The sequence below is a fragment of the Sorghum bicolor genome, chromosome 3 (genome assembly GCF_000003195.3).
Source record: "Sorghum bicolor cultivar BTx623 chromosome 3, Sorghum_bicolor_NCBIv3, whole genome shotgun sequence".
Lineage (NCBI taxonomy): Eukaryota > Viridiplantae > Streptophyta > Magnoliopsida > Poales > Poaceae > Sorghum > Sorghum bicolor.
Genome location: NC_012872.2, coordinates 72,312,161 through 72,433,610, shown reverse-complemented (window position 1 = coordinate 72,433,610; position 121,450 = coordinate 72,312,161). Strand labels below are relative to the sequence as shown.

At 43.3% G+C, this 121,450-nt stretch overlaps 13 protein-coding genes and 2 pseudogenes across 14 annotated transcripts; 11 read left to right on the top strand and 4 right to left on the bottom strand.

Annotated features, from left to right (window-relative positions):
- On the top strand, nucleotides 2,627–6,339 carry LOC8081311 (probable feruloyl esterase A). The gene is made up of 10 exons (XM_002459016.2): nucleotides 2,627–3,204; nucleotides 3,937–4,016; nucleotides 4,171–4,236; nucleotides 4,334–4,381; nucleotides 4,462–4,529; nucleotides 4,758–4,830; nucleotides 4,909–5,070; nucleotides 5,395–5,589; nucleotides 5,679–5,767; nucleotides 5,890–6,339. Exons 1-10 carry the CDS (start codon nucleotides 3,138–3,140, stop codon nucleotides 6,077–6,079), a joined length of 1,038 nt encoding a protein of 345 aa, XP_002459061.1. The 5' UTR covers nucleotides 2,627–3,137; the 3' UTR covers nucleotides 6,080–6,339.
- Nucleotides 7,127–8,123, bottom strand: LOC110433781 (annotated as a pseudogene).
- On the bottom strand, nucleotides 18,348–19,076 carry LOC8062284 (putative glutaredoxin-C2). The gene has a single exon (XM_002456860.2). It carries the CDS (start codon nucleotides 18,925–18,927, stop codon nucleotides 18,604–18,606), a length of 324 nt encoding a protein of 107 aa, XP_002456905.1. The 5' UTR covers nucleotides 18,928–19,076; the 3' UTR covers nucleotides 18,348–18,603.
- Nucleotides 22,337–24,505, top strand: LOC8062283 (succinate dehydrogenase subunit 4, mitochondrial). The gene is made up of 3 exons (XM_021455783.1): nucleotides 22,337–22,369; nucleotides 23,642–23,743; nucleotides 23,916–24,505. The coding sequence occupies exons 2-3, from the start codon at nucleotides 23,738–23,740 to the stop codon at nucleotides 24,264–24,266; spliced, it is 357 nt and encodes a 118-aa protein (XP_021311458.1). The 5' UTR covers nucleotides 22,337–22,369; nucleotides 23,642–23,737; the 3' UTR covers nucleotides 24,267–24,505.
- Nucleotides 30,047–33,022, top strand: LOC8062282 (receptor-like protein kinase ANXUR2). Its single transcript, XM_002459014.2, has 8 exons — nucleotides 30,047–30,470; nucleotides 30,596–30,783; nucleotides 30,869–31,089; nucleotides 31,194–31,320; nucleotides 31,442–31,513; nucleotides 31,633–31,813; nucleotides 31,980–32,112; nucleotides 32,234–33,022. Exons 2-8 carry the CDS (start codon nucleotides 30,627–30,629, stop codon nucleotides 32,480–32,482), a joined length of 1,140 nt encoding a protein of 379 aa, XP_002459059.1. The 5' UTR covers nucleotides 30,047–30,470; nucleotides 30,596–30,626; the 3' UTR covers nucleotides 32,483–33,022.
- Nucleotides 33,850–40,898, top strand: LOC8081308 (spermatogenesis-associated protein 20). Of its 2 annotated transcripts, XM_002459013.2 has the most exons (15): nucleotides 33,850–34,228; nucleotides 34,340–34,412; nucleotides 34,651–34,672; nucleotides 34,804–34,882; nucleotides 35,010–35,042; nucleotides 35,182–35,330; nucleotides 35,408–35,564; nucleotides 36,871–37,111; nucleotides 37,194–37,435; nucleotides 37,754–38,017; nucleotides 38,089–38,199; nucleotides 38,643–38,867; nucleotides 39,398–39,601; nucleotides 39,932–40,108; nucleotides 40,485–40,898. In XM_002459013.2, exons 1-15 carry the CDS (start codon nucleotides 33,950–33,952, stop codon nucleotides 40,692–40,694), a joined length of 2,466 nt encoding a protein of 821 aa, XP_002459058.1. In that variant the 5' UTR covers nucleotides 33,850–33,949; the 3' UTR covers nucleotides 40,695–40,898. The 2 variants fall into 2 exon arrangements, with proteins under 2 accessions (XP_002459058.1, XP_021312783.1); XM_021457108.1 differs by lacking the exons at nucleotides 33,850–34,228; nucleotides 34,340–34,412 and having other exon boundaries at nucleotides 34,645–34,672; nucleotides 35,001–35,042.
- Nucleotides 41,107–46,827, bottom strand: LOC8062281 (probable potassium transporter 2). Its single transcript, XM_002456859.2, has 10 exons — nucleotides 46,658–46,827; nucleotides 45,760–45,997; nucleotides 45,265–45,513; nucleotides 45,097–45,147; nucleotides 44,257–44,517; nucleotides 44,085–44,137; nucleotides 43,095–43,209; nucleotides 42,763–43,017; nucleotides 41,493–42,634; nucleotides 41,107–41,381 (listed from the first exon to the last, which is right to left on the bottom strand). The coding sequence occupies exons 1-9, from the start codon at nucleotides 46,697–46,699 to the stop codon at nucleotides 41,547–41,549; spliced, it is 2,352 nt and encodes a 783-aa protein (XP_002456904.1). The 5' UTR covers nucleotides 46,700–46,827; the 3' UTR covers nucleotides 41,107–41,381; nucleotides 41,493–41,546.
- On the top strand, nucleotides 49,125–50,958 carry LOC8081307 (protein SRG1). Its single transcript, XM_002459012.2, has 3 exons — nucleotides 49,125–49,690; nucleotides 49,778–50,353; nucleotides 50,489–50,958. The coding sequence occupies exons 1-3, from the start codon at nucleotides 49,415–49,417 to the stop codon at nucleotides 50,747–50,749; spliced, it is 1,113 nt and encodes a 370-aa protein (XP_002459057.1). The 5' UTR covers nucleotides 49,125–49,414; the 3' UTR covers nucleotides 50,750–50,958.
- LOC8062280 (cullin-1) lies at nucleotides 52,772–57,156 on the bottom strand. The gene is made up of 9 exons (XM_021455200.1): nucleotides 56,965–57,156; nucleotides 55,711–55,857; nucleotides 55,520–55,613; nucleotides 54,341–54,526; nucleotides 54,209–54,256; nucleotides 53,941–54,123; nucleotides 53,775–53,861; nucleotides 53,331–53,417; nucleotides 52,772–53,230 (listed from the first exon to the last, which is right to left on the bottom strand). The coding sequence occupies exons 2-9, from the start codon at nucleotides 55,833–55,835 to the stop codon at nucleotides 53,180–53,182; spliced, it is 861 nt and encodes a 286-aa protein (XP_021310875.1). The 5' UTR covers nucleotides 55,836–55,857; nucleotides 56,965–57,156; the 3' UTR covers nucleotides 52,772–53,179.
- Nucleotides 76,429–77,819, top strand: LOC8062279 (nuclear transcription factor Y subunit B-1). Its single transcript, XM_002459011.2, has one exon. The coding sequence runs from the start codon at nucleotides 76,612–76,614 to the stop codon at nucleotides 77,158–77,160; it is 549 nt and encodes a 182-aa protein (XP_002459056.1). The 5' UTR covers nucleotides 76,429–76,611; the 3' UTR covers nucleotides 77,161–77,819.
- Nucleotides 84,910–87,056, top strand: LOC8062277 (transcriptional activator hap3). The gene is made up of 2 exons (XM_002459009.2): nucleotides 84,910–84,944; nucleotides 86,591–87,056. The coding sequence occupies exons 1-2, from the start codon at nucleotides 84,910–84,912 to the stop codon at nucleotides 87,054–87,056; spliced, it is 501 nt and encodes a 166-aa protein (XP_002459054.2).
- On the top strand, nucleotides 91,141–91,878 carry LOC110433780 (E3 ubiquitin-protein ligase SDIR1-like). Its single transcript, XM_021456349.1, has one exon. The coding sequence runs from the start codon at nucleotides 91,141–91,143 to the stop codon at nucleotides 91,876–91,878; it is 738 nt and encodes a 245-aa protein (XP_021312024.1).
- Nucleotides 93,072–93,718, top strand: LOC110433779 (annotated as a pseudogene).
- LOC8059423 (protein indeterminate-domain 2) lies at nucleotides 100,369–103,937 on the top strand. Its single transcript, XM_002459007.2, has 3 exons — nucleotides 100,369–100,849; nucleotides 101,645–102,065; nucleotides 102,163–103,937. Exons 1-3 carry the CDS (start codon nucleotides 100,621–100,623, stop codon nucleotides 103,073–103,075), a joined length of 1,563 nt encoding a protein of 520 aa, XP_002459052.1. The 5' UTR covers nucleotides 100,369–100,620; the 3' UTR covers nucleotides 103,076–103,937.
- On the top strand, nucleotides 111,819–113,476 carry LOC8081306 (probable esterase PIR7A). The gene is made up of 3 exons (XM_002459006.2): nucleotides 111,819–112,247; nucleotides 112,517–112,654; nucleotides 112,895–113,476. Exons 1-3 carry the CDS (start codon nucleotides 111,864–111,866, stop codon nucleotides 113,180–113,182), a joined length of 810 nt encoding a protein of 269 aa, XP_002459051.2. The 5' UTR covers nucleotides 111,819–111,863; the 3' UTR covers nucleotides 113,183–113,476.

The window sequence follows — 121,450 nt, the reverse complement described above, 5'->3', positions numbered from 1 at the left end:
TGACAGGAGCTGATCCTGGCCAGCAAAACCTAAACCGTCAGGAATTGTTTCCTAACCTGTCGAGCTGTTTCTGTCGGCTGTTTGCTGACGGCTGGCCGACAGGAATCTGACGGTATTTTGGACATTCGCGTCGCTTTCGGCCGTTAGAAAAACCTGTAGCCTGGTAGTGAACGGTTTCGATCGAGGCCTCATTCTCATCCTTTGCGTGAAACTCATCGACGTGGCAGAACAAAAAAATTAAAAAAAATGACCAAAATTATTAAATATTTGTAATGTTGTATTTGAACTTATCAACACTAAGGCTTTGCAAAAATTTAGGTTTTTGGGCACTGTAGCAATTTTGTTTTTATTTGATAAATATTATTCAATCATGGACTAACTAAGCTCAAAAGATTCATCTTGTGATTTACAGACAAACTGTGTAATTAATTTTTATTTTCATCTATATTTAATGTTTCATGCATGTGCCGCAAGATTCGATGTGACGAGGATCTTAAATTTTTTTAAAAACTAAACAAGGCCTAAGTTTTAGTAATAAAATAGTGTTTTTCTCTTATAACAAATCAGTATTAGTATCAGCACCAAATTAAAAAAACAGCCAGCTTCTCTATCCAGATTCCAGAAGCATGTAACTTGGACGAGGAGTAATTAAGATGAGCTATTGCAGAAGTACAGTAGCGGAGAAAATCACAAATAAAAACATGTAGCGACAAATTGAAAAGCTAATAAGGTCGTGCATTGCCTTGTATCGACAAATTGAAAAGCTAATAATGGACCTGAAGAGAGATCAAATCAAAGCTGAGGCCTCGTTTTCAGAACGTTAGGGAAAGGAAAAGGTATCGATCGGTTCTGAATTTTGTGGTGGTTGCCACATGATCAAGTTACGTCGAGCTCATGCATAACCACCCCCTAACAAACTGATAGACGTGCACGGACGCGTTGCATATATTGCACCAAGCAGAGAATTAAAACGGAATGGTTTTCAAAAGGAGGCAAATTAAAACGGAATAATCTGTTTGGTGAGGCAGCAAATTAACCGTACCCACTGATCGCTAACGCTCACCTTGTTCATGTCATGCATGCCCGTCAACGTTCCCATCGTCGCACGCTTGCTCAGTTGCCCTTGACATTTTGCTATTTCTATTATTTCTCTCTCGCACCCTGAAATGATGCAATTCTAGCTAGCAATTAGCAAATACTAAGTATCATAAATTTACCATCGACATTATAAAGGTAATACGCAATTCCAAGGGCGGTGACTAAACTTGTTATAGTATCACTCAACTCTCTAAATTCTTAAGGCCTTGTTTGGATGTTGTCGGATTTACTTTAATCCATGTGCGTTGGTGTGGATTGGGGTGAAATTTAGTTCAAATTCCACTCCAATCCACCTCAACACATGTGGATTGGTGTGAATCCGACAACATCTAAACAAGACCTAAAATGTATCTTTTAAAGTCTCCATATCGTAGGGTGTCATTTGGGTAAAAATTATGTTTTTGAAGTTCCTAAACCTATCACAAACGCTCCATCTGTACGATCTTCATCATCTTCCACATCAAAAGTCACGGTATTCTCTATCCTTTCTACTCACTCCATCCCAAATTGTAAGTCATTCCAATAATTTTAGAGAGTCAAAGCATCTTAAATTTGATCAAATTTATATGATAATATAATAACATTTATGATATTAACTAAGTATCATTAGATTCTTTATACTTATATTTTTATAATATATCTATTTGATGCCACAAAACTTTATAATTTTTTCTATAATTTTGGTCAAACTTGATACTTTGACTCTTCAAGATTCTTAAAATAACTTACAATTTAGGATGAAGTGAGTACTTAGTAGCAAAGGTATGCTAAGCTAAAGCTATGGGCATGATCGGCTGGGCTAAACAGTCGATGCCACTATAGGATGTGTCCCTCTCTATTTTTCTACAGAATTTTAGTAGCCGCAGCGACTATAAAAGCCCAACGACAGTGGTTGCTTTGCTCGTGAGTTCCTACCGCGATCTCGAAACAAGGAATTAACCACTATGGCATACGATACAACCGGTCAGGTTGGAACTCTCCCTCTATTCCTGAAAGCTTAAACTCTCATGTTAGTTAAACTTTTTTTAATTTTAATAAACTTTATAGAAAAAATATCATGGCATAATATGATTATCTTATAAAAAATATATTCTATGATAAATCTAATAATATTAATTTGATATTATAAATTTTAACATTTTTTCTATAAATTTGATCAAAGTTTTAAAAGTTTGATTTTAGACAACTCTAAAAATTGCAGCTCTTAGAAACAGAGGGAGTAGATAACATACCATGGCAAATTTGAAGACCTAGGTTAGATGGCACCTTAAGACAAGTTTAGTGATCTAAATGAGGAGTTTAGTATCTGAATGACACTCATTTAAAAAGTTTGAGAAACTAAAAATATATTAAAATTTTTAATTAAGGAAACACTCCGGAACAAAGTGCAGAGGCCGCTGTGCCAAACTGCCAATGCCGTCAGAGTTGTTGGCCCGGTGGTAGTGCAGTGCTGTGCAGCTGTGCATGATCAGTGGTGAGGAGCAAGATCTACATTTGAGTTTCCTCGTCGTGGGTCAGTCTCGGATTGCGATTGCGACCCCCGATCCAAATCCCGATCAGCTTCAGCGGGGCTTCCTCGTCATTTCACACCAACCCAATGTTCTTCTTCTTCCAGCTCCGACTGTCCTACATAAACACCACCACCGATCGCGGTTTCGTGCTCTCGCTTCGCTCCCTTAATTTATTTTATCATCAAGTCTTAATTTATTTCATTTCTTAATTGTATCACATAGCACCATACTAGTATTTCGCTCGCCCTCCCTTCCCGAGTGTTCCCGTGCCTCAGACAGGTTCGGATTGCTTGCTCTCGCTTGTTAGAAATTCAGAATAAGATTCCGTGCAAGTTTGGATTCACCAAATCCACCCATCTCTCGCGCCCCGCGGTCGCGCGTGGCGGAATTTCGGCCTGGGCGCCGCCGATTCGGGCCTCCCAGTCCGGAAAGGTGGCCCCCGGTGTGGTTCGCCCCCAAATTTCAGCTGCCTTCGTGCGGAACTCGTCGGCTGTGCGCTTGGTTTCCTGTCCTTCAGCCTTTCAGGGGATGGGGCGCCGCGGGTTGCTGACGGCCGCGCTTCTGCTGTGCTTCCTTGCTGTTTGCTCCGGGAGAGGTGAGAACAGTTACTCCCTTCTTTTATGTCTATTGGTTCCACAATGTTCTATCGCAATTCGCGATGTTCGTCGCTTGCATTTGGGGGTGCTTGTTGTCTGTAGATTCGCTATGAGAATGGGAGTAGTATCTGTCAAAAAAAAAAAAATCATATGCCAAGAACAGATGAGATACTTAGTTACTTTTGTGCCTCCGTCTTTCAGAAGTCTCTTAACGCACTGGGAAGGCGTTTAGATTTCAAAGGTTGATTAAATAAATTAGCGGCAAATTATCATGCTACTACTTACTATGCAGACACATCTTCTGGGCGGAGCTTTTACGCAGCTACATTTTACTATTATAAAATTTTGCCTTGTCCTTGCATTTCGATTCTTCAGGTTTTCTTTTAGCAGGGTATAAAAATTTGCCTTGTCCCTTGCATTTCGATTCTTCAAGGTTGAAAGACAACATTGGAGCCGTGTCTTGTCGGTATGGTTCTGTAGCCTGGTCATAGTCAGTTTCACTCTAACAAGCGACAGTTGCTTACAGATTTCAATCATTCAAAGACGTCAACATATGCCCATTTAAATAAAGTTTTCTGTGCAGTTATATTTTTCCCGTCATTTTTCCTTGTTATGCATACTTTTCTTTCTGCTACTAGTTGGTTTGTCTCCGTGTATGCATCGTGTTCCATATTACTCTATAGTAATTTATCAATGAAACTCTATTGTAACGCTTTGCTTTTGTCAAATAGAACTTGCGATCAAACAGAACCCATCAACTACCATATATAATTCGACTCTTGCCCAGATACTTGTGGAGTATGCTGCTGCAGTAAGTTCATTTACCTCCCCCCCCCCCCCTACTTTTTCCTCAATATTCAACTTCTTAAACTGTTTCCTCATTCATACAGAAATATGGCACAGTTATTTAGGTTTGTGCCTTTTCTTTATTGTGCTTTGGAGTTAAACATTACGATATTTTGCAGATCTATACGGCTGATTTGACAGAATTGTTTACTTGGACATGTGCCAGATGTGGTGACTTGATCAAAGTAAACCTTCACTACCACTCATGTGCATTCTGAGTTTTGTTATCCCACCCCATGCAATGTTGGAGATAGATGACTGAAATTTTATTGGATGGCCTAGGGGTTCGAGATGATAGAGATCATTGTAGATGTCGAGAACTGCTTGCAGGTTCTTCTCTACTAGCTTTACTCTTACCATTATCTCCTGGTCTTATAGTATACTCATCCTGTTTTAATGAATATAAGCAGGCATATGTTGGTTTTGCCAGTGATATAAATGCTGTCATCGTTGTTTTTAGAGGAACTCAAGAGAACAGGTACTGAGCTTTGCTTAGTTTTTAAACATGCTATTCTCATCTCAACTCAGAACTCCACCACTTCAAATCTGCATTAATCAACCAATTATGTACTACTACTATGGTTCATTCGTATACATTTATCTTTTAGAAGTACTTTGACCTTTAGTTGACAAACTTGTCATATCTGTGTGCAATGTGTAAAATGTACTATGTTACCCCAACTATATCTTTTATCCAATTTCTCAGCATCCAGAATTGGATAGAGGACTTGTTATGGAAACAACTGGATCTTGACTACCCTGGCATGCCTGAAGCAATGGTGAGTATAGTTTAATGATTATATTTTAACAGCACTCGTGGCAAACCCAATTCATACTATTGTTCTGCCTGGTTATAGGTGCACCGAGGGTTTTATGCTGCTTACCACAACACAACACTACGTGATGGAGTAGTCAGTGGTATTCAAAAGACTAGGGAAGCTTACGGAGATATTCCAATCATGATCACGGGGCATTCAATGGGTGGAGCTATGGCTTCATTTTGTGCGCTCGATCTTGTTGTGAGTACTGAACCTTGCGCGAAGCATATGCTATTTAAGCTTCTCTTCATTCTTCAGAAATTTATGCTCGGTGGCAAAATTTGCAGGTGTTGAGTTAGCCTGTTGTAGGGATAATGCTTCATCTTTCATTTAGCAATCTAAAGCTTGTCTTGAGTTTCGGATAATCTTCCACATGTCTGAACAGTTAGGATTTTACCATAAATATAGCTTTAAATAAAATGTTGGGAGTGCCATGTTTCCTAAAAAGAAGAGAATATTTCTCCATGATTTTCTTCCTTCTTGTTTAGCTTCTACACCCAAAAATAAATGTCTATGTTCTTTTAGGTGAACTATGGTTTGGATGGCGTAAAATTGATGACATTTGGGCAGCCCCGTATTGGCAATGCTGCATTTGCTTCTTATTTCAAGACATACTTGCCTCAAGCAATTCGAGTTACTCATGCCCACGATATCGTGCCTCACCTGCCACCGTACTTTGCATTCTTCCCACAGAAGACCTACCATCACTTCCCAAGAGAGGTATTGTACTTTGCTACTTCTGCAGATATGTGGGATTCCTTGTTTCTATGCTCCCTTAGACTCATATGCTTTATTGTTCATTTATTCAGGTATGGGTCCATAATGTTGGATTAGGAACCCTAGTGTACTCCATAGAAAAGATCTGTGATGATTCTGGTGAAGACCCTACATGCTGCAGGTCCTCTCTCTCTCTCAAATGAAACAACACAGTAGATGCACTGTTAGCATTTCCTTTTGCCCCTCTCCACTTTTAACTTATGGGTGCTTTCCATATTTGTTTTCGCATTTTTCGGTGTTCAGGTCAGTAATTGGAAACAGCGTGCGGGACCATATATACTATCTTGGTGTCAGCATGCATGCAGAAGACTGGAGCTCCTGCAGAATCGTCATGGACTACAGCAAATTGCGGTATCAGATGGACCTCAATGGTAATCTTGTATTATCAAAGCAGCCCGCTTTGTCGAATGACAGAGGATTCAGTGCCCAGTGAACCAGTGTATGATTTGTATAGTATAATAGCATCACGAATCAGTAATGTTCAGAGCTAGCGCTGCACATATGTTCCCTCTCACCTCCCTTGGCCGTTGAATTGTTAATGCATCAAAGAGAGGGTTGGAACGAGCATGCGGATTCGGAGATGCTTGTTGTACATGTGATTACGTGATGTATTTATTGTTCAGTTTGCAAATATATATTGCCGATATTTGATCAAATTCATCTGAAAATCAATAATTGTTCAGTTTGCAAATATATATATTGCCGATATTTGATCAAATGCATCTGAAAATCAATGATTCATCCAATTTGGTGTGATCAACAATAAAACTCTGAGCATTCCTCTTTCTACACGAATGCTTAGGCCTAGTTTGGATGTGCAGGGACTGGGAAATTACTAGCCAACAGTTCAGTGCAACAAACGGAGAAGAGAAACTATTACAGGAGAGAGTTTCTGTCAAGGCAAATGAAAATATAATGATTGACGACAGAGAACTAAACACAAGCATCTCAAAGTGCTTTTATTCATGTTATTACAAAGATAAACATCAATGTTCCGGCAAATATAATGTTCTCCATCCAGTACTGCTTAGCTCTTACAAGAAAACAATGGAAGAAACTTTGGACTTCCTGACCTAAATTAAGCACTGCGCATGGAAAATAAAGTTAAATCACAGTTCCTCCCCTGCAAGCAGTATATGATTGATTACTCGACACAGCGGCATATGTAAACACGAAATCATGTTCTATCGTGCCGTAAGCAGCGACGAAGCCAGCAGTGGGGCTAGGGGGGCTTCAGCCCCCCCTACCGCTGCTGGCCCAGTGGAATTTTTAGTACTCTTCTTCTAATTTTAGACACAAATTTATAAGGTAGGGTGGGCTGAACACTTTATTTTTAGATATATTTTGTGAATTTCATCATTAATCTATATTTACAAGGAGTAATAGTAAAGCTAAGTTGATGTAGAACTTTTGATCAGACCCTCCTAAATTTTTTCCTGGCTTCGTCCCTGGCCGTAAGTGCCATCAGCACAGCAGCAATTCAAATCTTGGAGTTGCGCGCAATCTTGAACCACTCAGTGTGGAAAGAACCAGGCATGTCAACCCTCTCATAGGTGTGAGCCCTGAAGTAGTCCCTCTGTGCCTGCACCAGGTTGGCGGGAAGCCTGTCCCTGTGGTTTGAGTCGAAGTAGGCTAGACTTGCAGACATGCCTCGGGTGCTAACACCATTGTTGATGGCTAGGCAGACAACTCTGCGCCAGGCAGCTTGCCTGTCCATGATCTCCTGGGCAAACTCAGGGTCAACAAGGAGGTTGGCAAGGTTGGGGTTCCTATCATAATTAAGCCTTCTTGATGCGTTCGAGGCCCCATCCTTTCTCTGAGCTCTTGGCCTTGATGATGTTCATGCCCTACGCATAACTGCAGATCTTGGAAGCATAGAGAGCTTGCCTCACGTCTTCGTTCAGCTGAGCCTTGTCCACCGGTAGGCCAGTGGAGTAGTCAGAGTCATGGAAGACTTTGGATGCCTCGACTCGCTCGTCCTTCAGACCACTGAGGAACCTGGAGTCCAAGGCCGGATGCCTCAATTGTAGGAGCAGCTACAGAAAGTTCAGCAGCCTGCTGGACTGTCCATTTCCCAGTTCCCTTCATCCCAGTCTTGTCCAGGACCTTGTCAACTAGGTAGCCTTCACCCTGCTCGTCCTTGATACCAAAGATGTCGGTCGTGATCTCAATCAAGAAACTAAGGAGCTCACCCTTGTTCCACTCAGAGAACACCTGCTGCAGTTCGCTGTTTGTGAGCTTACCAACCGACTTGAGAACATCGTATCCTCAGCGATAAGTTGCATGTTACCATATTCAGTTCCATTGTGAACCATCTTGACAAAGTTGTCGGATCCACCTTTGCCAATATATGTGACGCACGGGCCACTGTTAGGTACCTGAGCAGCCACCTTGAGAAAAATATCTTCAATGTACTTGTATGCCTCGAATGAGCCCCCAAGCATCAAGGACGGGCCATTACGGGTATCTCTAAGCATATAGACTACAATGAGTATCTCTAAGCACCAAACCTCGCTCTATAGTGCGTGTTATTAGTTAGTCTTCACGAATATTATTTGCACCATACTCGTAGCCAATCAGTTTGTATAACTAACTCAAATGTAAACCCCATTATAAAATAGATATTACTGATAACACTTGTGTTTTCAAAGTCTCAAAAATCATTGAATTGGAACCTAGTAAGTGCTCAGTCCATCCTAAATTATAAGATGTTTGACTTTTTTGACATCAAGTTTGATCACTCGTCTTATTAAAAAATTTATACAAAATATCACTTCTTTTGTCATGGTTTGGTTTATTAATAAAATTTTTTCAAAAATAACTTAAATTTGACTATGTTTGTACAATTTTTTTAATAAAATAAATAGTTAAACTTGAGATAAAAAATCAAATATCTATCTGTTTGAGGTCTCGATCTGGGAAAGCGACTGAGGCGACCCCGGGGTCGCTGTCTACCGGCGCCGGCCGGCCTCTCGCCCGGCCGGATCCTGGACACCGTAGGCCTCTCGCCCAGCAGGGTCCCGTGCGCCCGTCCAGTCGTCGTTCATCGCAGTGACCGGCGGCCGCAGCAGATCCGAAGTCTGCGGTGGTGCCGGGCCGGGTGTGACGAGTCCTCTGGGGCTGCTGCACGCCGGAGTCGGCCGGCCAATCGATCCAACGGATCCCGTGCGCCGTATTTTACTTTTCCGTCGATCGTTGTTTTCGTCTGCTGCTGCAGTGAATCCAGATCCTGACACCAACGAAGCCGGCCGACTACTGGAAGATCTGCGTCGGGATCGGCACTAAATCCCCCTCGGATCGCACACTGCTTCCCCGTTTGAAGACTCATACAATAAGAAACTCTTCTCCCTTCTTTTTTATTCTTGATCTTTGTTGTTTGGGTTTGTTTTTTGTTTGGTGTTCTTTCTCTTCTGTCTGTGCAGCTTCATGGCGATCTGATGAGGACTCGCCGCTTGACACTTGCACCTGGGATCTTACAGACACTTCGTCCTTCCGCTCCAACAGAAGGTGAAGAACAGGGCGTTGATGTGGAGCGTCATCGAGCTGAGGGGAGGGCAGCACTCTCGGCAGTTGTTGGGGAGGTCGTAGATGCTAGTCAGCGACCAAAAACAGTTCATGTAGCTCAAGAACAAGCCTCGCCGTTAAAGTCTAAATTTTGGGCACGTTCAAGTGATCCCGATTTGACTGATTCGGATGATGAGGATCTTGCTACGCCTGAGTTCATAGATCGAGCAAAGGATGTTGGTTTTATCTTACATCAATTGTGCACTGCCGAAAAGGCTTTAGAATCAGGCAATTCGAACCCGTGTTCTTCGGACGTCCGTTTGGCTAAATCATTTGTTTCAAGTTTAGTTCAAAGGCATTATGTTGGTGCTCCGTGGGAAGGCCCATTACCACCACCTAGAGTCTCTCCACCGAGAACTCTAGGTGATGTTTTGGCCAAAGCTGCTTACCAACGTAGCCCTTCGACTATCGTGAGGTCGCAAAAAAGGAGGAAGATAGTTCGTGTGAGTTGTCACCAGGGAAGAATAATTTAAAAAATTTTGAATTGTTGGATTCGACCCCAATGGAGAAGGCTACGGACTTTCCGCCTTTGTCACCTGCGCATGGTACCCCCATCTTGAGTTGCGAAGAAAGGACTTTAGTTGGACCAAAAATACCAAGAATTATTCTGGGGCCAGGCAAGGTTTTCAGGCCCACTAAGGGTCTTTGTGCCTTGTTTGCCAGGACTGGGACGCGACGAGGATCCTCGTCATCCATACCAAAGCCGCCAATCTCATCTCACGGACCCGGTCACCGTCGTTCCTTCGCCGAGGTCGTGCGACTAGGGCGTACCATGGCAGCGCCGGGTGGTGGAGGGTTTGGACGTGGGGGGAGAAGCCGGGGTGCAGTCTTTGATCCCGACTTCCAACCAGGATTCAATCCAGGGCGAGGAGGCCGCGGCGGCGGCCGTGGCTTCGGTCCAAACCAGGGACGCGGAGGTTACATCGGGTTCAACAACAATGGTGCAAGAAATAGTGGTGCTCACTTCTATGGTGGTTCTAGGAATCATGGAGCTGATCGGGGTTACGGAAGGCGTAGGGGTTATGGGGGGTGGCACAGCAACAACTACCCTAACCCTAACTTTCCAAATCCACACCATCCTCATGGAGGCTATGGAGGTCCGCGTTTTTTTGGTGGGCACCAGATCGGGGGTGGCCAACCACAGCCGCAGCAAGGTGGCAGATGCCAGCAGTCGCAGCAACGAGTCGGGTTCCAACAGCCGGCTGGTTATGTTGCCACTAATGCAGGAGGGGCACCACTACCGGCGCCTGGGAGTCATCCCCCGGGCACTCAGCAAGCCACGGCTCCCTCCAATGTGCAGGGGGGTGCTGTGCAAGGTGCGATCACTGGCCAGGGAGGGCTAGGGGGTCTCCCTGATCCCCTTGGTCTGCATTTGCAGCCAACTCAGGAGGTTGGCGCGGGACAAGGAGGGGGTCCAGCAACAAACCAAGGCACTGATATGGTGATCAACACAACTTCAACAACAGCAAAGGCCCCTCTTGCTGCAAACTTGAATGTCCCACCGGCTAATCAGCAAGGTACAAATTTAGATGTCCCAGAGTCATCTGTTAGAGGTTCTCCAAAAAGCAAAGGAAAACCGTATTGTTGGCGTTGCCGCACAAACGGTCATACCATTCATGAATGCTCTATGGTTCTATGTTGTGAGCTATGTTTTGGTGACCATGTTACTAAGGTTTGCCCTTTTAATAAAAAGTCAGCAGCTACTAGTGCTACTCCCTGTGGTTATGCGGTACAAGGACTTGGATTTTATTTTATCCCTGCTGTTGCAAATCCTAGAGTGAATTCTCTTGAAACTAAAGCTTTGGTTCGTGTTTTGGAAGGTTCCTTTTCTGTTAACCAGTTGACAGTGGAACTGGAAAAATTCCAACCTGATAAGAACCATAATTGGGACATTCAGACTACTGGCACTGGTGCTTTTATTATTAATTTTCCATCTGCTGAACTTCTCAATCATGTGGTGAATTGGGGTCCCATGAGTGCTAAGCGGGTGCAAGGGAAAATTCAGTTTGAAAAAGGAACTGAAAGTGAAGTGAACAAATGGGAAATTGATAAGGTGTGGGTACAAATTAGAGGGCTACCTAATGAGTTTAAAGAATTCCCGATAATTTGGGCAGTTGGTACTATTCTGGGTGTACCTCGGGCGGTTGATACTGTTTTCACCAAAAACACTGGAAGGCCGAGGATGAAGGTAGCTGTGTTAGACCCAAAACTAATTCCAACTTTTATGGATGTGGTTATTGGGGACTTTATATACGAGCTACAGTTTGCTGTTGAAGTGGAGTCTCTCATTGGTGAGCCACAGCTTATGGATATGGACTATACCAATGAGGAGGAGCCTAAAGAAGATGATCTCAAAAACAATGAACAACCTAAGGGGGCAAAGTCTGCGGAACAGATGGATGTAGATGGAAAAACAACAAAATCCCAGACACCAGCTACTGGCAGTGGTGCGCCTCCACCTTCTACTGCTCAGCAGCATGGAGCGCTACAGTTGGAAGGTGCACGGGGGCATACTAATGCACAGGATAAGGCTGTTAAACCATCAAGCAAACCCAAGGTTGTACTTCAACAATCCAGTGGGGCGCTAGGTGATAATGGGACCTGGACAGCCACTGTACTGCCTACACAGAATGACTCTGGGACAATTTTAAAAAAATACAGTAGGGGGACACCGTCTTCAGTGAGAACCAGCAAAACCAGTGCTTCAAATGTGGACATGAATTCCATAGAGAAGCCGGCTAAACTCAAGGCGCAGAGGAATTTAGAATCACCAATAAAAGAAGGTAACGCACATCAAGCCTTGTCTTTTAATTCTCGAGATGATTCTTCTATCTTGAATGCTACTGCAGCTTTAGGGGTTGTTTTAGGAAACAATGAACAAAGTGTGTTTAATTCTTCAAAACGTTTGAAAGATTTAGAACATAATAGATTAGTAGAAGCTGCAAAGTTAAGAGATGATGATTTTGTGCTATTGGAAGTGGCGTCCACTGTGTGTTCTAATGATGATAGTGTGGATCTGGAGGCTTTAAATCTTATTTGTTCTGGTGTTGCTGAAGGGCTTGGTGATGGGGGTTGTGATCCGGTGATCTTACAGACTCCTATATCACATAAAAGAGGAGGGCGCCCTGGTAGTAGAAAGAAGAATAATAAAAATAAAAATAAAAATAAAAATAAAAATAATAACAAATATAATTTAAGATGAAAGGAGTCTTCTGGATTGTAATGGTTTTGCGGATTTTAAGAAGTATAGATTTTTGTCAGATTTAACAAAACAGAAGAATCTAGATTTTATCGCCTTATCAGAAACCGGAAGAGCTAGCTTTCCACCAAATGTGCTTAACACTATTTGTGCTGGTAAAGATTTTATTTGGCATTGTATGGCTCCGCGTGGTAGATCTGGTGGCATGATCCTGGGTATTCATTTGTTAACTTTTGACATTGGTGAAATAGAAGAGGGTGATTTTCTAATAAGATTTAAGCTCAGGCATAAAGAACTAGATTTTAAATTTAACTTGATATCAGTTTATGGCCCTGCTCAGTTAGATCAAAAGGGTAATTTCTTGTCTGAATTAGTGCGGATTTGTGCAAAGGACACGCTACCTATTATGATAGGTGGTGACTTTAATATTATCCGCAGGGCTGACGAGAAAAATAATGATCGTTATAACGACAGATGGCCTTTCATGTTTAATGCAGTTATTGATAGTCTGAATTTAAGAGAAGTAGACTTGTCAGGAAGAAAATTTACTTGGGCAAATAATATGCCAAACCAAACTTTTGAAAAGCTAGATAGAGTTTTAGTGTGCACAGACTTTGAAGCACAGTTCACCCATACCTCAGTGCAAGCTCTTAATAGAGAAATTTCTGATCATACACCATTGTTCGTCTCTACAAATAATGCATCCACAACTTGTCAGCCTCAGTTCAAATTTGAATTGGGATGGTTGTTGAGAGATGGCTTTTGTGAGATGGTGGCGACTATATGGCAGAATACTGTAGTTTCGGGATCGCCTATACAAAGGTGGCAAATGAAAATTAGAAGATTAAGACAGCACCTTAGAGGTTGGGCAAAGCACGTGAGTGGTCTGTACAAAAAAGAGAAAACTTCGCTATTAAATAAACTAGATGAGTTGGATAAAAAAGAAGAGCAGGTGTTGTTAAGTGTATCTGAAAGAAATTTAAAACATGTTCTGAGCGAAAGACTGACAGAGCTTCTGAGGGAGGAGGAGATCAAGTGGTACCAAAGGGCCAAAGTGAAACACCTGTTAGAAGGTGACGCTAATACCAAGTATTACCACTTATTGGCCAATGGCAGACACAGGAAAACTCGTATTTTTCAACTAGAAAACGGGGACAGTATTATAACTGGTGATGCTCAACTAAAACAGCATATTACCAGTTATTATAAGAGTCTTTTTGGACCATCTGATGCATCTCTGTTTTCATTAGATGAGTCACAGACGGCGGACGTACCGCAAGTCTCAGATCTCGAGAATGAGATGTTAATTGCGCCATTCACAGAGGAGGAAGTTAGAACGGCTATTTTCCAGATGGAACATAATAAAGCACCTGGTCCGGATGGTTTTCCTCCGGAATTTTATCAAGTTTTTTGGGAGCTAATTAAGGATGATTTGATGGCATTGTTCTCAGATTTTTATCAGGGGTCACTACCTCTAAATCGTCTGAACTTTGGTACTATTATTTTGCTTCCTAAAAAAGATGAAGCAAGAGTGATTCAACAATATAGGCCTATCTGTTTGTTGAATGTCTCTTTTAAAATCTTCACTAAGGTGGCAACAAATAGACTTACCAATGTAGCCCAAAATCTGATAAGACCGACTCAGACAGCTTTTTTGCCAGGAAGAAATATAATGGAGGGGGCTGTGATTTTACATGAAACTATTCATGAGCTGCACACTAAAAAGAAAGATGGGGTCATATTTAAAATTGACTTTGAAAAGACATATGACAAAGTAAATTGGAATTTCTTACTACAGACTTTAAGAATGAAAGGGTTTTCACAAAAATGGTGTGAATGGATTCAACACTTCATGCAAGGCGGAAATGTTAACATTAAAGTTAATGATCAGTTGGGACCTTACTTTCAAACAAAAAAGGGTTTGAGGCAGGGTGACCCCATGTCGCCAATACTATTTAATATAGTGGTTGACATGTTGGCCATACTTATTGCCAGAGCAAAAGATGCAGGACAAGTACAAGGGGTTATTCCTCACCTTATTCAGGACGGATTATCCATACTTCAATATGCGGATGATACGGTGATCTTTATGAGCCACGATGTTGAGAAAGCAGTCAATATGAAACTTTTACTAAGCACTTTCGAACAACTATCTGGCTTAAAGATAAACTTTCACAAAAGTGAAGTCTTCTGTTTTGGACGAGCAAAAGATCATGAAATATTTTATTCTCAATTATTTGGATGTGTGGTGGGAAAATACCCCTTTCGTTATTTGGGCCTACCTATGCATTTTAGAAAATTATTTAACAAAGACTGGAAAATCATTGAACAACGAATCGAGAAACGCCTTAGTGGATGGAAAGGCAAAATACTCACGTCTGGTGGCAGGTTAGTACTCATAAACTCGGTGCTTTCAAGCCTACCGATGTTTATGATGTCTTTCTTTGAACTACCAAAAGGGGTATTACAAAAGATAGATTGCTTTAGGTCACGTTTTTTTTGGCAGAATGACCAACATAAAAAGAAGTACAGACTAGTCAAATGGGACATTTTGTGCCAACCAAGAGACCAGGGAGGGTTGGGTATCCAAAACCTGGAGATTCAAAACAAGTGTTTGCTTAGTAAATGGTTATTTAAATTATTAAATGAAGATGGTCTGTGGCAAGAGTTGTTAAGAAATAAATATATTAAAGATAAGACTTTGGGCAGCTGTCAGAAGAAGCCCATGGACTCGCACTTCTGGAAAAGTCTGATGAAGGTAAAAGATTATTTTCTGGGATTAGGACACTTCACTGTCAAAGATGGTACCCAAACTAGATTTTGGTTTGATACTTGGATGGGAAATAAACCACTTAAGGATAGGTTTCCTGCATTATTTAACATTGTGAGAAGAAAACAAGACTCTATTGCGTCAGTGCTGAGTCTGCCTGATCTGAACATCTCCTTTAGAAGGAATTTGAATGGTAGAAATTTAGAAAACTGGCAGCGAATTGTTGCTTCTTTACAACAGGTTAATTTAATGCAGGAACGTGATGTCTTTGTATGGAACCTAAATGCCACAGGTATCTTCACAGTCAAGTCTATGTATGCTGCTTTAATCAACAACGGAGAGCGAGTTTCACAAGATATTTGGCAAACTAAGTTACCAATGAAGATAAAAATCTTTATGTGGTACTTAAAGAGAGGGGTAATCCTAACTAAAGATAATTTAGCTAGGAGGAATTGGCAGGGAGACAAATTGTGTTCTCTATGTCATCTTCCAGAAACAATTCAACATCTTTATTTTGATTGCTACTATGCCAAATTTTTGTGGCGCGCTATTCATATTCTTTATGGTATTGTTCCGCCCACTAGTATTAATGTTTTGTTTGACTCTTGGTCGAAACAATGGAATAAGAATTTAAACATGTTGTTATTAACAGTAGCATCAGCCTTACTGTGGGCACTGTGGATATCACGGAATGAGATAGTTTTTGATAAATGCAAACCTAAATCTCTTTTGCATGTACTCTTCAGAGGAACTCACTGGTTGCGTCAATGGGCGAACTTACAACGGCGTGAAGGCCTGAAGGAGCAGCTCCTTTCAGTAGCAGTTCCTAGAGATGTCGGCTTTAGCGGTTTTTAGTTCCAATGGTTGGCTTGCACACAGACATGTTGGTCACATTTAGTCAAAACCTTTTCTTATTCCAGTGGTCGTTTGGTCGAGCTGTTTATTCAGCCGGATTTGGGTCAGTTGGTGTTGTAATATTTAGTCTCATTCTATCTACGGATAGATGAAGCCGAATTTTATCCTTTATCTAAAAAAATCATTTATAATTTGGGTTGGAAGTAGTAGTCATGTGAATTTCATGGGCTGTCGCCCGCCGCGAGGCGGGGGCAGGTCGAGCGTTGCACACTGGGCTGGTTCATGCATGAACCCCACGCCAACAACTACATTGTCGTCATGGCCACCGCCCCGACGGATGGTATGTGGCTACGTGCACGAGGATAGTAGTAGTCAGGCCTTGTTTAGTTAAAAAAAATCAAAATTTTTCATCACATTAAATCTTTAAACGCATACATGAAATATTAAATATAAATATAACAAATAATTAATTATATAGTTCACCAGTAACTTGAGAGATAAATCTTTTGAGCATAATTTATCTATAGTTACACAACAATTATTAAATATAAACAAAAATACTATAATACATAAAACCTAAAATTTCTGCAAACTGAACAAGGCCTCAGCGAGCGTGGACGAAGCTAGCGGTGGGGCTAGGGGGCTCTAGCCCCCCTACCGGTGCTGATTCAGTGGAGTTTCTAGTGTTTTTCTTCTAATTTTAGACATAAATTTATAAGGTAGGGTGGACTGAGACCTTTATTTGTAGATATATTTTGTGAATTAATATAAGACTACTTCAAGCTAATATATTTTTTCTATTACGAGGGATTATAGTAAAGTTAAGTCGATGTAACAATTTTGTTGAGCCTCTCCTACAATTTTTTCTGACTTCGTCCTGTCAGGTACTTTGGGAACAGTGCATGCCACATCGAAATGCACGTCGACGAAAGACATTAAAAAACCAAGCCATCATCATGTCGTCATCGTAGAAAACCTTGGAAGAACCCTACAATCTGGTTTAACATAGGTCTTGTTTAGTTCTGAGAATTTTTTAATTTTAGATACTGTACCACTTTTATTTTTATTTAGTTATTATTATTTAATTATTAACTAATTAGGTTTAAAAAATTCATCTCATGATTTATAAGTAAATTGTATAATTAGTTTTTATTTTTATCTATATTTAATGTTATATAAATATATATATCGTAAGATTTAATGTGACGAGAAACTTTAAAAAAATGATTTTAGGTGAACTAAACAAGGCCATATTTGTACGTTGCTACTACCTTTTCAGTTTTCACGGTCGGCAACCGCAAACCGCACAGGCAGAGAGAGAGAGCGCCGCGCGCAGAGGTCACGCTCGCTGACAGCCGCGTGCCGCTCGCTCGTGCGCGGATTCTGCCACCTTTCTAGCCCGGAAACAGCGTGCGTTGAAACTAGCGGCGCATCACATATACATCGTGGAACACATGGTGGGATGATACGATATATATGTATATAGGAGCATGCATGCAGCTGCTGAACAAGTGTGCACTTTTTGGAGTTAGGTCTTGTTTAGTTCACTCTGAAAACCAAAAAGTTTTCAAGATTTTCGTCACATCGAATCTTGTGGCACATGCATGAAACATTAAATATAGACGAAAACAAAAACTAATTACACAGTTTAGCTGAAAATCACGAGACGAATCTTTTTATCCTAGTTAGTCCATGATTGAATAATATTTGTCACAAACAAACGAAAGTGCTACACGGAACTAAACAAGGCCTTAGATGCATGGTTGCAGCGCGGCTAGCCCAAATCCAGAGCAATATAATATTAACTATTTGATTTGACTTGATTAATCTGCTGCAACGGCTTGTCTAGTAAGTGATCCTTTATTCCCTTTTGATAGCAAGCCAAGTCTTAGACCTTCCACGGTGTGTTCTCAGTATAACGCCTAGATCATTTCCAATACGCTGCTGGTAGTGATGTTTATTTAAAGTGAAACCAGAAAATAGTACGTGGAGCGATGCATCTACATGCATCGGTGTCTAAATCACAAAAATATATTAATTTATTGTACCAAAAGGTAACGGTTGGAAGTTACAATGGTTACATTTAATCTCATTTCATCCAGATGAGACCGTTGTGGGCACACAAGCCCTTCAAACGACTACATATGACCGTTGGCCTTAACACTGAAAGAATATGCATAAATTTTATGCCTATATATTTTGTGGCATCACTATCACACTGCGGAAGGCCTTATGGTCCCAATGCTGAAAGAATATGCATAATTTTGCTTACTTGTATGTTCTCCATTCAAAGTAAAAAAAAAGGTACGAGCATGTACATACAAACATATATATATACTAGCCCATCGGTTACAGAGAGCATTCTTTCCTCCCTCAACATAGCAGTGACGACGGTTATCTATATATCCTCTACTGAACTGAAAGATCATAGCTCTTAATAGTTCGATGACCTTTCATGGATCATGCATGTTGCATGTACTTCTTGTTGGATCAGGTTAGAACTTAGAAGCACTACCAAGCAGTATATATATAACTTGGTGATGGATCGGATCATGCATGATCAATCACATCAGAGCCAGAGGGCTCCGGCCTCGCGCAGGAGCGGCACGAGCTTGCCGCGGAGGTGCAGCGCCATGACCTGGTCGGTGGGGCCGACGAGCTTGCCGCCGATGAAGACCGCCGGCACGGGCGGGGAGCGGCCCACCATGCGCGCCAGCGCCTTCTCCATGTCCTTGCCCCCCGGGTCCTTGTCCAGCTCGTGCACCGCCCACCCGACGCCAAGCTCCGAGAAGAGCGTCTTCACCGCGTGGCACATGCAGCAGTTGCTCGTCCCGAAGATCACCACCGCCCGCTGCGACGCCAGCCTCGACACACCGCCGTCCGCCGCCGCCATTGTCGTCGTCGTCCTCCTCCTCCTGCTTAATTGCTGCTTCTCCTTTTATTTGATGCCCTTAAGCTTGATGTGCCAACAACGTACGATCGACGATCAATCGAAACCTCACTTGAGGGTTCAGAGTTTATGCTATCTCTGCTGCTGCCTGTTGTGTGTGCGGTGACGATATGATCGATGAGGCTGGCTTTATATAGCAGATCGTCATCGAGATGGATCGATCTCGAGAGGCCAGTCACCAGTGAGCCTCCGTCTCCACCGTACCGGCCGACCGGCCGGCTTTTGGAGGAAGTGGCCACCGGCCGGGGCAGTGCAATCCTGAGGATCGATCGGAGTGGCTAGCTATAGCTAGTTAATTAGGGAAGAATCGAATGTTCTGTTGACAGGGCTCGCGGCTACTTTCTGTGATCCTCTTTGCTTTCGGGACGAGCCACGGGCCATCATTCTACAGTTTTGTTTGTTTATTTAATTTGTTTGAAAAATAAGAGGCAGCTGTTAGTAGTTACATCATCAAAAGATCACACTGAGCTGAAAATATATACCACACAGCGTCTGATGCCATATGCATACTAAAAATGATGACGTGAACTAAAAATGCCTGAGCCGGGTGTATATAACAGTGCTAGCTTTATCTTTCTTCTATCTACTGCTACTAAAAACTATGACGCGAACTAAGCTACTTATGGTGTAATTTGCTCACATCTAAATCTATTTTATATATCAGATGTAATGACGCGAACAAGGTGTAATGACGCGAACATGAGAGCGTGTCCGCTATGACAAGGTGCCATGGCATTTTATCAAAAATATGATATTTCAGACCTTTATTAACAAGAGTTTTAATTTATTTGACTTTTTGAACCTTTCAAGTTTCAACTGAGCTCGTCTTACACTACAGGGAAACCAATGCAAAAGTCGGTGCAAGTAATTAAACATGCATGCATGCCTCTGACTTCTGTCAGTTTATTTGTAGATAACTCCATAAGGACTGAATCGATTCTAGCTGTTTTCCTTTTTCCCGATTGCAGTACAACAAGAAGAACAATTCTTGAGTGGGCATCAAACATCATGCATTCAGCTTTTCAGCACATTGTTTGGGGGTGCCATTGGCGAAAAACCCCCATTTCTTTAACTCCCTACTTTGCATTCTCGACGTGTACGTGTCAACGTGAACGGAATGAGCATATCTTTTTTGCACGTACACGTCGAGGTAAGAACAAATCGGTAGGAAAAATTAAGTACTAATCAATACATATAATTGATTAATCAATGAATTTCAAACGCCCGAGAAGACACTCAAAGAATAAAGGGGCCCTTAATTTTGGTACACTAAGTCATTAGCTATGAATGTCGGTAGAATATGCCTATTCCTAAAAAATAATGGAGGTGATTAAGCAGTAACCGCCCTATCTACCTTTTTTCCCATTTGAGGTGGTACGTGTGTGTGTGTGATGATCGTGTTGAGGTAAACGTGCAATTGATACCATTCTCTCTTTTAAGAGCATTTTTTTACACCTAGCTAGCAACCAGAATATATCACTTCTCAATAAAATCCAACCACATGTTATTTGAGACAATTATAACTTTACATGCAAATTATATGTCCGAGTGTTGCAACTTGAGCGTACACTGAGACGCTGAGTACTAGAGTCAACCTCTACTCCAAACACATCGTTGATGGTGCAACCTGCAAAAGATGCTTCATGAGAGACGAGAACCGAGCCCATGTTTTCTTTAACTGTGATACAACAAAATTTTGTAGCTCCAAACAGTAACCGATGGGCTTGGATGATAAGGCCACGACATGGTGCAGCACCAACAAAATTTTGTAGCTCCAAACAGTAACCAACGTTATGCCATTCCTCCTATATATGACGATAAACTTGCTCCTTTTAATATCAAACAAGCTAGATGAGTGAGAGAGTGTAAGGATAGTACGGACGAGAGAGCGAGGATGAAACAAATTTTTCTCCTTCTTTTAACAGGTATAGATCACGCTTCAACACATGCAGGTACAAACACCAGAAATTCTATAAGCCTAAATATAAAATGTATAGATAAATTGTACTTTCTTTATTTCAAATTGTAAATTATTTTGACTTTTTTAGATATATATTTTTTACTATTTATCTAGATATAATGGACATCTCTAGGTGCATAGTAAAACTTATTTATCTAGAAAGATTAGAACGATCTATAGTTTGAAACAGAGGAAATATATATTAAGACAAAAAATAGTTGAAATTATGATGAGTATTCATGTACGTAGACAACTACAAACAATGCTCTGATCATTATGCATCCTTTGTTTTATATTTTTCTTTGAAGTGTAGATCAGCCTAAAGCTCACAAAATAAGTAGATATAGATTCAAACCACCTTCGAAGCTTGTTTGGTTGCACTTGTTTTGTACATGGATTGAAGTGGATATAACATATAAGTATAATCGGATAAAACCTAAGAGGATAGGCCCAGAAAATAGTTGTATGGTAGTTTATTTCTTGTGGACCTATATGTAATTTTATGACGATGTATTAATTCTAAGCATAGATATAAGTCAAGCCTATAATTTTTTTTCTAAAAAAAGTTTAGTGGATGTCGTCATTGCCTCCTCCCCACTCCACAAGGCCCCCAAGAGAAACTTTACTCGTGTCGATCGAAAAAAAACTTACTCATGTCAATGCTTTGTCCTTTTGATCCGACTCAAAATCGCAAATTCAGCTACACGAATTGGTATTCCAGAACAAGTAAAATGATCATGGAATCTATCTAGTATCTACCCATCCATCTAGATTAAAAAGGATTTCACTTGTCAGTCAATTCCAGGCTTTGTGGCTCGAAAGCAGAACTCCTTAGTCCTTGCTGCACCAAATTTGCTGGCCCAGCCCATACCTGGGCCGTATTCCTTAATGGGCTAAACCATGGCCTTGTTTAGTTGCAAATTATTTTGCAAAATGTGAATAGTACTAATTTCGTTTGTATTTGACAAATATTGTCCAATCATAGACTAGCTAGACTCAAAAGATTTGTCTCGTCAATTCCGACCAAACTGTATAATTAGTTTTTATTTTCGACTATATTTAATACTTCATTCATACGTCTAAAGATTCGATGCGACGGAGAATCAGAAAAAAATTTGTAAATTTTTTAGGAAACAATATGTTCTCGCATACCCTCCGCGGCGTCGGCCACCTCTTCTTTCCCAGTTTTCCCTTCTCGCTGCAGTCCTCTCCTCCGGGCTCCGGCGCGCCGGGAGAGGGCGAGAATGGCGTCGCGAGTGCTGATCCGATCCAAATCCCTGGCGCACGCCTTCTCGCGCGCCGTCGCCGCTGTACGGCGCCCGGTCTCTCCGCGCGCTCTCCACTCTCCCTCAGGACCCGGCTGCCGCCGCCGCCGCCCCGTCGCAGCGCCAAACATCGGTCTGCTCCCCTCTCGACCTCCCCAAGGTTCGCGTTCGCCCTCCCTCGCCCCGTCTATTTCCTTGCTCCGGATATATTTTTTTTTTGCTCAGGCAATGTGGCTGTGTACATCGAATCTACGTTCTCCGCGTTGCGTATTTGCTTGCGTTTTTTTTTGGGGGGGGGGGGGGGGGGGCGCAGCTGTACAGTTTGCTAGGTTATAGTCTAGATAGATGAATGGAAGAACTCTTGTTGGTCAATTCTGTTTTAAGCTTTGACCATCAACGGATAAGTGATCGCGAAGACTGACAACAACCAACAAAAAAAAAGTGGCATCACTAGATCGATCATGACAAATACTTTCGCAATATGCTGTTTGAATTAACACATTTTCCATAGAAATTGTTAGTCAAATTGTCATCTTGTAGACCTTTTCACCGCCAAAACAACTTGCATTTTGGATCAGAGGGAGTATCTTTGCGCACACATTATCTTGTTCTCTTTCATTTTCTATGCAATGTTTCTCACTTCAATACCAACCTTCAGTAGCAACTTATTAGAGAACAAACACGTCATTCCTTCGTGACATTCGGAGTTCTTATTTTTAATTAAATGTTATGTCACCAGGTTTCATGGTAGCTCACCTACTGATATAAAGTATTCCTTGTCATGCAAGTTCATATTTTCTTTTAATTTTGCTAGGATCAATATCCTCAAGAATTTGCTAGGACGCATATTTTTAGAACCTGCTTGGGTTAGTTGACGCATATTTTACTCTTTACACATGGTGTGAACTTTGTTTCCATTGCTTTACTAAAGTTCTTTTGCATTAATCAGTGATGGTTCATTATTCTATAGAGGATTGAATATAAAGGAGGGAACTTGAATTCACTGTCCTGAATAAGGAACAAGGAAGTTTTATAGAGAAGCACTACCAATTTCACACAAAAAACAGTGTCACATTTCACTATGACATTTATATTCTAACTACCATGACATTTACTGTGAGTCTGTGTATTTCTTGAATGCTTTACTTTTTTGTTGTGTGCATTGGAAAGAACTTCTCTGTCTTGTGCAATCACACTTTTGAAAGTTTGGAACACAATATTTGTATTATTGGCATGGAGAGTTGGATTACTAATGCATGGTTTGTGGCTTATTCTATATGTACCTAACTCTTAGTAAGTTCAGTTTGTGCCCTCTTAATGAACTTGTTATGCTTATGTACTTCTGATCCCATCTTTCTCAGCAATGTAGCATTGGTTGTGCTCCAATTAATTCACATTCTTGTGACATTTCATATTTTGAGTATTCAAACAGATTCTAGGGTATGAGCGAACTTCACGACTCAGTAGCACACAAGTATTCCCTCGCTGGTTTTCTGCCGGAGCATCCAATGGATCTTCTGTGCAGCAGATGCAGGTGGGTCCTATTGTTCATTTTATAGCATTTATTTATGCCTCTGATAGTTTGTTCTGACTTCCCACTAGTCATTGGTTTGCTAGTGCAAATTCAATGCTTTTTCTATACCTTAAATCTCTTCTACACTAAGATAATTGCTGATACGGCTCAATCTGATGAACTGAAAACACAGGAAAGTGCCTCGACAAAGGTGACGGCATTCAGCCCATTAGAAGCAACTATCACCAAACCCAGACGCAGTCCATTGACATATGAAAGCTTGAAAGTGAGGGTAACTGAGCTAGCTAGAGGAGCTACGTATGTTATGATCCCAGCTCTGCTTTTCACGTCAAAGAATACCATTACCACTTCTCTTCTGGTCATGCCAGTTTTCCATCAAATCTACATGTTCCACAAGGAGATCCTGCTGGACTATGTCCACCATGACGTTACCAGGAAGTGGGCTTTGATCTACTTCAAGATTCTTCTACTGATCATGTCTAAGGATACAATTGTCTACTTAGATCTATATCCACCACAGTAGTTTCTACAGAGACGCACTGAACACCCAACAGGACACCAAAATATTGAAGATATACTAATGGCAAACTGCTGGTTCTTCTGTTCTCAAATACTATATCTTCTCTGTTCTTCTGAAAATTGTGTCTTGCCAAGTAATTTTCAGTTGGCCCTAAATCCCTGCTAAGGTGGAAGACAGATTTATGCTAGCTTTGCAATATAATGGTAAATATCGATAATGATATCTGTTTCAGTTTGATTATATGTACTTATGTAGCTTGCCAAGTTATTCCGGTCTTGTTTTTTGTTCTGCCTATCTCAATGAGTGCTGTTGCTATGCAACAAGCACATGGTTGCTTGCTTATTTCACCCTTATAAAAAACGCTGACTCCTGGTGAATGGTTTTGTACCAGCATTGCCGTGGTAATAATAAATCGAAGTGCAAAGGGTTCGAGTGTTTTGACTGCGTGTCATCATGAGAAAAAGAAAAAAAAATGTAATTCTCATTTTCTAAGAAGTCAAATATTTTTAGATTTGATTAACATTTGTGATACCGAATGAGTATCATTAAGTTAGTAATGAGGTATATCATTAAAGTTAAGGAACTTTGACCCAACTCAAGCTTGGAATTACAATCTTTTTTTAGAGAGGCAATGCATTCATGTGACCTGACACGTAGGATGCAGCCACTCTATAGTACCCAAATGATCAATTCATACGCTGCTGCGTCGGGCCATCGTTTTGACCATCGTACAGTTGCACAATGTGGTGCGATCGTACATCTCTCGTGCCCAACTGCACGTCGGCACCCCATAGCACAGCAGGGACGATTGGGTGGCACGACCAGCCCTACGCTGGCCTGGTGGTACCTCCATGATGGACGCAGACACAGCAGATACCAGTGTCGCAGGAGCTGTGCCGGATCCTGCTGCAGCGGCAGCCTATTCTCTACCGGTACTCCGTAGTCACCACTGTTGGATCAATCCTGCAGCAGCTCCCAATGGAGCAATGCATCTGTGCCCTGTCTGCACGTCGATGGCAATGGGACTCTGGTCTGGTGACGCACAAAACTTCGGATGCAGGCAGCAGGCACACGACAACAGGAGGCAGAAGGGAGTATTTGGTGTCTTGTCGATCATGTAGTATTTGCTCCAGTCATAAGTAAAACTTGTGGTTTATTACCACAAGTATAGTTTTCCAGATGGGCTGGGCACGATGAGCTGACACGGGCACGGCCCGAGAAAACACGGCACTAACCCGGCCCGGCCCGCTAGCCATCGTGCTCGTGCCTGGCACGGCCAGATGCCGTGCCCGTGCCTGGGCCGCAATGTCGGCCCGTGGGCTGGCCCAGGCACAACACGATTTTTGGGCCGGCACGATGTGGCCCGATAATTCACCACCGTTAGATGAGCATCAATGAATCACAACCGTTGGATGCCAATATATAACCATCAATCCCTCCAAAACCCTAACTTTTTTTTCTCTCTCTCTCCTTTCATTTTCTCACCACGCCGCAGCTTACCTCCCGACACCCGTTCCTCACCGTCTCCGCCCTCTTCTTCCCAAGACGACCTGGCAGCGGCGCGAGGAGCAGCTCCGGCCCCCGAGCTCAAAAGGGATGACGACGGCACGACGAGTAGCTCTGGTCGCGCGACGACGGCGCTCGTTCGAGGCGCGCAGCTGGGGGCGCGACGTGGGCGGCGTCCCCGAGCTCCTACGCGACGACGGTGCGGCATTGGTGGCAGCAGTGGTGCATCACCGAGCTCCGACGCGACGACGATGGCGCGGCGCGCGGCTTCAAGCTGACACGGTGGCACGGGGAGGCACGCGGGCTGTCGTGCCCATCGGCATGACACGGCACGGCTAACCGGCCATAGGGCCGTGCCTGGGCCGAGGACTCGGCACGACGACACTATTAGGCACGGCACGGCGTGCCGCCGTGCTTCGCCGTGCCGTGCCTCGCCGTGCTCGTGCCCGTGCCGTGCCGGGCGGCCCGTTTGAAAAACTATAACCACAAGATTTGATGAAACCTTGAAAACTACAGAAATCATCAATAATATATCTTCTAACTTCTTAATGAAATACATGCCTAATCATGTTGGTGGAAAAAAATTTAATCTATAGTATTTTATATAAATGTGTAGACTCAGTTACTCACAAAATGTCATAAAATCGAAAGATTTTACGAACTTATTCTAGAATAGTGGTCAAAGATATGCATCGGAAGATTACTCAAAGTCAAATGTGAAAGACATTTTTGCCACAAGGCAGTACGTCTCTGTTCAGTGCAGATCTTGTTCTCATGCTTGCATAGATCTTTCATCTTTGGTCCATGAGTCCATGGACGGGGAGGGGAGGGGGCCATAAAAACTTGAGAGGCATGCACGGAGATGCAGGGATCAGAAACACTCAGGACCATTAACCCTAGTGCAAACCATGTGGTGAATGGGCTGGCAGTTACAGAAGAACAGCGTCCATGCAGGCCGAACCTTTGCTGGCAATCATGCTGGCCGGCTCTACAACGCTCCATTCGCTATCATTCATCCCTGTCTTTTCTCCCCTACTCCTGTTCCGAGGGAGCCGCCGCATCAATGCTGTTTGCTTCTTGTGGATCCTTGGAAACTTTTGGTTCTCTCAGCCAACCTATGCAACACATTCATCACTGCCTTAAGGAATTTGTAGCTTTTTCGAGACCGTGGTACGTTTTTTCATTAAGAGGAAAGCAGTTGAAGTACAAACCATATTGATCCACTAAGGTTTATATTACAGAAGTCACTAAGATAATCTTATGTCTAACTTATGATTCTTTATGCTCTTGTCGGCTTCCAGCCTTCCACTGTCGACTAGGGGGAGAAAAATCAAATTATCTTACTGTAAAAATGGTACACTGACGAAAATCTGTTTTCCATGATGACTTGTCTGTCAGCTAGCAGCTTCTACTGATTCTGCAAGATTCAACAATGTAAATGAAGTTCAGGAAGAATCACAATCTATTCATATAGTTTTTATATTTTCAAACTCAACAACTCAAAAGTTATTCATGATTTATATTCCCAATGTTTGACCCAAACATTATCTAAAACGACTTTCTTTATGGGTATGGAGTGAGTACTTTAACACTTCCCAGACCCAGAAAGTACAGCTGCCATTAGAGTTGCTTCTGCAGGCTCTCTCTATTACTAGTTTTGGATCCCTAGCTTGTAATAGTTCAGCAATTTCTCCATCACCTGTGCAGACTAAAACGACGCCTTTAGATGGATACCTACTATATACATCTATATATGGATCTGGTAAGAGCGAGGATATCTCATAATTCTGATTTCTCCAGGCTGGAAGTTGGCTTGTTCTGACGAACACTTGGTATTGTGACAGTCATTGGATTCTCATCTACAGAAGGACACCAAGCATGTGCTGTCTACTTCTTTAATTTGGTTCCCTTGGGCTCTTGTGGTGTAACTCTGGCATGGCATGCACCCTGAAGATGTTTCTCTTGATATATACTATTACCAGCAAAACAGCTGAACTTTGCATCCTAGATCATTTCCAAAGGCAGTCCAGGTGCAGTGCAGATGTTGTGTTCATGCAAGCATACAAAGATATAATTCTACTAATATAGTATATATGCTGTCAGAGACAATTAAGACTTGACAGAATTTTTATTTCGGGAGAAAAAATGGATTTGATCACAGTTGTTCGCTTCGGACTGTTGAAGAACCGAACCGAAACAGTCAATCTGATCCAGGCAACCACATTGTTTTTGTTTTTTAATAACTGCATCCAGAAGTTCAGATCAGAAATACTTTCTGCAGAATGAAAGAATCTTAATTTACTAGAGACGATATATTTGGAATTAACAAAGATGTTCAGATGTCCTCCAATTTTCTATCTGGCGTGTGTGTGTGTATGCGCGAGCAAATCTGATACTCTATTCGATCCAGATTTGGATCTCGGAGGGAGAGTATCTGACTGGACCCCTTCTTATTGCTGTCACAGCTCTCCTAGGACTAGAATTTGAACAAGTTGCGCCTGCTAGCCGGCAAAGAGTTGTATTGCACGTTGTTTCCTAAATCATTCAGATTCTTGCATTGCATCAACTAATCGCATCGAAACTAAACGCACGTTTCTTAATCTGAAGCAGCAACCAATCGAACTCTGAATTTGTTGGAGGAAAAGTAACTGTATATAGCGTGTTGATGTAATTAGGGACTTGTCAGGCTGCGTTTAATTTAGTGGTGACGGTGATGCTGATGCTGACCACGCAGAAACTTGGAGGACTCCATAGTTCAACGCACGAAGGAATCACAGAGGACGACATGCCTGTAAAGTTTCACCTCGTTTTCGGTATGAGCATGCCTCGATCACGTACACCTCATTGTGTCTCCCCAATTCTTAAAAGACTCTAAAAAAACACCCAGTGGCCAATACACTTGTGGCTGCAGGTAGTTAGCATGTGACATGATGATAATGCAGTGCAGCACATTCTAATTTCTCTGAATGTTACTGTAGTAGTATGATAGTTCTGTATCTGCATGATCAGCCAAACATACTTGTTTTTTAGCCGCGAGCTGCCCAATTTGCAGTAGTTTAATCTATATAACGGAAGCAACTACACATCCTGTCCTGCATGTTGCAGCTTGCCAGCGTAATGGAACTATACTTTGAGCATGCATTGGTGGAAAGATGCCTGGCTGCGAAGCTCATCAACACATGACGAGCAACTCAGCTGCAGGTGCTGCAGTATTTCCTTGTGCAAACTGATGTCACTCTTCTGCTCAAGTCTCACATTCTGCACCCATGGTCATGAATTCCAGCCTCCCTCAGTCCTTATCACAGTAATATTCAGTATTTTCACCGGGTCACTCTTCAGCACTTGAGCCGATCAGTTCGTTGAATGAGAGTTTTCTCTTAGGAAAATAAAGAAGAAGTTTTTTTACATCACAGCAGGGACAGGCTTTCAGTCACTTTGCGGTGACAGGGAGCTTTTTGGCGCCCGGAAAGCGAGTGCTTGGGCTTCCTTTTCGGACGTCCATGCCTCCATGGCCATGGCCATGGCCTCCTCCTCCTGCCCTACGCCACACCAGAGAGAGAGAGAGAGAGAGCACGCTAGGTGACAAGCGCATCATACTGCTCGGCTTTCCAGCCTATCATGGACTCACTCACTCACTCATGGTCAGCCAGTCAAAGGGAGGAGAGAGCCCTACACTACGGCACACTAGCCAGCCATGTGGTCCCCATCTCGCAAAGCTCAAGCTAATAACAGCTGGAGCCTGCCCTGGAGGGAGGAAGTGGCTGTCTGCTGCTACCGCTTAGCAGTAGCAGCTATCGCAGGACACTGGACATGGCCACGGGCACCACCGCCGGCTAGACGAGAGCCCCGGCCTGGCCTCTCGGCCTAGCTAGCCAAGTAACTGATCGATGCCAATTATCAATTACTCCTGCTTGAGTTGCCATGCCACATCTCTGAATTCTGATTTCTAGCCAGCAGAAGGGAGAAAAGCTGTCGACAAACGTTTCGCATGAAACTATAACTATTCAGTCTTTCTCGTTTTCCTGTCAACGAACCATGCAATTCAGACGATTCAGTTTCGGCTCTTGCAATTCAGCATGATCATCCCATGCATCCCATTTCCATATTCCCAATAGGAGTATAGCTAGGACAAAATCGACCAAAGTACGACCTTTTTAGTATTTCTTTTTTGAAGAAACTAGACCATTTTAGTATTTTTCAGAAAGAACCATCGAAAAAGGCAGGCACCCATCCGTTTTTACAGCTCCACATGCACACAGCCTGAACACTGATTCACTGAGGAGAAGTCCCAAGGGGAAAAAAAATGGCGTTGCAGTTGAAGAACCATGCATCCGGCTATCCAATTGCCTTGCCATACGCCATGTGGGGTTTCTCTCTCGCTTCCCCGGCCACCATGTTACGTCACATCCATACCTGGACCTGGGCCAGCGCCCAGCGGCGTCGTCTCGCTCCCCGGTCCCCTCTTCTTCTTCTTGACCGCCAACGGCGCGCCGCTCTCTCTCGCTGCCTTTAAAGAGCCGGCCGGGCAAACAGCTCGAGGAGCAAAGCTCTCGTCGGTCGTGTCGTGGTGGCAGCGGTGTAGAGCTGCAGGCTGCAGCTGCAAGCAATAGAGATCGAGCCGAGAAGAGTGATCCGGCGGGCCGGAGCTCCGTCGCTTCATTGATGAATGCCGAAGCTATAGCGGCCCTTGCTCGTTCCCAGGTTCGTCAGTAAATCGGTTGGCTTTTGACCCGTAAGATTGCCGGCCATGTCATGCATGTATGGCAGATAGATTCTTGCTCTGACTGAGCTGGTTGATCGATCATGAATTCATGGGCTGCACGCAGGTTCGAATTCGATGCCCCGGTCGCCGCCCGGATGGCACTCCCAACCCCGGTGGTAGCCGGCATTGCGGCCGGCGCCGCCGCGCTGCTGCTGACCGCCGCCCTCGCCGTGGCGTGGTGGCTCGTGAGGCGGCGCCGTGACCGGAGCTCCGACACCGGCTCCTCGTCGGAGGCTCCTCCTCCCACGCTGGGTACGTAATACTCGTGCGTGCACGCACATACATACATACATATCGTCTGCCTGCCGCTTACGCGTGTAGCTTGCTGGGGCTGCAGCGGAGTGGGGCCGGTGCGGCCGGACCTCGTCGGCGCCGGAGTTCCACGGCGCCAGGCAGTTCTCGCTGGAGGAGCTCGCGCACGCCACCCACAACTTCGCCGAGGCCAACCTGGTGGGCGCGGGCGGCTTCGGGCTGGTGTACAAGGGCCTGCTGCTCGACGGCACCGTCGTCGCCATCAAGCGCCGCGCCGGCGCGCCGCGGCAGGACTTCTCCGACGAGGTATACATAGCCAAACACTCCAATGCACCTTAATTTGTGCACTGCTACCATCATGATTCTTTTGCATCATGATTCTTTTTTTATTATTATTGTTGAAAATGCAGATTAGGAGGCTATCGGAGATCTGGCACCGCAACGTGGTGACGCTGATCGGCTACTGCCAAGACGGCGGTCTACAGATGCTGGTGTTCGAGTACCTGCCCAACGGCAGTGTCAGCGGCCACTTGTACGGTAATGACCTGAGCTGACCTGATGGTTTCACTATTACAGTGAGTCGTCAGTGACTTCTCGTCTCCCTGGATGTTGCATGAACACCTTGACAGATACTGTACTTATGTCTGCTGTTCATCAGACACTGGCAAGGAGTCGATGACAAGGCTGGAGTTCAAGCAGAGGTTGTCGATAGCCATTGGAGCAGCTAAAGGTCACAATTAAGACTGCCAAGTCACGCTATCCTTTTACTACACCTGTGCACTGGAGATGCATGCAAAAACAAACACAAGCAAGGCGCCTGAAACTGAAAGCCTGAATTCTCAACTGCAGGTCTGAATCATCTGCACAGCCTGGCGCCGCCGTTGATCCACAGGGACTTCAAGACGAGCAACGTCCTCGTCGACGAGAACTTCATCGCCAAGGTGTCCGACGCCGGGATCGACAGGCTGCTGCGAGGCTTCAATGGCGCTGCCACTCCGGCGGCGAACGGCGGTGTCTTCCAAGACCCAGAGTGAGTAGTCTGAATGTGCATTTTGCCGTGCTACCTGCATTCGACCTTCCTTTCTGTCACAGTATCTATATAGGACCTGAAATTGCAAGCTACATGAACAATGCAATCCAATGCTCACAAAATGTGCTCCTCATGAATTCTTACCATGCATTTCTGGCGTTTACAGGGTACATTCACTGGCGCAGCTTTCTGAAAGCAGCGACGTGTACAGCTTTGGTGTGTTCCTTCTGGAGCTGATCACTGGCAGGGAAGCAGCGGGGCTGATTCCGCCGGAATCCAACGATTCTTTCGCTCAATTGGTGAGTGCTAGTCTAATCTCAAAAGCCAACCAAATGATGAAGCTCAAATCATTTGGACAGGCAAATCACAAATGATGAAGCTCATGATCTTGCCTGACCGATGAATCTGTGTGTCGATCAGATGGAGGCGCGTTTCAGCTCGAACGAGCTGGTGGACCCGAGGCTGGGAGGGAGCTTCACCTCGGAGGGCATGGCGGAGGTGGTGGGCCTGGCGTTCCACTGCCTGAGCACGTCGGCGAGGCGGCGGCCCAGGATGCGGCTGGTGGCCGCGGAGCTGGACCGGATCCTGGAGAAGGAGATGACCCTCACCACCGTCATGGGCGACGGCACCGCCATCGTCACGCTCGGCAGCCAGCTCTTCACGTCCTGATCATCAGGTCGGGACCCGCTGGCATCATCAACCCAAGGAGCAAGCATGGTCGCCGACGATGTGGCCTTGCCGGAGAGCCGAGGCACGTAGTGCAAGCGAGCCGGCGCCCGGATCCACCTGCTCTGTCTTCCATGCCCGTTGCCCGGCACCCTGACCGGGGCCGTCCGCCGGGGTGATCGCCGCTCGAATCTTCAACCAACAGAGAACGAGCGCTGCTTCCTGCGTCCTGGGGAGCTGGACGACGCAACGCGACGCAAGCAGCTCGTGGCCGCTGATTCTTTCACTCACTGCTCGTCCTCCGAGTCCGATACAGGAAACTTCAGGAAACAACAACAAACGAACCTGTGTCTTGCATTTTTTTCTTTTTTGAAGTCTTCATGTTCAGAGTTCCGTTGGCTTTCATGGAGCAGTTCAGCCAAAATATGTGTGTGTGTGTGTGTATGTAAAAATCCATTTGACCCCATCTAGAATTGGAAGATGGAATATACAATTAGACTGGCTACGCATGGCGATTGAAATGCAAGCCTTCAGGAATCTAAATTTTGAAGAGCAATACCGGAAGGTTATGGCACAGAAACGAGTCAATTGCTGAAATGCAATACAGTAACAGTATAAACTATAAAGGAGCAGTGACCAACTCAGACACTTGCTTGACAATCTCATGGATATACAGTAGGAACATATTCCTTTAAATTAGCAATTCTCAGCAAAGGAAATATTAATAATTCGAAAGAGGGCAAAGCATTTCAAATCACAAGTCAAATATGTTTTTTTTTTAAAAAAAAAAACTCAATCGCAAAATCCAGGCTTAGATGCCTATGTTATGAATCAACATTCAGAACTAATAACAGCAGAAACGAGGATGAAATTTGCAAAGCCGTCGAAAGGATCTGTAAGCTTATATTTGCTTTATTGCTTATGTGGTCTAGACCCTACATAGGATTGAGCCACACAAAAATACTAGTAAAAGACTGACATATTTAGAAAAGCTCAAACGAAGTTAAATATCAATTTAAGGATTTTAAAAGTTCTCTTAAGGGGCATCAATAAGACAATAAGCCCCTGAGTCACTTTAACAAAAGCTCCTAACATGTTAAATAGACACACTAAGACATGCTATGACCTTAGTTTAAAGTTTCTAGTTTTCTATCATTTCCGCGGTATATATATCATTTTTGTTTATGTTTATTTTTATGTTTATGTCTATTTCAATCTCTTTTTTGTGATTATTAAATGGAGTTTTTCCGTCCATTTTATTCATGTAGCTGAAAGTTTTTTGGAATTTGTTTATTTTTGTATGGAGAGCATAGTCCACAAGGCCAACAAGCCAAGCCCACAACGAAGTGAGACACGCACACACGCACACACAGTAGCAGCCGCGCGGGCCTTGCGGATGCCAGCGTGTGCCGAGGCCGAGCGGACAGCGGAGGGCGGAGGCAGGCAGGTGTCGCTGGGCGCGCAGCCCACATGTCCTCCGCCGCTTCCGCGCCGGTCTTCTCCCACCTTCTCGGCCCCCTCCCCCCTCCTCCTCCAACTCCAATGCTCTCCACTCTCCTCCTCCGCCACCGCCTCGCCGCCGCTGCCTCCTCCTCGCCGACCCACAGCACGCCTCTCCGTCTCCGCGCGCTCGTCGTCGCCGCCGCCGCCATGTCGTCGTCGTCCGCGCCTGCGCCCCACGGCGGCCGGAAGCCGAACCGCCTCGCCGCCGAGCACAGCCCCTACCTGCTGCAGCACGCGCACAACCCTGTAAGGAGTTTTTCTCTGCTTCCCGAGCGCTTTCTGTTTATCCTCTCTCTCTGAATTGGATTTCGTGGATAGGATTCTCTTCTACAGTAGTAGTAATTTTGCTTGGCGCAGGTTGATTGGTACCCTTGGGGGGACGAGGCTTTCCAGAAGGCTCGCGCCAAGGACGTCCCCATCTTCCTCTCGAGTATGAACTCTCCTGATACAATTGGGTTAGCAATTAGCTCAGTAGTGTTGCGTTGCAGGTGTGTAGTGTCGTGTCACACATGGTAAATTGTTCTGAATAACCATTTTATGATGGTTTCATCAAGAGAGAACTAAGTTAAAATGTTACCGAATTTACTGACTCCGTTTTAGTCAACCCAAATGCTCTCTACCTAATGTTCTTATTTTGCTTCATTGCAAACGCGGTTCTGCCCCACAAGTTGGCTATAGCACATGCCATTGGTGAGTTACTATTAGCTTTGTTTTCTTCTTTCGTTGATATTGCATATTCCTGCTATCTGTGACCTTTGCTATGCACCATACGTTCTGCTAATGTCAGTTTCCGTTCATTTTGTTTGGGGCTGAATTTGAAGGTGTCATGTGATGGAGGTGGAGTCTTTTGAGAATGAGGAAGTGGCAAAGTTGCTGAATGATTGGTTTGTTAGCATCAAGGTAATTTTATTGGATCCCTAGAAATTTATTCCGCTGTGTGTCACTCTTTACCTGTCTTTGATGTGTCAAAAGCTATACATATGCAATGTGACCATACTGCTTTCACTCTGATTATTAGTTTTGACAGGTTGACCGTGAAGAGCGCCCAGATGTTGATAAGGTAATATTCTCTAAGTGTTCCCATGCATCAGTTCCATTTCTAGCTGAGTTCCTGTTCCTTTCCCCTTGTTTGTGTAGTTAGCTCCAAAAGGTTTCTGAGCGTGTTTGTTTTGGGTGCCACATAACCTCACATATTTTAGGTATACATGACATATGTTTCGGCACTGCATGGTGGTGGTGGTTGGCCTTTGAGCGTCTTTTTGTCTCCTGACTTGAAACCACTGATGGGTGGTACGTACTTTCCACCGGATGATAAGTATGGAAGACCGGGGTTCAAAACTGTATTGAGGTATCAGCTGAAGTACATAGTGTCACTGTTAGAAGCTATCCCCATCATCACTACTAAATGTTTACTGCATATCTTAGGAAGGTCAAGGAAGCCTGGGAAACTAAACGTGAAGCGCTTGAGCGGTCGGGAAATCTTGTTATCGAACAATTAAGGGATGCATTATCTACTAAGGCTAGCTCTCAAGATGTGCCGAATGATCTGGCAGCTGTCTCTGTTGATCAATGTGTCGAACAGGTTTGACAAGTACTCTATTGTATATTTTTTTGGTACTGTAATAAGATATTCTTCTGCAGTAAATACTGATATATTCAGAAAAGAATAATGGCTTTCAAGAAAAGCAGAGTCTGTGACTCTTCTCCCAATAAAATAATCAGAAAACAAGTACAGGCAAATTTACTGATCCCAGTAGCTTAAATGTGTCTTTTTCCAATGATGGTCCTGGGTCCTGATTTAAGGCACCAGATATAGTTATCTTAGCTCCTAATTTACTCAGACTTAATTAGATTCTTAGTTTTTTCTTGTGCTCATGCTTTTCTTAACTAGCTAGCTAATATGCTTAAATAAGAGGGGCTTGCAGTGAGCAGTCATACTATGTTTCATGGATGTTCTCTGTTCTATATTAGGGACACATTTGTGGGCAAGACTTATTCGCAGCAACTTTTAAAGGAGCAGCCGACGGTCTAAACAAGTTTTCATTAGTTTGTTGCTTGTTTTTAGTTTAACCCATCAAATTAGTTTTGTTGTTAAGATTTGGTTAGCTCAGGCTCTATATAAACTATTGCAACTGATGTAATCATTAAGCAGAGATATATCACAAAGGTTCCGAGCCCTCCTAGGGAGGGTGGACTAGAACTAATGTGCCTTTGTTATCCTTCCCAGCCATCTAAAAAGCATCAGTTAGACCAACCACATCATCTAACTTCCTGGAGTTGCTTCTGCAGTCAAGGTTCTCTGACTACGTGAACAAGTACAAACTTGTTCTTGCATGAAAATATTTTGGAGAAACTATAATCTGATGTACAAGTGAAAACTAAAAGGGTGTGAGTGTATGTACTTTGGGGTTTCTACCCCTTTCTCTCTTCTTTAATACAAAGATACACAGCTGACAGTGCGTGTTCGAGAAAAAAAAATCTGGTGTGCAGATGTCTTTTATGGGTGGTTATGCACTTATGCTTGAACAACATGCTATGAGTTTACTAACATGGTTTTGTTCTTTTGTAATGGATGGGTTCAGGATCAAAAGTCAAATATTATTTTATGATGGAAGTTGTTTCCATCAATTAATAACAATGAGTGTTTCTCCTACCTTAGTGAAATGACACACAACTCTCCTGCATAGTTTGAGAAAAAAAAACCTTTGAATCAGCCAGAACAATAATAAAATTCTGCTGTTTCAATGTATAGCACAGTATTTTTTGGGATGACTATAACTGTTGTTAAAATTATGCTGCCTATAGAATGGAGTTTATGGAAAAACCTGACAATCATGGTCTTACCCTTTATTGTTTTCCTTAATAGTTTTCACCTTACGTTGTTGCAGTTAGCAAGCAGGTACGATCCAAAATTTGGTGGATTTGGCTCTGCTCCCAAGTTCCCAAGACCTGTTGAAGATTATATAATGCTCTATAAATTTCGCAAACACATGGAGGCTGGGAAGGAGAGTGAAGCCTTGAACATAAAGAAGATGGTGACTCACACATTGGACTGTATGGCAAGAGGTGGAGTTCATGACCACGTAGGTGGTGGTTTTCACAGATATAGTGTGGACGAGTGCTGGCACAGTAAGTTTGTTCCAATATCATGGAGAAATTTCATTTCTGGACTTTGCAGAATGCTCCTCTCACATGCTCTCTGCATCTGCAGTTCCACATTTTGAGAAGATGTTGTACGATCAGGGACAAATAGTAAACGTGTACCTGGATACATTTCTGATTACGGGAGACGAGTATTATTCTATAGTTGCACGTGACATACTAGATTACTTGAGGAGAGACATGATAGGAAAAGAAGGTGAAATTTTCTCAGCAGAAGATGCTGACAGTGCAGAATATGAAGGTGCTCCAAGAAAAAAGGAGGGGGCCTTTTATGTGTGGACCAGTAAAGAGGTACATATATGCGGACTTGTTATATACTTAATGTGGACATGTGATCACTTCCTTGAAAATGATTCCCACTTGATTTGCCGACATTGAAGCTTCAAATCTGAGTTTTTCAGTTCTGATGTTTAGAATCCACCTAAAAAGTTAAACCTTTATAAAATTGTGAACAAGGTTGTACCAAAAGGTGGGGTTGAGGCTGGACAGTCCTACAGCCTTGTTGGCAACTGCTTATTGATAGTTGTCATATGATTTAATATCTGTATAATCAGTTATATTCATATACTTAGAACTTGTTTTATGCTTAATTTCTGCATTTTGAAAAAGATCGAAGACACACTTGGGGAGAATGCAGAGCTATTCAAGAACCATTACTATGTTAAATCATCCGGCAATTGTGATCTTTCACCGATGAGTGATCCTCACAATGAGTTCAGTTGTAAGAATGTGCTGATAGAAAGAAAACCAGCTTCTTCGATGGCATCGAAGTGTGGAAAATCTCTTGATGAATATTCTCAAATCCTGGGGGATTGTCGGCAGAAGTTGTTTCATGTCCGGTCAAAAAGGCCAAGACCTCATTTGGATGATAAGGTTCTCTTTTACATGTCTGTCACATCTCATTTTAACCAGGCTATAATCTACTAACTACAAATACTTTTTAGGTTATTGTTTCCTGGAATGGGCTAGCAATATCTGCTTTTGCAAGGGCTTCACAAATTCTGAAGTCAGGACCATCTGGAACTTTATTCAATTTCCCTGTAACTGGATGCAATGTAAGGCTTTGCTTCGTCCTCCATCCCATCTTTCATTTACAGTCGTACTACATGATGATCTAATCAATACAGCATGAGTTCCAGGAGTATTCATTTTGCTTGCTTCAATTGTATTTCTCTTAACATGTGTTATGATAGTTTCCCTTGTCCAAACTGATTCACGGGAATCCATGATAATAATTTCTTAACGGTTAAGTTGTTAGTGACTGATGCCTGCACCTTGCATGTCAAAGGAAGTACCATGATGTTGTGCACCATATTTGCACCTATCCCTTGTGTTGTGTTATATGCATTTTTTAGCATGTCAAAGGAAAATGTGTCAGATATATATTTTCTTTGTATGCTCCACATCACAATGTTGTTTACTCTAAGTATAGCTATGATCACTTAATATTTTTTCTGGACAAGTTAGATATTCTCAACGTTTTTGGGTGTTTTTGCAGCCAGTTGAATATCTTGAAGTTGCAGAAAATGCGGCTAACTTTATAAAGGAAAAACTTTATGATGCAAGCTCAAAGAGGCTGCATCATAGCTATCGCAATGGGCCATCCAAAGCACCAGGATTTTTAGATGATTATGCTTTCCTAATCAGTGGCTTGCTGGATCTATACGAGTTTGGTGGAAAGACAGAGTGGCTTCTGTGGGCTGTCCAACTGCAAGTCACTCAGGCAAGTTAATTGTACTACCTCCATCCCAAATTATAAGACGCTTGACTTTTTTTATCCCAAGTTTGACCACTCGTATTATTCAAAAAATTTATGCACATATAGTCAAATTTAAGTCATTCTTAAAGAATTTTTATTAATAAAACTAGTGGATAGGCACGTGGGACACACCCGTGTGTACCATACAACTTTATTCATGGAATCATGGAAAAAAGATTCCATACACACCCAATAAATTGTTTCAAAACAAAAGTATAAGAAGGATTGAGAAAACATGTGTGTTCTAAGTCATTCTTAAAGAATTTTTGTTAATAAAATAAGCCACGATAAAAGAATTGATATTTTGCACAAATTTTTGAATAAGACGAGTGGTCCAACTTGGTGTCAAAAAAGTCAAACGTCTTATAATTTGGGATGGATCGAGTATTTGTTAAACACTTCTGTGTTATATCTTCTCTCTTCATTTTTCTTGAGGAAACTATCTTCACTCTGAATGAATCCATATATTATGTCATAACTTTTGGCATTGGTAGGATGATTTGTTTTTGGATAAACAAGGAGGTGGCTATTTTAATACTCCTGGAGAAGACCCTTCTGTTCTCTTGCGTGTTAAAGAGGATTATGATGGTGCAGAACCTTCTGGTAACTCAGTTGCAGCAATCAACTTGATCAGATTATCCAGTATATTTGATGTGTCAAAATCTACTGGTTACAAGAGCAGTGTTGAACATCTATTGGTATGTGGTTATTTTATACTTAGGTCATATCACTACATTCAAGCAGCAGCTGGATGTCATACACTATTTCCAATATCATAGCCATCGTTGTTTTGTAGTTTATAAATTGATTGTCTTCACTGGAAGATAACGTGTGACAATAATAGGATAGGGAATTTTCATTTGTTTTTTTTTTCTGGATATCCTGTTGAAATAGATGTCAGTATTAAAAAAAAATCTTGAAGCAAAAAATTGTAGCACATAAGAGCATGCAAACAGTCATTGCAAGCTGTATATCTTTGAACAGCTTATTTGCTTATGTTTGTTTTTTTTACCTTTGTTGCTATGCAGGCGGTCTTTGAGACCAGGCTACGACAACTTAGCATAGCGTTGCCTTTGATGTGTTGCGCAGCAGATATGCTCTCTGTTCCTTCAAGGAAGCAGGTTGTGCTAGTGGGGCAGAAAGGATCTGAAGAATTTCAGGACATGGTAGCAGCTACGTTTTCGTTATATGATCCGAATAGAACCGTAAGTGAAGATTGTTCTGTGGCCAAATTATTCGGTTTTGGTTAGTGAACAGGTTCTGCTAGCCATGTGCCTGGGGCATTATAACCATTGCTGCACTTTTTTCTTCTATGCATAAAACCTAATGTCCTTGTGACTAGAATGAGTGCCAGCAGCAGCACAAGTAGCTGGTCAAACCTTCTATCCGAATGAATAGGTTACTAGGGAACTATGTATGTTATCATAGTCAGTTTATTTGACCACTTTGCATCTTTCTGATTCATGTATGAATTCTATATAGGTGTTATTCCTTCAAATCTACCACCCTGCTAAGTTCTATGCATGACTTTTGAATCATGCTGTATCATAGTGACTTTGGGCACATTATTTGTTGAACCAGGTGATCCAAATCGATCCTAGGAACACAGAAGAAATGGAATTCTGGGATTGCAACAATGCAGACATTGCGCAAATGGCACGGAGCAGCCCTCTGGGGGAACCAGCGGTGGCGCATGTGTGTCAGGACTTCAAGTGCAGCCCGCCGGTAACCTCTCCTGGGGCGCTTCGCGAGCTGCTGAACAAGACACTGGTTGCTGCAAGTTCAGCCTGAGGCATTTTGCCGCCTCTGCTATGTTCGTAGATGTTACGATACCAATGTAGTAATAGTAACAAACCTGTGTAGATATTTACATATGTGAGAAGTTCAAATATGTTTGTCAGTTAAGTTGTAGAGCCCGTTAAAGCCTTCCCAGCTGTAGACATGTTCACAATAAAGCACGGAGCAAAATAAGATGTTTCATTTAATCATTTTTTATCGTTTTCTTGAGTAATAAGAACAGGGTAGTCCGAAACTGTAACCCGATTAGTGAAAAAATAAGAACAGATTAGTGAAAACTGAGTCCGCAAAGACTCGCATGTGGCTGGGCCAAGGTGTGAGCGAGTCCAGGCCAAGGTGTGTTTTTCTGCAGGTATATATGGGCGATCGACTATCATTGATTTCAATTTTCAAGTACCAGCCAACATTGTTAAAGATTACTGCTACGATAGAGAACGCTGACCAGTTTATAAAGAGAATGCATATATTTCCATCACATAGCTCGCAGAAAAAATTACAGAGCATGCATGCAAATATGCCAAATGAGAAACGTAACCGGCAACATTCTGCTGGTTTATTTAGGCTAAAAATAATATTAACAAGGAAGTCTGCCTTCTCTCTACAAGCTGAAACTTAAGCACACGAGGATCCTTGGCCCAGAAAGCACAGGCCTGAACTCCAGATGAAAATCGGCAGATAGCACTGAAGGGAAAACAGAAACGGAGGTTATTAGTTTAAATCAGTTTCTAAGTTAATTCCCACCTACAAAGGAGAGCAAAACGGACTGGGCCGCATGTTCCAACGAGAACTCACCAAGCTTTGTCCCAATCGGGTATCCACATGTGAACTTATACAATGGGCTTCAGGTTAAACATAGTAGATCATGCCGACTTCTATCAGACTAATGTGTGGAATGTGCAGAGTGACTGATGGACCTCTGCAGTTCTTCCGGAGGAAAGAGTAGCCAACATCAATAGCAAACTTCTTCAGGAAACTTGAGCTCCTCCTAGCTTTGATATAAGAATGACCCATGATGTATGCCACCCCAGCATGTTTCGCTTCCACTAGTGCCATGAGTTCTTCTTTCACTTGCTGACCCATGTCATCCTCCTCTGGGACCTCAAAGCGAACACGGCGGCGCCGGCTTACACTTGGGGATTCTTGCTCGTAAGAGGATTGCAAACTTCGAAGGCTTTCTGATTTGCTGCTCCTCGTAGTCATGGAGTCAGCTAGGCCGTTGAAATCCCTCATGGCCAATGGACTGCCAGAGGCATCAGTGGTTGTTATGACCGCCATCCTTCCTTCATTAGCGATATCATAACTTGCTGAAGAAGAAGCATCCTCGGCTTCCATCATAATGAACTTTGCAATGCTCATAACTAACATGTTCTCAAAATTGTCATCATCTCTCTGCACGTCTTTGTAACCATATCTAACAATGCAACGGTACATCCGATATTCTTTAGGTCCAATCCTACCCACAAGGTATCGCTCATCTTGTGAAACATATGGCACTGGCACTGACTTCACACAAAGGAAGACTAGGACTTCATGGAAGGCAGGGAGGTTTGTGACAAAATGTGAGAAGATGGAGGGTACACCAGTGACCAGCTCTGTGTAAATCAATCCAATACCAGGAACCCGAACTATGCCAAGGCTTGGACCCAGAGACAAGATGGATCTCATTGATACTTTGTTTTGTAGGTCAAACTGGTACTTCCTCCTTAACCCATAGTGCCAGATATACATGACTGACATGAATATGAAAGCAAGCACAAGAGGCACCCATCCTCCCTGAGGAACCTTCATGAGAGATGAAGAAAGATATACAGCTTCAATGGATCCAAAGAAAACCAGGAAAACTAGGGCAAATATTATGTTCCTTTGCCAAACAAAGATGATTATCAATGCCATCAAGAATGTAGTAACAAGCATAACAGTCATGCAGGCAACACCTGGAAACACAGAAAGAAAAAAGAACTACTGTGATTAGACTCCCAGTGAATGAGAATGCTGGATTTTTTTTCTAAAAAAAATAGATAAGAAGGATCCCGATGCTTGTGAATCAATGCAAAAGGCTTACCGTAGGCATTGCCGATAAGTGTAGTATCACGAAATGCAATAGTGACAGCGACACAAAGAACCATAAGGATCCAATTTATTTCTGGAATATATATCTGCCCATAGATCCACCTCGATGTGTGAACAACCTTCACTCGTGGGAAACATCCCAAAGCATGGCATTGTTTCACAATGGAGAATGTTGCTGAAATAACAGCTTGGCTACCAACAACTGCAGCGAGTGTGGCCACCACGAATACAGGCCAAAACACAGGTTCTGCATGACATTCAAACTTAAATTACATTGTGTCCACGAAAAAAAGGAGGGGCTGGGGTGAGGGAAGAGACACAAACCTGGGATAGTATCATAAAAACTTGTTGGCATGTGAAATGTGTTCTTCGACAGAAATGCAGCATGACCCATATATTGTAGTATAAGGCATGGATATATGACGGTAATAAAGGCCACCTGAACCGAGGAGAAAACAATTGTACACTTCAAACATGTTTTGTTTCAGAAGAAGGTGCATAGTTCAACCAAACATAAGCTGTATTCTTGTAGTTACAGACAAGTCAGACAATTAGAAAATCTAATAGGAATTCCCCAATTAACTAGGCTGGCTTCTTTTGGGTTTCTGATATGCCTCAAACATGCAGGTTATATACTTTTAGAATGAGCATGTTGAAATAAATTTCTTTTACATGTATAATTTGCTTAGTACAAGGAAACATATAGATTATATCTAAGGCCTTGTTTACTTCCCAAATTTTTTGCAAAGTTGCTACAGTAACTCTTTCGTTTGTATGTGACAAATATTGTTCAGCTATAGACTAACTAGGCTCAAAAGATTCGTCTCGTAAATTTCGACCAAACTGTACAATTAGTTTTTATTTCCATCTATATTTAATATTTCATGCATGTGTCTAAAGATTTGATGTGATGGGGAATCTTGAAAAATTTTGGGTTTTGGGATGGAAGTAAACAAGGCCTAAGTCATTTATCATGTCTGCTTCATCACACAGCAAACTTCACCACACAATAGAATTACACAACATAAAATGATAATACCCAAAAGGACCGAATGTTTTCCAGTTGAAATTCTAATGGACAGATCCTAGCTAGGTCGCTGACCCCCAGGGGTTTACACACCGGTGTAGTCAGGTGGTCATGTAGTTTTTTGGGGCAAGTGTTTTTAGTCTGTCTTGGGTGTGGGGCCTCGAGTCTGGGTTTTCTAAACATGGCTTGCTGTACCTTTTCTTTCTTAATGAAATGATGAGCAACTCTCCTGCATCATTCAAGGAAAAAAAATCTAATGGACAGAGGATCATACTAGTTCAGCTTACCCTAACAGATGCACTCGTAAAGTGACCAAGGTCAGCAAACATTGCTTCACTGCCTGAAAAGTGGGGAGTAGACCTGTTGATTAAATCCTAAATGGCAACCAGGTTATAAAAAAACAGGAAGGGAAAGGCAAACATGATTCATCACTGCACTGTAGGGCTGATAGCAACTAACCTGTCATAGAAAGAAGGATCCCTCCTAAAGCAATCCATCCATCTTTACCTGTCTTTCTAAAGAACTTAACCATATAATATGGAGAGAGAGCTTGATATATATTTGGGTTCCAATGAAAAATGTTGTATAAACCAATTCCTCCAATGGAAAGCAGCCAGATGATGACAATTGGTGCAAACATGAATGCAACCTTCTGAGTACCTCGGTGTTGCAAGGCAAATAGACCAACCAACACAATGCACGAAAGGAGAACTACAGAACCTGTATAGGACACAAAATGTGTGTGAAACACAACAGGATCAACTTCTGAAGTAAACTGGTGATTCTAAAAAGAATGCCAGAGAATCTGGATATATAAACGATAAAAGGTGAACTTCATGAAAGACACAGAATGGTGCGCCTGTTTTAGTTAAGTGAGTGTATATGTGTTGGTGGTGTTTTTGTACTCGAGTAGGGTCTAACCAAGTAACCAGACTTGTGTATTTTATTTCTACCTTAATGAAATGATGCGCAGCTCTCCTGCATAGTTCGAGGAAAAAATGAAAGACAATAAAACAGAAGAAATATGCAAGCATTTTAGTTTTCATCCACTAATGTTCTGTGATAATATGTGAAAATTTGTTTAGTTCTATGATAACTGTTCTAAAATGTGTGGTTTTGTGATAATTTTGAGCACATAAGCATGGGTCTTAGAAATTTATGTACAGCTATTTATCAAGCGAATTTACATACTGCTATAAATTTGCAACGACTAGTACTCCCATAACAACCAGGTGCGTTTTCAATATTTTTGCATCAAGATTCAAGAGCTATGAGTTCACAGAGATGATTTGTACTTACTATGCTCTAAACCAGTAGCTCGAACTTGTAATCCAGACATAGATGAGAGGACTGCAAGAAAAGAACAAGCAGAATGAAGCATGATAAACATGTAGAAAAGGTTGATAACTGCAATTTCGCTCAACATGAGAGGCAATCAAATAGATTGTTGTGGTAGTAAGTATCCACCTGAGATTGCTGGGGTAAGGACACCATCACCAATCACCATGCTAGCGCCACAGAGAACTATGAGAAGGAGCACAGTTCTCATTTTTTTGTGCTTCTCCAGAAACCTTTTTAACCAAGGTGAAGATCCATTGCGGGGTGCAAAGCCATTTCTGTAGTATGAAGAGAGTTCCTCATCGGCTGCTTGTTGATTTGGAAGCAAACTGAGTTTTGCATGCCTGCAAAGGAGCGAATAGAGAGCGAATGGTCCACCTACAAAAGTGTAGGCAGCTCTTACTCATTTGTAAGATACAAGTACCAAGTTAGGCATTATTTCAGAAGATAGATTAAGGGATTTATTCATTTAATATATCTATCAGGACGATAAACAGTGTAGCTTTAGCTTTTCTTACATATTGTTGCTAGCCAATATACATGTTGGACTACAACAAACTAATTCCATTCCATCCAGGCATATAAAAAGATAGAGAGGGTGTCAAGAAAGGGATTTATACACACCTTCACCGTTATCATCAGCACTCAAGACAATGGTGACATACTTGAGCAAAGGAATCAGAGTGAAGGTCCAAAAGATCAGGGAAAGCACACCGAACACCGTCTCCTCATCTTGGTACTGACTGAGCTTTCCAGAGAATGTACTTTTATAAACGTAAAGAGGCGATGTGCTTAGGTCCCCGTAAACAACACCAAAGCTCTGGTAAGCTAAAAGCAATAGATTCATGTAGTACTGCCTCCGCTGAAATTGCAAGGCAGAACGACAGCCGTTAGGAAATGTTGAGAAGAATCGTGGTCTGTATATTCAAAGCAGTGCTCTAAAGTAATAGTGCCACAATGCTCATTAATTATTATGTAACCCAAAAAATCAACAAGGGAAACGGCTCATACTTAATATATGCAACTAAATGGTTGTTTATATAACAACTTGGTGATAGAAATATGCCCACGTCTGCTTAACATTAGTGATCCTCAATTCAAAACAAATCGCATAAGCTGGCTGGCTAGTTTCCGCTTCCTGCTCCATCAACACCAACCACCATTGTAGCCGAAACAGAAGCGAAACGTTTGTCGCGGAGAAATTGAACCATACTAAGTACTGTAACCTTCAGATTGGAACCCAGGGGACGACGAATGGGGACGAATGAATCAGAGAGAGAAAACGAGAGCGACCTAGAGCGAGATCGATCTGATCCCCCTTGCCGGAATCCCCTAAATCTGAGCCCCCGCAAGGACAACCCCGATCGCGACGCAGGCACACGCACCGGCCACCGGGGCCGGGGCGGGAGGGCACCAGCCGATCCATGCCCACCCCGAGGTCGGCCAACACAAACGACAGACGAGGAGGAAGAGAGCGGAATCACGGCAATGAGAGAACGAGAGTTTGGCGTGGCGCCCCTACCGGCAGCTGATCGGCGCCGGCGACACCTGCCTCGGCGTCCATGGATTCGAACGGCGGCGCGAGGCGTCCGGCCCGGAGAGAGCGCGCGGCCCGGCGGCGTCACGTCACGAGCCTCGCGGCACTGGGTAGGCGGAGCCGCGGTGGAGGAGGGGGGGCCTAGGCTTTGATGATGATTGATTCATTCATTTGTCACTATGCAATTATTATACTACCAAACACCCTATTTTTATTTATTTGTTTATAATTCCGATTGGGCCCTTTTCACTCGCGGATAATGCGAAATAACACATTTACGAGTATTTTATCTGGCGCATTTCCGCAAAAACAAAAAATTCTGAGGAGGAAATCAAAGAATAGAATAGGATTGGAGGGAGATAGAGATACTGATGGCGTGATGCAGATGGACGGGTAAAATTTGGAATAGAGTTTTGGTTTGTTGCGGACTAGTGTATACTTGTGGCAGCTGATGATTCAGCGATCTCCGGTTCTCCATGGACAGTAGCAGCGTAGCGGCACGTGAGGACGAAGATGAAGCGTGCCGGATCGTGGATGGTGTTCCGTGTGATGATGATCCAGGTGCGGAGCTGACTAGTGGATCAGAGAGGATGGATGGCTGTTTGCCTTCGCGGTACGAGCGCGAGAGTGATCGATTTCTCCATCTCCCGTTTGATGGCTGTCATTCAACCTATTAAATTAGCTGATAATCCATTATAATTTATTAAAAAAATATTATTAAATAACCGATAGATTCGACAGATAAATTCAAGTAAATAGACGGACTGTCGTGTCGTGATGGAGTGGGATCATAAATGCCGGTACATTATTGTTTCGACTAAATCAAAAGAAAACGCTAAGATCCAAATAAACACTGATCAATTTCCATTTTCTAACAATCAAAGTTCATCCATAACCGAACCAAAACTGAACCCATACCAAAATGGCCACACAAGGACCGACCAACTGCCGTGCGGGCTCCCGCTGGTGCCCTGTTTTTTCTTTTTCTTTTTTTTTCTTTTAGTGGAATCCCGGTGCAGCCTGCTCGACATCGGTGGTGACGACTGACGAGGCCGTTGGTGCACTGACTAGGCCTGATTAGCTTATGGTATTGGGCTATTTAGTTGGGCTTGGTCGAGCAAGGGCAAATGGGGGCTTCCCACTCCCAGTATGGCTCAAGGAGAACAGAGTTTCTCGTGGGCCTGGATCACGTGCGTGGGTGCGCAGGTGGCCCATTGGCAGCTAGATCCAGCCCACAGCTGATAAATCAATCAACTGTTGGATCCAACCTAGTCCGATTGAAACAAGTAGCAGTAATAAACCAAATAAACGGCCAGTATTGACTTTCTGAAATGAATGAAATTGATTGATTTGTGTGAAATTCCTATGTTCTAAGAGATCCTAAATCTTGTTTAAGTTATTGAGGTACCTTTTTATACTGTCTAGACTTATCCGATACTCGACAAGCACGTTTTTTAGATAATTTTCTATTTTTCTACTACTCGAGATTTCCCTTTACGTCTCTTTTTTTCAAACCCTCGTAAAACTTGTTGTGGGTAATTGGGTATAAGCTATAGTGAACTAGAATCAAATGAGTTTCCTTGAAAACTTTATTCCGAGACGCTTTGTACAAAAGTAGACGAATCATGATCCACCAATAGCCTTGATCATTCCAAGACATTATTTTAAATTGAGTCCAATCTCGTAAAGTGGGGGAGATCGATGAAAGGATGATTGTATTTGACTACTTGAGGCCCCAATCTACTCTACTACTCTAGGTCTAGGATGAAATAATTAAACAACTGGCTGACCAACCACCCATAGTATCATGGAGCAAAATAGTCACGAAGCACTTCGGCAGAGAGCTAAAGCGCACTGCCGCCCAGTAGATACGAGAGCACTCATGTATACATGTCCCTTTTTCGTTTCTTTTGGAGATTTCTAGAGCCCTAAAAGTGAGTAGCAGAGCCCCAAAGAGCTATTCCTCACCTCCTTTGTGTCTGTGGTTGCCAGCTTCATCCTCGATCGATTCGAGGATGCTAATTACTCCCTCTAGTTAGTACTCACTATTTCAAGATTTATTTTTCTAAAATTTGATCAAATACATATAAAAATATACTAATATTCATGATTTGTAATAAATATTCTTAGATTAATTGTAATTGAATATATTAGAATTTTATAGTAAATATATTAGAAAATAAATAAAAATACTGATAATGCTTTGGGACAGAGAAAAGATCGGTGGACTGGTCAGTGGACAATGCTGTGTCTGTGACCTCACCAGCACATGCAGATTCTCTGAATCTTGGGTTCATGTTTATGACCGAACATCCATCATCAGGTTACAACGTGCCAATGTTACTTGCATGTCGTCAAGGATCATCGGTAACAGTATGTTGAATTGTCCTGCTGTCTTGGTGATGCTGCCTGCCACCACTGAGCTATGACTATATATGAGCATGAGCCTATGACCGAGCTCACATGCATGTGGCACAGGACTGCACTATGTTGATGATGCAGTGCAACAGTGGTCAATCACAGTCCATAATAGATGGTAGATGAAGGGAGCTAGCATGGTGGTAGGCCAGCCCAATGACACCTTCTCTCCTTTCACTAAGCTAGTGACCAAGTTGATGATCAAAGCAGGACAAGCAAATCATTCCTCTTGTCAAAAGAAACGGACGGCTATGGAAAATCTTGGCCCCTCTATATATATGACCACCTCCCATAAGATTCAATGCAAGACAAGATCATCTTGGTATGCGATCAAGATTTTGTTGCATTGGTGGAGCATATGCCATGGCTGCCGCTGAGAATGAGATCAAGATAGGTCAGGTCGACGACGTCCAGGAGCTGCACCGAACGGGCCTGACGACGGTGCCCGATCGGTACATCAGAGACGGCGACGACCGGCCAGACGGCGACAACGTCTGTGCCCTCGCGCACATCCCGGTGATCGACGTCGGCGACCTCCCGCGCGGCGACGACGAGCTGGACAAGCTCAGGCTCGCCTGCGAGGAGTGGGGTTTCTTCCAGGTGACCGGCGTTTTGTGACGGCGGTGCTGTTGATCGATCGATTCATCGCTTGTCATGCTGAGATGGAATTGATCGATTCATCTGTAGGTTGTCAACCATGGCATCGCGCACGAGCTGCTGGACGAGATGGAGAAGCTGACGAGGGAGTTCTTCATGCTGCCGCTGGAGGAGAAGGAGAAGTACCCCATGGCGCCGGGCGGGATCCAGGGGTACGGCCACGCGTTCGTCTTCTCGGAGGACCAGAAGCTGGACTGGTGCAACATGCTGGCGCTGGGCGTGGAGCCGGCGTCCATCCGGCAGCCGAAGCTGTGGCCGACGGCGCCGGCAAGGTTCAGGGAGACCCTGGAGGCGTACTCCGCGGAGGTCAGGAAGCTCTGCCGGACTCTGCTTGCGCACATCGCCGAGACGCTGGGCCTGGCGCCGGCCACGTTCGGCGACATGTTCGGCGAGGCGGTGCAGGCGGTGCGGATGAACTTCTACCCGCCGTGCCCGCGGCCGGAGCTCGTCATGGGGCTCAGCGCGCACTCGGACGGCAGCGCGGTCACCGTGCTCCAGCAGGACATGAGCTGCGCCGGCCTGCAGGTGCGCAGCAAGGCCGGCGCCTGGGTGCCCGTCCACCCCGTCCAGCACGCACTCGTCGTCAACCTCGGCGACACCCTTGAGGTGAGCAGAATTATATTCGTGTTCGTCGCGCTTGGTTTGGTTTCTGTCCATGTCCATGTCCAGTCACTCCAGCATGAACACCACTCAGACACTGACCACGCTAGCTGCTGCGTATGCGCATGCCCATGTATGCAGGTTCTGACGAACGGCAGGTACAAGAGCGTGGAGCACAGAGCGGTGGTGAACGGCGAGCAGGACCGGCTGTCGGTGGTGACGTTCTACGCGCCGGCCTACGACGTCGAGCTCGGACCACTGCCGGAGTTCGTCACCGACGAGGCGCCGTGCCGGTACCGGAGGTTCAACCACGGCGAGTACAGCCGCCATTACGTCACCAGCAGGCTCGAGGGCAAGAAGACGCTCGAGTTCGCCATGGTTAATCCGCCGGTCGGCCGGTGAGCACAACGCCATGGCTCCTGACTCGTGAGGAAACCTCCACGTAGTCGCATTTGGTCAAGCTGCCTCTACCCGTGCTTGCAAGTTTGCAAAAGCAAACTACTGTACTAATGAAAGCATGCAGTGCCGTATCAATCACCTTTCTTATCTGAAAACAAGAGTTTTATTGTGTTTGTATACAGTATTTGGTGTGTGTGTTGCTGAGTGCATCAGCCTGTGTCTTGCAACTGTGCAACACGTGTCAAAGCTGATTTTACGTTAAAGTACACAGGCAAAGCTGCTTTGAACTGTGGCCATCAAGTCCATGACCCTACATGGGAATGGGATGACCGGCCGAGCTTATCTCCTGAGATACCATGAACCTAAGGTGCAGAAGATGGATGATAATGGGAAACACCAAAAGGCAGTTGAATTAGGACGGCAACTTTTTCAAAAGCTTGTGATATGTTTTTTTCCCAAACACATCATCATTCTTGGAAGATAAGGGTGACAAAAAAAAAGAGGGGGAGGGGGGGTTGGATCTCCTAAAGAAGATCAAGGGTCGAATATGGGCAAGCTTGGACAACCACTGTTACTCAACCGAATAGGATACCCATGTTCTAGACACGGAATCAGAGCTGAAGGGGGCAATCTGTCAAGAAACTGGAGAACAATTGCAACACCAACACCACAATTTATGGGGAAGGCAAACTAGATAAGATTTGTCAACCAAAGAGATCGAAACAGTCACATAAGATTTGTCAACCAAAGAGATCGAAACAGTCACACATCATTCATCCCATTGACATCTCAAACAAGTTACTCCCTCCATACCGTAAAAGCTGACGTTTAGACAGGAATTGTGCTAACCAAAGAGTGATTAATTAGGGGGTAATCTTCCAACGTTGCCCTTATTAAATAACGTCGCGGGTATCCTATAAATCAGGAAACATCCGTAGTTTGGTTGGTGTGTCGTGAGTAGTCTGAGGCAAGTGGGCAGGGTTCGATTCCTGTGGCCCCTAGTTTTTTTTCCTTCACTCACGATTTTGCATGGCCCTGTCAATTTTGCATGGCACTGCACTGAGGGCGGCAGCGTGTTGCCGCGTTTTTTTTTTGGCTTTTGCCCGCTTTTTTCTGAGTCCGTGGCCACGACGTTCTCCGACACCACATCCAAGTCCAGTGCGTCGATGGAGTCCATGGCCACGCCGGAAACGATGGAGTCCTGTGCCTTCGAGTCCATGGACACCATGGCCTTCGAGTCCAGCACGTGGATGGAGTTCGCCTCCGTGGAGTCCGTGGTCTCCAAGTCCAGAGCGCCAACAGAGTGCTGCGCCTTGACGGAGAGGAAGTCCATGGCCTTGAGCGAGCAGGAGAGCGTGGCGCGGCGAACCAGTGGTGCGAGCAGGAAGTAGGCGCGCGAGCGTGGCAGCGCGGCAAACTCTAGAAGCGATGGCGGCGAGGGCGCGAGCAGGAAGGCAAGCGCGTGCCGGCGTGCGTGCTGCGGAGAGGAAGAGCCGAAGAGACGCGCGTGCTGCTTGATTACGGGGCAGCGATGAAGTGCTACGAGGCAGTGCCATTAATACGAGGTGAAGCTGCGCAGTCGCGAGCGCAACGGGCGGCAATAGGTAGGGGCATTCGCGTCCGTATTCCACTCCGCAGCCACTCGACGTCAACTTATACGAAAACGGATATTGAGCCCAGAACGACAGCTTTTACGGTATGGAGGGAGTATGAGCAAGCATTTGCAACAATCTCCCCCCGGCAATGAAGCACAAGTGGCAAAGAGCGCACATTGGCCTAGTACTATATGCTACTCAATCCATCTCAAATTGTAAGTCGTTTGACTTTTTTAATATCAAGTTTGACCACTCGTTTTATTCAAAGTTTTGTACAAAATAGTTTTTTTTGTTGTGTATTGGTTTATTAATAAAAGTTCTTCAAGAATGACTTAAATTTGACTATATTTGCACAAATTTTTTTGAATAAGACGAGTGGTCAAACTTGAGATAAAAAAGTCAAACGACTTACAATTTGGGATGGAGGGAGTAGTACTTAAGATGATAGTCACAGAAACGAGCATCTATGATCACAGGGATCAAGCATCATGTACATTTCCAAGGGTATCGGTTCTTCTGCCAAATACTAACACGCAAGATGAGGCAAAAGGGTCAAGACGCTTGAGCTCACAGCCCGAGATCCTGGGAATCACGAATGTCATCCGCACAAATCTCAACCGAATCGTGCATTTGCATTGGCAGCTAAATCTGCTTGTAACAAGTCTACGCTAGGAGTAAGCTGGGTGGCTTTGAGCAGTACCAAAAAAACGAGCTGCAGCAAAAGTTATACTTCAGGCAGGCCATGTTCCAAAACTCTCCTGTATGTAAGCTGGGTCATGGATGGATGTTAGGTAAAGTTGCCTTCCCACTCCACTCGGTCCAAAGAACTGCTGTCCGATCAACCAAGTGTCAAGCTCCTGCATCTGCCAAGCAGTTCCTCCTCAACAGTCTGCAATGAGTGAAGGATTGGATCAGATGCAAGCTAGTAAAAAACAAACTAACCAACCATTAAACTGTGGTACTGTAACAGGTAGCGCAATTGAATTTACCTTGTACGTTTCAAGCATCAGCTGACCACTGATTTGTTGCTCTGTCACATAATTGACATAAGTTTCCATCAATGGAGCATTTACAGCCTGCAATGAGTAAAATCAGCAAATTGTCTCGTGATTATTGCATGCATGCAATGTAAAGGATTCCAATAAAGCCTAGGCGGCTAGGCAACAGCAGATTTCACTTTCCTATGTAACAATTCACTCCTGGTAGCCAAGTGTAGAGGGCGCATAAATTGGGAAATAAACAAGGAACAAGGGATTTGGAGTTCAAAACGAAATGCTTGTCCAAAATCAAATTTCCTTGCCCACGTGCAAGTCTAGTAAAGTTTGGGCAAGGAAACCAAAACAACAACACAGGATAACCTACATCAACTGTATGGTACTACTTCTAACAGAAGCAGGAGCGACAAATACTGTTAACATGACAGTAGAAGAAACCTGCAAACAGAGAGGGTAGCTGTCCCCACTTGAAATTTCCAGATAGTAAGCCAGCCTCTTGGTTTCTGTCTCCATACTTTCCTCAACCTGTAGACAACATAATCAGCAGTGTCTACAAGCTGTAGAAGAACGGCATTGACTCATACAATATTATAAATGTATTGACCTTAGCAAGGTAATCTGGCAAAGAGTAGTGCCTAATCCATTCGGAACTTCTCATGGAGTAGTAGCCATATGTTTCATCAAGAAAAGCATTTTGCATTATGGATTTGACTTCGGAACAACATATGCCATGCATAACATCGTGCAGGCTCGAATCCATCATGCTTCCATCACGTTCTCGTTGGATCTAGGATCAACTTGGATGTTAAGTACAGAAGGAATGCATTGAAATAAAAAAACGGGTGGGTGAAAGACAGATATCTAAAAACTACCAGAGTAAGAAGAGCAGTTCTTGCTTCATCATTGAAGTATGAAAAGACCTAACAGATAGGCAAAGGACATAAGAAGTTGCAGAGAGAGAAGTGGGTAAGCAGTCTTCACAAGCAGGAGAGAATAATACTCACCGGACCAAAGAAAGCAGTAGCAGCAGCATCGCTAAGTGATGGTAGTTTGTACTGCTCCACAAAGCAGCGGTCCAAATAGTTGAAGAAGCCAGTTACACATCTAATCATGATGCAATAGTTTGACCACATTTTCACAAGCTCTCTGAAAAAGCTGTCATTTTGCTTGTGCATGAGATGGGGCAGAACCTAATAAACAAACAAGAGTGAAAATGTCAAGCCAGGGGGTAAAGGAAGATATCCTTGCCAAACTCAATTAACTTGGTAAGCATCTCTAAACTGAATTGTATACAGATACATGGAGTATATCTGAAGTGTGGTATTTCGATAGGAATGATACCATAGTGGTTCTACAGTAAATCAGGGTAGTGACTACTGTAATAAAAATGACATTACAGAGGTACTACAGTAAAGCAGTGAAACGACAGTAATACATCTTCTGCTTTCTCACTCTGATCCATATTTATTTGTTTGTGACAAATTGTTTTTTTATTTTTTCAATGAAAATTTAGGTAGGAGCCTCTCCATAATTCGTATAGAAACAGTAATATTTTGTCATGTTTGTACATGACCACACAAATATGCACAGAAATTAGATTATTACACTTTCAAGTTTCGACCATAGTAGTTCACTACTGTATCCACTTTATTTATAATATTAGCACATGCCTATTTCACATTACATCATATCACATTCATGTGTAGTTTTGTTGTGAAAATGTATCTGCTTTTGTTGCTAGGGCATTAGAGACACGATGGTTTTTGCAGCAATTCCTGCTGGTGTCATCTCATAATTTGCCTCAAATCAAATAAACCAAATAGTACTGTAGGTAATAAATATTCAGCAAATAGTACAAATGTAGATCTAAGCTTCATTTGTTACGGGCAGCAAAGCTCTGGTATAGTTGCTGTGGATCTATACTATCAACGATTTATTAGCCAGGGTTTTAACTGAGGAAAAAATATAGCACTAACACAGAAATTGCCATGAAATAGCTCGTGTCACAAGATTTCATACACTGAAGCAGAGATATATAAAAAAAGGCAAGAACAGCATCCACAGTGGTCCTTTTTCAGACATGATTTTAGCCGTCCCTTTTCAGCATTAGAACTCAAGATGTTCAATTCTAGAATATTTACAGTAGGTTAGAGAGTAGAAACAAATAATAATAATTATAGTACCATTGTGCGGACACATTCTGCAAGCGTCATCCTGAAACCATTGTACATTTCTTGGCAGTAATGTTGTTTCTGCACAGCCATCTTGTAAGCACAACTAGAATAATAGAGGAACAAATGAGGAGCTGCAGCTTTAAGTAGCACATGTATAATAGTAAAGATACATATTGCATCTTGAAGCTGTAGAAGCATACTCATAGTAGTTCATGTACTCGTTCACAGTAGGCCTTATACTGGTGCACTCCAAAATCTTCGAGCATTTTAAAATCCCCTGTTCCAGGACTTTCCAGCCCTCCTCGAAGCTTAGGTGGCTGTTCATTTTGTACTTTGCTCCGACGCAACTGCAGTAGTTAAAAAGGTATCGGAAGTGTTTTTTTTAGATTCAACAATAACAGAAGAAATGAAGCAAAGATAGATCTTTTGTTATGCATGTGCTTCAGGAACACATGGATTTCGCGTTGCAGATGTAATGATTTATGAGTAACACATATGAACTGAATACTATAGAGTGGAATGTAAATATTTTGCACATATAAACTTATTTCTATCCAAATTGAGTTGCTAAAACTATCATCAACTCATAAATATACACAAGGAACTAAGGACCGAGGAAGACTAGTTCCCAGACTTCAACAGAAATTAGAATACATTATCAATTCATGAAACTGAGTAGTACAAGTACAATGATGTTGTCAAGATTAAAATTTTGATGTAAATAGCCAAAAGAGCAGATTAACATATTGATGAAACAACCATCACAATGTATCAGTCAAGGCATCGCCAGATTGTGCATTTGATAACACGATCTGTAGCTGAAACTCAGGATACTGGGGATGACAGAAAAAAAATCATGGTGAAAAACAGTACAACTATAAAATGACACCTTGTACGTAATAAAAGAGAAAGCAAGCAAGATATTGGCAGCCAATCAACAAAGCAAGCAAATGCAATCCGACAGCTTCGTTTGGCTTCAGTCCACTTAAATTCCTAGAAAATAAACAAGTACAAGCATTCACCACACATCGAGACAGATTTCCGGCCACATCATTCTCATTCCCTGCACTAGCGAATGCGATTTCTAAGCAACACCATTGATCCTAATGTAAACGACCATAGCAGGCGCGGACTTCGTTGAAACCCCAGACTTTGGGGGAAAAAGCACAAACCGCACGCGAAAACCCAGGCAGAGGTTGATTTCGCGCGGGGAAGAACGAAGGAGAGCCAAACCCTGTGACCCAGCCAGCTACGGGCAGCTGGACGGAAAGGGGCTAAGGAGGCTAACGGGCATGACTAGACGGAGGGATTCCGATTCGATCGCAGCGACGGGAGGCTGGGGGAAGCGATGCCAGGCGAGCGCTCGTCAACCGATGGTTTCCGCGAGGGGAGGAGGGGAGTAGGGGACGACGAGGTCACGAGCGCGAGGACGACGAGGAGGAGGAGGCTAGTACCCACGGAGGTGGAGGCGTCGGTGAGGATCGCGCGGTGCTGCTCCCCGCCGCCGGCGGCCGCCCGCCTGGTCTCTCTATCGCCCGCCGGGGCTCGCGTCGTGGGACCGTCGGAGGGCGGCGGCGGCGGCGGTGAGAGTGAGGGGTTTTCAAGGGATTTCGTTTCTTCTCTCCCTTTTTTTTCCTTTTTGCCGCTGCTCTGGAAAAGGTGGAAAAGGCTCGATCGGTGGTGGTGCGGCCCGGCCCGGGGGCTCCGTGTCTCGAGTCCGGAGGGCAGCCGGCAGCGGCCTCGTCCTTTTTTTTTCTTTTCTTTTTCATGATAGAAAAATGCAGCGGCCCAGTGGTTCAGGGTATGTGTGGAAAAGTTGTCTGGCCCATACAGTTCACACTTCATATTTTATACGTGTGACTAAGAACGGGGATGGCGCTCAAATGGATACCCACGGTTCTACTAAATCTCTACAACTAAAACACACAAAAAACAATCGTTCACTCATATTCCCCTCGCTCCCGCACTCCCCACCCACGCAACACTCCCCTTGCTCCCGCACTCCTATAGGCGCCGCAATCCCCTCGCTCCCTCTCCAGCTCCAACTCAAGGTGAGCTCCCCTCCCTATAGCCTTCCAGCTCACGCCCCTCCCTCTTTGCCACCGTGCGACGGGGGTCGTGCGCCATGCACGTACCACGGCAAGGAACGGCCTCGCCCACTTCGCCGTCGTGCACCGAGGAGTGTGGCGCTACCGCCCGGGCGCCTACCTCTGACCGAACGCCAACGTCGGTGCCGCCTTGGACAACGAAGCGTGGCTGGCCATCTCGGTCAATGGTGAGGAGCCCCCCCCCCTCGCTCCCCTCCCACCTAGTTGCTGAGGAGGAGCCACACCTGGCGCCACCAAGGGAGAGGCGACGAGGATCTCATCCTCGCCCGGTGCACGCCCTCCACCGTAGGACATGATAGGAGGTTGGCTTCCGGCGGCAACCACCACGCCGGCCAGCGAGCTTGGCTCCGGATTCGCCACAGCGAGGTGTGGATCCGATGGCGTGGAGACCTGCCCCGTGAAAGGTCCTAATATGGCTAGAGGGGGGGTGAATAGCCTATTTAAAAATTCTACAAAAACACTAGAGCAAGTGATTAGTAAATAACAAAGCGAAGCTTTTTGCTCTAGCTCTAAAGGGGTGTTTGCAAGCCACCTACCTAACAATTCTAGTTGCTATGATCACTATGCACACAAGAACTAAGTCTCTACAAGCTACACTAGTGAACTAAGCTACACAAGGCAAAGTAAGCAACTAAACTAATTACACTAGTTTGCGGTAAGTAAAGATAGCAAGAGATATTTATACCGCCGTGTAGGGGATGAACCAATCACCAATATAAACAATCAAGCACCGAGAGAATGCCAATCAAACACAATTAAAACACCAATTTTTCTCCCGAGGTTCACGTGCTTGCCGGCACGCTACGTCCCCGTTGTGTCGACCAACACTTGGTGGTTCAGTGGCTAAGAGGTGTAGCACGAACCTCGTCCTCACTAGGACACCACAAGAACCTACCCACAAGTGAGGTAGCTCAATGACACGAGCAATCCACTAATGTTGCCTTTGGCTCTCCGCCGAGGTAGGCACAAACCTCTCACAATCGCCGGGAGATGGCCACGAACAATCACCAACTCGTGCCAATGCTCCTTCGCTGCTCCAAGCCGTCTAGGTGGCGGCAACCACCAAGAGTAACAAGAAAACCGCAGCCAAATCGATCCCCAAGTGCCACTAGATGCAATCACTCAAGCAAATGCACTTGGAATCACTCCCAATCTCACAAAGATGTTTAATCTATGAAGGAGATGAGTGGGAGGTGTTTGCTTAGGCTCACAAGGATGTTATGTATGCTAGAATGCCAAGAGGGTAAGCCCCAAGCCGGCCAAACACGTATTTATAGACCCCTCAAACAAGTAGAGCTGTTGTCTCTTTCACTGGGCAAAACTCGGGGTCACCGGACGCTCTTAAAGGGGCACCGGACGCTCAGCCCTTGCGTCCGGTGCTCCAACGTCAGCCACGTGTCACCTTTTGAAGTTCTCGTGTCAGAGTCTAACGGTCACCTGCAGTGCACCGGACGCTGAGCAAGTTGGCACCGGACGCGTCTGGTACACACCGGACCCGTGCGCAAAGAGCTCCGCAAACTCGCAGGGTCACCGGACGCTAAGCACCGGTAGCGTCCGGTGCTCACCGGACCCATGCGTAGAGAGGGTCGCAAAACGCCTGCACACCGGACGCTAACCACGAGACGCTCAAGCCAGTGTCCGGTGCCTTACCGTAGCTGGGCCAGGCACTGTCTGCACCGGACGCTCAGACTTAGCGTCCGGTGCCTCAGTGGCCAGCGTCCGGAGAAACACTCCCGCGACTTCTCCAAATTTTCCCACCGGCGCAATAGAAAATATGCACTTCATTTTCTCAAAAGCGCCGAATCCCGCCTCGCAAGCTCGGCGGGAGGGAGAGAGGAACCCATCCTCTCTCTACCTTCCAAACTCCACCTCCTTCTCAAAATGTGCCAACACCACAAGTGTAAACCAACAAGTGTGCACGTGTGTTAGCATTTTCACAAACATTTTCTTTAAAGGAGTTAAGTTAGCTCACTAGGTTCTAAATGCATGCACATGAACAACGACACCTAGTGGCACTTGATAACCGCTTAGCCAAAGAATTCCCCTCTTTATAGTACGGCTATCTATCCTAAATGTGATCACACCCTCTATGGTGTCTTGATCACCAAAACCAAAACCCTAAGCAATACCTTTGCCTTGATCTCCATAGGGTTTTGTTTTTCTCTTTCTTCTTTTCCAAGTTGAGCACTTGATCATCTTGTGGTCATCACCATCATCACCATGATCATCTCTTGCTCCATCACTTGGCATGTACCAACCTCATTAAGTCTACACACACTTAGCATAGAGGTTAGTACTAGGGTTTCATCAATTATCCAAAACCAAACTAGGGCTTTCACCCCGGTGTGCTTGCGCGGCTTCGGTGTGTGCGGCACTGCCTCAGTCACCTGCCCTAGCGCTGCCTCACCCGACCGAGCCGCACTCATGCGTAGCAGGCGGAGGACTACGTCACCGTGGAACCCAACTTCTTCAACGCCTCCTACACCCTCGCGAGGTCTGAGGTGTGCCAACCCCTTCCTGCTGTGCAAGTTGCTGCCACCAGGCTGTGGAGGTCTGAGGTGGAGTCGTGGAGTGGGGTCAGCTCGCCTATGGCGACCATCTCTGCAGACCTCGCCATCTTCTTCCCGTCCCTAGCTCGCGTCGCCGTGGCTACTACACCCTCTACTTCCTCGCGCATCAAAGTCCAGGTCCATAACCCCTTCCCTCAGCCTCCTAGCTCCACCCCCCCTTTTCCTCCTCCAGTTTGGTTCAACAATTTTGTGGCGTTATCCACCTTCCTAATCTCCATCTTCGCGCAGAGAGCCGCACATGGTATCTAATCATAGATTAATTAAATCAAAAGATTTATATTACTATTTATAAATAAATTATATAATTAATTATTTTTTATTTATATTTAATGTTCTATATATGTACCGTAAAATTTTGTATGATGTGAAATCTTAAAAAAAAAAATTTGGGTGCAACTAAACAAGCCCTCCGAGGGCTTGGTCCACTCCTCCACACTGGATGACACAGTATCTCTCACATACTCACGCATTAAAGTAATACTTTGCAGACTCTCATTCTATTTGTAGTTATAAGTTGTTCTAGTTTTTTGTATATAAATTTATCAATGCACTTAAATATATATTATATCTAAATACTAATAAAAGCTTCATCTAAAAATACCATAACAACTTATAACTAGCTATGGCGATTTTTTTCCCTTCCTGTCGGTGGGCGAAGGGTACTGGATAGTGGCCCGTGGGTGGGGACTGGTGGCTGGAGGGTAAGGCTGACTTGAAGAAGCAGAAGGGCAGCGTGTTAGAGGCAAGCTTGGCGGATATCCAAAGGCCGGGGCGACGATTGGACGGCCGAGGTGGAGGAACTGTGGATGAATAGGGATATGTGAGGAGGGGACATGATGGAACTGAAGCTACCATCACCAAAATTAGAGATTTTTATAGATGGCAGACGGTAGATTTAGAATAGAAGGAACATTACCCGACGGACAGTGATCAAATTTAACAAGTATTATACAAAATTGTGTGTAGCTCAGCTAATTAGTTTACCTATGGTGTAAATTATTTATTTGGATTTAAGTCCTTGACTTGATGTGGGTATTCACATTGTTCTTCCAATAAAATGCATAGCAACAACTATTGGAAACGCGTGCTTTGCTGAGGGCGGACACTCGACAAAGACTCTCTTTGCCAAGGGCCAACTTCTACTCTTTGTATATTTGGATGATGACTATGACTTATGTGTTGTGATGTGGTTTTGTGGTTAGATTGGATATATATATATATATATATATATATGAAAAAGTTTTCCGAAGGATCTTTGCCGAGGGTTTTTGGGCCTTTGCTGAGGGCTTTTGGCCCACGACAAAGCATGCGAGTCTATTAGTGACATATTGACGTCTCGTGTGGACGTGCCATGCAAAAGAGCAAATATTGTAAATTTGTATGGAAAAACATAAATTAAAATTTGAAGTTTATTATAGCGAGATAGAGATTATGAACTATCTAAGTTAGTGGTTTTGACAACAAATTAGAGAAAATGTATTCAAGATAACCATTCTTTTGCAAATAATACGCTACTAAGCCATTGGTTTTAGAAATGAGGCATTTTTCAGCATTGGTTTTGTTAATTTAGCTGCATTTGGAAATTAATTTTTTAGGGCGGTTGACACCCCTTCCCTCTAAGAATGATTTTAAGATTTTTGAATAGCATAAGAAATAGAAAAAAAAATGTGCGCTAAGGGTTACGGTACAATCACAGTTATTGCAAGGTTTGATTTTTAGTTTTCTCGCACATATCTCGCCTACCACTACATCACGTCATCACCTAATCACTTGTATTAACATCTGCAAAATTTGTATTGAATACTTGAGCTCCTAAACTATCTCAAATGAAAAAAAACAACTATAAAGTTTTAGATCTCATTAAATGCTAATACTTTGAGATAAATCCTGTCTTCATCCAAATCATTAAAAAATATGAGAAGTTAAAATGTTTTAGGACAGTTGACGCATCCGGTGCTAGAAATCACCTATTTTTGAGATAGACTTATATTTGTTTCCCGTCATTGGAACAGTTAGGTAAAAATCGATAAGATTTAGTTTTCCAATTGTTGGCGCAAACACTGGTAGGAATAGTGGCATCATCTATCAGTTTGTCTCACAACTATCCTTTTTTTTCTAGAAATGCATTTAATACATTATAGGCATATGTATTAGTCATCACAACAACACATTTACTCACAGTCTAGATTTCAAACTAGTTCACAAGTTTAAAATGCATCATATATAATTTTTCTTGCTAGTTCAAGAGTTAGAAATGCTCACCTTTCGCAGGGATGAGAATGAGCACTTTTTAAGACAAACCAGACTCCAATTTTAAACTATCAATCTAAGGAGCTTGATTCAATGATTCAGCACAAGTGGGGCAAACCCGATCTCCGAGCATCCTTACTAGCAATTCCACCGCTGCCATAGCCAGATCTGGCGCACCAACAGTGCTGAAGCGATTCCACCGCCGCCATGGTTAGATCAGGCACCTCAAAAATTGCCTAAAGTCAATGTTTCAGCATGAGGGGCTACTCTTCCTTGACACAAGTGGGCTGGTTGCTCTTCCTATGATTGGCACATCCTTCGTAGGGCCAATGTGTGTCTTTTACGGGGTGGATGGAGGGCTTGGGGCTACAGTCGTGGAGTAGGTGAGGAGGCCACAAGGGTGGCGGTGCAGGTGTTGGAGGTGCCCTTGGTCTCACAGCGTGGTGATGGGAGGCGCCAGAGGTGGTAGCGACACAAGGGTGGACGGAGGACCGGGAGGCGATGGTTGTGACGGTAGGTGGGGAGCACTTGAGGGTGACATGTGAAGGGGTGGCTGGAGGGCCTAGAGCCAGTGGCGTGTGGAGAGGAGAGTAGAAGCCGAGCCCAGCGACGACGCATTAGGGAGTGAGTGGGGAATTTTTGGGTATAGGCTATGAGGTTTGGGGTGGTCGAACATACACACACAACGGTAGTGTGCGGGGGCACGTGCCTCTAGACTCTCTAAGTAGCGAACACGAGTGAAATTAGTTTTTTTGCATGAGCCACGAGAAGGGGAATTCTTGTCGGTTTTACCTAAGTTCATGTGGGTTTTAAGAGTGACCAAACAAGAATATTCTCGAGTACTCTGTCAGTTTTCTCGGACTGTCAGGAGTAATCGTCGGCTTTTAGGAAACCGTTAGTAATTAAATAATCCGTCACCAATGTTGTGATGGCAGTGCAAGCAGATGAAAATGCTGCAGTAGGAGGGGCTGCTGCACGTCAGTAATTAAATAATCCGTCACCAATGTTGTGATGGCAGTGCAAGCAGATGAAAATGCTGCAGTAGGAGGGGCAGCAGTGCAGCAGCAGGTCTGAATCGTCGTCAAATCCGTCGTCGACCGTGGCCGTGCACGTCAGAGATGAATCAGATGAGCATGTGCCGATGCTCCGAGGATGCATTTACCTCAGGTTAATTTAATACTGTACGTGGAGCAGTGTCCATCGCCATCGCCATGCATCATGCAGCATGCGGCAGCTGACGACGACGGCTCGATCGCATGCAGGTCGCAGCTAGCCGGCAGGACCGCGCGCCCCGGCGCCGGCAGAAACGCCATTTCCGAGTGAGTGACCACGCAACGCAATAGCATGTTTGTCGTTCGCATGACCACGAACGAATTCATGCTCGATCTACTCCCTGCTTTCCTAGACCCTAGCACATTTATAATTCTGATCCATCATCGCTTTCACATGCCCGTCCTAGATGGATATAACTATAGTCTGATTCAAAGTTAAATTATCTTAAGGGTGTTAGGTTGAGGGTGTTAAAAATTAATAGGTAATGTAGCATTTTTATTTTATTTGACAATTAGTGTTTAATTACTCCCTCCGTCCCTAAATACTGTTATTTCTAGGAGAAAATTTTGTCCACAAATACTGCTATTTCTACTAGCATACTCAGTTCACCAGCCCATTTAATTCTCCTTGGAACTTCCGTGGTCCACCAGCCCATTTAATTTCTTCTAGGGAGTAGTACTTTGGCGCATGATAATTGTTTGAGTCTGTTTAGTTGACATTAAATGCAGCTCGTTGGAACTAGAGAACCATGGCTTAACGTGCATGATTAAATAGTGGAACCCAAATTAATTGAGGGTAAAATGGTCTTTTGTTTGCCACACTAATCTGTCTGAAATATGCTAGAAATAGCAGTATTTGGAGACGGAGGGAGTATGAACTAATTAGGCTTAAAAAGATTCGTATAATTGTATTTTACTTTTATAAATAATATATATTTAGTACTTCATGCATGTATCCAAACATTCGAAGTGATAGGAGTTAAAGAAATCAAACGGAGCCAAACAGAGCCTTAGACCCCGTTTGAATCCTTAGAATTGAATTTATTTTAATAATCATAATTTAAACACATGTTAGTTAAACTAACATAATTATATATATATATATAATATATTTGTATACTTTTGTTAGACATATGAGAGAAATATTTATGTGTTGCATTTCTACCATAAGGGAGTGAGTTGAAAAGTGTATTAATTATAAGTTACAAGTACTCAAGTAGAAGCATAGCCATGATGATATATAGATATCAATTTTTATTTCCCACCCTATGAATTTAGCATAGGCATATGTAGACTTTGGAAAGTCGTGAAATATAAAATTCCAAGCCAACTAGTTTATTAAGTAGTTCTAATTCCTCAAAAATAAAAGGATCTAAATGGTCCTGTAAATTTAACTAAATTCTAAAAAATACTGTTACCGAATATATATTACTCCAATATATATATATGCTTATGTTAAATCCAATGATACTTGTTTAACCTGATAAATATTAGTATTTTTTAATATAGATATGGTCAAATTTTAACTTAATATTTTTATAATTACATTTTTTTTCTTTCGGGACGAAGGGATTGGAGTACATACAGAGCTCTATCGATCTGCATTCCTTGCTGACTTCGTAGCAGGTGGGTAATCACGGATCATGTGTCAGGAATCAGGATCAAGGAACTCTGCTTTAGTACATGGAGAGAGAGTGATGTCTCAGCTAGTATGGCCGGCGGACACAATTAACTAGTGGAAACTCTGCTTTATGACAAATTAACTCGATCATGTACACTGTACTACCAGTACCACATACAATTCTTCATGTGTCCCACGTCGCCATATAGGGCTGTGAAACTGGTCCTGATCAATTGATGTTTTCATGGCAGTTCTGAGGGCACTCACAATGCAAGACTCTATCACAGAGTTCAAAATAATTAATTACATAAGTATTATTTATGGTATTTTGCTGATGTGATAATATATTTATTGAAGAAAAAGGTAGAAAAATAAAACTCCAAGTGAGTGCCCTTAGGATAGAAATCATGATAAAGTCTGCACTGTGAGTGCCCTAATGCTACAAACTAAATATAGATTATATTTATTAATTTCTATAGACTATAGATATAGAAATCATGGTCCCAATGGATAGTTTCACAAAATATTTTTTTATCCAATCAAATTTATTCTCTCTCTATTCTCAACCAATTATATCAATTTATATGTTTTGAATCTTGTGTAGACATAGTTTCTAACTTAGGACTTGTTTGGTTCCCCTTGCTATAAATTTTAACCAACTAAATTTTAGTCACTTTAGTAGGTAAAGTTCCAAAATACATTGACTAAAAAAGAATTAAAATAGTTTAGTCCCACTAGTCATTCAAAAATAGTAAAATAATTTTAGCTGGCTAAAATTTAGAAATATATATTATATAGATCAGTAGATTATTATGAGCGAGTTTCGTAGCTGCGGCTCTCTCTTTGTACTAATAGTTTTGCACTGATGTCTGTGATGAGTTTGAATCCGAAACAATTTCCATCATTTCAATATTAAAAAAAACATTGCTAATCTGGTGTCGCCACCCAGAGTATTCATGCATTCATACCTGTGTTTTCGACCCAAAAACTAAAAACTTTTTAAGATTCTTCGTCACATCAAATGTTAATAAAGCACTAAATATAATCGAAAACAAAAACTAATCATATATATATATAGTTTATCTATAAATTGCGGAATAAATCTTTTGAGCATAGTTAATCTTTGATTGAACAATAATTACTAAATAAAAATAAAAATGTTATAGTACCTAAGATTAAAAAAAATTGAAAACTAAACAAGGCCCAAAATGTTATGACGATGAGCGCATTGATACACCGTAAATACTCTATCCAACGCAGATAGTAGAAGCCAGCGAGGACAGTTTGGTGTCAGGCATTTTTAATTGATCCCTGACCCAACCTAGTACAGTACTCGATCGGGGCCGTGTTCCGCTGGAAGTTAATCACCACTAACTACTCCCGGCCCGGGCCGGGGCCCCAGCTAGCAACACCGGACCGAGCTAGACCTGACCTTAAATTTGCCTCGTCTCGATCTGATCTGATTCTGATCTCTCATCTCTTCCCCCCGGCCGGCTGCATGCAATGCAGCTACAGGCCGGCCACACCCTGTACAGCCACCGTGCAGGAACAGGAAGAACAGCGACGACGACGATGCCGAGATGAGCATGCCAGCCATTGGCCATTGACATGGCGCCATTGAGCTTGGCTGCAAGAGCTTTGGCAAGCAGCATGCATCGATCGAAATCAATCAATCAACAGTTTGGACATTGCTGGCTCGTACTAAAACCCATATACGTACCACACCTGACACTGCAGCTGCAGTTCACCTCGCTCGTGTGGTCGATCGTGTCGTGTGTGTGTGTGTGTGCGCGCGCGCGCGCCAACATGCATGGTGACCAGACAGCTTTTTCTCTTTTTTTCCCCCCTTCTCACTTGCCAACTCTGGAACGTCTCTTCTTTCTTCCTTGGTCACAGCTTAATTCGAGGTACGACATTAAGCAACTGTTGAAAAGAAATGAACCCCTTTTTACTGTGGGTTTGATTACTGTTACTTGCTCCTTCTAAGTTAGATTTGAGGTGGTTCAGTCAAAAAGAAGTTAGATATTTGAGGTGACTTCGACTATTAAAGTTAGTAGACACAAATGCATGCGCTTAAGCCTACAACATCAAACTATTATTAATTAGTATCATTAAATTCAATCGACTAGCAGAGAAATAATATGTCTTCGTTCGTAGTGCGTTTATTTGGTATTGTATAGATTCTATACGAGTTTGCATTGATAAAGCTCAAGTGACCTACATATATATATGTAACTTGGAATAGAGGGAGGACGTATAAAAATATTTTTTAGCTAGTTGCATGTACAGTGGAGCTTAAACTTTAGACTACTGCTACCAAACCATCCAAACCCTCAAGTCGTCCTCAAGTCCTCATCAATAATACTGAAAAAAGTACGTACTACGTAGCAGGAGCAGTTAGAAATGCCGGAGCAAATCACATGCTCACTGTAACCATCGACCAGAGGCATGCATCTGTTGTTGGCAATCTGTCAGAAACAAGCAAGCCAACAGAGGCCTTGTTTAGTTCAAAAAAATTCAAGATTCCCCGTCACATCGAATCTAACGATACATACATAGAGTATTAAATTTAGACAAAAACCAAAACTAATTACACAGTTTATCTGTAAATCACGAGATGAATCTTTTGACTCTAATTAGTCTATGATTGGACAATATTTGACACAAACAAACGAAAGTGCTACAGTGCCCAAAACCAAAAATTTTTGCCAACTAAACAAGGCCAGAAGCTTTGCAACGACTTGCATCCGGAGATAGTAGTACACCACTATTAGATCGATGACAGATTGACAGTACGTACTTCCACAGAAGATTAACCAGTAGTTGATGATCGACTCCAGCTCTTCATCTCTCATTGCATTTTGGAAGTATATATATATATATATATATATATATATAGTAAGTGGTCCGGTCAAATTGAAGGTCACTCATCATCATCATCTCTTGTTGCTTCTTGACAGATGGATTATCACCAACCAAATTGTCTATGGTTGATCAGCAGCACGGATGCAAACAAACCACACACCTGACGCCAACAAACTCTGTCTCTTTTCGCTTGCATGCATTGTATTTGCTCCTGCAGTCCTGCTAGTCTTTGCCTTCTTTCTTCCTTGTTTCCCTCCTCTCTTGTTTAAATCTTTGCTGTGGTCCCTGCAAACTATTTGCAGGTGCCTGATGCTGGAATCTTTTCTAATGCATGGCATATGCGTCCCTCATTTCTTTAATCCTCCATCGTTTTTGTCCAGTTCATCAGAATATATATAACAAATACTCAGCCTCTGCATATATTTATGCGCTACAAATATAAGCTGACGATGATTTGTTCTCTTGTCGTTGCTACGTACACTACTGCTGATGGGAGAAGAGCAGCAGTATATATATATATATATATATATATATATATATATGGAAATTCCTTTGTACACGTACGTGTAGTTACTCTCATCTTCATAAACTACATTGTGTATGTATTCATACTTGTTTATCAGTTTGAGTATGTTTATATACTCATATTAAGATACTCAGGATCTTACCACGCGAAAATTTTTCAAAAAAAGTTATATTTTAAATATATTACTAAAATGCCACTACTATATTATATACAATAAGTATAACCATATACTCTATGTATGTATGCATACTTAACATACATATCACTCTAGATGGTCTAGTATGATCATATACTTTGTCTATATACATTTCGTCCAGTCATATACACCTTAAATCTAGAGATACATAGATGAGAGTAACTACACGCGCGTGTAAAAGAAATATATATATATATATGTTTATTTAACTTTGTTAATTTTCATTCGATCGTTAGACTTGCAACAGTAGGTGACCCTAGCAAAGCATGCATGCATGTGCAATGGCATTTGCATCTAATGCAAAGCAAGTGTACCGTATTATAGGTTAATTTGTTCTAGTTAGGCGTGTCGGCCGGCATCATGCTGGGTTACTTAAGTATCACTATTCTTGTGCACAAGCGCGATTATACTTGAGCACACACACGCTAACTAGACTGTATCTCTCCATGTATATATAAATTACAAAGGGATCTAGCTAAAGTCCAAATGTCTGATGTCTCACTTTAATATAAATGTATTCCGCTAGGGGTTGGATCGGAGATTCCTTTCATATATAGTAGTTCAAGTTTGTGTTATATATATGTATTCGTTACTGGAATCAGGAGAGTCGTTGAACAAGACAACACAAACAACTCATGAATGACGGTCCCTCTTGTTGAAAGTTTCACACCAATGAACCAACTGAAAGAGGATCATGGGGGAAACTAATATAGACATTGTTAAATCATGAAGTCATATGCTTCCAAGTTATTGTCTCATATGTTTATGTTTTGATCCCTTGGAGCATTAAGTTTTGACCAAATTACATGTCTTAGGAATCTCCGCGTGGATTGGGTCTCATTTTTCTTCTATTGCCTTATTTTGTACTTCCTCCGATAGAAACACAAGTTCACCATCATTTTTATTAGGGCATCGACACAACCTTTAATATAACACTTTCACAAGAAAAAAAAATATGAAAATATATCATCTAAAATTAAAAGAGTTATATATTACAAAACATGTTTCATAATTAATTTAACTGTTAGTGTCATGGGGACCAAGGTTCCATATGCTTTTAGACCAACGAAAACCATTGACCAAAATTTGGTTAATGGGGCTGAGCATCCCTCTCCCTAACTAGGCATCTAGGAGTGTTTTCCTGGTCTCCCAACTAGGTGTACCGACTAGGGAACGCGCCAAGTGCACCAACTCTGTAGGCGCCCCGATGGCCGCCCTAACTTTAGTGGCGACTGTCCATGCCATGGACCCTGCAGAGGGTGCCAACTACGCTAGATGGATGGGTTCACAAGGGGGTACTTGTGTCGATGTGTCAAGCAACCCTACTTGCCATACGACACTAGTGGCAAGCCCCACCACTATGTGTCTGTCCTCCCCCAGCAGGGGCGCACAATCTGCAACACTCAATGCGAAGGACAAGTGCGTTATCGTCACCTGCCCACAGTCCATCACCTCGAGCTATACAATGATAGTTGTCCTTGCATACTATATGTCAAGGACTTGGTGGAGCAGTTTATTGTTGTAATGTACACGAGCATATAGATATATATGACTTATTTGATAGCTTTGTAACGATATCATTGTAATACCATGGCATACACACCTGTGTGCGAGTGTAGGGCCGACCTTAGAGTATAAAAGGTTAGCCCAACACTGTACCTTGTAGGAAGAATCAAATAATGTATGATCCGGTCGACCTAGGTTCCAACTCCTGCAACCAAGAACACACGTACACAAGGCTTTAACTCACTTAGGGTGTAGGGATTTCAACCTTAGCCATGTACACTAAACTACACTAGCCTAGACCTAGTAAAAATCTCTTGTATGCTTAGATATGATTTTTGAGACCCCACCTCTCTTTGAATCCTCCAACGAAACACTAAACTCTAGACTAACCCACAGATACTAATAGTGCAAATTTATTATGTCAACATGTATAAAATTTTATATATTATAGATAAACTTTAAAAGTTTGTATTAATTAAGACAACTCTAAATAGACTTATACCATTTCAGACGTGGAAGCGTGGTATATGAAAACTTGGCTAGGCAACTTGCCACTCTATGCTTCCTCTCAACAAACATGTTTTCTCTTTTTCTTTCAACCATATATGCATAGTCAAACCCATTGCTAATCTTTAGGAAATAAAGCAGGATAGATGTCCATAGGGAATCGACATGAAGCACCTTTGGCTAAAACCAAGAGATCTCTGAGGCCTCCACCTCAAGTTGTAGCCTAGCTAGTAGCTAGGACTTTCCCCACATCGGCTCTCTTGTGTCACTCTCACGAAGCATAGTGCTCTTGCCACTTGTTGCCATTCCTATGGTCTACCGCATGCAGCAAAAGGCAGCACCCAAGGTCCTACTCCTACCAATGAAATGCCTAGCTTGCACATCACAAAAGCTGCATTATATATTGTCAAGACTCTAAAAGGCTCGTGCATGTGCATCACGATTCATTCACGGACATGTTCTTCTGTACACCACCCCTCTCAAGTCCCAACAACAAAAATCGCGGCCAAACATAACCTGGACCACACGGAGCGCCGACACATGTGCACTTGCCCTGCGCTGGCTCCTCCGATTGGTTAGCTTAGCTCTGCGTGCATCGACGACTGTGCAGTACGTGTCTCGATCCGTGTCTGTCTGTCTGTGTGTACGGTGCAGGTTTTCTTTTTACCGCTGAAATTATCCGTAATGCTGGGCTGCTGTCTGCTGGCTTCACACCCGGGTTCCGTGGCCGGTTGCTTGTTGCCACCTCGAGAGAGGGTAATTAATTAATATAATGGAGGCCAGGTTAACAAAGCTCTAGAGCAGACAAAAAAAAAATTCACACAGCGATTCTATCAAGCATTGTGATTGTGAGGCAACACTGAAGCAGGAAAGACATGCAACAGGTGAACGGATTGACGATTGTTGTGCAAGATCATGACCATGCATATTGCCAGTAACTCCTGTGCGTTCGGCTAATGTTACTGCAGGTACTAGCATAAAGACTGCAAGAGACGACGCACAGCGGAGTGGTGGTTGCTGTGGTGTGCATGCATGTCAGTTGTCAGCATGTGTATGCATGGATGTGCGTGTCGGCATGCACGTACTGGTACCTCCGCTACCAATCTCGATCGTTCGTCCATTTCAACCACATGCATGTTCCATCTCCGCGTTTGTTCTCAAAGTGAGCAAAGCAGCCACCAGCCAGATATCCATGACAACCTCACTGATCCGATATCTCCATCCGTCCTAATTAAAAATAGTTCACGCTTTAACAACTATGAATCTAGACAAAAAAAAAAATCAGATTTAGCTAAAGCGGTGACTATTTTAGAACATAGGGAGAGTATATGTGAGAGTTGTTATATTTTAGATGTCTTAATTTTCAGGCAAGAATCTTACACGACCAACCAACTAGAGTACAATAAAAAGAGTAAGCGATAATTCATATTTTTTTCTATAGCCAAATTATGATAAAAATACATATTCAACAAAAAAACTAGGCAAGATATAGAAGTGTATAAATCTATACTGTTTTGTTAGTACTAATTCATTTGTTTTAAGCAAGGCCGTGGAGGAGTCTGGTAGGAGTAGGACATCGAGTGCTGGTAGTAGTAATCTATTTGGTCTCTTCTTGGTGATCATGGTATCTTAGGCAGAAAGCACAGGGGAATCAGCAAACACTACTGGCTATTATATCATATATTGAAAACATTCCTAGCTAGCTTTTTGTCCCCAAAAGAACAAGACTATTCATTACTCCATGGACTACATGTTAGCGCAATGGAAAATGGAATCTTCCTTTGACAAAGGTCACTGTTTTATTTGTCATAAGGGTCATGGATCCCATCAAGAATAAGCGCTTCATACGCTCTATATAGTCTATAATCACAAATGTAAGTCTATCTATCTAATTTTGACCTATAGAAATGAAACTCTTTTTATTTTTACCGTCAATCAATATCTAAAATTTTATACAAATTGGTAATACAAAATTGACACTATTACTGTAGTGTTTGAAAACTAGTGTTATAATAATGTATAACTCAAGTAATATATCTTTGTCGGTATTGCTTTGTCGGATCTAAAATAGTTTGACTGACAATAATATATACTAGTTGGGTTTATATTTGTGATCAGATAAAGTTAGCTACTTTGGTGGAGGGTCAGGTTGAGTGGGTGAGCAAGGGCCAAGGAGTATATATATGTTAATTAGTAGTTCATTGTTTATATATGTTATGTCCTGACCTTTTCCCACTTGGATGATCTATTTGCACTTACAGGTACAGGGTACGGAGACAAAAGGACCAAAAAGCTAGTGGACCTTTGGTTTGAATAAATTTGTTCGGTTGCCTTCCTAATCCTCTCCGTATCTTGAAAAGGAGGGGAAATAGCTAGGGTTCTTAGTTTAATCTACCGCAGTAGTTCACATGAGTACATGTCCATATCTGTATGTGGCTGCTTGCAAGCTAGCTGCAGGCCAGGTCAGATCAACCACTCTGTTCTCTCCATGTACTATATATATTTGGCCAGCAACAGAACCGCAGATAGGAACGACCCTATAGGTCTTTCTGATACATAGAAAAGAGAAAAGGAGTACACAAATTTTGAAAGAAATTAATGTTCCCTTTTAATTTCAGATATAACTGTCTCGCTTTTTGAGGATTCAAAATGCTTTTAAGTTTGACCAAAGTTTTTTTTTTAAAAAAATACTAACTACAACTAGTATTTTTTTAATTATGATTCATTAATGTATTTTTTTTAGTATAGAATCGTAATTAATAAACTAACTTGGAGATATGAATTTGAATAATATCCACTATAAAGTTGGTCAAACTAGCTACAACTACTTTTGACGGGCATATTCATAGTTGTTTTTTGTTTGGACGACGGAGTACATAGTAAAAATTCTAAAAATGTAAAAATGGACCTGCTAGCTTTGATTGTGACTGGATCAATAAGACAAAGACAATGGGAAGAAATAATAATGATATATCTACTCCATCTTCCATTGGTTCATGCACCTAAACAGAAGCCTTCAAATCGAAGTGATACCTCATATATATGTACTATACATCGGATATGACGGTTATTGATCTTTTAACCTCCATGATGTTAATTGTACATCACGGAAACATTGTTTATTTGTGAATAATCCCTGCTCCCGGAGGCACGGTATATAAATGTCACAATCTTTAATTTCACACTCAACGCTTAGTGAAGGACTGACGAAGACTCTTATAATTTAAACTATAAAGCACTCAACAAGTTGTGTACATATATATGATTATTATGATTATTTACTAAGGGAGGCGGCGTTAGTATATATACTATATACTATATATGCACCCATCTGGATGAAACGATTAATACTAGAGACAAGATTGACGTGTCCCCTTCTGGCTGTAGTTGAAGGAACCCAGGAAGCAAGCAAGTGCCCAGTTCCTCAGCCCTTGGAGCTAAAAAAAGAATATACTACCACAACAGGTCAAGCACACGCATACAATAACAAATACTATATGCATACAAGTACACTGTTGCTCAATATATACCAGCATGCAAGACTTGGCAGATACCAGCTAGCTTGCATATATCCACTGAACTTTAGTCCCATTATTTTGTGGTTGCGCTATGGACAAGATCGGCTACTTGTTTAATTAGTTACTACTCCGTTAGCTATTGGGTTAGCTTGTAACATATAACGAGATCTTTATTAGGTATATGTACTGTATATATAATACAAATCTGATGCATAGATGAATAGAAGTACTCTTTTTAACTAAACATATAGGCACACTAATACTAATACCCAACATACTGTTAAGATATATAGGGCGTGTTTGGTTTGGTCTCACTGCCTAGGCCTTGTTTACTTCCATCCAAAAACTTAAAATTTTTCAAGATTCTCCGTCACATCGAATCTTTAGACGCATGCATGGAGTATTAAATATAGACAAAAATAAAAACTAATTGCACAGTTTTATTGAAATTTACGAGACAAATCTTTTAAGCCTAGTTAGTCCATGGTTAGATAATATTTATCACAAACAAACGAAGTGCTACAGTGTCGCAAAATTTTTTTCTTCGGAAACTAAACACGGCCTAGATGTGTTCGATTTTGAGCGCAAACAAGATCTATGCCTTCTTGAGAGGGCGTGAGCGCGATCCAAACATGTCTTAGCAATTTTTTTAAGATGCATGAGGGGATCTCCCCCTATTTTCATTGAAAACAACGAAAATACTGTTCGTACAAAGAGTTTCTAGCTAGCTAAGAGCAAACAGTGAACTAGAGCAAAGCTTACAAGGACCAACAAACTACCGTGACTGACATATATATACTAGCAAAAGGGCTCACCGTCATAACACCGGCCTGGTGAAACACAGAGAGAAACAAACTTTCGGCAAAAGAAATAACCATACAAAAGCATCAACACGACAAGCAACATGCAGTAAACAGTTTTTTCTGGGAGCTTTTACGCCTTGGGCCACTCCTCGACAGTATACTATATATGTATGTATATGTCCATATATATATATATATATATGTGGTTGTCGTAGGTCTCGGTCCCAGCCTGTGTGTGTCTGTGTCCCTGCTGTGTGCATGGACATGTGGAGGCCGTGTACTGGTTACTGTTACTGACGGAGGTGTCCAGGCATGCAGGACCAGGACGAGGGAGGCGCGCGCGGCCGGATTGAATTGATTTGATCAGCACAGGCCAGGGAGGAAGAGGCGACGTCGTCGTCTTCAGGCCAGCAGCGTACACGACGAGACGAGACGTCGTCGTCGTCGTCGTTGCCCCTGGCCACTGTGCACGTACACGCGGCCTGTGCCCCTGCGGCGAGCGAGCGAGCAGCACAGTATCCAGCCGCGCGCGGGGACCGGGGCGCGCGCGGGAGGGGGGCCGGCCGGCCGATGGATCGCGGTGGTTCAGCTGGTTCCTCCTCCCCCGCGCGCATCGATCAATCACGTGCGCATGTGGACGCGCTCCCCCCGAGAGGCGCGCTGTACGGCGATCCATGATCGGCCGGCCGGGAAAGAGCCAGCGGCATGCAGGGATGAAGGCCAGCAGAGGCTAGCTACTAGCTATTGTTGGCGTAGAGATATATATAGCTAGTAGACAGGGACCAAAAGAAGAATGCAAGCAAGGGAACGGGGAGGTCGATCGATCGAGATCATGGCCGGCCGGCCGGACACGGACGGCGCGCTGGCCTGCTGTACGTGCCATGGACATGCCTAGCTGGCCGGCCGGGGTTCATTTGATTAGCTACTAGCTAGTAGTAGTTTGAGGACTAGTGTCAGTGCGGCTACGAGTAAGAGTAATACACTACACATGCAGATGCAGCAGGCATGCAGCCCGGCCGGCCGGCACGACACCCGGCAGCAGGCACATTGCAGGCGCGCGCGCGAATGGCGAACGCCCGGAGACCTTTCAACGACGACGACCGCCGTAGGGATCCGCCCAGGGCATTTTTTTACTCGCACCGAGGACGAGGACGAACCACCAAGCAGTGCACACAGCGCATACGATACGATATGCGAGACGCCATAGGCTCCGCACTGTACACTGTGCAGTTACATGCCAATGTGCCGCCTCCTCTCTCGTGTGTGCCATGTGGGCACACGCAAACGCAACGGAGCACACACCGTCAGCGCGTGTGCGGCAGGCGAGAGCTGCCACTGCCAGTCCACTCCCCAATAAAACAAGAGATGAAAGACGCCACATAGAGAGAGACCCCGACCCGACCCGACCCGACCCATGGATCGTCAGCGACACTACAGCACAGGCCGACCGGCGTGACACACAGTCATACAGCCAACAACTAACACACACGAGGGGATCGGAGCTGCTAGCTAGCGAGGGCGGCCGCGGGGACGAAAAAGGAGACGGCAAACGACGACGACGTCGACGTACGGCGGCGGCATGGCCGACCACCTCCACGGGCAGGCGCCGGACGGGGACGGGCGGCGGGCGGGTCTGGTGGGCGGCGGCGCCGGAGGAGGGGGTGACCTGGAGATCAAGGAGCAGGACCGGCTGCTGCCCATCGCCAACGTCGGCCGCATCATGAAGCAGATCCTGCCGCCCAACGCCAAGATCTCCAAGGAGGCCAAGGAGACGATGCAGGAGTGCGTCTCCGAGTTCATCAGCTTCGTCACCGGCGAGGCATCCGACAAGTGCCACAAGGAGAAGCGCAAGACCGTCAACGGCGACGACGTCTGCTGGGCCTTCGGCGCCCTCGGCTTCGACGACTACGTCGACCCCATGCGCAGGTACCTCCACAAGTACCGCGAGCTCGAGGGCGACCGCGCCGCCGCGGCCGCATCCTCGCGCGGGGGCGGACCCGGACCAGGCGGAGACCACCACCCTGGTTCCACCTCGTCCGCCGGCGCCGGTCCCAGCGCCGCAGCCGGTCATTTCATGTTCGGCGCCGCCATGGACCGCCCCGACAACACCTCCTCCAGGCCCTTTTAATCCGTCCTCTACTTCACTTCACCTGCTTGTGATTCGTCAGATCAACAACAAAAGCTACGAGCTTAGCTTATTAATTTCTACTACTACTCATTTTTGGAGAGGTGAGTCGTCTTCGTATTCAATCCGAATTCCAAGCTATATATTATCTATCTCTATCTATCTATCCACAGTTCCACACACACATATATAGCTTATTGCCTTATTCCTTATTATTAGTGCTAGCTAGTCACAACAGTAGCTATGAGTATTATGTACCCAGTAGTAGCTAGAGGATTACTAGAGTTTTTGCTATTCATCTCTGGGCTATATGTATCGGTGAAGAAGGAATTAAGGTTGGGATGATGGATCAGATGGTCACTGATGATGGGGTACCATAGATCGATCATCGGAGCACCGTGGATATGAAGAGAGTACTACTAGGATGGATGAAGACGAAGACCCTACCGCCTACCGCGGATACATGTAACTCCGAGTGCCCATCATCGGGAAATTGATTCGATTTTGATTTGTTCGCGACAAGTTGTCAATTTGTGAAGCTAGTATGAAGCTCCATCTCGATCTGCACAAATGAAACGTACGTAGTTGTTCAGTTTCAGTATTTTTGTAGCAGGTAAGACCGTAAGAGTACTCTATAGTTTCAGAGTGAAATTATTGATGTTCATGCTGCTTATTATTGGCTCCTAATATTTCTTCCTTATAGAGTTCATCAATGATTGGCTTGATTAGGCAAGATGTCTAGTACTTCTAGCTAGGTAGTAGCTATAGAGGGTGATGCTAGCTAGCTCATGCACATCCAAGATTCCCACCAGAGTCTTGGTGACAAATTAAACTAACTATACAGCAATGCAGAACTGCTGCTGGGTTCATGCAAAACAAACATTATCCAACGAAAAACACTCTGAAAACAATATGGTTGATTCTATGCATATATACAAGATCCGATCCATGCATGATGCTATTTTTTTTGCTTTGCTGCGACTGATGTGGTATATTACTCATCGTTGTTTAGTGACAATTTCTACTAGTAGAAGTGTAGAACGATGCACTTGTATGAAAGTTTCTTTTTCAGTGTATGCATAATCTATTCAGTACTCTAGTATTGTTTGAATGAGAAGATGAGTCTAGCATTTGTGTGCATCTCGGTTTTTTATAGGTTTCAATTTCATTCTTCTCCTTTGTATGTTGTAGGAAAAAAAAATATCAGAAAGCTAAGAGCATATCAGTGCTTATAGCTAGCATGCATGTGGTAGTTATATTCAAATCATCCAGTGGTGCAGTATTGTATTAAATGTTCATAGGACGCAGAAATTGATGTTTCTTTAACCACTGACATCTTAAATGGCATGCATGCTCCATGACGTCGTTCCAGGGCTACAGGGTCCAGATAGAGTGACGGACTCTGCCTTCCAATAATTCAGGTTCAGGCATCACACATGCATGTATATACACTATATATACATGGAACAGCTAGCATGCATGACAAACAGTATCTATCTATAAGTCCTTGTTTGTGTATGTGGTTGTGGGGCAGACATACATACTAGCATATCATAACATATACTCCACATATGCATGGTGTGTGCATCTAGATCTGGTGCCCACACACCTGCAAACCAAAATATAATTGACAGATAAATGAGCTCTTGGACTAAGACTATATGAAACGATAGGAATTGTCTTGTTTTCTATATACGTATGTCAGAATTATAGAAAGTCTCCTAAAAGTCAATGGATAGATAGGATGGTGGGCAAACTCCTTCCTTTTGAGTATCCATCACAGGATATCTTTGTAACCACTACTGAATCGGTTTTGGCCATAGTTCACTGTCAACAACGGAAAGCTTAACTTCTTTCTATAATTAACTACTATGCTTTTTTTTCTTTCATTATCTAAAAAATGCACCTTTTTGGCTTGTTTCATTTGGGCTTTTATTGTCAAATTATTTGATCTAGATAATCATGTTATTTTTAAAAAGTCTAACAATGGAACTATCAAGTTGAGGGGTACCCTTTCAAAGGCCATATATATTTTTGGCACTTTGCAAAATAGTTAAGCAAATGCAAAATGCTTTTGTTGGAATTTATTGGCGTTATGATACCCAACGTATGGCTTGGATCAATGTACTAAACTAACAGTTCCTTATGTATTATAATTATTTTTAAATATAACTATTTGCATAAAATTTATCAAGGTTACATGACTGATTATTTCAGGCATTATATATATAGGCCGTTTACCTGTGGGCAGTGCCATATGATTAATGCATGGCATTTAAGGCCTATATCTGCCACTACTACACCTAAAATTGTGTCCCATCTTTTTAAGGACGGATCAATATAGTAAATCATCTCTAGAAATGTTTTGTTGCACTTAGCTTCCAAATTGTCCCTAAAAAATGATTTCCTATTAGAGCTTTGCTCGGCTTCTTTTATGGGGGACATTTTCCTTTCTGTTTAATTTATTGTAAGCTGAGAAATGCTTTGACAGATGGGGTAGTTCTATGTGTAAGAGGATAATTCTACCATTTGCACAAAATAGTTGGCGAGTGTACACTTAAAGATACGTTTTCATTGCCTTGATCTCTAAATATAGTGAATGCCAATTGTAAGCTTTTGTGTACAAGAATGATAGTGACCCTTATGTTTTTTTTAATTTATTTGGATAAATATGCAAGTTATATATATAATATGCAACATATGGAAGATACATAGATAGCTGTGTTACTAGTATTTCAATTTCTCACTAAAATATATAATGTACTTTTTTACTTGGGGTGGGGGAGGCAAAAACCTATGGGCGCTGCTACATGGTGATTTCATTGATTATTTGTATGTTCTAAGACGAGCTACCCCTTGTATGATTGCAAGTTTCATATCACTAGACTACTAAGCGTTACAATATGATTTCTCTAGCCACCCAAAATTTTTTATTTAGCTACCAAACTGTTTTGAAAATAATAAATGATTGTTTTGTATAGGGGGCTCAAAATTTATTTAGGCGAATCATTTGAGAGCAAATATCTTCCCTGCATTATTGCTACTAGTTGCTAGGTGGACCTTTTAATTGCTAGCACGATGATCAGGATTTAGGAATAGTTGTCTAAAATACTTTAGTTGTTACTTAAGTCTAAAATAATTTAGTTGTTACTTAAATGAATCAGTAAGCCAGCATTGGGTTGTTGCATATAATTGGTGCCGATCAACTTGTCAATCCAACTAGAGGGTACTCTTTCCCTAATCGGCATATGCAATTTATAAAACAAATAAATTGCAAAAAAATGATCAGTGATTAATCCAATTCTGTAAGTTTTTGGCTTTGAAGGTTGCACCAATAGATCTAGATTCAAACGAAATTTTAAGATGATTTGAGTTTGTAGTGTGGTTGCCATGTATTAGAATAGAAGTTTACATAAAAATATACCTCAGAGGATTCTCAGAAAAACATCCTACTAGCAATATATTAGAAGAAAATTTTCATCAAAATTTACCTTAGAAGACTCTCTAAAAAACATCAAACTACTTTCGGCCCTCAAGCTCTCCTTTTGATAAATATTTTTCTCAAATTACACATAAGGTTTGTCTTTTCATTAAGATAGGAGAAACACTTGAAAATACAAAGGCAAGGCAAAAGAGCCCCATCAAATTCACACCCCCAAACACCAACCCTAGCTAAGGGACTAGAAAAGACAAACAAGACATATCTCGAGTCTAGGACTCAAGGGGAAGCGACCTAGAGAGAAGGTCCTAGAGCTTGGAAGCTCCAACCTTTCAATAATTCTTGTGACACATAAATCCATACATATTATTTCCAACTATGAGTACTTTTGCTCCCAAGCAAGCGATAGAATTAGTGAATAATCACTTAGACAAAACATCATGCACGGAAGCTATACTTCAATGAAAACTGGTTCATTTAAACTCTAATACATAGATCAATATATCTAAATACTAATCTATCTATACATTCACCCATTCATCTGCATCATTTCATCCATCCATTCTAAAACTCCATCCATCATAGCATTAATCAATCAACTAGTTCATTTATTAGTGCATACATCCATTCATTCATGAAGTCGGAGGTAAACTCACCTTGCGAAGGAGGAGGACACCCCTCTGCATTTTAGGTGAATGATGTGTAGAGAAGGAGAGGAGGCATGTGCTCATGGAGAAGGATGTCACTAAGGAGGAGGCCCATGTGGATGAGGGTTGGTGTGAATGAGGCCGGCGACAAGGAGGAGGACACAAGCAACTTAGTAGATCTAGCGCCATGGCGATGGAGAACTAGCTAGGGGTGATGCTAGGGAAAATGGTCTTAGTTGTTTCTAAATGGGATGGAAAAGGGTGAACGAGATTCTCAAATATAGATATAAAGTAAAAAGTGGCAGCTAGGGACCAACGTTGGTCCATCCATAATTGTGTTTTCAACAAGAACCCATCACTTTTGAAATGGATACAATGTTATGTATAGGTTTACATTCACCACTATGTGACAATTGTTACAACCCTTCACTTTTTATGTGTACAGAGTAGAGCCTTGCTTTGGATCATAATCTAAGGTTATAAAAGTGACATGTCTTATTTCCATCTATACCACCAAAAGATTAGGGATGCACCTTCGGAGGACCAACAAGGACAGGATGGGTTGATACTATTTTCACCGGTATTCGCTTGCAAATTAAAGTGAGGAGGGATGATAGACTCCACTAGTGAATTGTCGCCGAAGATGGGAGAAAAGTCCGACCCTCAAAACAAAATTGGATGGACCCATCCCTTGTTGACACCATCATTCTCTCTGTCCAAAGGTGGCTCTCACAAGTGAGGGCGGCGTGGGTGTGAAGCATGCTCGATTTGACTTACTACAGGATGAGTCGAGGGAGGCACATCTGGCCCTGAGGCCGAGCTCCTTCAGCGCAGCACTAGTGACCTCGCACTTGACTTGCTCTACCGCGGGCAAGGTTGGGTAGCGATGGCTACATGAGGAAAGAGGGAGTCGAGGGCGGTGTAGCGCAATGCGAGGAGAGCATGGAACACGATAGATGGGTTGATCGTGTTGCCGGTGTGGACTTTGTGAGGATGCATAGGGTCGAAGACAACATCTGGGAGGGTCACGTAGAGGTGAGCGATATCAGGCACGGTGATTGGACGAATTGTCCAGACCACACGAGAAGATAAGAGCGGCCGAAGGAAAGAAAATGATAGATTTAAGATAAATTTAACCCGACATAGAGGTAGACAATTCTATCCTGAAAAACAAGAGAATAGATCTATTCATCATTACTTATCTCTAGATCAGGCACACGCTAATCAGTCATAAAAAGGAAACTTACTATATCTGTGGAAAATGAAATTCATTGCAAGCAAATTAAAGTATTCAAGGATGGTTCCACCCAATGGGGAGCTTCCTTGGGAACAGGTAGGCAGCAGCCGCATCAAAAGATGCACTACTCCCCCGCTCGTAATTGGCTACCTTCTAGCTCCTGCATCGCTGCTCACACCACCTCCTTTTGGCGTTTGGGTAAAGCTGCGGATTAGTAGCCTTTTTATATGGAATCAACTGGCCTAGTAGCTAATTAACATAAGATCAGTCTCAATGGAGTTTCATTAGAGTTTCATGACATTAAATATGCTGATGTGGCGCTATATTAATGAAGAGAGAGATGATAAGAGTTTCATGGGAGTAGAGAGAGTTTCATCCCCATGAAACTCCTATGCACTATTTCCAAAATATTGATGTGTTGAAAACTGTGTCATGAAACTCTAATTGAGGATGGCCGGACCAGTTGCTAATTAACCCTCGTACGTCTCCCCTTTGGCCCTTTGTGCGCTGTGCGTCCGGGAGAGAACAGTGCTGTTCCCTCAACTCAACGTTGATCCGGATGGATCCACGGCCACGTGCCGCGGCGCTGGACGCCATCATCGCCGCCATGCGAGGGCCGCACGGCTTGTCGGCAGATGTCGCGCGCCTAGGGCATCCACCAGTCAGCAGCACACCTTGCACTGCAAATTGCAAAAGGAGGCCGCCCCATTGGCTGCTCCCTGCACGGTCGTCATAGGGCATTGCAACTAGCAGCGGCCAAAAGGTTTATTATTCTTCCTTGCACAACAGTAGTGCGCTCTCGGCTCTCGACGATCGACATCGCATTAAGAAAGCGGCGGATTAGCATCTGCTTTCACGTATACCTACGTACAGTCATTTCCTCTCGTCCCTTGGATTATGGATACATATGGAGTATAGTATATTTGCAGAAGCAGAACTGGAATCTGAAGATATATTGTCATATCAATCAACCTAGGATTTTTTTAGGCCTTGTTTACTTCCACCCAAAAACCCAAATTTTTTCAAGATTTTTTGTCATATCGAATCTTTAGAGGCATGTATGGAGTATTAAATATAGATAGAAATAAAAACTAATTGCACAATTTGGTCGGAATTGACGAGACGAATCTTTTTAATCTAGTTAGTCTATGATTAGACAATAATTATCATAAACAAACGAAAGTGTTATAGTGTCGCGAAATTTTTTACTTAAGGAACTAAGCAAGGCCTTAATAATCTTCAATCAACCTTGGAATGGGCCGGGCTCGTACTCTCCGGTTCGGTTTCGAGATCGATCTGTAGTTACCTTCGTCGTTGGTAGCAAGAATGATCTCTATACATGATTAACCTCATAACCTGTATATAAGTAATTAATCTATATATATATATATATATATATATATATATATATATATATATATATATATCAATTGCACTGGCGGGGAGACGGTGAGCTTGTATGAACCAAAGGCTGATATATAGTAATTAATTAACTAATTACAACCTGCAACATTGCACGGCAGAGAGACACACCTGTATTTTCAAAAAAAAGTTAGGTATTTAACAATTGGAGTAGTGGCGAATAGAATGTAGGGCCACAGTTTTGTTTTTTTAGTCATGTACATGAATCATTAACATGTAATGGTGTGGCGGACAACTCCAATTGCTTTATGTAGGTATGTACCTATGTTTGTAGATAACGTTATTACCCACTTTTCTGAGATAATCAAGAAGTTCAATGAACAATGAGCCAAAAAAATATCCTTTTGCAGGTCTCCTCAATGCATATATATATGGCTATCATCTCCAAAAGAGATAGGTGATAGCTTTGCATGCATCCAACACATGAAGCTATATAAACCGTGTTGTAATTAAGGAAGATCGCATATATACAACCTTACCGATTTTTGTTCATCGAGATGAGTGAGAATAATTCCAAGTTCATCGGCTTTGCCCAATTGGGGCAACCCAAACCCCAAAGCCTTCCTGGAGTATTAAATTCAACCCCATCAAGGGATGCCGACATCAGTATTTGTCATGACAATCTCCCACCGATTGCCAATGTTGGACGGATCATGAAGGACGTCCTCCCACCACAAACCAAGATATCTAAGCAACCGAGTTTATTTGTGGACTTCGTCATGGCGAAACTACATTATAGCTTGTGGGTGCAAATGCACCCACAAAATTTTAAAAAATCACTATTAAAATCAATTTTTCACTATAGTTGTTGTTTATATTTTTACATCTACAAGAGAAGCACACCACTCTCTAAATTGCTCTAGCTTCGCCACTGGTCACTGGTGAGGTCTCTCTGAGCATGCAGTACCGTCAGGAGCGGCGGAAGACGATCAACAGCGGCGATGACATCTGCCATATGCCATGAGCCTTGGCCTGGACCACTACACTGGCGGCACTCAACAGCAGTGATGGCAGCGGCGATGGGAAAGCCATTCAGATCGATGTGAGGGATATGACCTATCCATCTTCATCAGGGGCAACACTAGCAGTAAGATGATCTTTCGGGGGAAAAAACACTAGCAGTAAGATAAGATAGAAATAACTAACGATGCATGCATGCATGAGAGTATATTTTCTTGCAGAACCAATGCTCTCGCTCTTTGACTCCGATTACGGGAAGGTCGCTGTGTTTAAGGCTTTTAAGCATGCATGCATCTCACAAAGTCATGTCTGTGTCTTTTTTCTTTTGTCCATGTTCCAAGACCTTGTAACTGTGATATACCACATCTATTATTGTTAATTCTTCAAGTTCTACGCGAGTACTTTGTATACTTTATAGTATAATAAGTATTGATGATCCCTGTTCATGGTCCTTGTGAATGGTCTGTTTACATGCAAAAATAACCTGAGTGTATTTTTATCATTCCGTCGTTTATCCAGTGTATTTTCGCCCTCATGCACATTAATTATATTTTTGCACCGATTAACCGGACTGAGTTAATTAACAAGACAATCTAGTGCAACTGTTAACGGGACAGGGTATATAAATATTAGCTTGCATGCACGGAGGGGAAGAAAGATACTACTCCGTAGCTAATGTGCATAATACTCTCCGTCCCTAAATAAATCGATTCCTAGAATTCATATCGGTCAAAGTTTGAGACTAACTTTATAGAGAAGAGTAACAACATCTATGACAAGTACATCTAATGATACTAGTTTGATATCATAAATCTTGGTGTGTGTGTTTTTTTTAAAAAATTGGTCATAATTTAAAATATTTGATTTAAGACAACTCCAGAAATCTATTTATTCACAAGGACAGAGGGGCTAGTATAATGCATGTTGTAAATGTTATAGTGGGAAAAAATAACTTATTGCATCCCTTTCCACACAAAACTATGGCACAGAAGGATGAAAGGCCGACAATAATTTTCCAAGACAAACAAATGCAAGGCCGCATATTTTGGTTTTTAGTTACTGAATCATTAATGTATATGCATGTGGTACGGTGGACACGACAATCAGTTGCCCTATCTCTAGATATAACATTGTACATTGTTTTAGAGAACCAAGAAAGCTGGTGAACAAACAAAAAACAACAGCACAACTCAATGCATCGATAAGGCTAATATGGCTTTGTATCCTAAGATCGAAGCTATATAGATTATTTGTTGCAAAGAAGATCACATACACACCCTGCCATGTTGCGGTATTGGTAAGAAGACCGATTTATATACATATAATGATTAAAAAAATATAATGTGAATATTTCCCTCAGCAACTAAAATATATAATTTGGATATATATACAGAGGGACAAAAGACTGATATTTTCCCGACAAGCTGTATATTTAACAATTAGAAAGACGAATAAAATGTAGGGCCACAATTTTTTGTTTTATATTTATGGAATCATTAACATGTATGGTATGGTGTGGTGGACAACTTCAGTTGCCCTACCTCTTGACATAACATGGTACACTTTTTTTGAGAGAACCAAGAAAGTTCAAGGAACAAGTCAAAAAAGCCTTTGTGTGTCTCTATGCGTAAACAAGGCTTACCTTCACTTCAAAACAGTCGGAATTGAAGATAGCTTTGTGTCCTAAGCATGAGGCTATATAGCCTGTGGAGGTTTTGCCCAATCAAGACAGCCTCAACCCCAAAGCCACTCTATGGCATCAAGTTCAACCACACAGGATGCCAACAATGGTGTTAGGCATGACAACAACCTCCTGCCCATTGCCAACGTTGGGCGGATCATGAAGGATGCCCTCCCTCCACAGGCCAAGATTTCAAAGCATGCTAAGGAGACCATCCAGGAGTGTGCAACTGAGTTTGTGGGCTTCGTCACTGGCGAGGCCTCCGAGCGGTGCCGCCGAGAGCGGCGGAAGACCATCAACGGTGATGACATCTGTCATGCTATGAGGAGCCTTGGCCTCGACCACTACGCCGACTCCATGCACAGGTACCTGCAGAGGTATCGCGAGACTGAGGAGCTAGCGGCAACACTCAACAACGGCGGCGGCGGCCGTGATGGACGGGCCATTCAGATTGATGTGAGGGCTGAGCTGTCCATTTTCAAGGGCAGCAACCAGCAAGATGGTAGAGACTAAATACTTTGTCTGTGGATCGAGCATACAGTTTCTTGCATAATCAAATTGAAGGCTCTTGCCCATCCATCACTTTGATCCTAAGATTGGAGGAGCTCTCTCTCTCTCTCTCTCTGTGTGTGTGTGTGTGTGTGTTATATCTAAGCAAGCCATGGAGTCATGTCTTCCTTTTGTCCATGTTTAAAAAAAAATAAAACCCTTGTGGTAATTGTGTTACTACATCTATTGTTTCTTATAAGTTCTATATATGCGTGCGTACGACTTTAGTGTACATATCTTAACTAGTAATAATAGTGTAACTCCCTCATCCTTGTGTGTTTATATGGTTTGTTTACATGCAACTTATGTGTGTGTGTTTGAACACAACTCTTATATAGTCGGTATCTAAAAGCAGCATGGATTATGTTTTCACATTTCCTATTTTAGATTTAGGATGGAGGTTTACCTTAGAAAAAAATGTGCCTTGCAACCTTAGAAAAGGGCTTGAGCGAGGTAGACCCACTAAAAAGAGGAGACAAGAAAGAGGGCGGAGCAGCAAGGCGGCAGGGCCGCCGTCGGCTACCGGCGGATGTGGATGGCGGTTGGGCCAAGGAGGGGTAGGGGCGGCATAGAGATGGTCCGACGACGTCAGGTTAGTGCGGTGGGAGCAATGAGGCTAGATGTGGTAGTTGGGAGGTTGCCAAGAGGATAGGGAAAGCCAGTGCGACATGGGGGCGAGCTCACAGATTTGCAGGCACGCACGCCAGAAGAGATGACCTAAGGTTGAAGATGACTCCATAGTCATACGATTAAGATCTGATGACTAAGATTCATCGAGAAGCGTAAAAATAGACACATGATGTATAACAGTTCCCTTATTTGAACTGTTTCAGTTTGTCAGAGCCTAGGAATACTTGAAATTAACTACATATATATTGTGAAAAAATATTTTGTGGGAAGGGGATTCATTTGTTACAAATCTTTTTTTATAAGATAATATATTTTTACAAATCGGTGGTCAACAAGGTGCTGGAGACTGAGCTGGTGTAATAATTAATGAATGAACTATATTTGTGGCCATAGCAAGTAGCACGGAATTGAGCAAGGATGACCCATACACTCCAGCTTGCCGCATCATTTTGGGTAAACAAATCCAGCACATCCCAAGCAATTGGGTCTTTTGATTGCTCTCAGGTGTAGACAGAAGGTGTGTTTGCGCACTGTCCTAGGACCTATGATGGATCATATTAAACTCAAGTGCCCCAACGGCTCAACACGAAAAGTTGGATCGAAGAGCACAAAAAGCACAGCAAGTTAGGTATTGCTTGCAATTAGCAATAAAGTTTGTAGCTAGGGACCATCCTTTTCCAGAGAGATAGAAAACGAGTAGTTTTTGTGTTCATCACTCGTAAATTAAAGCCATCTTGTGTTAAGTACCATGCATAGTCAGTGCATCTATATTCTACAAAAATATATTTTTTGAAGGATAATGTCATCCGACAACAAGTGTCAAGTTGCGAAGTGAGGATCGGTGTGGAAGCGCACTACCCAAAAAACCATCTCAAGAGATGCAAGAAATGATTAGATTCGCATGCGCAAGAAAGCTTTTACACTTGTGCCATTCACATGTTAGCGCTTGCCACATAAAGCATTCCACTATCATTATCTGAAGGATTGGTTTGACTACCTAAAATCTAACTTGAATATTGGAATACGCAACTGACTCAATAATAACATTTTTGTTCTGAACCACACTACTATTTGTATTATATATAATATATAAGATTCTAAGTCTTTGCATAGCTAGAGGGAATATTGTATACAAAAGCTCCTCACTGTTGCTTTTCCCTATTGATTCCTTGAATTAGTATTTGCAACTTTGTAAAACTAGAGAAACCTACGTATCTAATGTTTCTACCTACGGAAGTTGCCACAAAGGACACTAAAAACATATTACACTGGTTGTGGAACACCGTAACATGTGAAATTGGCTGTAGGTACATTAGGTGGTGTCCCACAACAAAGAAAATAATGTCCCACAACCAAGAAAAAATATTCCAGTGTCCGACAGCCAATGTGACATGATTTATTGTCCTACAAAAAAAATTTCTAATTATACATGTGAGATTCTATTTCATGTAATACTCTTATACTGTTCTGGGTTGTATTTGACTAGGCTTCTCGAGTGGCTTCAGCTCTAGATTCTCTGGTTCTTAGGTTAAGCTATGATGAATGTTCGCTTATTATAGGTAAACGGCTCTTTGAAAGAAGTTGAAGAGGTGAGGTATTTTTTTTGGTACTAGAAGGGTGAGACCACCTAAATGTGGCTTCTCTGATTTTTTAGATAAAGTCATTTTCCAAAAAGATCCCTATGAAACAAGACTTTAATAAGACAATAATATATACTCCTAAAATATCATAACCATTTAGAATCAATATTGTAACTGCCGATATAGACAATATGCGATGCAAAATGAAAGTTTTAGTCTTCCCTAGGTGGAGATGTAAGTCGTGTTTGGATGCTTATTGGGCCACTTAACTTATAAGAAAAGCACTTTGTGGACTAAACACAAAACTTCTTTGTAAGCTCATTTTGGCTTGATTTCTCTTAAATGAATGGGAGGGTGGATTTTCTAGGCAAGGAGTTGCGAGGAGCTTCTCATCTTTTCACTCGCATGCACGCCAACAATAGGACAACCGAGATCGGGGAGCTCATGACTTTCTCTCCGATCCTTATTGCCTAGCTAATAAAGACCACGCGAACGCCTGATGTGTTTCACTTATTAAACAAAACCTATGCATGGTCATGGGCTCCATGGTCCCCTAGACATCGTTGAGGAGCACCACCGCTCCACCCTCCTTATGAAGATCGGCACAAAAAAGACCAAGGGGTAAGCCAGGCGCCAAACACAGCTTTCTTATTCTGAGCTTTTCTAAAAAGTGGTTTCCTAGGCCAGCTATGAAAATTAGAGCTAGCCTCTACAAAATTTAGGACGTGCTTGGTTGTTTTGCCTCATCAACACTAGCAACGAGGAGCTTGCCAATTTGAGAAAGCCAAATTAGCTCTCCTAAGGTAGGCAAGTCTTGCCCGCAAAAGTCTCAAGAATAACTTGCCTGATATTCAAACACAACACCCAACTTGCTATCTTAGCCTAGCAAGGCAATACAATTTCTATGAAAGAAAATAAGCATGCTTTAAGCTGCTGATGCTACGGTGACAGCGAGGAGTGAAATAATTTATCTCTCTAGCCTAGGCCTTTTTCTCTCAAGCAGGAAAAATGTTTGAGGTAAATGAGGTGGACTGGTGCTCGGTCTGAGCTGCGACACATCGTGAGGCACCGGCAACTGTGCATGACGCGTGGCAGCAGCAAATAAAACCATCTACTACTCCCTCCATCCACTAATAAATACACGTCTCGCCTTTTGGGGAGTCAAACTTTTTAAAATTTGACTAAAAATATATCAATATTTGTATCTGCAAATAAGTATAATATGAAAGTATATTTCATGCTCAATCTAATGATACATATGTAATATGATAAATATTTGTATATTTTTGTATATATTTGATCAAATTTTAAAAAATTTGGCTCCTCGAGAAATGAAATGTGCATTTATTTGTGGATGGCGGGAGTACATACCAAACTTGCAATTTGATCAAGAACTGGGGGCGGCCCAAGTTGCTAGAACCATTGACGAGATGACTTGGGTCCCGGAAACTTTGCAATTTGATCATGAACTCGGCTGACCACTGATCAGAAACAACTTTGCCGGCCCAGGTTGCTAGAACCATTTGACGAGATAACTTGGGGGCCCGCGAACAAATACCAATCCGATACAGAGTTGGGCTGCGAGTCCGATCGGATTACTCCCGCTCGAAGCGGTATCGAACTATCAATCAATCACTCTCGGTCTCGGAAGCCGACCGTTTCTCTCTTTTCCCCTTGAATTCTCGAACCCGTCTTCGAGTCGAGGTCGTGCCCGAAATGGTTTTGGTAGCCGCATCGCATGGAGCCAGAAGGGATACCCGGCCGCCCCCTATATATATATATGGGGTGCTAGCGCCATCGACGGGATGACAGGAAAGCTCTAGCAACTCCATCGCGAGATGGTGGTGCCAGCAATGGAGGAGGCGCAAGGCACGATCAGGTCCCTGATAAAACGCCGCGTACAGGCGACCACGACGTGCTTCGCCTTCGCTCCGCCGCAGACGACGACGACGTCCAGCAGAAATCCGAGCGGGGGCGGCGATCCCGGGTTCGCGGTGCGCCTGACGTGCCGCGTGACCATGTACATCCGCGCCGGCCACGGGCAAACGGTGCGCTCGTACCGCGGCGGCGCCGGCGCCGAAGCGAGCTGCCTCGCCGTCCCGGACGACGAGGACGGCGTCCGCGACGCGCTCCGCGGCATGCTGAGGTCGGTCCGGGCGCTGCAGGACCTGGGCCTCACCGACGGCGAGTGGGAGTCCATCGTGCCCGAGGACGTGGTGCCCAAGCTCGCGGACCCGCAGGAGCGGGCGCGCCACGGCGCCGCCGAGGTCGACCTGGCGGTGGTCCAGCACGTGCGCTTCGACCCGGCCACGGTGCTCATGACGGGGTGCAAGAAGATCGGCGACGAAGAAGAGGAGGGCGGCGTCGACGACGTCGAGTGCTCCGTCTGCTTCGACGCGCTGCTGCGCGGGGAGGCCGTGGAGCTGCCGGGGTGTGCGCACGCCTTCCACCGCCGGTGCATCTCCAAGTGGTTCCGTCGGAATCCGACGTGCCCGCTGTGCCGAGGCGACGTGGTGAAGCATCTGGACCCCGAGCTTCAGAAGCAGATCGCCGAGTTCACCGAGGACGCAATGTGATGTGATCGAACGATCAAGGGAGAAGGAGAACTCGATCTGGACCCGTGGAGCACCATGCAAACACTAGCTACCGTTCATGCCAAAAGTCTTTTGGTTTGGGTTGTAGTTACTTGTATAATGCAGCCCGCTACACCTTGGCGCACACTATAAAACCTAGCTCGTCGCCCCTCAAGGGCGCAACACCTAGCTAGGTTGCACCGATACGGGATACGGATACGCCGATACCGATACGGTGATATGGTATTTTTCAAAAACAAGGATACATCAATACGACAAGTATACAAATAAAAATGAAAAAAAATATAGCCATTACTAGTGCTCTAATTACTAAAGCGATTGCGAGTACTAAAGCAAGATAGAAGCAGTCTGAACCTTCTGTTTCTGTTCTTACCATGTTATAGCATTTTTGTTTATTTGACAATTAGTGTCCAAATATAGACTAATTAGACTTAAAATATTCATCTTACTTTTTAGTTTCGTAAATAATCTATATTTAGTATTTCATGTATGTGTCAAAACATTTGATATGATAAATGTTAAAAAAAATACGAGCAACCAAACAAGGTTTAAATGGGCCATAAAAATGGGCTGTTGAGATTATGGACTTCAATTTGAGGGGTTATAGGCTTCAAAGTATCGGTCTTCCGATCCTCCCCAATCTGTTACGCCGCCGCTGCGTAAGCTTCGCCTCGTTTGCATCTACCGCTAGCTAGTCCTTTGCCAGGTGATTCCCTAATAAAAATTGTATTTTTGTTCCTTCGGCGAATTTAGAATCGATGAATCCATCTTGTGACCCTGCTATTTGTTGCAGTGGCATGTCTTCATGGAGTTCTCAGGATCAACCATCGGCCTTGGTTGCCCTTAACCCCGGAGATTCATCCTCATGGGCGTCTCTGCACGAGGATTTGGTGAGCCTAATCGGAAATTCGGAATCGGATGGTGAGTGCTAGCCGGCCGGCGACGACTTCTGGGATTACATCCGCGCTTCCGAGCTGTGTGTCGCCAATGGCGGTCCAGCGCCACTTGCCCGCGCGGCCGTGGCATCCTTGGCCCGTGCTTCTACCCGCGCCGGTGGATGCTGCTGCGCCCGAGAGGGCCACGGCCTCTACCCACAGGCCATGGTAAGCTCCGCGGCTACATTATCCGATTCTTTGTTCAAGTAAATTGCGACTGTTCCTTTCACTACCCAGGCCATGGTACTCTTTAATTTATCGGTGCCACCACCAAAGTTGGTTGCAAAATTTAAATGGCCAACAAACGGCATACTATTTAATTATCGTATTTCTACTATATGGTGTAGAATGCAACTCAGAGATTTTGGTGGTTGCCAAAAAATAGCATGAGGTTTACTATTCAGTTTTCAGGCTATAGCTGATCTTATGCTGGGAAGGACTGTTCCTCTCACATCCCTAGATGGCAATGCACTCTTCATTGGTAGGAGGCCACTCTGTGTCAACCCTAGATGTTTCCATCCATTGTGCCTGACACCATTGTCACGCGCGAGTCCAAAATATATCTTAGTCAATACCACCTCAGTAATAATGGCACAGTATCACAAGCAACAGATGGAGTAATCGCAGAAGGAAAAGATATTCCATGTCCTTATAGCATCATGTGCCATATCATAACCTGCAGCTCTCCGAAATACTGGTTGGTGCCCTGGTTTTCGTGTTCAATCTTTGTTCAAGTAAATTGTGACCGTTCCTTTCACTTGAACATTTTATTTATGTTTATGCAAGCTCACTCCCTCCCCTTTCCTCTCTATTGTAGGAACAAAGGGAAGATAGTATGTAAGGAGATGCCCACATGGAGGGTGAAAAAAAGTTTCGTAATGGGGTGAGTCTTGCCTGGTCTTGTTTAGATCCAATTTTTTTTTGAATCTTTCGTTTTTATTTAATAAACATTGTCCAATCATAAAATAATGAGGTTTAAAAGATTTGTCTTGCGATTTACAGGCAAACTGTGTAATTAGTTTTTGTTTTCATCTATATTTAATGCTCCATATATGTGCCGCAAGATTCGATGTGACAGGGAATCTTAAAAAGTTTTTAGTTTTTGGATGAACTAAATAAGGCCTATAGCGCAACGCAATGCTTTTGTTGTTTTTTTTTTTGCATGTTTAGCTTTTACTGCTGGGGTTGCCATTAAATAAAAGCTTGCCATTTTTGCTGAAAGGTACCCAAAAAAACTCATCTTTGCTGCTGAACGCAATAAACATGGTTCAATGTCCTCTATGGATTTTTTTTAAAACATTTACTAGAGAACAAAATCCTGCATGCGTAGCAGAAAATATACAATTAATGTCTAGTACAAAGATTTTTTTGGGGGGTTCGTTGCAGCAAGAGCGACATATTTTGAGTGTCCTGTCCTATGGCAAAATTCTCCTATATACAAGGGCTCACCACAGAATTAATTAATTTCTTATGTTTTAATAAACATGGTTTAATTAATTTCTTGTGTTTTAATAAACATGGTCCAATGTCCTCAATGAATTTTTAAACATTTACTAAAGGACAATTAATCCTGCGTAGCAGCAAATATACAAAATGTTGTATTAGTGTCTGTAGCAAAGACTTTTTTTTGGGAGTGCTTTACAGCAAGTGACATATTTCACTAATTTGTCCTCTACAAAGGCTCACCACAGTTAATTAATTTATTAGGTTTTATGAAGTATTAAAGTGGCTGCTGGGTATAGCTGCCGATGATTGTAAGCCTATCTTTGATTAATGAAGCTCTGTAATGCTAAAAAGAAAAGTGACACAGCACAGTCTCAAATCAGCAGGGTAGCTGTGTATTTTTGCTTTTTAACTGTATCATGTGGCAACATGTCAATATATACTCATACAACATACCTTTCTCCACTGAGGTTAGTAAACTGCTAAAAAATTGTCTTGTCATGGTGAAAAAGCATGATAGAAGGCATATTAGCAAAACTCCTAAATAGTTTTCTTGGATATATCTTCACAGAAATGAACCTAGTTGCTGATTTTGTTACCATTAATAATCGATAGTAGTTCGTAAAAGATGAAAAATATGTTCAACAAAAGAACATGTTGCTCATAATTAGAGGTTCACATGGATTCAAAGTAAAAAAAATACTTGTTGGTTGTTGCTCTATGAACAAAGATGTTTTTTTTTTCAAAAACGTGCGCTGCACGTGCCTCATTAAGAAGAAGAGAGTTAAAAGTTACAGCCTTCCGTTCCAAATGGCGAGGTGCCATTGAGACGGTGGGCGACACAAGTTACAGAAGGCGCCGGCTACCACAGCGGAGCGTCGTAAGTTGTACTTTCTAGGCGAAACAGTTGTGCACCTAAGAAAACCCAGTTAGAAAGATGTTGGACAACAATAGAAAGAAAACTCACGAATGTGTTATCAAACAGTTAAAATTTACAAATGTTATGGATTTATAATCGAGTAATGGAACAGTAAGCCATATATTTTTAGGACTGTCTTGATATTTTGCTATAACAAAAAAGATATATCTATGGATTCTTTGAAAGAAGTTCAGTTATCAGCTTCGATTTAATCATCTGAAAAGTTCCTTTTTTTTTCTCAAATTTAGTTCTCAGATTCTATGTTTGTCCCGAACATACAACTGTTACATGGCGCAAAAAGGTGCGACCAGCCACAGCATTGTGGAGGTTAAGTAAGCAACACTAGGCCATTACAAAATCTGTAACATTTCGTGATCCGGAACTAGTGTCGTGTTATACAGTAAACATGACACATTGACGCATGCACCTGTACAAGTGTCGGGGCTGGGACTTCAAAATCAAAGACCGACGTGCAGTTGCTTTGCTTTCTCGCTCGTACAGTCACCGCTGACCAGCAGGTGCAGTATTTATTCCTTGGATAGAGATATATGCCTAGTTAAACGCTAGCTCTTGAGTCTTGCCAGCCAACTCCGGCGACGGTAATCGAGGACCGGCCGGTCTTCGGCCTTCTTCGCCGATCAGGCGATCACAATCAAGTAAGGAGAGCGAGGGGGATATGGACAGCATTTTCCCAAACAGGCAGCCCTGTTGGGTTCACGTCGTCCTGCACCGGCAAACAGCAGTCGCACGCCGGCCGCCCGGCCGGCTGTCTCTTTCTGCAGAATCGTATGGCCCCAGCCTCCAGCGCCTCCTCTCAGCTCTGATCTGCTTTCCTCTCAGCATCGTAGGATTACAGACAGATTAGCAGGCAGTTTTGACTTTATAGCCACCTCAGCAGCTCAGCTCGTGTCATTAGTTGCCCACATCGATCTCTCTTGTGAAGAAAAAAGGGTCGTACGTCTAGTCGTTGTCATGTCTAGTTCCTGTCGAACGACAGGCAACTCAAGAACTATTCGCTGCCGAACCCCTTTCCAGTGATATGCATGGTTACCAAACTGAGATGGGCACTGCTACTGCTATGCTAGATAGTAAACGCGTTTGTGTCAGTTTGAGCAATAATCCATCCTCTCGTCAGACCACCACTACCATCCATAAGAGACGAGACTGACTGATGACCTGCTTAATTAGGATCGATCATTCATGTGTGCTAGTGTCTGATTTGCCATGTCTGCTCTGTCACTGGCCACTGCATGTGTCAACTCGTCGGTTTATTATCAGATCGTTCGTCTCTTCAGAGACCTCACTAACTGAGCAGTTAGCACTTACTAGCAGTGACTGACTGATCCTGAAGCTCTCTTTGGAGTTCAGGTTATCGGGATTCAATTGCCAAGTCCTTTTCCTTCTTATTACTGAAATACTGACGATCAATCGAACTGCCTACTACCACTGAACTGCTACCATGCATATCCTAATGCACACACCTCATTAATTAGGCTCCTCTAAACTTCCCTGGCTACTGTCAGCCAATCAATAATGGGCGCCGATCGAGATTAGGTCTAGGTGTTGACGTGCCATCGATCAAGCGGCGAAGATTCAGGACACGCTCATTTATGAATGCAGTGCAGGCACCAATGATTTGCCACATGACCATAGCAGAATACTATAGCTAGCTTATTTGTGGTGTATAATAAAGTTACACGCATGTAGCTCTCTCTGTTATCTTTCTTTGAAATGACGTAATCTTTTCCCCTCTAGGGCATCTCTTTAGCCTCTATATTTTGTACGCCAATACTTTTGTTTGTACCTTCCTCTATGATATTCTCTACTACCTCCTAGATATATGAAGATCTTCTTGCTGTCAAATAGTGCTCTTGTATGCTACTACCTCCGTCAGATAGGTTATGCATCATCTGAAGATCTTCAAATCTATACAATACACCAGGAGGACAAAAAAGCGTTGATATATATATGAACTTCCTTCAGATCTGAATTCTGAATGAACCCAGCAGCTGCAGCAGGCAAGGTCTTCACCTACCTTCATGCATGCTGTCTGCAGAAACGAGGTGCCCATGATCGTATCGTACGTACTGTTCACTATCATCAGTCACTGTGACTTCCCACTGCTAGTTAAACAACCATTTCCAGTTGCAGGAAGATTACAAACATGGCGTCAGGTCTCGAACCTCCGCGGATTAGAAGGTGGCCAGTAACATAATAATAATTCAGTTCCCAAGTGCTGACCACCAAACCTGCCTGCCGGTGCCACGGATTGGAAGTACAGGTAAGCACAAACGCGAATATGCACAGCTGCGATGAAAACAAAATCGGAGAAGACAGAGACGACAAAACATCAGTGCTTGTACAGACTATGCGCAACTATGACAACAACGGTAAATATAATTTGGTAATATGCTGAGATGCGATGATCGAGCTAATAAGATCGTACGGACGAAACTAAACTAAGCAGCTGACTATAGGCGATTAGTCATCAGTAGATCCGTTATATCCTAATCATCAAGAGAGGACAGTGATCTATCCACATATTCTAATGGCTCCTCTACTGAATAGCCAGCCAGCAATTTCAGCAAGCAGCTAACCTAGCCTAGATGGCTAGCTCTCTCGCTCTAGAAGAAAAGTCTGAAGTCTCTGCTGGGAATATGTTATTTCCTTGCTTTCACTCTCCATCACTCTGCCTCTACGGCACGGCACAGCGCAGCGTCGCTGTAGGTGATATATATGCACTCAATCAATGTTGCCGCTGTCGACCTACAGGTCCTCAAGTCATCATATCTTGAAATCATAAGCAAAGCGAAAGAGCGATATATGCAGACATGCAGTGCATGAACCTGAGTTCCTCATCCAGTTGGTTCCTGTCGATCAGTCTATCCATCTAACCACACCCAACAAGCAGTGATGCAATGGTAGCTGCTTCTGCAATACTACTGTTGTTCCAAGCTACTTGGATAAGTACGGCTCTATCTGCCCTAAAATGACAGCACCGCCTCTTGCTTTTTGACAAGACAAACACAGTTTTAAGTTTAACTAGATTTATAAAAAAATATTACCAATATTTGTATCTCTTAATATATTTATTGCAAAAGTGTATTGCACTTATCTAGTGATACTTATTATGTGCTATAAACATTAGTAGGGTTTTTTTAAGGAAACATTAGTAACTTATGTATATATTTAGTTAAATTTAGAAAAACTGAGTTGTCAAAAAAATGAGGTGTACAATTATTTGTGATGGAGATGGATGTTTCTCCAGGTTGTGGTGCAAGTGCGTTTTGGTGACACAGTACATGTTGCAAGCTTGTGGCATGATTAACACTGCATTAATTTCAGGTTTAAGATCATAGGGTCCATGCCAAGCAAAAGCTCATTGGCAATAATAGATTTGTTCTGTCTCAAAAGAAAGAACGGTCCTAATCTTGCTTTTGGTTTCAGACAGTTCAAGTTTTTTTTTAGTTTCTTGTCATTTTCTACTTTGCAGCACAAACCATTGACGCATGCATCTTGTTTCTTCTCAACTATTTTTTGTGATCATTATTATATATATATGGTCAAGTTTTTTTGCATTTAAGGGCACATGCTTCCACTCTCCCACCCATTGAATGAGTGGGAGCATGTGCCCTTGAGGATAGAAAAACCACGTTCATATATACACGTATAGTACTTAGCTATCTCGGTTGTCACTGTCGGCTAAGAAATTGTCTAGATGTCCACGTATCCATCTCAATTCATTTATGCTGGAGCGGGTTGGTGTGAAATTTAAAAACGTAGACTGGTACAAGGCACAAATAGTAGTTTGAGCATGGACCACAATGTGCACGTCAGTAGTAGAGCTTGAAGTAAGGCCCTCTTTAGTTCACGGTGGTAAACTTTACCGGTTGTCTATCACATCGAAGAATGTTTGGACACATACATAAAGTATTAAATATAGACTATTTATGAAACTAAAAAAATAGCTAGAGAATACTTTGTGAGACGAATCTTTTAAGTCTAATTATTTCATGATTGGACACTACTTGTCAAATAAAATGAAAATGCTACATTAAACTTTCACACCACAAACCAAAAACCCTAAGATCTAGAAGGACAATGATTCTTTTATCAAGCGGACATTAATATATTTATTTAAGCATAATAATCAACGTGTACTCCAAAGAAACCTGAAATACCAGTGAGGCCATAGCTACCTTTGATATGCACTCACATTCTTCATTATCCTATATATCAATATAGAGATGTCATGATGTTTTTCAGTTAAAAAAGTTGGATTAATTTTACACGGTTAGTTTACTATAAAACAATAAGCATTGATTAGAACCAAGTTAAGAGAAGGCTCCAGTGTATTCAAGACGCCGATCGAGGTCGGTAGAAAGATTGGTTTTGGGGATAGGTAACCGCGCGCATTTTAAATTGCAATTTTATAGGCGCCGAATTGAAAACGAGGACATGCAGGCCCTATGCAAGAAAACAAGGCAACAAGAAGAAGCCGATCAACTTGACCACCACAGGGAGGTTGCTGTCATTGCAAGCTATTTATAACAGGAAAACATGGGCATTGTCTGTAACCGGCCGTCGACGATCCCGAGGGAGGAAACAACAAAGGCCACTGCGTAGATCCAAACGATGCACACATATAAAACTCTCTCCCCTCATTCTTCTCTCTCTATACTGTCTACTCGTCTCTTAGCCCGCGCGGCTAGCCGTACATTATACTACATTATGTGCACTTTGTCATCACTGATACACATACGGAAAAATGACAGGAACTAGCAACGACTGTGTTCCCTCCATTCAAACAAGAAAAAAGAAATGCAACTTTAAGTTTGGAGTAAGCCAAACTTTCATAAAATCTATAGAAAATTATATTTATTTTTTATATCTTGAAATAGGTTTTTATAAAAAATATATTATATGATCATTGATCAATTTAATGGTACTTTTTTGGTACCATAATATTAATATTTTTTACATAGAATTGGTTAAATTTAAATTATTTGTTTTTTTTCAAAAAATAAGAATTGTATTCTTTCTTTAGGAGGAGGGATTACACAGAAAGGTACTAATTAACTGGAATGTGGTGAGGTGTGAAAGGCAGCATGGAAAAGTGATAGGATAAATACGAGACCAACCACCTCCCTCCCTTATTAGTCCTTTCTACTGCCCGCTGTCTGTCTCTCAGAGAACTGAAAGAACACACACTTCCAGCTCCTTCCCTCCCTCCTCCCTCTCTCCAACAAACAAGAGTGTGTAGTATAGTTGTGAATTGTGATATGGTGTAGAAGGTGTCTGTCTCTGTAGTCTGTACGTACTGCAATTTGTTGATCTCGCTAGCGCCGTAGCGCGTGTGGCTTAATTGTGGTGCATGCATGCGTGTGTGCATGCAAGGTTAATTGCTTGCTGTCATCAGCTGGATCCATGTCGGGAGGCAGCAGCAGCCTCTCTTCTGTGAGCAACACGCCTAGGGAGGTGGAGGAGAAGTTCTTGCAGTACCACATCCAGCCGCTCCTCGGTGGCCCGATGGAGATGCAAAACGGCGGCGGCGGCGGCGACCTACAGCACGTCATCGGCGGCCCCTCGGAGCCGCTGCCGCCTGCACCGCCGCCGCCGACTGTGAAGAAGAAAAGAAGCCTTCCGGGGACACCAGGTTCGATCGTGATTCTTAGTTAATTAGTCCCATCATAGCTAAAAAAAGCTACATGCTGATGCATGCATGGGGAGATTACTACTATCTCAAATTTGAACCGAATATTACTAGCTAGGATGTATCTTAGTTCTTGAGAATAATTGATATGACTAGATCAGCAATGGCTTCTCTCCATTGCACTTGCGCATCTTTAAGGTCTTTTGCAAATCTTGTGAACTCTCTCTAGCTATGATTGATAGGGCGGAAAGTTCAATTATGACAGTAACTGTTTAGCAGTCCAAACCTCCCTTTCACCGAAGACTTGCGGTGATAAGATGACGACATACATACTGTAAGGGAATATTTTGAACATTGTTTGTGGCAGCTTGAGTTATTAACTTGGTAGATAGCGAGATAGATCCTCAATGCATTCTTTAATGCAAACTATATATATATATAATGGAATAATTGGCATTGGCTTCTTGGTAGAAAACGATCAATCCCATGCATGCATGACGAATGAGCTCATCAACAGCTAATTGATTCTTGTATTATTATTATTCTTCAGACTGAAACCATCAATACATTTTGAGCTCAATTTTCAGCTATATACACTTTGTAAATAGTACAACATTGTCCTGGAAGATTTCTTTTAAAAAAAAAACATATCAGTTTTAGCTGACAACTACGTACTGCATGAATATATATACTACATGCTCCAACTTGTGGCACTGAATACTGATGATGATGAGGTGCTTATATATTATCTTTGCATGCAACGACGACCGACGACGAATTATATTATTGACGGTGAAGACCCGAGCGCGGAGGTGATCGCGCTGTCGCCGCGGACGCTGATGGCGACGAACCGGTTCGTGTGCGAGATCTGCCACAAGGGTTTCCAGCGGGACCAGAACCTGCAGCTGCACCGGCGCGGGCACAACCTGCCGTGGAAGCTGCGGCAGCGCGGCGGAGCCGGCGCGGACGGCCCTGGAGGCGGTCCGCCGAGGAAGCGGGTGTACGTGTGCCCGGAGGCGTCGTGCGTGCACCACAACCCGGCGCGCGCGCTGGGGGACCTGACGGGGATCAAGAAGCACTACTGCCGGAAGCACGGCGAGAAGAAGTGGAAGTGCGAGCGCTGCGCCAAGCGCTACGCCGTGCACTCCGACTGGAAGGCGCACGCCAAGGTCTGCGGCACCCGCGAGTACAAGTGCGACTGCGGCACCGTCTTCTCCAGGTCAGTCAGTCGATCAGTCGTCGCGGATCAAGTACTAGTATCTTCTGATGACGTAAGTAGTAATAATTTGCTTGTTAATTTCTTCTGCTCTCACCAGGCGAGACAGCTTCGTAACGCACAGGGCATTCTGCGACGCCCTAGCCCAGGAGAACAACAAGCTATCCCAGCCCATGAACATGGCGACGGTGGCCTCTGCCCTCCAGGGTCAAGCCGCACCCCACCACCTGGCGCCGCCATCGTCGTCGTCCCAGCCCGAAGACGACCTCGACGCCGCCGCCGGCGAGGACAACGACGACGACTTCGCCCTCGACACCAAGAGCCCGAAGCTGAGGATGCTCCCCACCATGTCAGACGCCGACGCCACCGCCGCCAACCAGCTGCTCCTGCCGCCGCTGAGCATGGCCGGGTGCATGCTCTCCAGCCTGCAGCACGGCGCCGCGAGGCCCGCGCCGCCGACACCGCCGTCGCCGGCAACCTTCTTCAGCGGCGTAAAGGCAGGGCTCGACGGTCCCAGCAGCAGCTGCGACCCCAGCATGGGCGGCGCCTTCTCCCCGCCGGGCGCCTCGGCGAGCATGTCGGCCACGGCGCTGCTGCAGAAGGCCGCGGAGATGGGCGCTACCGCGGGCGGGTACGGCGTGGGCGCGGGCTTCTCCACCGTCGGATTCGGGCCCATGATAGGTGGGCCTCCCGTTATGGGCCCGTTTGGGCCTCTAAAGACTCCTGCGGTGCTGGAGCCGTTCGATGGGCTGCCGTTCGGCCAGACGCATCTGGTGGGCCTCGACGTGGGCAGGCTCTTGCCCGGCCAGCACTTCTACGGCAGCAGCCATGGCCATGGCCATGGGGTCGGCTCCATGACCAGGGCCATCGGATCGCTGATGCACGGCGGCCAGCAGATGGATCACCGGCGGCCGGACGACGTCCGCGTCGTGGATTACCTCGGCGTCGACGACCAGAGGAGCTGCTTCAGTGGTGTGAGCCCCTTTGGGCCCGACTTAGGCCCATGGTCCTAGTATCTATATACCTTCTTGGGTCGTGCTTCAGTGGTTGTTGGAGAATTAACTGGGCCGGCCCAGTAAGAGAGTGAGGGTATTTTTGTCAATCTAGTATCATCGAGTCACTGGAACCGGAAAACCCTAACCCACAAATCACCCCCCCTATATAAACGACGGCTTCCTCCCATCCTCAGCTGTGCCGCAATCCTATCTTTGGCTGCCGCAGCCACCGGAATCGTCAGGTTTGTTCATCGATCGGCCGCCATGGGAGCACGATGGTCCATTTATCGCCTTTGATTAAATTTCTTCTCTGTTTTGTTATTGGTTTTGGTTTCTTGCTTGATTGCTTGCGTTTGTCGCTGGATGGATCTCGCTGAAGGCTGTGATGACCAAAAATACCTACCTATTTTCTGAATCCTGACGATACGAACCAATGGATCCTTCTGAGCCTTTCAGGACCTGTCCGATTTCTCTTCTCTTCTTGCTTTCGGTTTTCTCGCTTTTGTTTCGAATCTGTTGTCAGCAGTTACTTTTACAAATCAAAATAAGGCAGGATTTTGCCCTGTTGATGTGATGATAAACCTTGACAGAAGCTCGAGTGTTGACCAAAAATTCAGACTACAATTATCTGATCAACCCCAAAAATCTTGGCTTTTGATGTGATTTGTATCTATCTATTTAGTTTTCAACCGAACGTTGTAGTTTGTTTTCAACCTGATGAAGATAACATGAGGTGCTGTGCAGTGTGATCCGTGCACAATAAGCCGATGCTCTGGATGAAGAAAACAGGAAGGAAGCATGGTAGTGTGCACGGAGACGAACATGGTCTGCATGTCTGCTCGCCTTGATGCCCTCGGGCTTTGATCTTGCGGGCCTGGATTCGACCTACACGCTCGCTCGTTTAAAACTGTTAAAATAATGAGATTTTTTTTAAAATACATCACAAGTTTCTGAATGATTTTGAACGAGCAACGATTCAGGCAGCCCCTTTGTCCGATTCAATGGCAATGGAGGTGTTGCGTTGCTCGGAGAAGAAATCTTTTGGTCTTCAGATCAGCTGAGGGGCGAGGTTTCCTCCCCTCGTTGAGGCTGGTCTAGTAAGTCTTAAGAACATTTGGCTGAAAGTGCTCAACCAAGCACATTTTGCGAGTCCATTTTTGCGAGAAAAGGTATGGGTTTCGCTATAATAGAATTCTAAACATCTGCATCGCTGTAACGACTCTCGAAACATTAACACTTTGCTATTATAACATCGTGGCCTTCAAATAGACAAATTGAACTCAAATATCTTTAAATTCAAATATTTTCATTTAATCACAGAACTGTCATTCTGCTATACCTCTTCACCACGGGACCTTTCAGTTGCTAGCCGTGACCTACTGGTTTCCCGACGCAAGAGACCGGCACCCTCCCTCCTTCCCACAGGCAGGCAGCAGCGCCGGCCAGGCAGCAGCAGCCGCCGCTCTAAGGGCAGTTCTGTGATTAAATAAAAATATTTGAATTTGAAGAGATTTGAGTTCAATTTGTCTATTTAAAGGTCATGATGTTATAATAGCGAAGTGTCAATGTTTCGAGAGTCGTTATAGCGAAGCAGATGTTTAGAATCCTATTATAGCGAAACCCACACGTTTGGCATCCTATAATAGCAAATTTCTCCATTTTTGCTATTTAAGTTTGAATAAGTGAATTGCTTGTGCTATTCAAGTAAACATATTTACTTGCGACAAAGATTTAACATGTTAACCGCAGCAAAGAATTTTAACTGCAAAAGATATAGAAATTTATGGTTTCAGTCAAATGCTGATTGTGCTCGCGGGATACGTTTTGAATATCACGCGATTTATAACTGAATTAAAGGTATGCTGAAGATCACAGGCAGTTGACCCAACAAAAGTGCACAGAAATCCTAGAAAAAATACAAGTCCCTTGTCGCTGTGCAATCAAACCATATCGGCGAACTTCGCCGGCCATCACCGGCGCTAAGAGCACAGAAACCCCGTCGCTAGAAAGCTTTGAATAGAGCCGCTTTTGTCACCCGTGCGGTTTGAAGTCGTCGGTGAAGAACTACGTTGCACGGATATGGCGACACCGACAGGGCGATACGTTGATACGGCATTTTCAGAAAACAGGGATACGCGGATACGGCAAGTATATAAATATAAAAAAAATCAGAATACTCCTATTAAGAATAATTTTCACTATAGTAGAACAATCAACAAATAGAGATGACAAAATATAGACATTGCTAGTACCATGAAGCATTTAAGATACTTGGTTTCACACTAATAGAAAACTAAATATTATTTTTAATATCCTTACAGTAGAATAATAAATATTAGGATACTATAAGTTTTAGGCTAAGTCCGCTACTACATCTATTGTGTACGTGTGGTGGCTAGTAGGGTTTAGTGCTGTGTAAATGGGCCACAAAAATGGACTGCTGACTTGATGGACTTCAATCTGTGAGGTTATGGGTTGGGAAGTATCGGAAAGATATCGGTCTAGTATCGACGAAGTATCGGATTTATTTTATTTATTTTTATTTCTCTATTTCCCCGATACTTCTCCGATACCATATCGGCGGCGTATCGCTGTATCGGATACGTATCGCGATACCGGTACGACGATTTAGAGAAGTATCGGGATAACATAGGTGAAGAAACATTGGCGGGGTATGCACCTCGAGCTTCTCTAATCTTGGATCAAAGTTTGCTGTCAACAAACTCCGAGGGGAAGTCAAACTTGATCCACTCTCGACTCATGTAAGAGTATGAGAGGACCTTATTCTTTGATGCCGCTGTCTCGATCGGGAAATTTACAGTGATTAGCGACTCTCCAGATAGCACTCTAACAGATGCTAATACAACTTACCATAAAATAGAGAGAACTGATATGAAAATACCACATTCACTGAGGCGGCACGCCAGCGCTGCACTTTAAATTGGATCCAGACAACAGAGGGTATGTGAAATGTCTCTTGTGTCCCCGCTCTCTTGTCCCTTTGTCCCTGCCTTTGCATACGCCTGGTCCTTGCCATGACACATGCTTTAGTGTATATAAGATTCTCAGCAACTCTCGTTTAGTTTTTTTTTAAAAAAAATGGCTCGTGTTCGCCGGAAAATGTTTCCACTGTGGCCTTGTTTAGTTCATCCTGAAAATCAAAAAGTTTTCAAGATTTCTCGTCACATCGAATCTTGTGGCACATGCATGAAACATTAAATATAGATGAAAACAAAAACTAATTACACAGTTTAGCTGTAAATCACGAGACGAATCTTTTGATTCTAGTTAGTCCATGATTGGATAATATTTGTCACAAACAAACGAAAGTGCTACAGTACCGAATAGTTTTCACTTTTCGGAACTAAACAAGGCCTAAAGGCATACTTGTCAAGTTGTCATGGAGAATGGCACGCACGCAAACTAAACAAGCTAAGCCATTGTCGTCGTCGACAGTTGGCTCTTCTGGTTGACGCGGCGTAGGACGTCGTCGGTGGGGGCATCGCGAAGGTGTTGATGACCTGGCTGAAGATGAGCGTCATGACAGCTGGCTCACCTGGTTGACGCGGCGTTGGACGTTGGCTTGCGCTTCCAGTCCACCTTGAAGGACCGCTCGGGGGATGTTCCCCTTGGTGAAGGTGATGCGCTAGGTGGGGACCACCTTGGCTACCGCAGCAAGCAAGTGCTCGAGCGAGCCACGGCAGTCTAAACCTTGGGCTGATCCTGCACATGGCGCCGTCACCAACGGAAGCAGGTAGTCGGCAGGGGCAGGTGTGGTCATTTGATACACCCATGCTGACTCAGATCTAACCTGAAGTGTGGGGCAAGCATGTCACGTCACTAAATATGATATTTTTGTATCACTTTCTTTCTATTCCTTGGCAATATTGTAGTGGCAACTGTTAAGATAATATTTGAGGAGGTGACAATCATTATAATGGTAAAAAGTTAAATCTCCTGCCTCGATCGCGTCGTCGGAAACCTAACCCTAGAACTAGGACTCCTACCACCGACTTGTGAGAGAGCAGCACTCTCCACCTCTCGAAGCCCCATGGGCCATCGGAGGTGAGGAAGACTGTTGTCTCTGCTGGCGGAGACCGATGCGCTCTGTTTCGCCTCTCTCAATTGTAGTTGGGTGAGACCGCAAGAGAGTTTTGCTTATGTTCCACAACAGCAACATGTCAAGCGGATTTGGAGAGGCTTTTAGGCTGTGTTTCCATATGTAGCAAGCGGCTTTTAGGCTGTGTTTCCATATGTAGCAAGCGATTTTTTTATTAGATAGCAACAAAATTTTAAGAGGCTTTTAGTTAATTTATTTTTGAATAGGTTTCTAGGATGGAGACTAGATTTGAAGAGCCTTTAAGATTGCGTTTCCATTGTAGCAAGTGAATTTTTCCAGATTGAAGAGCAATTAGATTCTATTTGTTTGCTGAAAAATCATGACTAAAAGTACTATTTGTTGATTTTTAAGAAGCTTTTAAAAGTTTACTGAATACATTTTTAATTATTAATAACCATATTTGTCTTTATGAAACCATTTACCTCCTCTTTTTTAGTTGCTCTAACAACTTATTTATTTGGTTATCCAAATATAATCATTTTCTATTCTATTTTTTTAATATATACAAATCTTATGAAACAAGAATAGTTCTCTAAAGTGCAAATAAGATATAAAATTATTGTTGGAAAGCTAAAATAATAATGACTCTAATTGATTTAGATTGTGAGCTTTATAAAGACTACTTTAAATGCTTTAACCGGGTAATTGTTCGAATTCTTGCTATCTGTCATAAAGGCCAGTTTGGTACCCGCCGGCCCTTCCAGGCCTCTGAATCCTTAGGAACTCACAATGCAGACTCTATCATAGAGTCTAAAGTTATTTATTACCTCGAACAATGTGGATTTAAAGTCTAAATAAGACTTCGAGTCTTATTTTTTCTACCTCTTTCTTCAATAATTATGCTCCCACATTAATTAGCAAAATACTATAAACAATATATAATTAATTATCTCTTGGACTCTATGATAGAGTCTTGCATTGTGAGTGCCGTTATGAAAGGTCCTAATATGGCTAGAGGGGGGGTGAATAGCCTATTTAAAAATTCTATAAAAACACTAGAGCAAGAGGTAGTAAATAACAAAGCGAAGTTTTTTGCTCTAGCTCTAAAGGGGTGTTTGCAAGCCACCTATCCAACAATTCTAGTTGATATGATCACTAGGCACACAAGAGCTATGTCTCTACTTACACTAGAGAGCTACCTAAAGTTTCTATACAAGAAAGTAAGCTACTCTAGTTTACAAGAAAGTAAAAGAGAAGGTTTGATCTATATACTACCGCGTAGAGGGGATGAACCAATCAATAAAAGAAGTCCAATCACCGGGAGAAATCCAAGGTACAATCACAATGGAGACACACGATTTTCTCCCGAGGTTCACGTGCTTGCCGACACGCTACGTCCCCGTTGTGTCGACCAACACTTGGTGGTTCGGTGGCTAAGAGGTGCAGCACGAACCTCGTCCTCACTAGGACACCACAAGAACCTACCCATAAGTGAGGTAGCTCAATGACACGAGCAATCCACGAATGTTGCCTTTGGCTCTCCGCCGAGGTAGGCACAAACCTCTCACAATCGCCGGGAGATGGCCACGAACAATCACCAACTCGTGCCAATCCTCCTCCGCTGCTCCAAGCCGTCTAGGTGGCGGCAACCAGCAAGAGTAACAAGAAAACCGCAGCCAAATCGATCTCCAAGTGCCACTAGATGCAATCACTCAAACAAATACACTTGGAATCACTCCTAATCTCACAAAGATGTTTAATCTATGAAGGAGATGAGTGGGAGGAGTTTGCTTAGGCTCACAAGGATGTCAAGTATGTTAGAATGCCAAGAGAGTAAGCTCCAAGCCAGCGAAACACGTATATATAGCCCCTCAAACAAATAGAGCCGTTGGCTCTTTCACTGGGCAAAACTCGGGGTCACTGGACGCTCTTAAAGGGGCACCGGACGCTCAACACCTGCGTCCGGTGCTCCAAAGTCAGCCACGTGTCGCCTTCTGAAAAACTTGTGTTAGAGTCTAACGGTAACCTGCAGAGCACCGGACGCTGAGCAAGATGCCACCGGACGCGTCCGGTGTACACCGGTCCTAAACACATAGAGGTCTGCAAATGCGCGAGGTCACCGGACGCTGAGCACGTCCGGTGCTCACCAGTCTTAAACCCAGATAGCATTGCAAGACACGTAGGGCACCAGACGCACACCACCGGACGCTCCCTGAGTGTCCGGTGCTTCCAGTCAAGCACTCCGGCCGAAGTCAGATAGCACCGGACGCATGAACAGGAGTCACCCTGCGTCTGGTGCTTAACCCTAGCACCACAGCACACCGGACGCAAAGCCTCTACGTCCGGTGCCTCAACGGCCAGCGTCCAGTGAGTGTTTCTCAGCGAGGAACACTCCCGCGACTTCTCCAAATTTCCCACCGGCGCAATAGAAAATATGCACTTCATTTTCTTGAAAAGCGCCGAACCCATCCTCTCTCTACTCTTCAAACTCCACCTCTTTCTCAAAGTGTGCCAACACCACAAAGTGTGTACCAACAAGTGCACGTGTGTTAGCATTTTCACAAACATTTTCTTTCGAAGGAGTTAAGTTAGCTCACTAGGTTCTAAATGCATGTACAAGAACAATGACACCTAGTGGCACTTGATAACCGCTTAGCCAAAGAATTCCCCTCTTTATAGTACGACTATCTATCCTAAATGTGATCACACCCTCTATGGTGTCTTGATCACCAAAACCAAAACCCTAAGCAATACCTTTGCCTTGATCTCCATAGGGTTTTGTTTTTCTCTTTCTTCTTTTCCAAGTTGAGCACTTGATCATCTTGTGGTCATCACCATCATCACCATGATCATCACTTGCTCCATCACTTGGCATGTACCAACCTCATTAAGTCTACACACACTTAGTATAGAGGTTAGTACTAGGGTTTCATCAATTATCCAAAACCAAACTAGGCTTTCACCTTAGGATAGTTGGGTAAACCAATTAGAGCCTTTGCGATTCTCCACAATAGTGCTACAATTGTGAATGTTTCTGCATGGCTTTGCCATTCACCTTAGGCATTCGGTAATCGGTTCCTTAGTACTCATACAATTTCGGTTTCTAAGGAAACTGATATCGATCTGTTCTAAAAAAATTCGATACCAAGCTAATTTGGTATCGGTTTTTTCAGTTCGGTTATGGTATTTTTATTGAAAGAACCAAACATATTACAATAACATATAACATCAGATTCAATAGCCAATTTTGACAAAAATCCAGGTTGATTTCGTATAAAATAGTAGTGCCAAAAACATACATATAAAAGCCACAATACAATAAAAGTAGAATAACAAATACGTAGCATAGCTGTCCAATGATAGACCCATCAATAATATTATATATTGCTAGTAAATATATTCGGTACTAGTAATACAGCAGTTTAAACCCATTTCAATCAAGTGCATGACATCTATTTTTCTTCCCAAAAAAAATCATGTCCTTACATTACACAGCGAGCTGAAAATATACCCATAATCTAGCCATCAAAATCATCGTTGCCAACATGTTTCTCTATATACTGCATACTTGCATAGTTGCACATGATCCAAAGAGGTACAACTGTACAAATTACTGTCTTTGGAAAGCTAGTTTGACCTTGTATTTGGTGTTGGCCTCCTCTAGTGTTGTTGTGTAACCATGATGTCTTTCTTAACCTAACTTCCACAGTACTACTGCCCCACAACTTTCTTGGAACTACTGTGTCTTTTTGAACCTCACTTTCCTCTTTTCCTCTTGTGGTGTCTTTTTGAACCAACTTTCCTCCTCTGTGTCTAACTAGTGAAAACTGTTGTCCACTGTGATATTCAGCGGATCACTCATGGATGTAAGTGAGCTATCATAGTTAATTATTAGATTTTTTGTTCATATTCAGCGGATCATTCTTAGATTAATATTAGTTCCATTGTCGCATATGCCCAAGCGCGGAGCAACTCTAGCTTGTTTGGTTATATTAAGCTAGATCTTTAAACCGTTACATTTATAATAAGCAGCAGGCCTCACAAGTGTTGCCGTAGTGCTACTACTGATGGGGGCTAACATGACATTTGTGTTCGACTGCAGCCGGCAGGGGCTCCTATCGAACACGGTCTGTTCAGGCTAGTTTAAAAACCAATTTTTTTAAGATTCTCAGTCACATCGAATCTTAGGGTACATGCATGAAGTATTATATATAGACGAAAATAAAAGTTAACTACATAGTTTGCCTGCAAATCACAAGATGAATCTTTTGAGCCTAGTTAGTCTATGATTGAATAATGTTTGTCAAATAAAAACAAAAATACTAAAGTACCAAAATCTGAATTTTTTTCAGAACTAAACAAGGCCTCAGTTCGTGAAAAATTTAACTTTGTCTGTTATAGCACTTTCGTTTGTATGTGACCATTATTGTCCAATTACAGAGTAACTAGGCTCAAAAAATTCGTCTCGCAAATTACAGCTAAACTGTGCAATTAGTTTTTGTTTTCGTCTACATTTAATGCTCTATGTATGCGTATAAAGATTCGATGTGACGGAGAATCTTGAAAATTTTTGGAATTATAGTTCTATATAAACATTTATCTTTGGATAAAAAATGATAAATTTGTATGAGTGGGGCACACACTGACAGCTACTACTTTCCCATCGGCCCACACACGAAAGCGGGCGATGGTTTGATGAATAAAAAATTCAGGCCCAAACTGCAGCAGACCTGGCCTGGGAGCGGCATGACCGACCGGCAGATGGAGAGCGGCGGCGGCAAGCACTTCATCCTGGTGCACGGCCTGGCCCACGGCGCGTGGTGCTGGTACAAGGTGGTGGCGCGGCTGCGCGCCGCGGGTCACCGGGCGACGGCGCTCGACATGGCCGCGTCTGGGGTGCACCCGGCGCGCCTCCACGAGGTGGCGTCGTTCGAGGACTACTCGCGGCCGCTGCTGGACGCGGTGGCCGCGGCCCCCGACGGCGACAGGCTCGTCCTGGTGGGCCACAGCCTCGGCGGGCTCAGCGTCGCCCTCGCCATGGAGAGGTTCCCGGGCAAGGTCGCCGCCGCCGTGTTCCTGGCCGCCTCCATGCCCCGCGTTGGCAGCCACATGGGCGTCACCATCGAAGAGGTCAGCTCCAATTCCTTTTTTTCGTCAGGAAATTAACATCACCGGCTGCCGTGATTCCGTTACTTGATGGTCAGTTTGCCATGTTTTCTGATGATGATCAGAAGAAAGAACCGGCAGTAGTATCATTCTTTTTTGGGGGGAAATGCTTCATATGTCATATAGCCAATTTGTTCATCAGCTGCTTCGTTGTGCATCCACGCTTGATTAATATATGCATCAGCTGTAACCATGGTAGTGGTAACAATATCTTTTGTATTCATTGGTGCTAGTTCAAGAGGGCGATCAAACCAGATTTTTTCATGGACAGCACAACGACGGTTCTGAACACAGAGCAGGGGCCTCAAACTGCACTTCTACTTGGTCCCAACTTATTGGCATCCAAATTGTATGATCAATGCCCTGCCGAGGTAACAGACCTGTTTTCTCCCAAAATAAACTACATACATGTAATTACTGTTCTCAATTGTATGTTAGTAACATGAAAAGTATTTTTTTTACAAACACACAATATCACTTCCTTTACCATTGGGAACGAACATATAAAAGAGATAGTACTTTGTATGTTTACTAAATGAATCAAATCTTCGCAAAAAAATGTTTATAGAGTCTAAACCACAGTAGTACTAATTTTGAATTGATTTGTGCAGGATCTTGAACTAGGGAAGCTGTTGATAAGACCCGGCTTCCAGTTCATGGACGACCCAACGATGAAGGACGAGACGCTGCTCACGCATGCCAACTTCGGGTCGGTGAAGAGGGTGTTTGTGATTGCCAAAGCTGACACAAGCAACACCGAGGAGATGCAGCGGCAGACGGTGGACCTCAGCCCTGGTACGGACGTCGAGGAGATCGCCGGAGCTGATCACATGGCCATGCTCTCCAAACCGACGGAGGTCTGTGAAGTTCTGGTCAGGATTGCCGACAGGTGCCACTGAGTGGAAATATTATTCGCTGATTGATCGTGAGAGAAAAACACTTTTGGTTGGTAGTAAGACAAACACTTACAGTTTCAAGTGTTAGTGACGATTTCATCAAAAAAGTGTTAGAGGTGCTAATTGAATTTATCTGTAATCCGAGTGATTGCCCGCCCGTCGACAATTATACTGTGATTTGTTTTCTTATCCCGTCGCTGATGGATGTGCCATGTGGAGTTGTTTTGGCCGATGTGAGCGACGGGACATGCACGTTTTCTTTAATCCCAACATTTTCTTTGTCGCGTTTGACTGTTCTCTTCTTTGCGCTTGTCCACGATGTTTCCTTTTTTTTCTTTTCCCCCCTTTTGTTGACGAGTTGAGGTGATTCCTGACCTGAAGGTTCACTCACATCCTGGATTGCATCGGTGGCATATTGTAACTGCCGGTGGCGGACTGACGGCCGTCACTACAAATACCTTTTCAGGACGATTAAATATGCTTTATCAGGAGAAGTTCTATTTTTACAATTGATGGTAGTGGTAGCTTTTTTTTTTAAAAAAAAAAGAACGGTCTTGAAGATTGTTTTTTACCGTATGTATTGAACTGCGATGCATAATTTCTCCCAAGTGCAGCAATGGGTATTCGTTATCTCTACTATAATGGACCATTCAAAATTATACTAGGTCCACCCAAGAATGTGTCACCCGTTGAGAGACTCTAATCATAATGCACCCAGAAAAATACACCAAGCAAATTGTCTTCATTAAAATCAATGGCTGAAAAACACCCCCATAGGCTTCAAACACAATCATGCGTCTAGGATCGCTTTGAGGCTTCAACGCTCGGCTCCATCTAAGGATGCAGGTGGGGCGGCGGCGGTCAGCCCGCCCCGCATCCGCACGAGCCGCAAGAACTTTTGCGGGCACTTGCGGCAGCCCACGCCATGGCGCTTGCTTTTGCAGGCTTATGCGGCAGCCCACATAGCGCCGTGTTGCTCATGTCGTGTCCCCCGCGCCGCCGACTGCCAAGTGCGAACCAAACCTAGCCATGTCCAACGACGTGGCCTTCATCCTCCCCCGTGTGGACGAATGTGCGTTATGTGATGGTCTTGGACTCCTGGTCCGTGCGCACGATGATCTCCATTTGACCGTTTCCATCTATAGGAACTAGGAAGCTGAGGACAAGATTTTCTATACAATAACCTGCGCTTAAGTTCAACCCTGGCCTCAAGCTAGGATGCAGTTGGGCATGTGCCGCTTCTAGATACCAACTCCAGTTCACACATGCAGCAGCAGGATTCCCGCTGCATCATCCTTCGTGCAGCGGTGATCTACAAATATATCATGCTTCAGTTGAACGACGGTGCATCATCCTTCGTGCCGAACAACATGCATGCGGCGTCATTGGCAGTCGCAATTTTCTCCCCTTAGCTTCTTCCTTCGCAGTTCACAATAGCACGCTCCTTGCGGGTCCGTTGGGCTACGCTGACAATCTACGTCGAGCTGCTCCTGGTTTTGTGGGCTCACGGCACGGGTTTACGTGGGTTCGCGGCGTGGTAACCCAGCGGGTTAGCAGGTTTGGCCCGCGCCGCGTTCGCAGTTCCAAGCTGAGCTAATATATACCCTAGCTGTTTGCATGGAGTTCAGGATCGAAGTATATATTAGGTTGGGAATTAATTACTGAGATGGTGCTGGAAACTGATGCTGCTACTCAAGTCAAGCAAGCTCTCTATTCAGATGACTTTGATGTTAGTGTTGTTGGTGGGCCGATCGCTGAACTCAAGTTCAGGATGCTTGTCAATTTTAATTGCTTCTGTTGCGTCTCTGTGTGTAGAATGCAATTGCCGCTAGTGGGTATGAGCGTGTTGAAGGGCTTGGGCAAATCTTAAGCTCGCTCTCTCTCTCCCTGATCACATTAATGTAATTGTTGCTGACGATTGTCAGCTCACGAGTATCGCAAATCTTTTTTTACTAGTGTGCGGCACGTACGCGGCTAGCTAGCAGGAGTGGAACATTCCCAAGCATTTCGCAGGTCAGCAGCCCATCTTGGCGACCAAGTTCGTTGCTTTCCCTGTCGACCAGGAAATAGTAAAGCAAAAGCAGCGTCATGGTTTGCCGTGCAGTGCTTGCTTTGCTAGCATACTACGTGTCATGCGGTAAAGGTCACACGAGTGACCTCACTCCAAGACCAAACAAGAACAGTCGTCCGTCCTTGGTATATATTGTAGTAGTGGTTTTGTAGCTGCACACAATCGAGCGCGCGAGTCCTTCCGTGGCCATAAGCTAGTACACATCGTGAGCTCACAGACACTTGACCAAAAACAAATCAAACCCAAGTTGGTCCACTCGGCGGCCCGTTGGGTGGGAAGCGAGAATGAAGATGGAATCCGGAGCCGATTTCTGGTCGTCCGTGGCGTCGTGGTTATTGTGGTTTTGCTCTGCTACTACCGCATCAGCGGACTCCGATAGGCGCACACGGAGTGATGGGGCGGCCGGAATTGCTGCAGCGGCTCAACATTTCTCCGGTGTCCATACCGTTAAGTTCTGTTAGATCGGAGGAGTAGTGGTAGCATGTAAGATGCCGGACTAAGAACCGGATTCTGGTTGTATCCTAATGGTATAAATAATTGCAAGAAATTATGGTGACCACCTTCTTAATTATTTAATAATAATCAGTTGTCCGACCTACTCTACCTTGATAATCTGACGCAACTGCATGCGTTATCCTTTTCAGTGAAACTCCTCACTCACTAGTAAAAGTCAGAGAGAGAGAGAGAGAGAGAGAGACGTTGTAGTAGCTGTCAGACACAAGAATGCTCAACAACGGAACAAGATATACTGTTCGCACGTGTACAATTTGGAGCGCAGTCAAACCATGCGTGTTCGCGACCGAGAGGCCCCCAAGCAAAAACCAAACTTGACTGGCAAGTTGGTGCCCTGCCTTGCTTCTTTTGACCACACAAGCATCTTCCTTGTCTTTTGTCAAGCCAGTGTGATCAGTATGAATTGCTATTCAAAAGGATACAACGTCCTATAAAGCAAACGAGAGAGTGGACTAGTGGAGGACAACCACACCACACTAGGAGGGGGAAAAAAATCTCACATGACAAGGACATATCGTTGTTCACGGCTAACACCACCATCCACCTAGTGACCTTCCGAGTCGAGTATGACAAACGACAATTACATTGCCTTTAAAGAATATCCGAGATCCAATGGGCACCTGCTGACGCCTATTTAGAGGAGGAAACATCAAAGGAGAGAGGTCTAGAGACAAAATGACAACAAGAAAGATCCAAGAGAGGGGAGACAATTAATGTAATCAAGGATGATGATGGTAGAGAAGAAAAAAAACAATAGCGAATACTCACCGCGTCCTCAATGGAAAGAGTCAACTGCTAGCAATTTAGTGCCACGTTAACTTACGTGAGTCTCACTTGCAAGAATTTTTATTCAATTTATCATCTCTCGACCACCTTGTATCCCACCTGCACTCTTAGTCCTTGCTCCAAAAGCAGAGCAAGTGGTGCAGCTCCGTGACTTTTTCTCTTGAGACACACAAATAAATGAGCGACAAGTTCATCGCTAGATCCATTTTATTTGCACCATCCCTCTCCTCCACGTAGGATGCATGCTGATCACCTAAATAGCTAGCTAGCTGACTCAGCCTTGTTGGAGACACCCTTAGAAACTGTGCAAACATCAATAAGAAAGAGAACTTGATCACCCTCTATCACAAAAACGATTTTAAGAGCCAACACACATCAAGAGACCACCTTCATAAATGTCAGCCAGTCTCCAGACAAATGCCGGCCTCTAAAAAGAGGTGGGCATCTTAAGATATTTCTTCTCTAAAAAATAGTTTTATACACAATTCATATTTTTTTTCATATGAGTTTGGATAAAAACAAACTTTACATTTTAATCTTAGCTTTTAGCATAATCTACAACTTTATGATTGATAAATTTTTTATTTGAATCTTAGAGTTAGAGAATATTATTAGGTTTATGGAATTTCAAAATTTTTTTCCAATACTTCAGATTTGATATGATCTATACCAAAGTTGTAGTTCACAAAACAATCTACAACTTTATAGTTGAATTTTTTTTTATTTAAATTCATTTAAAAATATGTGTTTTAAGTTCATAGATTTTGAAATTCAAAATTTAGAATTTCTAAACAACCTTGAATGTTTACATAGGTAATATTAGCTTGTAGTAGCAGACCTGATCTACATGTTTATGATTGATAAGTTTTTGATTTAAAGTTTCTAGTGTCTCAAATATTTGTTTTTAAATTCACATATTTTAAGATCCTGTTTTTTTTTAACAATTTGGGTCACGGGATCATGGTACATAGCCACGATCCGCATCCCAGGATCTTTCGTTGGATCGGGATCGGGAACGATGCGGTATGTAAGACAGGTCGATGCCTGGGACGTGATTCGCGCATGCCTTGTGTTAGGCCAAATGGGTATTATATATGGATGCTAAATGGCAGATCAATGTATTACCGGCCAAATGGGTCTTAAGTTAAGTGGGTCATAGTTGTGATTTTAGGAGTTTGACAACATCAATTGATTCTTTAGTTAAGTTTATACTTAGTCAGCACATGTACGCAAAGAATTACATAATAATTATATAACTGCAGTTCATTTAACCATGAGGTACTCATGCATGGTAAGCTATCATCAAACTGTAGTTCATTTACAAATGAGGATCGTCCAAGCTATCGTACCAAAAGTAGTTGGTTCACGTTCCTAGTTTTCGATCTAACGTTCCAAAAAGGTATACCTTCTACGAACCAAAAATTTAAAATTTACGTTTTACATATTACGTTCCTCGTACCTATATATCAGGAACTTTTGTGACTATGGTTGTAACTTTAAATCCTAAAAAGAAGTTAATTTTTTTTAAAAGATCCGGAAATCCGGTTTGGATTATCATAAGAAAGAGTCAGCACAACAGCAGATTACATGCGCGAGGGGCGCGACCAGCCATGGCCTAGGCCATGGAGGTTTCATATGGTACCCAACAATGGACTATTACATAAAAGGAACATTAGCAACTGACAAAGGTTTAAGGGCATGCCCGCATGAAATCGACCAGAGGTAACAATCCTCTTTTATCTTGAAGAAAATGCCCCGCTCATTCCTCCTGCTATTTCTGAAAATAATCGCATTTCTTTCATCCCATAGGGTCCAAAGAGTTAGAATTGCCAAGGAGTGACCCATTTTGTTACCATTCTCTACTAGCTGCGAAAAGCAACCTTCCAAATCATTATCTTCATGCCAAGATTGTGGGTGCAGCATCTGACATCCACTCCATGCAGCAACCAGAGACCAGACCTTTCTTGCTACTGGGCATTCAAAGAAAAGATGGTGCGCAGTCTCTAGGTTTCTCTCACAGAGCGCACAAAAATAGTTGTTGATCCAGCCTCTTAGCCGTAAACATTGCGATGTCCAAAGTCTGTCTTGCAGAAGCAGCCAGATGAAAAATTTACAGTTAGGGGTTGCCCAGGCCTTCCAAATCAGGGTTGGAAAATTTGACCTTGTTTGCCCTTCAAACTGGATCAGGTAGGCTGACCGAGCAGTGTATTCACCAGAGCTTTCTAAGGTCCAGATAATCTTGTCTTCTTCTTCATCTGAGTCTGCAAGGTAAATGTCCTCTGCTTCAATTGCTCTCCAAAGCTTGAAGTATTCATGCAGCAGTTCTAGTGTTAGGTCAAAAGCTATGTCAGAAACCCATGCTCCATCAACCAATGCTTCTCTTACTAATCGATTTTTTCGCTTGCTATGATTGTAAAGCAGGGGGCACATGATAGCCGGAGCCTGCCCATCTACCCAACTGGAGAGCCAGAAGGAAGCCTTTCTCCCATTGCAGACCGTGACTCTTGTCGCAGCTGCAAAAAGCGTTGCATCCAGTACATCGATCGGTAGTTTCGTGCCATTCCATGGACGTTCAGGGTTGGTCCATGAAAACCACAGCCACCGTAAGCGTAGTGCCCTGCTGAATTTTTCCAGGTCCAGAATTCTGAGGCCGCCAAATTCAATAGGCCTAGTCACCAAGACCCAAGCAACCTTGCATTTTCCCCCACTAATCTCATTATCCCCCGTCCAGAGAAACCGTCGCCGCATCTTGTCCAGGTCTTCATAAAACTGTTTTGGAGGTTTCATTGCTGTCATCAAGTAAACAGGCATTGCACTGATCACTGATCTGACAAGTTCTCTTCTACCGGCCTGGTTGAGCAATTTTCCTTGCCATCCAGCTAATTTTGATCTGGCTTTGTCCACATATCCTTGGACATGTACCACCTTTAGTCTTCCAAGGGTCAATGGTAACCCCAGGTAGGTCACTGGGAAGCCCACTCTCTTGCCCACAAAGGAACTCAGGATAATGTCCAAATTTAACTCTGAACATCTTATAGGAGCTACTGTGCATTTTTCCAAGTTTAGTCTTAAACCCGTGGCTGCTCCAAAATCTTCCAGGATTGAAAAAAGGGCCTGCACTTCAGCTTGTATAGGATTGACAAAAATTACTGCATCATCAGCATAAAGGGAGAGGCGCAGTCTTGCAGTTCTTCCTCTGAGTGGGGAGAGAGTCCCATTTGAAGTTGCTACATCTAAGAGCCGCTGCAGAGTATCAATTGCTAGAATGAAAAGGTATGGAGACAAAGGGTCATCTTGCCGAAGGCCTCTTGCATGTATGATCTTTGGACCAGCTGAACCATTCAGCAGGACAGTTGAGTGTGATGTCCTGAACAGGATTGATAACCAGTCCCGCCATTTAGTACTGAACCCCCTCTGCTCTAGAAGTTCAAACATGTACTCCCAAGAGATTGTGTCGAAAGCCTTTGAAATGTCTAGCTTAAAAAGAAGGGATGAAGTCTTGGTTTGATGATATGCCCTTGCCAGGTTTCTGACGAACAGGAAGTTATCATGTATACACCTTCGCTTTATGAAAGCACTCTGTGAATTTTTTTGGCAGAGGCTAAAACTAGCCAAGGAGAGCAACATCAAGCGGTTGCATCGCCACACCCCTAGTGCTTGTTTAGTTCTGTTGAGGGTGAGGGGACCCGATCTGACCTTAGAGGCGCCACACGGGCGTGATCTGTTGCGATTGAAGGAGGCATCCGGGATTGTGACGAGGTTCAGGGCCATGACATCCAGTACACAAGCATACATGCAAACTTGTTTGGGTTTGTAAATGACCTGGATTGATGTGAAGAGAGTTGTTGATTGGTTGAGTATATGAAGAACTTTTTTTTGTGTGGCTGCAAGTGGATCTAAACATCTTACAGTATCATCTCAGCTTGTATTGCAAAAGAAGCTCGATTTCTGCGTACGCATTGCATGTATCAAGGTAGCCTTCAAATGCACGTCCTATGCATCGTTTTTATTCAGCAGATGAAACCAAACACAATGCTCGAATGAGACCACCCAGATAAAACATACGAGGACGGAGTAATCCAGCCTACCAATCAGCCCCTACGTGGCTGCCCAATCACATAACGATGTGTGGGGAAGGGAGAAGGAGAATCACATTGAAAGATCCAAGTGTCATGGTGTCTCAATTTTTTCGTAGACTCATAGACTTTTGTGGTCAAGTTTAAAATTATCTGTCGAATTTACCAATTATTCAGTAATATTTTTCTCAAACAATAAATTTGCGAACAGTCCTCTCAACAAATCTGCGAAACCCGCCAGTCAGCTGCAGGTGCTCTCGTGAGCAACAAAATACAGCCAAAACCATTGACTCGAGCAAGGGGAGAGCAGTTTTTCAGTGTCTATATGCTGAGCATGTGTTATCTGAACCGTTCATATAGCGTATCGAGATATGTGTCATTCAAAACAGTAGGATTTCACATTGGGTAGTGTGTGTAGCACGAATCTCAAAGCAGTTTTGAACGGTGCAGATAGCATATGCTGTATGTACATGCTGTGATACATTATTGCGAGCAAGGGCGGGAAGTTAGGAAGAGTTGGCAGTGAACGAATATCTTTTTCCGACGACACCGCGACCTGTTGCCACCGCATGACGGTTGGTAATGGCGGCAGCGGGAGAACTGGAAGCCGGAGAAGATTCTAAGCGTGCAGAGCGAGTCGCCCCTCCACGGAACAAAACTGAGTTTAATAAGTGTCAAGGCTAAATGAATATTGCCACGCCTTTTCACCATATGACATGCACGCCTAAAAAATTCTTTCCACAAAATTATCTGAGATGAAGTGTGGTAAAGTGTGACTAATAAGATCCATCATTAATGTTCATAATTATCTTATAAAATTGGTCA

Excerpts from the sequence above, each read along its gene's own strand:
- LOC8062280 (XM_021455200.1), bottom strand. The coding sequence starts at position 55,835 with ATGAACAGCCACCTAAGCTTCGAGGAGGGCTGGAAAGTCCTGGAACAG. Across the intron at positions 54,257-54,340 it reads CTACTGCTTTCTTTGGTCCG|GTCTTTTCATACTTCAATGA; the intron begins GTGAGTATTATT and ends CCTATCTGTTAG. Across the intron at positions 53,418-53,774 it reads GCTACCCTCTCTGTTTGCAG|GCTGTAAATGCTCCATTGAT; the intron begins GTTTCTTCTACT and ends TACTCATTGCAG.
- LOC8059423 (XM_002459007.2), top strand. The coding sequence starts at position 100,621 with ATGTCGGGAGGCAGCAGCAGCCTCTCTTCTGTGAGCAACACGCCTAGG. Across the intron at positions 100,850-101,644 it reads AAGCCTTCCGGGGACACCAG|ACCCGAGCGCGGAGGTGATC; the intron begins GTTCGATCGTGA and ends TTGACGGTGAAG. Across the intron at positions 102,066-102,162 it reads TGCGGCACCGTCTTCTCCAG|GCGAGACAGCTTCGTAACGC; the intron begins GTCAGTCAGTCG and ends TGCTCTCACCAG.
- LOC110433780 (XM_021456349.1), top strand. The coding sequence starts at position 91,141 with ATGGTGGTGCCAGCAATGGAGGAGGCGCAAGGCACGATCAGGTCCCTG.
- LOC8062282 (XM_002459014.2), top strand. The coding sequence starts at position 30,627 with ATGGCACTCCCAACCCCGGTGGTAGCCGGCATTGCGGCCGGCGCCGCC. Across the intron at positions 31,321-31,441 it reads TGTCAGCGGCCACTTGTACG|ACACTGGCAAGGAGTCGATG; the intron begins GTAATGACCTGA and ends GCTGTTCATCAG. Across the intron at positions 31,514-31,632 it reads AGCCATTGGAGCAGCTAAAG|GTCTGAATCATCTGCACAGC; the intron begins GTCACAATTAAG and ends TCTCAACTGCAG.
- LOC8081311 (XM_002459016.2), top strand. The coding sequence starts at position 3,138 with ATGGGGCGCCGCGGGTTGCTGACGGCCGCGCTTCTGCTGTGCTTCCTT. Across the intron at positions 4,017-4,170 it reads TTGTGGAGTATGCTGCTGCA|ATCTATACGGCTGATTTGAC; the intron begins GTAAGTTCATTT and ends GATATTTTGCAG. Across the intron at positions 4,382-4,461 it reads ATGTCGAGAACTGCTTGCAG|GCATATGTTGGTTTTGCCAG; the intron begins GTTCTTCTCTAC and ends GAATATAAGCAG.
- LOC8062284 (XM_002456860.2), bottom strand. The coding sequence starts at position 18,927 with ATGGCGGCGGCGGACGGCGGTGTGTCGAGGCTGGCGTCGCAGCGGGCG.
- LOC8081306 (XM_002459006.2), top strand. The coding sequence starts at position 111,864 with ATGACCGACCGGCAGATGGAGAGCGGCGGCGGCAAGCACTTCATCCTG. Across the intron at positions 112,248-112,516 it reads TGGGCGTCACCATCGAAGAG|TTCAAGAGGGCGATCAAACC; the intron begins GTCAGCTCCAAT and ends CATTGGTGCTAG. Across the intron at positions 112,655-112,894 it reads ATGATCAATGCCCTGCCGAG|GATCTTGAACTAGGGAAGCT; the intron begins GTAACAGACCTG and ends TGATTTGTGCAG.
- LOC8062279 (XM_002459011.2), top strand. The coding sequence starts at position 76,612 with ATGGCCGACCACCTCCACGGGCAGGCGCCGGACGGGGACGGGCGGCGG.
- LOC8062281 (XM_002456859.2), bottom strand. The coding sequence starts at position 46,699 with ATGGACGCCGAGGCAGGTGTCGCCGGCGCCGATCAGCTGCCG. Across the intron at positions 45,998-46,657 it reads CCGGCGCCGATCAGCTGCCG|CGGAGGCAGTACTACATGAA; the intron begins GTAGGGGCGCCA and ends TTGCAATTTCAG. Across the intron at positions 45,148-45,264 it reads CCTTACCCCAGCAATCTCAG|TCCTCTCATCTATGTCTGGA; the intron begins GTGGATACTTAC and ends CTTTTCTTGCAG.
- LOC8081307 (XM_002459012.2), top strand. The coding sequence starts at position 49,415 with ATGCGATCAAGATTTTGTTGCATTGGTGGAGCATATGCCATGGCTGCC. Across the intron at positions 49,691-49,777 it reads AGGAGTGGGGTTTCTTCCAG|GTTGTCAACCATGGCATCGC; the intron begins GTGACCGGCGTT and ends ATTCATCTGTAG. Across the intron at positions 50,354-50,488 it reads ACCTCGGCGACACCCTTGAG|GTTCTGACGAACGGCAGGTA; the intron begins GTGAGCAGAATT and ends CCATGTATGCAG.
- LOC8081308 (XM_002459013.2), top strand. The coding sequence starts at position 33,950 with ATGTCCTCCGCCGCTTCCGCGCCGGTCTTCTCCCACCTTCTCGGCCCC. Across the intron at positions 38,868-39,397 it reads TCCAACTGCAAGTCACTCAG|GATGATTTGTTTTTGGATAA; the intron begins GCAAGTTAATTG and ends TGGCATTGGTAG. Across the intron at positions 39,602-39,931 it reads GCAGTGTTGAACATCTATTG|GCGGTCTTTGAGACCAGGCT; the intron begins GTATGTGGTTAT and ends GTTGCTATGCAG.
- LOC8062277 (XM_002459009.2), top strand. The coding sequence starts at position 84,910 with ATGGCAGCGGCGATGGGAAAGCCATTCAGATCGAT. Across the intron at positions 84,945-86,590 it reads GGAAAGCCATTCAGATCGAT|ACAGCCTCAACCCCAAAGCC; the intron begins GTGAGGGATATG and ends TGCCCAATCAAG.